The sequence below is a fragment of the Coregonus clupeaformis genome, chromosome 17 (genome assembly GCF_020615455.1).
Source record: "Coregonus clupeaformis isolate EN_2021a chromosome 17, ASM2061545v1, whole genome shotgun sequence".
NCBI lineage: Eukaryota > Metazoa > Chordata > Actinopteri > Salmoniformes > Salmonidae > Coregonus > Coregonus clupeaformis.
Window position 1 is genome coordinate 50,137,046 of NC_059208.1, and position 144,179 is coordinate 50,281,224.

At 43.3% G+C, this 144,179-nt stretch overlaps 6 protein-coding genes across 10 annotated transcripts; 4 read left to right on the plus strand and 2 right to left on the minus strand.

Moving 5' to 3' along the window:
• Positions 1 to 10,894: 10,894 nt before the first annotated feature.
• Positions 10,895 to 61,106, minus strand: LOC121586695 (protein FAM221A). 2 transcript variants are annotated; one of them, XM_041903616.2, is made up of 7 exons: positions 61,079 to 61,106; positions 26,002 to 26,175; positions 25,595 to 25,785; positions 25,240 to 25,446; positions 24,982 to 25,068; positions 24,446 to 24,543; positions 10,895 to 11,172 (listed from the first exon to the last, which is right to left on the minus strand). In XM_041903616.2, the coding sequence occupies exons 1-7, from the start codon at positions 61,102 to 61,104 to the stop codon at positions 11,029 to 11,031; spliced, it is 927 nt and encodes a 308-aa protein (XP_041759550.1). In that variant the 5' UTR covers positions 61,105 to 61,106; the 3' UTR covers positions 10,895 to 11,028. The 2 variants fall into 2 exon arrangements, with proteins under 2 accessions (XP_041759550.1, XP_041759549.1); XM_041903615.2 differs by lacking the exon at positions 61,079 to 61,106 and adding an exon at positions 26,888 to 27,162.
• Positions 29,203 to 33,489, plus strand: LOC121586697 (coiled-coil domain-containing protein 126). The gene is made up of 3 exons (XM_041903618.2): positions 29,203 to 29,647; positions 31,678 to 32,347; positions 32,520 to 33,489. The coding sequence occupies exons 2-3, from the start codon at positions 32,122 to 32,124 to the stop codon at positions 32,756 to 32,758; spliced, it is 465 nt and encodes a 154-aa protein (XP_041759552.1). The 5' UTR covers positions 29,203 to 29,647; positions 31,678 to 32,121; the 3' UTR covers positions 32,759 to 33,489.
• Positions 38,168 to 59,060, plus strand: LOC121586696 (transformer-2 protein homolog alpha-like). The gene is made up of 9 exons (XM_041903617.2): positions 38,168 to 38,354; positions 39,999 to 40,126; positions 40,291 to 40,435; positions 48,196 to 48,252; positions 56,132 to 56,320; positions 57,450 to 57,565; positions 57,863 to 58,036; positions 58,280 to 58,350; positions 58,465 to 59,060. The coding sequence occupies exons 1-9, from the start codon at positions 38,319 to 38,321 to the stop codon at positions 58,473 to 58,475; spliced, it is 927 nt and encodes a 308-aa protein (XP_041759551.2). The 5' UTR covers positions 38,168 to 38,318; the 3' UTR covers positions 58,476 to 59,060.
• A 7,610-nt stretch (positions 61,107 to 68,716) lies between the features above and the next one.
• On the plus strand, positions 68,717 to 100,319 carry LOC121586699 (insulin-like growth factor 2 mRNA-binding protein 3). Of its 2 annotated transcripts, XM_041903619.2 has the most exons (17): positions 68,717 to 69,521; positions 70,468 to 70,528; positions 77,410 to 77,458; positions 83,661 to 83,712; positions 83,939 to 84,002; positions 84,615 to 84,896; positions 85,472 to 85,606; positions 90,992 to 91,114; positions 94,916 to 95,051; positions 95,392 to 95,526; positions 95,775 to 95,843; positions 97,446 to 97,571; positions 97,679 to 97,717; positions 97,945 to 98,019; positions 98,439 to 98,570; positions 98,933 to 99,046; positions 99,784 to 100,319. In XM_041903619.2, the coding sequence occupies exons 1-17, from the start codon at positions 69,347 to 69,349 to the stop codon at positions 99,892 to 99,894; spliced, it is 1,878 nt and encodes a 625-aa protein (XP_041759553.1). In that variant the 5' UTR covers positions 68,717 to 69,346; the 3' UTR covers positions 99,895 to 100,319. The 2 variants fall into 2 exon arrangements, with proteins under 2 accessions (XP_041759553.1, XP_041759554.1); XM_041903620.2 differs by lacking the exon at positions 95,775 to 95,843 and having other exon boundaries at positions 68,718 to 69,521.
• Positions 100,320 to 105,903: 5,584 nt separating this feature from the next.
• On the minus strand, positions 105,904 to 121,159 carry LOC121585662 (protein QNR-71-like). 2 transcript variants are annotated; one of them, XM_041901984.2, is made up of 11 exons: positions 121,007 to 121,159; positions 120,009 to 120,146; positions 119,765 to 119,908; positions 119,445 to 119,618; positions 111,225 to 111,386; positions 108,975 to 109,286; positions 108,390 to 108,632; positions 108,161 to 108,260; positions 107,799 to 108,022; positions 107,285 to 107,375; positions 105,904 to 107,136 (listed from the first exon to the last, which is right to left on the minus strand). In XM_041901984.2, exons 1-11 carry the CDS (start codon positions 121,074 to 121,076, stop codon positions 106,983 to 106,985), a joined length of 1,812 nt encoding a protein of 603 aa, XP_041757918.1. In that variant the 5' UTR covers positions 121,077 to 121,159; the 3' UTR covers positions 105,904 to 106,982. The 2 variants fall into 2 exon arrangements, with proteins under 2 accessions (XP_041757918.1, XP_041757917.1); XM_041901983.2 differs by having other exon boundaries at positions 119,744 to 119,908.
• Positions 121,160 to 131,890: 10,731 nt separating this feature from the next.
• LOC121586700 (polypeptide N-acetylgalactosaminyltransferase 15) lies at positions 131,891 to 138,771 on the plus strand. 2 transcript variants are annotated; one of them, XM_041903621.1, is made up of 10 exons: positions 131,891 to 132,721; positions 132,952 to 133,118; positions 133,461 to 133,701; positions 134,973 to 135,143; positions 135,279 to 135,396; positions 136,459 to 136,653; positions 137,276 to 137,407; positions 137,547 to 137,648; positions 137,799 to 137,942; positions 138,105 to 138,771. In XM_041903621.1, exons 1-10 carry the CDS (start codon positions 132,192 to 132,194, stop codon positions 138,303 to 138,305), a joined length of 2,001 nt encoding a protein of 666 aa, XP_041759555.1. In that variant the 5' UTR covers positions 131,891 to 132,191; the 3' UTR covers positions 138,306 to 138,771. The 2 variants fall into 2 exon arrangements, with proteins under 2 accessions (XP_041759555.1, XP_041759558.1); XM_041903624.1 differs by having other exon boundaries at positions 133,497 to 133,701.
• The last annotated feature ends 5,408 nt before the right edge of the window (positions 138,772 to 144,179 follow it).

The window sequence follows — 144,179 nt, forward strand, 5'->3', positions numbered from 1 at the left end:
GACCAAGGCGCAGCGTGTTGAGCGAACATACTTTATTATCTTTAGTGATAATAATAACAAAACAACAAACGATAACGACACGTGAAGTCCTAGGTTTAACACAACCAACACGGAACAAACCAAACGGAACAAGATTCCACAACTACTGTGGGAAAACAGCCTGTTTAAATGTGGTTCCCAATCAGAGACAACCAGCAACAGCTGACACTCGTTGCCTCTGATTGAGAACCACTCTGGCCAACATAGAAACAGAACAACTAGAATATTAACATAGAACACAAACACATAGAATATACACACCCTGGCTCAACATATAGAGTCCCCAGAGCCAGGGTGTGACAGTACCTCCCAAAGGCGCGGACTGCGACCTCGCCTCAACATAAACCAAACAGGGGAGGGCTGGGTGGGCATTCCTCCTCGGAGGCGGTTCCGGCTCCGGGCTTGCCCACCACCCTCCAATAATCCCCCCGTAGCACCCCTGGTCCGGTCTGGCCCCACTGGCTGGAGCTGGACTGGACATCGTAGGAGCGGATTGCTTACGCTCCGGTGTGGAGCAGCTGACCGGTACCTGACCAGGCACCGGTGACCCAGGCACGGGTTGTGCCGGACTGACGACGCGCACCCCTGGCTTGGTGCGTGGAGCAGGAACGGGCCGGACCGGGCTGACGATGCGCACCCCTGGCTTGGTGCGTGGAGCAGCAACGGGCCGGACCGGGCTGACGATGCGCACCCCTGGCTTGGTGCGTGGAGCAGGAACGGGCCGGACCGGGCTGACGATGCGCACCCCTGGCTTGCGCGTGGAGCAGCAACGGGCCGGACCGGGCTGACGATGCGCACCCCTGGCTTGGTGCGTGGAGCCGGAACGGGCCGTACCGGGCTGACAATGCGCACCCCTGGCTTGGTGCGTGGAGCAGGAACGGGCCGGACCGGGCTGACGATGCGCACCCCTGGCTTGGTGCGTGGAGCAGCAACGGGCCGGACCGGGCTGACGATGCGCACCCCTGCCTTGGTGCGTGGAGCAGGAACGGGCCGTACCGGGCTGACGACTCGCACCCCTGGCTTGGTGCGAGTGGCAGGAACAGGCCGGGCCGGGCTGGCGACACGCACCATAGGCTTGGTGCGAGTGGCAGGAACAGGCCGGGCCGGGCTGGCGACGCACACCGTAGGCTTGGTGCGAGTGGCAGGAACAGGCCGGGCCGGGCTGGCGACGCGCACCGTAGGTTTGGTGCGAGTGGCAGGAACAGGCCGGGCCGGGCTGGCGACGCGCACCGTAGGCTTGGTGCGAGTGGCAGGAACAGGCCGGGCCGGGCTGGCGACGCGCACCGTAGGCTTGGTGCGAGTGGCAGGAACAGGCCGGGCCGGGCTGGCGACGCGCACCGTAGGCTTGGTGCGAGTGGCAGGAACAGGCCGGGACGGGCTGGCGACGCGCACCATTAGCTTGGTGCGGGGAGCAGGAACAGGCCGGGCCGGGCTGGCGACGCGCACCATTAGCTTGGTGCGGGGAGCAGGAACAGGCCGGGCCGGGCTGGCGACGCGCACCGTAGCCTTGGTGCGAGTGGCAGGAGCAGGCCGGGCTGGGCTGGCGACGCGCACCGTTAGCTTGGTGCGTGGAGCAGGAACAGGCCGGGCCGGGCTGGCGACGCACACCTTAGGCTTAGTGCGAGTGGCAGGAACAGACCGGGCCGGGCTGGCGACGCGCACCGTAGGCTTGGTGCGAGGGGCAGGAACAGGCCGGGCCGGGCTGGCGACACGCACCATTGGCTTGGTGCGGGGAGCAGGAACAGGCCGGGCCGGGCTGGCGACGCGCACCGTAGGCTTGGTGCGAGGGGCAGGAACAGGCCGGGCCGGGCTGGCGACGCGCACCTTCAATTTAGTGCGGGGAGCAGGAACGGGCCGGACCGGACTGGTGACGCACACCACTTGCTTGGTGTGAGGAGCGGGACTGGGTTTCGTCATAACCCTCCGCTCCCTCAGCTGCCTACACAGTTCCTCTCGCCGTGCCTCTATTCTCACCTTCTCCCTTATCGCCTCCAGTAGCTCCACCCTCTGAACCACTAACTCCTGCTCCCTCTGGGCCAATAGCCCCCTTAACCTGGTGGCCTCCTCACCTAACCTCCCAATACGCCCTGTAGCTGCCTCCTGCTGCCCCGTCGTCCATGCCGTGTGCCCCCCCCTAAAAAATTTTTGGGGTTGCCTCTCGTCCGTCCGACGACGACACTGTTGACGCCGTTGCTCCTCTCTCTGTCGCGCCTCTACCGTCTCCTTCCATGGACGGCGATCCATCCCGGCCTGGATTTCCTCCCAGGTCCAGGACCCCTGCCCATCCAATATCTGCTCCCACGTCCAGGCTGCCTGCTCCTGGACACGCTGCTTGGTCCTGGTATGGTGGGATCTTCTGTCACGATCGTTGAACGGAGTAGACCAAGGCGCAGCGTGTTGAGCGAACATACTTTATTATCTTTAGTGATAATAATAACAAAACAACAAACGATAACGACACGTGAAGTCCTAGGTTTAACACAACCAACACGGAACAAACCAAACGGAACAAGATCCCACAACTACTGTGGGAAAACAGCCTGTTTAAATGTGGTTCCCAATCAGAGACAACCAGCAACAGCTGACACTCGTTGCCTCTGATTGAGAAACACTCTGGCCAACATAGAAACAGAACAACTAGAATATTAACATAGAACACAAACACATAGAATATACACACCCTGGCTCAACATATAGAGTACCCAGAGCCAGGGTGTGACACCTCAACTGAAGGTAATTATTATTCAGACGTGAAAATTGAATATGGTCATGCTTCTTGCTCCGATTTTCCTTGATAGCCTGAGCATCATCCCCATCCTACGCCCTCCAACGCATCCCACGTCATGACAGCACAGAACACATCCTCCTAATTCTAACTTTAGGATGGGCAGCACTTCAGAGCACCGAATCCCAGATAATTCTATAGAAAAGCTACCATTGAGCCTGACACAGAGTTAAAGGAATTATGAGTGGATATTGAATGGCGCTCTCAAATCGTAGATGAACTTCTCTTGTGTTGCCACAGTAAGAGGTTTGTGCAGATAGTGCGTCAGCTGGGTGGATGCTTGGATGACGTGCCAAGCTATCATATCACACTTGAGTTAAGGTCTTTTGTTGTAACCGTCTCTTTTCTCTCTTTCTGATTGATGTGGAGGAATACGATGGCTGTAAAAGCTGCTATTCAATGAAACTCACATCACAGCGTGCATGGCCGTGTGTCTGTGTGTGTGCATGTTCGGTGTGTGTGCGTGTGTGTGCATGTTCGGTGTGTGTGCGTGTGTGTGCATGTGTGTGACCTGTATGAACTACAGTGACAGTACATTGAACTCATATCTCTATGTATTGGTCCAGGGTTGGTGGAGAGTGAAACATTATTACATGTCAGACATATTATAACAAACATTATTGCATGTCGATCATGTCAGCATTACAGACCCTATGTCTCTCAGACACAGCAGGTGTCATAGGCTACGCTACACAATGATGAGAGGAATTCTCTAAGAATCTATTGTCACATAGACCGGATAGGTGCAGTGAAATGTGTTGTTTTACAGGATCAGCCATAGTAGTGCGGCGCCCCTGGAGCAAATTAGGGTTAAGTGCCTTGCTCAAGGGCACATCGACATATTGCTGTTGAAGAAGGGGCTTGTGGCCCCCTTGGTGCTAGAACAAGACATCTGTCCCCAAGGAGTAAATACACCACTGACATGATTAATTCACTAATATTTTACTTTCCTCCTCCTAATTCAAAGGAGGAAGCAAAATCAGAACCACATTTTGAACAATCAGAACACTCCACTTCACTCATGTTTTATGTTATACCCTGAGGGGTCTTTGGCCGAAGCTGTAAACAACATGCTCCAAAGGAAATCTGTTAGTGTGTGTGTGTGTGTGTGTGTGTGTGTGTGTGTGTGTGCCTGTGTGTGTGTGTGTGCGCATGCGACCTGCATCACAGAGTCAGTGGAGGGTCCGGATCAGAAGCCTGCATGGTTATAGGCTGAGACAGGTCAGTGGGCATTAGACCCTCTACCATCACAGAGGAAAGATGGAGAGAGAGGACGAGAGAGAGAGGTGGAGGAGAGAGTGAGAGGAGGAGAGCAAGAAGAGGAGGAGGAGAGAGGAGGAGGAGAGTGGAGGAGGAGGAGGAGGAGGAGGAGGAGAGAGGAGGAGGAGGAGAGAGGAGGAGGAAAGAGGAGGAGAGAGTGGGTAGGAGGAGAGAGACAGACAGACCAATTCAACCCAACAACAGACAAAAAAGAAAGGGTGTATCCTTGGGGAAAACGATAGCTGAAAAGTAATTTTTATCAAAAGGTGGCCTTTCACCCAATGCAAGAGAGATAAACGTTTGTAGTGCATGAACCTTTTGTAGCATGTTATGTGTACTTGCTTTTTCTCCTTCTTCACAAAATGTTTTCTCTATCACTTAAAGTTGTATTGTAGTCAGATGTCAGAATAATACTTTACAGATAAAACAGTTTCTTTGTTGAACTGAAATGGCTTTGAAATAGCTTTGCTGTTTTGTGAATTGCAGCATTTTCCTCAGTGGAGTCGTATTTAGTCGAGCAGAAAATTGAGTGTCGGTCTCTCACTGTCTCTTCTCTCTTTGTGTCTGATGCAGTGGCGGCTTACACTTCCTGCTTATCCTGCAAGTGTGCTAGGGAGAGAGAACAGAGAACACAATATCCTCTTACTCCTATTACTACTGCTACTTCTGTTACTAATACCACCTCCTATACGTCTATGAACACTACCAGGAAAAACTGTAATGACAAGGTAACATACTGTAACTGTACTAATGTTACATAGTGTTACATTCATGTTCTAATAGGTAACCATACAACTTGTGATAGACATTTCAGACATTATCCTTACTTTCCCCTTGAATTAATTGAAAAGGTAAACAACAGATTTTGAGGCCAATTATCTAGGAAATAATCATGTTTTTGAGATTACAATGTTCTAGCAGCTTTATTTAAAGTGGAGGCAATAACCAAAAATTAATGTATTTTGTAATTCTCTTCCAATTGTGCTGTTTTTACCATGATAATTATTAGAAAGTTTTGCGTGTGTACAACTCTCTTTTGCATGTGCGTATGTGTGTTTATCCATGTACTCTGTTTCTATATCTGACCCTTTGAAAGTCTTCTGTTATTGTTTTTGAGAGAATAACGTTTTCATGATAAGGTACCATGACAACCTGCAAAACAGAACATTTTGACTGACAAATCAGGACAAATATGGAGGATGCTGACGATGATGCGACACCTCATGTGTCAGGGGTCATAGCTGTCAGATGATACCGAGCGATCTAATGAAAGGCACTTGAACATCATTCAACCATGGAGGACCAATAGAACGTTGAGATGCATCTGACCCCTATACCTGCCAGTGAGACACACAATGTCAAGAGGGGTTCGGAAGTTGATGTATGCAGGGATTGTGTGTGTGTGTGTGTGTGTGTGTGTGTGTGTGTGTGTGTGTGTGTGTGTGTGTGTGTGTGTGTGTGTGTGTGTGTGTGTGTGTGTGCGTGTGTGCGGTCATGCGTGTATGTTGAGTGTGTGAATATTCCCACCTACAGTACCTTCAGAAAGTATTCACACCCCTTGACTTTTTCCACATTTTGTTGTGTTACAGCCTGAATTTAAAATTGGCCTACACACAATACCTCAATGTCAAAGTGGAATAATGTCATTAGAAATGTTTACAAATTAATAAAAAATGAAAAGCTGAAATGTCAATAAGTATTCAACCTTTTTGTTATGGCAAGCATAAATAAGTTCAGGAGTAAAAATGTGCTTAACAAGTCACATAATAAGTTGCATGGACTCACTCTGTGTGCAATAATTGTGTTTAACATGATTTTTAAATGACTACCCCATCTCTGTACCCCCCACACACAATTATCTGTAATGTCCCTCAGTCGAGCAGTGAATTTCAAGCACAGATTCAACCACAAAGACCAGGGAGGTTTTCCAATGGTTCGCAAAGAAGGGCACCTATTGGTAGTTAGGTAAAAATAAAAAAAAAGCAGAAACTGAATATCCCTTTGAGCATGGTGGAGTTATTAATTACACTTTGGATGGTGTATCAATAAACCCAGTGACTACAAAGACTTCCTAACTCGGTTGACTGAGAGGAAGGAAACCGCTCAGGGAAGGAAACCGCTCAACAACATTGTATTTACTCCACAATACTAACCTAAATGACAGAGTGAAAAGAAAAAAGCCTGTACAGAATAAAAATATTCCAAAACATGCATCCTGTTCGCAATAAGGCACTAAAGTAATACTGCAAAGAATGTGGCAAAGAAATACACTTTTTGTCCTGAATACGAACCGTTATGTTTGGGAAAAATCCAACACAACACATCACTAAGTACCACTCTTCATATTTTCAAGCATGGTGGTTACTGCATCATATTATGGGTATGCTTGTCATCGGCAAGGACTAGGGAGTTTTTTAGGATACAAAAAAACGGAATAGAGCTAAGCACAGGCAAAATCCTAGAGGAAAAACAATTAGCCTTTCAGCAAATATATACTGAACAAAAATATAAATGCAACATGTAAAGTGTTGGTCCCATGTTTCATAACCTGAAATAAAAGATCCCAGAAATTTTCCATTCGCACTAAAAGCTTATTTCTCTAAAATGTTTTGCACAAATTTGTTTACATCACTGTTAGTGAGCATTTGTCCTTTGCCAAGATAATCCATCCACCTGACAGGTGTGGCATATCAAGAAGCTGATTAAACAGCATGTTCATAACACAGGTGCACCTTGTGCTGGGGACAATAAAAGGCCACCCTAAAATGTGCAATTTTGTCACACAACACAATGCTACAGATGTCTCAAGTTTTGAGGGAGCGTGCAATTGGCATGCTGATTGCAAGAATGTCCATATATTTGAAATTGTTGCATGTTGCGTTTATATTTTTGTTCAGTGTACAATGGAGTTGCTTACCAAGATGACATTGAATGCTCCTGAGTGGCCTAGTTACAGTTTTGACTTAAATCATCTTGAAAATCTATGGCAAGACTTGAAAATGGCTGTCTAGCAATGATCAACAACCAACTTGACAGAGCTTGAAGAATTCTTTAAAGAGTAATGGGCAAGTATTGTACAATCCAGGTGTGCAAAGCTCTTAGAGACTTACCCAGAAAGACTCACAGCTGTAAACACTGCCAATGGTGATTCTAACATGTATTGACTCAGGGGGTTGAATACTTATCTAATCAAGATATATTAGTGTTTTATTTTCCATAAAAATACAAAAAGTTAGAATTTTTCTTCCACTTTGACATTACAGGGTATTTTGTTTAGATCGTTGACAAAAAATTACAATTAAATCCCACTTTGTAACACAACAAAAAGTAAAGGGGTGTGAATACTTTCTGAAGAAACTGTATGTCTCTGCCGAATAGATGTAGACAAGTCTCATCACACTAACTATTGGTCTAGACAGTAAAGTACAGTCACATTACACCTGAACAGTGTTTATTTGAAGGTTTTACAGACATATTAAGTGTCCATCAAATGCATTAAAAAGCACTTTGTTATCATCAGTCTCAAGGGTGTGATGCTTTCATGGGGAAGGAAGAAAGTGATTGTGTTTGGCTGGTCTCTCTGTGTGTGTGTGGTTTGATGAAGCGCAGGGTAAGAAGTCATCTTTTAGTCAGGCATTGCTCCCGAGTGGCGCAGCGGTCTAAGGCACTGCATCTCAGTGCTTGAGGCGTCACTACAGACCCCCTGGTTCGATTCCAGGCTGTAGTCCCATAGGGCAGCGCACAATTGGCCCAGTGTCGTCTGGGTTTGGCCGGTGTAGGCCGTCATTGTAAATAATAATTTGTTCTTAACTGACTTGCCTAGTTAAATAAAGGTAAAAAAATAAATGTTATTGATTTTACACAGCTGCACGACGTCGCCTTCTCTTTGTATCCAGAACGCTTCGTGAATAAACAAAAACATTCCTTCCCTCTTTTCCTCCATCTCTCCTTCATCCATCCTCATATCCTTCAAAGATCCTGAAAACTTTTAAATCACAGCATTTAAAAGTTATTGGATTCTGGTCCTTTGTTGTATCACGGGGAAGGACAAATTCTTCGATTTGTTTGAAAAAGATCTTTGAGAGAAAAAAACAAACCAATGTTGCTTAGATAGAGAAAGCATTGCAAAATGTAAAATCATCCTGTCTTCACAACAATTTAGGGAAAGCCATAGAACATGTTGATCTGTCGCCTCAGTAGAGGAGAGGTTAGGAAGACAGAAAATGGACCAGGTCCTACCTAAAGTTTGAGATATGGGCTGAATTGTTGAAGATATTCCCTAATTATTTGTGTGTCACCTCACCTCATTGAGGTGTTTTAATTCTGTAAGAGTGGAACATTGGAGTTGATGATCATTGATTAGTGAGATGGTGGATGCTTCTTCATGCTGCCTATCTAGTCTTAATTGTCCTTATAGTTGATGTTCCACTCTCTGAACCATCCAAACAGCACGTTACAATTATTTCCCTCTCCTTTCTCTCCTCCTGTGGGCATATAAAAATGGCTCTAATAAAATCTGTGAGTTACGGATGTGTCATGTTGTTGTATAGAGTGTTTACCATCAGAGTAATTGCCCTCTTAATCTCTTGTTGTTGCTGTCTGATTTCAGGTGAAGGGCCCTGTCACTGAAAATAGGAGTGGTTCCCATAGCAATAGAGGAGTAGAGGTAGTCATGCTCTTCTTCAGTTGATGACAAAAGTTAATCCCCACCAATGAACTTTCAGCAACAAGCAGGGTTGCTATGGTGAGGCAATTATGCTAAACAGGATATCCTACCTGTGCCAGACTAATTTCCTAGGTATCCCCTGGATTCGTGTTCCTGGAAACATCTCTTTCTCTGTCTCTCTCTCACACCAAGATCTTCTGTCCTTTGTCCATCCAGCCGTCACCCAAAAGCATCTTAAGGCAAAGTTAATTTTAGAACCATAGGATCCTATAGTTCTAACGATGAATTTAGCCTTAAGATGCATTTGGGAAACCGGGCCTAGATCTTATGTATTTTATGTGAATCTTTGACAAAGCATGTGTAAAGGACGCCACGCTGCTTGCTTTGCGAGTACCACTTCCTCCCGATTCAGCCCATACCTGGCGCGAACTCGGGACCTCTGCCAAGTGACCGCCCTCCTGAAGCGTGTTAACAGTCGGCGCCACGCAAAACGCTAGCTATTTGCTGGCGCAAGTGGGGACACTTCAGGCTGAGGACCATGTTTCACACATCCACATGTGCTACACACACAATTACCTGGTGATTTCCTTGTATTTCTACTTTGCGACCAACACTGTGTGTGTGCCTGCGTGTGTGTGTGTGTGGCCTGATATTCCTGACATCACACAAATTAAATCAAAGTGTCAGCTTTCAGATAGGATCGCTTCCACTGGCTTCCTCTTCCGTCCCACACCAGGAGGACACAGGTGCAACCATACCATCCTCCCACCGCACCGCACCTCACCTCACCCCACCAACACCCTCACCCCGCTACACTCCACTAACACCTGTTCAACACACACACACACACACACACACAAGAGGCACGACTCAACAGGTGACTACCAGGATGATGACACATGTGACGTGACCATGTTCAGTGATGCAGCCACACCAATCAGAGACTGATCCAGTGTGACTTGGACCCATTTGAGTGGGCGTGTATGTTCTGAATCTTTACTAAAACATTAAAGGTTGCCTGTTAAGGAACATTGCTTATTTTTCCCATTTAAACTCTGGATTAAACCTGCTTTCGTTAACACTGATCTGCCGTGAAGAATTAGATTGATTAATCCTTACATCTATCTGCATATTGATATGCACGGTAGCTCCTCTGAAATACATTTTACATTTTATTATGTTTATCACATTTGTGTGTGATTTAATCTTTGAAATATTTCCATAGCTCTGTATGTATTTTGTCCGGTTCATCATCCTTTTACATGTGCTGTGTGATCTCAGTTTGGTGAAACAGCATGAGATGTCATGTGTGTATGCATATGGTCTATCTACATACAGTGGCAAACTTTATGACTTTTACGTAGACATTTTACATAGAAACGTTTCTAAATAGAGTCCAAATGACTGAGAAAATCAATATCCCAAGGCCTACGTCCCAAATGGCACCCTATTCCCTATATAGTGCACTACTTTTGACCAGAGCCCATAGGCCCCTATGGATCCCCATAGGGCTCTGGTCAAAAGTAGTGCACTACATAGGGAATAGGGTGCCATTTGGGACACAGACAATCTTCCTGCTAGAGCGAAAAGATCAATCACCACTTCCTATGCAACCCTGTGAGATTCCCTACCCTATAGGGCTCTGGTCAAAAGTAGTGCACTATATAGCGAATAGGGTGCCATTTGGGTTGCGACCAAACTCTTAATAACTGTGACCGACCCTGTGCTAAACGTCCACACTCAAACTAGTGCACTGATTGGATCGATCAGTTAATTGATGAGGGAATTAGTTGATTTCTTGACCACATTAGTCGATTTTTTGTGAGTACTAGGATGCACTGTTATATAGACACATCCTCAGTCCTCTGCTAGTGTGTGTGTTCATCCTTGGCTTTTTGTTCATTAAATTCCTAGCATGACACTGATTGACCACTTGGCTTTCCAGGTCTTTATCTGTAGTTGATTACAGTAAGGGCATCCTGATCAATAAAATGAATGTATTTTCCATATCCTGTTTTTGAACAGTACAGTGCAGGTAGAGTCAGTGTTATTTAGGTGAAACTATCAACACATGAAGACAAAAGAAACCCTGAGAATGAGGTCCGAGTGGAAGACCGGTAAGTTAAAGAATCAACATGGCTTTGAACATTTATTGTCAATTGAACTTGGAAACATCACATAGTAGATAATGTTTGATTATCTATTATCCATAGTGCAATTATATCATTATCTGTGTGGAATGGAATACTGTATTAAACTAAGTCTGTTTGTGTGTTAGCTAACTGTTCGTCCTCTTCTCCAGTTTGGTAAATGATTTGGTAGGCTGTTTGGTAGGTTGCATACTGGATAGGGAGGTGGTTGGTTTGGTGGATGGTCTTCCTCTTGATGATGATGCCTTCTGTTTGGCAGCCATTTTCTCAGCCTTCATGTGAAACAGAAACTGTATGATTATGGCATTCAGTTTTCCAGTCATTCATTTACATGTCATGTCACGTGTTCATTTGAGAGCCACATTCACACATAAATATAAACTACAAAGTATGTGGACACCTGCTCATCGAACATCTCATTCCAAAATCATGGGCATTAATATGGAGTTGGTCCCCCCTTGCTGCTATAACAGCCTCCACTCTTCTGGGAAGGCTTTCCACTAGATGTTGGAACATTGCTGCGGGGACTTGCTTCCATTCAGCCACAAGAGCATTAGTGAGGTCGGGCACTGATGTTGGGCGATTAGGCCTGGCTCGCAGTCGGCGTTCCAATTCATCCCAAAGGTGTTTGATGGGGTTGAGGTCAGGGCTCTATGCAGGCCAGTCAAGTTCATCCACACCGATCTCAACAAACCATTTCTGTATGGACCTCACTTTGTGCACAGGGGCATTGTCATGCTGAAACAAACTGTTACCACAAAGTTGGAAGCACAGAATCATCTAGAATGTCATTGTATGCAGTAGCATTAAGATTTCCCTTCACTGGAACTAAGGGGCCTAGCCAAACCATGAAAAACAGCCCCAGACCATTATTCCTCCTCCACCACCAAACTTTTGGCACTATGCATTGGGGCAGGTAGCGTTCTCCTGGCATCCGCAAAACCCATATTCGTCCGTCAAACTGCCAGATGGTGAAGCTTGATTCATCACTCCGGAGAACGCGTTTCCACTGCGCCAAAGTCCAATGGCGGCGAGCTTTATACCTCTCCAGATGAAGCTTGGCATTGTGCATGGTGGTCTTAGGCTTGTGTGTGGCTGCTCGGCCATAGAAACCCATTTCATGAAGCTCCCGACAAACAGTTATTGTGCTGAGGTTGCTTCTAGGGGCAGTTTGGAACTCTGTAGTGAGTGTTGCAACCGAGGACAGACCTTTTTTTTCAGCACTCGTGGTCCTGTTCTGTGAGCTTGTGTGGCCTACCACTTCGTGGCTGAGCCGTTGTTGCTCCTAGACGTTTCCACTTCACAATAACAGCACTTACAGTTGACCGGGGCAGCTCTAGCAGGGCAGCAATGTGACTAACTGACCCGTGACGGTGCCACGTTGAAAGTCACTGAGCTCTTCAGTAAGGCAATTCTACTGCCAATGTTTGTCTATGGAGATTGCATGGCTGTGTGGTCGATTTTATACATCTGTCAGCAACGGGTGTGGCGGAAATAGCCGAATCCACTAATTTGAAGAGGTGTCCACATACTTTTGTATATACTGTCTAGTGTATTTTATTATAAGACCTTGAGTAATTCAGCATCATAAGATATCTATTATACAAAAAAAGGGGTGTCTGCAGTAAATACAATGTCCATGAATTGTTATCTTATTTGCTGCATTGCTAGCTCTACATGAAACTACATATCGCGGGGGGCCAGTATGAAAAATATATATATATATTTTTTTAAAGATAATGTAAGTCGCTCTGGATAAGAGCGTCTGCTAAATGACTAAAATGTAAAATGTAAATGTAAAATATCGTGCCTTCAGGAAGTATTCATACCCCTTGACTTATTCCACATTGTGTTACAGCCTGAATTCAAATTGGATTAAATAAATAAAACATTATCACCCATCTACACACAACACCCCATAATGACAAAGTGAAAACATATTTAGACAATTTTGCAAATTTATTGAAAATTAAATACAGAAATATCTCATTTACATAAGTATTCACACCTCTGAGTCAATACTTTGAAGAAGCACCTTTGGTGGCGATTATAGCTTTGCACATCTGGATTTGGGAATTTTCTCTCATTCTTCCTTTTCAGATTTTCTCAAGCTCTTTTAGATGGGGAGCGGTGTTGAACAGCAATATTCAAGTTTTTTAATGGTATTCAAGTCTGGGCTTTGGCTGGGCCACACAGTGACTTTCACATTCTTGTTCTGAAGCCATTCCAGCGTTGCTTTGGCTGTACGCTTGGGGTCATTGTCCTGTTGGAACGTAAATCTTCGTCCTCAGTCTAAGGTCGTTTGCACTCTGAAGCAGGAGTAAAGGATTTGCCTTTATTTTGCTCCATTCCTTACCAGTCTCCCAGTCCCTGCCGCTGAAAAGCATCCCCATAGCATGATACTGCCACCACCATGCTTCACGGTAGGGATGGTGTTAGACGGGTGATGAGCTGTACCTGGTTTTCTCCAGACATAGCGCTTTGCATTCAGCCCAAAGAGTTACATTTTTGTCTCATCAGACTACATAATATTTTCCCTTATGCTCTCAGTCTTTCACATGCCTTTTTACAAACTCCAGGCGTGTGGTCATGTGCCTTTTTCCTTAGGAGTGGCTTCCGTTTGGCCACTCTCCCTTAAATCCCAGATTGGTGAAGTGCTGTAGAGAACGTTGTCCTTCTATCAGGTTCTTCCATCTCAGCCAAGGAACTCTGTAGTTCTGTCAGAGTGGTCATTGGGTTCTTGATCACCTCCCTGACCAAGGTCCTTCTCGCCCGGTTGCTCAGTTTGGTCGGACGGCCAGCTCTATCCAGTCTGGGTAGTTCCATATGTTTTTCCATTTCCCAAGGATGGAGACCACTGTGCTCTTGGAAACGTTCAACACTATAGAAATTGTTTTAGATATATGCCTCATCACAATTCTATCTTGGCGATCTACAGACAGCTCCTTGGACTTCATGGTATAGTTTCTGCTCTGACATGCACTTCTTCTTCTATGGTATATTGGCGATTACACAACTTAATGTGCATCCCGCCACCTACTTTGTGGGATGGAAACAGGATCCCCCCCCAAAAAAATAATAATATATAATATCAAAACTTTTCTGTTAAAAATAAATAAGGGGAACCTGGGAGGGTCGGTCTTCCGGCGCCAGTACCCCTTGCAAGTCTTCCAATGTAAAATCCTTGAGTCCCAAAAGCTTTTCTGCTGCAGCCACAATAATGTCTACTTTCTTCAACTTCTTTGAGACTTGTGCTGTACAGTTTATAACTGTGGCAATGAACGCAACAAAATCCACCTTTTTAACACACAGGGTATCTTTTGTCTGGCAGCAAACATTTACTACAGGCTGTGGTGTCTCCACTACCATCTCTTCACTGGCATCACTTGTTTCCTCAATTATTTTGATCGCCTCCGCATAGGAGATTCGATTGACTGCTCTAACTTTTGCCACCTCAATTTCCTTCACCCTTAAAGGGCACTCCAGGAACTCAGGATCATGATCTCCACCACAATTGCAACACCATTGTCCTTCTACACACCGTTCTTCAGTACACTCTGTTTGTCTGCACACACTTGAAACATGGCCAAATCCTTTACAATTCTTACACTGCAGAGGTTTGGGGACGAAAGCTCTTACGGCGTATCTTACATAACCAAGCTTCACTTGCATAGGTAATTGCTCTTTATCAAAAAACAACAGGACTGAAAGATTTTCTTTCTTTTTTTTTCATTCACCCAGCGGGTCAGACGCCGGGCACCAACCACAACAGGAATTATCTTCAGGTATTCAACCTGAACATCCGAGATGACTCCTTTGACGGGTGCTCTACTCCGAAGTTCAAAACACAAAACTTCTGTTGTCCGGATTCTTTTGAGGCCCACTTCAATCTTCCTCTGCTCATCAGAAATACAATTAATCAAAATAAGACCACTCCTGGTCACTCTGACAGACTCCACTTTTCCAAGCACATACAGTGGGGAAAAAAAGTATTTAGTCAGCCACCAATTGTGCAAGTTCTCCCACTTAAAAAGATGAGAGAGGCTTGTAATTTTCATCATAGGTACACGTCAACTATGACAGACAAATTGAGGGGAAAAAAAATTCAGAAAAATCACATTGTAGGATTTTTAATGAATTTATTTGCAAATTATGGTGGAAAATAAGTATTTGGTCACCTACAAACAAGCAGGATTTCTGGCTCTCACAGACCTGTAACTTCTTCTTTAAGAAGCTCCTCTGTCCTCCACTCGTTACCTGTATTAATGGCACCTGTTTGAACTTGTTATCAGTATAAAAGACACCGTCCACAACCTCAAACAGTCACACTCCAAACTCCACTATGGCCAAGACCAAAGAGCTGTCAAAGGACACCAGAAACAAAATCGTAGACCTGCACCAGGCTGGGAAGACTGAATCTGCAATAGGTAAGCAGCTTGGTTTGAAGAAATCAACTGTGGGAGCAATTATTAGGAAATGGAAGACATACAAGACCACTGATAATCTCCCTCGATCTGGGGCTCCTCGCAAGATCTCACCCCGTGGGGTCAAAATGATCACAAGAACGGTGAGCAAAAATCCCAGAACCACACAGGGGTCCTAGTGAATGACCTGCAGAGAGCTGGGACCAAAGTAACAAAGCCTACCATCAGTAACACACTACGCCGCCAGGGACTCAAATCCTGCAGTGCAAGACGTGTCCCCCTGCTTAAGCCAGTACATGTCCAGGCCCATCTGAAGTTTGCTAGAGTGCATTTGGATGATCCAGAAGAGGATTGGGAGAATGTCATGTGGTCAGATGAAACCAAAATAGAACTTTTTGGTATAAACTCAACTCGTCGTGTTTGGAGGACAAAGAATGCTGAGTTGCATCCAAAGAACACCATACCTAATGTGAAGCATGGGGGTGGAAACATCATGCTTTGGGGCTGTTTTTCTGCAAAGGGACCAGGACGACTGATCCGTGTAAAGGAAAGAATGAATGGGGCCATGTATCGTGAGATTTTGAGTGAAAACCTCCTTCCATCAGCAAGGGCATTGAAGATGAAACGTGGCTGGGTCTTTCAGCATGACAATGATCCCAAACACACCGCCGGGCAACGAAGGAGTGGCTTCGTAAGAATCATTTCAAGGTCCTGGAGTGGCCTAGCCAGTCTCCAGATCTCAACCCCATAGAAAATCTTTGGAGGGGAGTTGAAAGTCCGTGTTGCCCAGCGACAGCCCCAAAACATCACTGCTCTAGAGGAGATCTGTATGGAGGAATGGGCCAAAATACCAGCAACAGTGTGTGAAAACCTTGTGAAGACTTACAGAAAACGTTTGACCTGTGTCATTGCCAACAAAGGGTATATAACAAAGTATTGAGAAACTTTTGTTATTGACCAAATACTTATTTTCCACCATAATTTGCAAATAAATTCATTAAAAATCCTACAATGTGATTTTCTGGATTTTTTTTTCTCATTTTGTCTGTCATAGTTGACGTGTACCTATGATGAAAATTACAGGCCTCTCTCATCTTTTTAAGTGGGAGAACTTGCACAATTGGTGGCTGACTAAATACTTTTTTTCCCCACTGTACTTCACCATTTGACACCTCAAACCTTCCTCAACCACCGAATCCCAACAAGAAGCGTTTCATTTTCATTTACACACGTATCCTCCACTCCAATTTTAGACAATTTCCTTTTTGTTCCAGTTTTTGATATTGCTGTTGTCCATTGAGAACATTCGTCTTCACCAAATGTACTCGACGCGCTGCTTAATTTGAACTCATCAACCATTTCCGCCATCTTCCTCTCCCGAGGTCCTACCCGTACCTCCTCCCTGACATGCACTGTCAACTGTGGGACCTTATATAGACAGGTGTGTTTCTTTCTAAATCATGTCCAAACAATTGAATTGGCCACAGGTGGACTCCAATCAAGTTGTAGTGACATCTAAACTATGATCAAAGGAAATTGGACGCACCTGAGCTCAATTTGGAGTGTCATAGCAAAGGGGTGTATCATAGCAAAGGGGCTGATTGATTCTCTGCTAGACACTAATAAAATACCCATCATATCTGGCCCTGTGCCCTCTCTGAATCGTGGCATTGAATGCTTTAGCAGGATTATTTCTCTTCACAACTGGCTACATGATTATTGCAGCTCAATGGGTGTAACTTTTGTTGACAATTTCGATACCTTTTGGAAACAAAACACGTTTTATAAGGAGGATGGGATTCACCCGAATAATTTGGGTTCCTGGATCCTTTCACAGCATTATAAGGCTGCGTTGAGACAATGACTTATCAATGACCCAAGCCCTGCTCAGTTAATCCCTACCATTGTGTTGCGGAGTTGTCATAATGCTTCAGCAAATGTACATTATCCCAGGGGCATTGGTAGACACAATGTAAGTAACCTAATTCATGACCCTCTAACTGCCTCTGCTGATCCTACAGCTATTGTATGCAGTAATCATGTGCCTATGAACCTGAGTTATACTGTTAGCACTGAGGCGGTGTGCCCTAGTAGGAAGTCCACTGTGTGCAGCTCACCCTGCACTAACACAAATAACATGAGCATGTCTACTTATGCTAAGCTTCCCAGTAAAGCAATGAAAACAATCAAGCATACCAGAAAATTGCTAAAAATAGCCCACATTAACATATGTAGCTTAAGAAATAAGTTTCATGAAATCAATAACAGATGACATTCATATTCTGACTATCTCTGAAACTCACTTAGATAATACCTTTGATGATACAGTGGTAGCAATACATAGTTATAACATCTACAGAAAAGACAGAAATGCCAATGGTGGAGGTGTTGCTGTTTATATTCAGAACCACATTCCTGTTGAAGTAATGTGGCTACAGGTTCATCTACCTCACCTAAAGCCCATACTTGTGGGAAGTTGCTATAGACCACCAAGTGCTAACAGTCAGTATCTGGATAACGTGTGAAATGCTTGATAATGTATGTGATATCAACAAAGAGGTATATTTTCTGGGTGATTTAAATATTGACTGGCTTTCATCAAGCTGCCCACTCAAGAAAAAGCTTCAAAATGTTATCAGTCAACCTGCCAGGGTAGTTACAAACAGCATAGGAATGAAATCATCAACATGTATTGATCACATCTTTACTAATACTGCAGAAAATAGCTTTAAAGCAGTATACAAATCCATTGGATGTAATGATCACAATATAGTAGCCATATCTAGGAAAACCAAAGTTCCAAAGGCAGGGCCTAATATAGTGTATAAGAGGTCATACAATAAGTTTTGTAGTGATTCCTATGTTGTTGATGTAAAGAATATTTGTTGGTCTGTGGTGTGTAATGAGGAGAAACCAGACGCCGCACTTGACACATTTATGAAAGTGCTTATTCCAGATACTAATAAGCATGCACCCATTTAAAAAATGACTGTAAAACTGCTAAATCCCCATAGATTGATGAGGAATTGCACAACCGATTGGCAAACATACTGCAAATTGAGAAATCAGGTGGCTAAACTGAATAAAAAGTAGTAGAAACTATACTATGAAACAAAGACAAATTATATAAAGAATGATAGTAAAAAGCTTAGGGGCACCTTAAATGAAATCTTAGGCAAAAAGGCAAACTCAGCTCCATCATTAATTGAATGAGATGGCTCATTCATCACAAAACCCACTGATATTGCCAATTACTTTAATGATTATTTCATTGGCAAGATTAGCAAATGTAGGCAAGACATGCCAGCAACAAACGCTGACACCACACATCCAAGTATAACTGATCAAATTATGAAAGACAAGCATTGTAATTTTGAATTCCATAAAGTGAGTGTGAAAGAGGTGCATTGTTTTTTTTGGTCTATCAATAATGACAAGCCACCGGGGTCTGACAACTTGGACGGAAAATTACTGAGGATAATAGCGGACGATATTGCCACTCCTATTTGCCATGTCTTCAATTTAAGCCTACTAGAAAGTGTGTGCCCTCAGGCCTGGAAGGAAGCAAAAGTCATTCCGTTACCCACGAATAGTAAAGCCCCCTTTACTGGCTCAAATAGCCAACCAATCAGCCTGTTACCAGCCCTTAGTAAACTTTCGGAAAAAGTTGTGTTTGACCAGATACAATGCTATTTTACTGTAAACAAATTGACAACAGACTTTCAGCACACTTATAGGGAAGGACATTCAACAAGCACAGCAATTACACAAATGACTGATGATTGGATGAGAGAAATTGATGATAAAAATATTGTGGGAGCTGTTTTGTTATGGCTTTACACCCCCTGCTATATTGTGGATAAAGAGTTACCTGTCTAACAGAACACAGAGGGTATTCTTTAATGGAAGCCTCTCCAACATAATCCAGGTAGAATCAGGAATTCCCCAGGGCAGCTGTCTAGGCCACTCACTTTTTAAAAATATGTACTAATGACATGCCACTGGTTTTGAGTAAAGCCAATGTGTCTATGTATGCAGATGACTCAACACTATACATGTCAGCTACTACAGCGAGTGAAATCGCTGCAACACTTAAAGAGCTGCAGTCAGTTTCAGAATGGGTGGCAAGGAATAAGTTAGTCCTAAATATTTCCAAAACTAAAAGTATTGTATTTGGGGCAAATCATTCACTAAACCGTAAACTTCAACTAAATCGTGTAATAAATAATGTGGAAATTGAGCAAGTTGAGGTGACTAAACTGCTTGGAGTAACCCTGGACTGTAAACTGTCATGGTCAAAACATGTTGATACAACAGTAGCTAAGATGGGGAGAAGTCTGTCAATAATAAAGCGCTACACTGCCTTTTTAACAACACTATCAACAAGGCAGGTCCTACAGGCCCTAGTTTTGTCGCACCTGGACTACTGTTCAGTAGTGTGGTCAGGTGCCACAAAGAGGGACCTCGGAAAATTACAATTGGCTAAGAACAGGGCAGCACGGCCAGCCCTTAAATGTACATGGAGAGCTAACATTAATAATATGCATGTAAATCTCTCATGGCTCAAAGTGGAGGAGAGATTGACTTCATCACTACTTGTTTTTGTAAGAAGAGTTGACATGCTGAATGCACCGAGGTGTCCGTTTAAACTACTAGCACACAGCTCGGACACCCATGCATACACCACAAAACATGCCACCAGAGGTCTCTTCACAATCCCCAAGTCAAGAACAGACTATGGAAGGCTCACAGTACTACGTAGAGCCATGGCTACATGGAACTCTATTCCACATCAGGTGACTGATGCAAAAACCCAGATAAAAATACACCTTATGGAACAGTGGGAACTGTAAAGAGACACACACACTTACACATACACATGATAAGACATACGCACTACACACACGTACACAAGGATTTTGTATTGTAGATATGTTATAGGAGAGTAGTGGCCTGAGGGAACACACTTAATGTGTTGTGAAAAGTGTTATGAAATGTAATGTCATGTAATATTTTAAATTGTATATAACTGCCTTAATGTTGCTGGACCCCAGGAAGAGTAGCTACTGCCGTGGCAGGAGCTAATGGGGATCCTTAATAAATACAAATACAAAATGCCAAGAGTGTGCAAAGCTGTCATCAAGGCAAAGGGTGGTTATTTGAAGAATCTCAAATATAAAATATATTTTGATTTGTTTAATACTTTTTTGGTTACTACATTTGTATTTTTGTATTTTTGTATTTATTACGGATCCCCATTAGCGGCTGCCAAGGCAGCAGCTACTCTTCCTGGGGTCCAACCACAATTTACATACAATAAAACAATACATAACACAACACCTTATTACACACTACTCTACCATAACATATTTACAATACAAAATCAATAATACAGCAAAGTAACAATATTAAAATGTGTGTGTGTAGAGTGTGTGTGTTAGCATGTGTTTGCGAATGCTGTGTGTGTGCCTGTGTGTGTGTGTTTGTCTCTTCACAGTCCGTGCTGTTCCATAAAGTGTCGTTTTATCTGTTTTTAAAAAAATCTGATTTTACTGCTTGACTGAGTTACATGATGTGGAATAGAGTCCATGTAGTCATGGCTCTACGTAGTACTGTGCGTTTCCCGTAGTCTGTTCTGGACTTGGGGACTGTGAAGAGACCTCTGGTGGCATGTCTCGTGGGGTATGCATGGGTGTCCGAGCTGTGTGCCAGCATTCCAAACAGATAGCTCGGTACATTCAGCTTGTCTACACCTCTTAAAAAAACAAGCAGTGATGAAGTCAATCTCTCTTCCACTCTAAGCCAGGAGAGACTAACATGCATGTCATTAATGTTAGCTCTCCAAGTACTTTTAAGGGCCAGCCGTGCTGCCCTGTTCTGAGCCAACTGTAATTTTCCCAAGTCCCTCCTTGTGGCACCTGACCACACTACTGAATAGTAGTCTAGGTGCGACAAAACTAGGGCCTGTAGGACCTGCCTTGTTGATAGTGTTGTTAAGAAGGCAGAGCAGCGCTTAATTATGGACATACTTCTCCCCATCTTAGCTACTGTTGTATCAATATGCTTTGACCATGACAGTTTACAATCCAGGGTTACTCCAAGCAGTTTAGTCACCTCAACTTGCTCAATTTCCACATTATTCATTACAAGATGTAGTTGAGGTTTAGGGTTTAGTTAAAGATTTGACCTAAATACAATACTTTTAGTTTTGGAAATATTTAGGACTAACTTATTCCTTGCCACCCATTCCGAAACTAACTGCAACTCTTTATTAAGGGTTGCAGTTATTTCAGTCGCTGTAGTAGCTGACGTGTATAGTGTTGAGTCATCCGCATACATAGACACACTGGCTTTACTCAAAGCCAGTGGCATGTCGTTAGTAAAGATGGAAAAAAGTAAAGGGCCTAAACAGCTGCCCTGGGGAATTCCTGATTCTACCTGGATTAAGTTTGAGAGGCTTCCATTAAAGAACACCCTCTTTGTTCTGTTAGACAAGTAACTCTTTATCCACATTATAACAGAAGGTGGAAAGCCATAACACATACGTCTTTCCAGCAGCACACTATGATCGATAATGTCAAAAGCCGCACTGAAGTCTAACAAAACAGCCCCCACAATCTTTGTATCATCAATTTCTCTCAGCCAATCATCAGTCATTTGTGTAAGTGCTGTGCTTGTTGAATGTCCTTCTCTATAAGCATGCTGAAAGTTTGTTGTCAATTAGTTTACTGTAAAATAGCATTGTATCTGGTCAAACACAATTTTTTCCAATAGTTTACTAAGGGTTGGTAACAGGCTAATTGGTCGGCTATTTGAGCCAGTAAAGAGGGCTTTACTATTCTTAGGTAGCGGAAAGACTTTTGCTTCCCTCCAAGCCTTGGGGCACACACATTCTAGTAGGCTTAAATTGAAAATATGGCCAATAGGAGTGGCAATATCGTCCGCTATTATCCTCAGTAATTTTCCATCCAAGTTGTCAGACCCCGGTGGCTTGTCATTGTTAATAGACACCAATCATTTTTTCACCTCTTCCACACTCACTTTACGGAATTCAAAATTACAATGCTTGTCTTTCATAATTTGGTCAGATATACTTGGATGTGTAGTGTCAGCAATTGTTGCTGGCATGTCATGCCTATGTTTCCCAATTTTGCCAATGGAATTTGTTTTGTGATGAATGAGCCATCTGATTCAATGAATGATGGAGCCGAGTTTGCCTTTTTTCCCTACATTTAATTTAAGGTGCTCCAAAGCTTTTTACTATCATTCTTTATGTCATTTATCCTTGTTTTATAGTGTTGATTCTTCTTATTTTTATTCAGTTTAGCCACCTGATTTCTCAATTTGCAGTACGTTTTCCAATCGGTTGTACAGCCAGACTTATTTGCCTTTCCTTTTGCCTCATCCCTCTCAACCCTACCATTTTTAAATTCCTCATCAATCTATGGGAATTTAGCAGTTTTACAGTCATTTTTTTAATGGGTGCATGCTTATTAGTATCTGGAATAAGCACTTTCATAAATGTGTCAAGTGCAGCGTCTGGTTTCTCCTCATAACACACCACGGACCAACATATATTATTTACATCAACAACATAGGAATCACTACAAAACGTATTGTATGACCGCTTATACACAATATTAGGCCCAGTATTTGGAACTTTGGTTTTCCTAGATATGGCTACTATATTGTGATCACTACATCCAATTGATTTGGATACTGCTTTCAAACAAATCTCTGCAGCATTAGTAAAGATATGATCAATACATGTTGATTATTTAATTCCTGTATTGTTTGTAACTACCCTGGTAGGTTGACTGATAACCTGAACCAGGTTGTAGGCACTGGTTACAGTTTGAAGCTTTCTCTTGAGTGGGCAGCCTGATGAATATTTAAATCACCCAGAAAGTATACCTCTCTATTGATATCACATACATTATCAAGCATTTCCCACATGTTATCCAGATACTGACTGTTAGCACTTGGTGGTCTATAGCAGCTTCCCACCAGAATTGGCTTTAGGTGAGGCAGATGAACCTGTAGCCATATTACTTCAACAGTATTTAACATGAGATCCTCTCTAATCTTCACAGGAATGTGGTTCTGAATATAAACAGCAACACCTCCACCATTGGCATTTCTATATTTTCTGTAAATGTTATAACCTTGTATTGCTACCACTGTATCCTCAAATGTATTATCTAAGTGAGTTTCAGAGATAGTCAGAATATAAATATCATCTGTTAAGGTGGGCTATTTTGAGCTCTTTTCTTCTGGGATGCTTACTTGTTTTTATTGCTTTACTGGGAAGCTTAGCAGCAGTAGATTTGGTCATGTTCTTTATGTGCAGGGTGAGCTGCACACAGTGGCCTTCGTCCTCGGGCACACCGGCTCAGTGCTTACAGTATAAATCTGGTTCTTAGGCACATGATTACTGCATACAATAGCTGTAGGATCAGCAGAGGCATTCAGGGCAGTTAGAGGGACATAAATTAGGTTACTTATATTGTGTCTACCGACACTCCTGTTGTAATGTACATTTGCTGAAGCATTTTGACAACTCTGCGTCACAATGGTAGGGATTAGCTGAGCTGGGCTTGGGTCATTGCTAAGTCATTGTCTCAACGCAGCCTTATAATGCTCTGAAAGGATCCCGGAACCCAAATGATTTGGGTGGATCCCATCCTCCTTATAAAACATGTTTTGTTTCCAAAAGGTATCAATTCCATATGTGTTATTTCATAGTTTTGATGTATTCACTATTATTCTACAATGTAGAAAATAGTAAAAATTTAGAAAAACCCTTGAATGAGTAGGTGTTCTAAAACTTCTGACCGGTAGTGTATGTAAATGAGATATTTCTGTATTTCATTTTCAATACATTTGCAACAATTTCTAAAAACATGTTTTCACTTTGTCCTTATGGGGTTATTGTATGAAGATGGGTCAGATAATTTTTTTTATTTAATCCACTTTGAATTCAAGCTGTAACACAACGAAATGTGGAATAAATCAAGGGGTATGAATATTTTCTGATCTCACTTCTTTTTCATCTGTACAATGCTGTTTCTACTGCTCTTTGCTGGCCTCCAGTTTTTCATTAGAGAATTGTCCTCCTCACCCTCTCCTGGTAGCGTCTCTCGAAGTACGCCATGTCTTCTTCCTCTCTGGTGCCGAGGTCAGACAGAGCCCTGGTCACGGACGTCACTGAGCTCTCCTCTACATATCAGAGGGAAACTATTAAATTAACGCAATACATCTATTATGAGACAAATATCATCTCTGTTTAGGATTTCTATATGCTCTATAGCAGGGTTTCCTTAACTCGGTCCTGGGGCTCCCCCCTGGGTGCATGTTTTGGTTTTTGCCCTAGTACTACACAGCTGATTCAAATAACCAACTCATCATCAAGCTTAGATTATTTGAATCAGCTGTGTAGTGCTAGGGCAAAAACCAAAACAGGACCGAGTTTGGGAAACCCTGAACTATAGGATAAATTGCATCCTAAATTACACTCAGATTAGACATTTCATAGTCTCGCCAGGCCACCCTTCCAAATATCGTACGTGAGAAGCATGCGCTTCCCAGGCTAGACATTTCAAAGCACAGTCATAATGATGTACCCCAAAGCCTCCTATAGATTGGTTGGGTTCTGACCTGTAGGTCCTGAGGCTGCTGCTGGTCCATAGGCTTTCTCAAACACATGCTCCTGTTGAGATGACAGAACAGACAGGGGAGGGGCACCTACGCAGGCACACGCACGTACAAGGTCAAGGGTAACAATTAGATATCTCATATCTAAGGCTAAAATTAGACTCTTTAGATAGACTGGGATGTCTATGCTGTAATTCATCTTGTGGCTGTCTCTTGTCAGTGAGTCTGTGATGAGTCTGTGATGCAGCCTGGAGGTCTCACCTGCCCCGCTATCATCCAGTCTCAGGTACCCATCAGCCAGGGAGCTGAACCCTGTCAGACCCCCCATGGCTGCGTACGGAACATCTCTGCCCACCGGCCGACCCCGGGACTCCCGTTCTGCCTTCGTCTCCACCAGTGTCTGGTGGGCGGAGCTAGGCTGGCCACACCCACAGCTGAAGGGGCTCCGGAACCCAGAGCAGGATGAGCCTGAGGACAGAGAGAGAGGAGAGGTAGGTCAATGTGGCCTCAACAACACTGACACTACTTTTAACACAACAAATTGGAAGGCAGGGAGTATAGAAGGAGTGTTATAACAATGACTCAGTGCTTCAGCGAGGGGACAACAGAGACTCACATTTCCCACACAGGTGTTCTGTGGTCTCACTATGGTCGTAGGCAGAGTGCTTGCACCTGCAGCGTACGGGCTGCGACCCATTCAGGTGCACGTACTGGAAGGCCAAACACCGACACCCTCGAACCCGGCATGGTAGCGCTATCGGACGCTCCAAAGGAACCTCCTCAAAGTCTGTCTGATGCTGTTTGTACCTGGAGGGGTTCAACCCAAGACAAGTGTAGCGATTAAGAAGGATAGCTGGAGTGATGCTTGAACCAGTGACCATGCGGTTCCTGGGAAACCATGCTTCCTCCTCAGCCATAAAGGTTCAGATCTCTTTGCAGAGGTCATAGTGCATTTTGGAGGCACACAATTAATGAACTAATCACAGTGTTCTACTAGAGATGGAGGATGTTGCTAACGTGTACCTGTGTGTGCAGAAGCAAGGTGTCTCTGGGCCGATGAGTTTACAGTCTATTCCCCCTGGCACTCCAAAGCTCACATACAGCCTGTTGTGTAGTCTCTTGGGCAACTCTGTTCTCTTATACTTTTCATATTCCTCTGGGGAGAATAGTCTGCCGCCATCGTCTTCACCCACGATCCTGACACACAACAACAGGTGCCACAGCACAGGGGTAGGATTAGTATTTATTTTTTATTTTTGTAGTACAAAACAAGAACACACAAAGAAATAACACAAATACACAGCTGCCAGACATATGAAATTAAGTATTGCTTAAGTATTGCAAGACAAGGGACAAGAATAGAGCAACAATGACAGTTACAATAACAATAAGCGTTCCTAGTCAGTCTTCACGATCAGTCTCTGTCCAGAAGGTCCAGAAACGGACCCCAAATCATGAGAAATCTGATGGAGGAGTTAGTCCTGAAAAAACTAATATTTTCCAAGTTAATGGTGTTAATGATTAGTAGTTCTGATCATAGAGTAGCCTGATTCTGCAAATTATTCCTTTCCTCCTTAACTATAATACTGATACACAAGTAGTATGCTATATGGTAAACTAGACATTCAACTTCATCATTTCATCAGTTTCACCTATGTAGTCCCATTAGATTGATCTGCTGAGGAAGGAAAGGAAGGAAGGAAGGCTATTCTAAAATAAACTGACTCCAGAAAAATGGCCTTGGTGACATTCTACATACAAGGAATGTGTGCACTTTCTAAGTTGTCTGAAGGCAAACATAACAAAGCAAATAGGCCTACACAGTCAGTCAGGTGACAGAGGAACATTCCAGCAGTGCTCCAGGCTGAATATAATCCTAGAAGGATGTTAATTGGCAAGCAAGACAAACCTCCTGTACTCCAGATAGTCGTCCACTGCCTTAGATGCAGTCTTGTCAAGACATATCCTCTCCATCACTCAAGTTCTGAGATACTGTTTTAGATAGACGAATTTGTAAAATCCCTCAGCTCCTCGACTGAAGTCCTGTGCTAGTATCCGGTTCAGCACCAGGCGTCCACGTTGCTAAGCGATCGGCACCTTTCTCCCCTTTCCTTCTTCTTCGATGAGGTTTAACGGCGGTTGGCATCCAATAAATGTTGCATTACCGCCACCTACTAGATTGGAGTACAACTCCCTTATACTTTGCTTGAATAAAAATAATAAAATATACCCTACCATCTAACACTACACTCACTTATCCCCTTTCGTTTCTCCCTCCCTTGCTTTGGGCTGGTGGGCGGGTACCTTGTCCTTGGCTTATTCTTTCAGTGGGTCATATGCCATCCATTCATTCCTTTCCAAAACTATTACAATCAGCAAAGAAAAATAATGTTTTAAAGTTATTTTATGTTATTTTCTTTCTACATAGCCACTAGGATGAATGAGCAAACTGGACCTCCACGCCCACATGTTTCTTTATGCCAGAGAGGAAGAGGCGAAGCGAGAGGGATACCTTGTCCCAAAATCTTTCTTCTCAAACAGGTGGTGTTTTGAGTTTTTGCATGGAGGTCAATTTGTCAATGGGTGAGCGTCGAATTTGGTTAACAAAAAATGTAATGGCTTATTTGCTACGTGTGGCTTATTTGATCTAATATATTTTTCGTAATGATTAGGTTGTTACGCGTGTACTGATATAAGTAGGACACGTGACATCCCGGTAACTGACAAAAAAAACTTTAAATCAAAATTGTGCCTGGTCTTCACTAGTTACCACAGCCACAAAATCATAAACCTCGCGTATTTCCACAATGTATTTTCTTAAAATGTGACTTTAAACCTAACCACAGTGCTAACCTTATGCATAACCCTAACCTTAAATTAAGACCAAAAAGGTAATTTTAGTTTTCATGAATTTTGACTTTGTGGCTGTTGTAACTAGTGGAAACGGTCGTGGTCCTGCGTATCTGCCCTCTCATTGGCTAGAATGGTCCCACCTGATCTTGTCTCCGACTGTCTTCCATTTTTAAAATACATTTATTTTCATTGTTAGAGTGGCCGCTAGAGTATCTGGTCAATATAATCAAAGATTATGGATATACTGACAATATACTGTCTCTCCGCCCTCACAAAGCGGCATGGCGGGCTGTCTAGCTCCCAATCCTTTTTGAATATTCGATGAGCGTTGTTGATGTTAACCGCTTGTATTCAATGGGGAGAGATGCTGGCCTCATGTCATGAATATGCATAGCCGTCTCAAGATAGTGTTTTTTCTCAAAGTTGCCCGGGATGTCACGTGTCCTACTTATATCAGTATACTCGTAACAACTTATGCCTTACGAAACTTCTAATCGAGCAAATAAACCTCACGTAGCAAATAAGCCATACGTTTTTTTGTTGACCAAATTCGACACTCATTGACCTCCATACAAAAACTAATTTCTTCTTCCTCTTCTTCGGATTTGGGTTGGCGGATCGCATCCAACTTTCAAGGTGCACACACCGCCACCTACTGTACTGGAGTGTGAGGCCAGTCGAGGCCTAACTACACTAAATTCTCTAAGAAAGTGAAATAGAGCCCTAGATACCACTTCCCTCCCCCACTACACCACCCAAACCCTAACCCCAACCCCAACCCCATCTAGCCTCTCTAACCTTTTCACACAATCTCTCCATATCTATGTCATACAATTCACAAAATATCAACACATGCTCCACCGTTTCCTCCACTAAACACTCATCACACAGACCTGTTTCATGTCTTCTTTTCATCCACAACGAGGCATTTAAACCTGTATGGTCAAACCATAGTCTACTCCAACATTGAAATCTGGGATATACTCCCCAGCCCCCACCCTTCCACTGACTGGATCATTTGAACTATCTGTATATATCCTTAAAAACGAATAAAACCGATTATCTATATATCTCTCCACACACCATCTCAGGTTTTCACCCCATTCTCTCCTGCCCTCAATCATGTCCACACTACTAAACAGCCACGGAGGAACATTCCCCAATGCAATTGCCGGCTCTATCTCTCTCCCCCCGTCCATATTCTACCACCTTCTGCCCGATTGGCCCAGCGTCGTCCGGGTTTGGCCGGTGTAGGCCGTCATTGTAAATAAGTATTTGTTCTTAACTTACTTGACTAGTTAAATAAAGGTAAAATACAATAAAAATGTCCACCCGTACGCCCTCTGTTGGAGGGAGCCAAACAACGAAAAAACGCCACCTGCTGGAGGGAGCCAGATTTTCCGCCGAGTTGGGCCTCTCTCTTCCTCTTCCTCTCTGATTATCTGTGTTTATGCGCAATACATTTCCCTTGAATCCATACAGCAAAAAGCGATGACGCAGAACACACAAAACAGCTATTCGTCGCTTAGGAAACGGGCTGCGCTCGAGACCGATTGCATTATGAACAAGTCTTTAGCCTAGGCATGCAAACAATTATGCAATGCCACTTTAATTTAAGAACAGGCCATTTGTTTAAGTTGTAATGCATAATATTATTGAGTTATTAGATCCCGTGTTAGCAGTGAGCTAGCTAGCTATCAAGGATCTTCTGACAGTGACATTTCGGTCCCTGCACTGTCTGTGGTGCGCTCCGTCTTGGATTGGAATCGCAGACTGACGTTCCGAACAGTTTAGTGATTCAAACGAACAAATCCAGGTAATATAACGTTAGTTTGCGTTTAGAAGGGTTTGATAAAAGTCAATTAAATACTGTTTGAGATGTGAGACAACTTTGTGGATGTCTGACTGGCCAAGTTATGTTCGATAAGAAGACTAGCTAGCATGTTTACGTCATCATGCACGCTATCAACAAGCTAGACTAGCAGCTAGCTAGCGAACTCAGCACTGTAAGCTAGCTATAGTCAGCCAGTTTTCTAGAAATCTAGCTAACGGTTTAGCTACATGTATCTCTGCTACCATCAAGCTTAAATGTGTGTGTTTAAGAAACGGTTTAAAAAGTATGACTTATTTGCTAACATAGCTAGCTATGTCTATTATTGGCTATCTTTCTTCGTTTTTCCACCAACTGTTCTGTCATACACTAACAAGCTAACTTTTCCTTCCTCAAACCTGAGCCAAACCTTGCTGCATTGCCTAGTTGTTGATTGAGGTGATGACACTATCCTTTTTATTTTTATACTTATGTATTGTATATTGTTTTTTTGTGGTGTGGATTTTCTATAAGCCCTTTGCCTTCCAACTACACCTGCTTAACGTTTATGTATTTGTTTTTATCTGTATTATTGTTTATCACTTTTCTTTGGTGAAAATAAATTAAACCTTAATCCCAGATGGCAGCTGTGTAGGTCAATGTTTAACTAATGGATTTGTTGCCTCAACTTGCCTTGTGTATAACAATGCTTGACAGATGGTTAGGTGAAGTGGACAGCATACCTTATGGCATCCTTCCATGCACACACCCTTTTTGTTTGAACACTAACATGCTACCCAGACCGCACGCAAGTTGATTTTGTCTTCAGTAGACCTTTTCATGATGACACAATTAGGCCTAGATGTCAAATACCAATATCCTGCTTTTATGCAGGAAACCACATCCTCCCATGAAAGCAGTAAGAGATAGATGAGAGCCTTTGCACTCTTATCTATTGTCGTCAGGAACTGCCATGCATTCGAATAGCCATGTCATAGATGCACAAAATGCTAGTTAGTCACCTAGCATTTTGTGCATCTAGGGCTAGGCCTATGACATGGCTATTCCAATGCATGGTCGTTCCTGTGGCCACTCTGTGAGCCCTCTGAAAGGCCTCAACTGTAGCTTGTCATCACTCCTTTCCCCTCCAGTTGTTTTGCCTGCTGTCCGTTAGCATAGAGCTCACAGGAAGGGAGTGTGTGTGCGATTAGTACATTGAAACCGGGCTTCTGTTACCTTTCTTTTCATAATTTATTCCCCTCTGTTTAGTGTCCCTTATCTGCTCCCTCGATAGGATATGCCACTCCCAGAGCAAGAATTAAAGCATTGACAGAGCTGCTGTGAAATATGATCATTTGATTTCCGTTTTTTTACCTGCATGTATTACGCAGTCTTGTTTAGAAAATGAAGGTAGCCTATATATCACTGTCTGTATTAGAAAATGGTCTGTGAAATCCTGGATCCTTGGGACGTCCCTACCCCGTTGAAATTTGTAATGGTTAAGGTTCGGTAAGGGAAGGGTTTAGGGTAGGGATGTCCCAACGATCCCAGATAGCACTGACAATTAGAAAATAGGCCTACTACTGGGAGAGACGATTTGGCCCTGTTTATAAATCCATGCCAGGGATTTATGTAATGCAGAGAAACATTTATAATACTTGCTAAATATAATGTATAGAGCAGCTGTCATGAATTCGTAATCTGCACAACAGAGCATCATTTCAGTTTTACTCCATGCATTTCTTTCTAAACAGCCTTCCGAATGATGCAGCACTGAACATTGCAGATAGAAATGCCATGAATAGAGCTGACATCATTCATCTTCACTCATGATTTCTTACGTCTGAGAGAAATGTCAGTTCTACACAATGCTTTTCTATCTGAAGACAGTAGTACGTTCTACAACATTGTTGTGGCCGTCTGACCCCGGCCCAGGTTCCTGATTAATTGTGTCTCGGTGTCATGGATTCCCCACAGAGTGAAACATGACATGAATGACTCGCCTGTTTCTGTCTGTGTCTGTCTCTCTTCTTCAGATCCTCCCTCTCTGAGTGACGCAGCTATGTATGTGTTTGGGCCCCATGGTTGACTGCCAGGTGTATGTAGTGTTTTTACCCCCCTACTCCTCCATACCCAACCCCAGCCCAATATCCCCCAGCCCTATATCCCCCAGTCCTAACCCCAGCCCCCTTAACCCTGTGTCAGAGTATTTTGCCTGAACTAGCCCCTGTCTATGTCCTAGCCCCAGCTCCAAACCCCTGCCCCTTTGCCCCTAGATCCTTCTCCTTCCTTTCCTCACACCAGCCCCCTTGCCCATTCAATTCAAACCCATTCAAACCACCCACTTCCAGACCCAGCACCACTCCCAACCCTTTTCCCCCAGCCCCACCCTCTATCCGCCAGGCCCAACTCTCTATCCCCTAGCCCTCTCCCCTGGCCCACCACCATCCACCTCCAGCCCCACGTCCAGCCCCAGTACCATGCTGGGGAGGAACATGTCCCAGAAGCTGAGCGTGCTGCTAATCGTCATGGGGCTGGCGTGGGGGCTCATGTTGCTGCGCTACACCGTGCAGCAGCCGCGCCACCAGAGCAGTGGCGAGCTACGCCAACAGATCCTGGAGCTGAGCCGGCACTATGTCAAGGTGCTCAACGAGGAGAACCAGAACTCACCAGGAGGACCGCAGGGCCCCTCTATGGCCGGTTATGGTAAGGACTGTTTTAGAGTTGAGAAAAATCCTGAAGCCACAATTTTCTTTCGTTGTGGCGCTGGAAATGAAAGGAAATGCAAATGTACTTACTCTCTCTCTCTCTCTCTCTCTCTCTCACTCACTCACTCACTCACTCACTCACTCACTCACTCACTCACTCATACACACAGCTGATCTGAAGAGGACCATAGCAGTGTTGCTGGACGACATCCTGACACGCCTGGTCAAGCTGGAGGGGAAGATGGAGCTGGTCGCCAACACTTCAGTCACTAACTCCTCCCATCCTGCAGGGGGCTCCCTGGCCTCAGCTCCAGTTGCCTTACACAAGCAGGACATGCCAGGCAACCACCGCCTGGACACACCTCGCCTCCCTCCACACACACCCAACAGACCTCGCCCAGGGGTATAGTGGTGTGGGTAGTGATTGAGGCCCTGTTCAAATACAAGTGCATCCTTTCTTCCTTAGGTAGTCACAGATCTAATAAGGATGGTCGGGTGGCAACTTTCCTTTCACTTATCCATTCATTTACAGATCAGTGATTAGCTCATGGAAGGAAGAAAAGAGGGAAGGATATATTCTAGATAATTTAAAACTAACCCTGAGAAAGGACTGACTGCCTGTTCGTTTCCAATAAGTACATGGCTGATTTCAATTTTTTTACGAAGACAGTTGAGCACCTTTTTTAATACTTTCAGTCATGGACTCTCTTAGGCATAAATTTTAGCTTCCCTTTTTAGTGGTTTTATCATGGATGGGTCTACAAACTGCAGATGTCTCTGAGGATGTCTGTGGGCAGCAACAAAGCATCAACAACAGTAGAGAAAATGAACAAATGTCTGTACTCTGTAGAGTCTTCAAGGAAGCTGATGATGAATATGAATGGCACAGCCACCCCGATATTACATCCCTTGGACATACTAACTACGAATTTGCTGTACTGCTTCTTCAAATCTCATCCATATCAGAATTTGCTGAACTAAACAATGCACTCATGGTAGTTTGGGAAATTATGTATTTGAGTTTGCAGCAGCTCCTGGTGCTTAACATGTAGATTTGAAGAGTCCCTTTTTAGCTTATATATATATATATACACACACACAGTGGGGAGAACAAGTATTTGATACACTGCCGATTTTGCAGGTTTTCCTACTTACAAAGCATGTAGAGGTCTGTAATTTTTATCATAGGTACACTTCAACTGTGAGAGACGGAATCTAAAACAAAAATCCAGAAAATCACATTGTATGATTTTTAAGTAATTACTTTGCATTTTATTGCATGACATAAGTATTTGATACATCAGAAAAGCATAACTTAATATTTGGTACAAAAACCTTTGTTTGCACACACTGCAGCAGGGATTTTGGCCCACTCCTCCATACAGACCTTCTCCACATCCTTCAGGTTTCGGGGCTGTCGCTGGGCAATACGGACTTTCAGCTCCCTCCAAAGATTTTCTATTGGGTTCAGGTCTGGAGACTGGCTAGGCCACTCCAGGACCTTGAGATGCTTCTACGGAGCCACCCTTAGTTGCCCTGGCTGTGTGTTTCGGTCGTTGTCATGCTGGAAGACCCAGCCACGACCCATCTTCAATGCTCTTACTGAGGGAAGGAGGTTGTTGGCCAAGATCTCGCGATACATGGCCCCATCCATCCTCCCCTCAATACGGTGCAGTCGTCCTGTCCCCTTTGCAGAAAAGCATCCCCAAAGAATGATGTTTCCACCTCCATGCTTCACGGTTGGGATGGTGTTCTTGGGGTTGTACTCATCCTTCTTCTTCCTCCAAACATGGCGAGTGGAGTTTAGACTAACAGCTCTATTTTTGTCTCATCAGACCACATGACCTTCTCCCATTCCTCCTCTGGATCATCCAGATGGTCATTGGCAAACTTCAGACGGGCCTGGACATGCGCTGGCTTGAGCAGGGGGACCTTGCGTGCGCTGCAGGATTTTAATCCATGACGGCGTAGTGTGTTACTAATGGTTTTCTCTGAGACTGGTCCCAGCTCTCTTCAGGTCATTGACCAGGTCCTGCCGTGTAGTTCTGGGCTGATCCCTCACCATCCTCATGATCATTGATGCCCCACGAGGTGAGATCTTGCATGGAGCCCCAGACCGAGGGTGATTGACCGTCATCTTGAACTTCTTCCATTTTCTAATAATTGCGCCAACAGTTGTTGCCTTCTCATCAAGCTGCTTTCCTATTGTCCTGTAGCCCATCCCAGCCGTGTGCAGGTCTACAATTGTATCCCTGATGTCCTTACACAGCTCTCTGGTCTTAGCCATTGTGGAGAGGTTGGAGTCTGTTTGATTGAGTGTGTGGACAGGTGTCTTTTATACAGGTAACGAGTTCAAACAGGTGCAGTTAATACAGTTAATAATTACTTAAAAATCATACAATGTGATTTTCTGGATTTTTGTATTAGATTCTGTCTCTCACAGTTGAAGTGTACCTATGATAAAAATTACAGACCACTACATGCTTTGTAAGTAGGAAAACCTGCAAAATCGGCAGTGTATCAAATACTTGTTCTCATATATATATATGAGCAAAACATGTGTACAGTAGATTTTTTTTTTTAAAGGATAAAAGTGATAATCCAAAGATTTTTATTTGCACTCTCCTTGAAGGCTTGAGAAATGTATTTTTACTTTGATGATTTTAGAGGATGTGTATAACAAGTCGAATGTAACTGTCAATAAGCAGACGATTACCAAGTGATTACTATAGATCAATTCCAACTCCATCTCTATCCTCTTTGTCACTACCCAGACTGTTAGTCCTTGTTGATTCCGCTTTGCAGTTTAGCCCTTTGATGAAGTTGCTTGTCTATTTCTTACACATATCAGTCTGAGCTCACATTACACATTGACTGTTGGGGGATGCCCTAAAAATAGTGGGCTAGCCCAATGTTTATACTTTTAAACATGTGGGAGTGCCTGTCTATGGCACACCCTTACCCCCTTTACTACAAACCATCGGCTGCATCCTGATTCTCCACCCTTACAGAAGTGTGCACTTAAACACTACCTTTCAAATCAAATTTGATTTGTCACATGCGCTGAATACAACAGGTGTAGACCTTACCGTGAAATGCTTACTTACAAGCCCTTAACCAAAAATGCAGAATTTTTTTTAAAGTAAGAAAATATTTAAACTAAAAGAAACTAAAGTAAGAAAAAAAGTAACACAATAAAATAACAATAACAAGGCTATATACAGGGGGTAAACAAAACATAGTGGACTGAAGGGAAGAGAAAAAGTGTGAGGGGTTCCGTCGGTTCCGAGTCAATGTTTGGGGGTACAGGTTAATCCAGGTAAAATGTACATGTAGGTAGGGGTAAAGTGACTATGCATAGATAATAAACAACGAGTAGCAGCAGCGTAAAAAAGGGGGTCAATGCAAATAGTCAGATTAGCCATTTGATTAACTGTTTAGCAGTGTAATGGCATGGGGGTAGAAGCTGTTAAGGAGCCTTTTGGACCTACACTTGGCGCTCCGGTACTGCTTGCCATGCGGTAGCAGAGAGAACAGTCTATGACTATGGTGGCTGGAGTCTTTGACAATCTTTAGGGAATTCCTCTGACACCGCCTGGTATGGAGGTCCTGGATGGCAGGAAGCTTGGCCCCAGTTATGTACTGGGCCATACGCAATACACTGTAGCGCCTTACGGTCGGATGCCGAGCAGTTGCCATACCAAACAGTGATGCAACCAGTCAGGATGCTCTCTGGTGCAGCTGTATAACTTCTTGAGGATCTGAGGACCCATGCCAAATCTTTTCAGTCTCCTGAGGGGGAATAGGCATGGTCGTGCCCTCTTCACAAGTGTCTTGGTGTGTTTGGACCATGATAGTTTGTTAGTGATGTGGACACCAAGGAACTTGAAGCTCTCGACCCGCTCCACTACAGCCCCGTCGATGTGAATGGGGACATGCTCGGTCCCCCTTTTCCTGTGGTCCACGATCAGTTATTTTGTCTTGCTCACGTTGAGAGAGAGGTTGTTATCCTGGCACCACACGGCCAGGTCTCTGACCTCCTCCCTGTAGGCTGTCTCATCATTGTCAGTGATCAGGCCTACCACCGTTGTGTCGTCTGCAAACTTAATAATGGAGTTGTACATGGCCATGCAGTATTGGGTGAACAGGGAGTACAGGAAGGGACTAAGCACGCACCCCTGAGGGGCCCCCGTGTTGAGGATCAGCGTGGCAGATGTGTTCTTGCCTACCGTTACCACCATGCATTTAAAAGCATTGGATTGGTTTAAGCGTTGGCTGGAGGGAGTTTCCGCTGTTGTTAAAGCTAGAATCCTTAATTGAAACAATAACAAAGCCGTCTCCGCACCTCTGTTTTGGTAAAAACGCTGAAGGATGGGCCTGGAGAAATGTAACCACTCTCAAATTCATAGACCGAGGTATGGATGCAAGGATTGACCATCGTAAGGCGCTACAGAGTGTATGATAGTTTTAACCATGTTTTGAGGCTATACATGTTTGTGTACATTTCAGTAAAACAAGCTAATATTTTGGGTTCTGATAGGGTACGCCAGTTGACCTAAACTCATGAGTAATTTATAAGTTATATTCAAGAATCAATGGCTATAATCATTAATTTAAAGTCCAAAAATGGATGTAGCAACTAAGGATTCAAGATTTAAATTCATGACTAAGTGTTAAGAAGGTTGATGACTTCACCCATAACCTCTAGCCACGGCCCTCCCTTGCCACTCACCTCAAGTGTCTCCACTCTGCTCACTAGCACCCTTGACTATTTAAGCAGCAGTTTCTCCCTCCAGTCTTCCTTATTCCTGTTGGTGAATGCATGGGGCGGCCAACTTATGTTTTCCTTTCCATGTTGTGCGTGACTGACAAGTGAATACTTTCCATTATTGTGTGTAAATGTTAGTTTTAAGATCATTTTTTAGTTGATGTTAAAGTGTATATGCTGCTGCCAAATGACTGACAATTTCCTGTCAGTCCAGCATGTGAGATGCATTTGTTATTTAGCCCTTTTGCACTTGTCAGTCATGCTTGTATGTTAACATGTTTGTATCTCCCTCTTGTATTTCCCTAGTAAACCACAACATTATCCTGCAACCTTTCCCCATGTGCTGCTGTGTTTGCAATAAAACCCCACTATTTGGATTCCCGCTTCATCTAATTTCATCTGCATTCTTATCGATGCGCCATGGTGGCACTTTGAACTCTGAACCAGTCAAACCCTCCTTATACAGTCTAACATTGCTATAGTAAGTGTGCAAGTGCACACTTTTGGGAGAAGGGTGGAGAATCAGGATGCAGCCCATGCTTTTTGATCTGTGATACTAGAGAATCAATACGTTTGTGAGTGAGGGGGTTAAGCGTTGGTTTGGAAATGCAAAACTGACCCAAGATCAGCGTTCAGCAGCAACTTAACCCAAGACAATGGCAAGTTGACTGAAAGACTGGAACCCAAATTATACTATTTTCCTATTTCATGGGTTTTGTATTCACAAAGCAGGGGATCAACTGAGAGACAAATAGCCATGGCTGGGTATGGGTGGTCAGTTTCCGTCAATGGTCATATGGCTAATGGGTAGAGTTATAATGACTTATTGGGGTACACAAGTTTGGGGACCCTCTGGGTCCTACAGAAATGGCCAGGGACACTATTGTAATACCGTAGCTACATCTGGTCAAGATTCTTAGTTTGTCATTCAGACCTAGGCCTACAAGATCTGCATTTGAATTGAATCAATGCATGGATGGACTATGGCACTGTAGTATAAAGCAGGCGTGGCAGGAATCACGATGACGTCGGCACAAATTCTGCAGTTGATAAACAAACTAAAAACTGCCGTCCTCCTCCGCCATCTTCCACCACCACCAGACCAGCACGAGAAAGAGCAGAGAAGCGCAAAGGAGGACACTATTATTTTGTCTGAAAACGTAAGCTAGCTCACTAGCTATATCGTTCATCTCTTTACAAAATGAGTGACATTGAGGATGGAAACTTCGATGGACGAGTAAGTATTAGCGTTGCAACGGAAACCAAAATAATGTCCTATCTTTTGCTGACATACAGTACTGTAGCTAGCTAACTAACAGGGTAAGTTAACAGTAGTTATCTTTGTTAGTAACGTTGTGGCTAGATAACTAGCATAGCAGGCTAATTAGCGATTTGAGCCGCTAACGTTAACTAACGCTAGTAAATTCGTAATTTAAAAAGGTGGCTCGCTAGATTGCAACATAAAATGTTCTCCACACTATTGTAAGCTTACTAGGATAAACTGGTTAGCTAGTAATAGCTACCTTCCTTTCGCTAGTTGCCAGCCGAACAATACATTTTACATTTACACGTTAGTCATTTAGCAGACGCTCTTATCCATAGCGACTTACAGTTAGTGAGTGCATAATTTTTTTTTCTTCCATACCTACGCTAGGTAACATGCCTAGCTAGCTAACTTAGTTATCGTACATGATGCTACCGGTAGCATAAACGTAACGTTATGCACATGGCACAAACTAGCTAGTTAGCTATTCGCTAGCTCTCAGGTAAGTTTGGTGCCTTTGTCGTACCAGTTGTAGTCAAACAATCTGAGCTTCAAGCCACTCTTATTTTCCTGCTTACAACCATCTTTCATTCTAATCCTATAGCTAAATAAATTAGGGGTGAAAGTAACATCACCTCGTAGCTAATGGTGAAAGTGAAACCGTTTTCTAAAGTCATCTCACAATGTTCACTTACTCAGTGTTATGCTGCTACAATGTTGCTCTATTGAAAAGTTGTACTCATCACTAAACCCTTCATTGCCCTTCTGAGATGAAGGGTATAAACTAAACATTTGTTGCAAGTATAGTTTGTCCTGCTATACTAAATATACTGTAGACATTCATTATTTTACGAAATATCTATTTTTTCTATAAATTAATGATATGTAATTGTATTGAATGTTCTTTTTTCATTAAGGTTATTGATCGTGAAGGATTTGAAGAGTTTTATCCAAGAATGTGGAAGAAAATATCCAAGAATAAACGAAGGCTTTTGAATAACAGTTACAGAGCAGAACATAGAAGTGGGAAGGGGAAAATGAATGAAACTGGAAGATTGGTGGTCAGATATAGAAGCACTTGCAGTATGTATGGCTAAAGGTGAAAATGGTTTCTATTTGGGGAAGAGCGAAAACCCGGAATCAGAAAATGAAAATGGAAAAAAGAAGAACAACGAAGAACAGTAGAATTCCTGACAGAAGGAAGTAGCGTATATAAAGAATCTGGAAGAAAGAATGAATGTATCCCTAGGTTAAGTAAATATACGGTATATGTTCCAAGTGTCTTTACACTACTATGCTCCATTTCTATAGTTTAAAAATGCATGATGACTTTAGTTTGACCCAGGTAGAAGAAACGAGTTATGGGATATGTTAACATTATGACACAGGGTTCTAGCATATTATTAATCCAAGCGAAGGATTATTATTTTTTTTACCACGTGATAGACATGGTGGAGCACTAACCCTTTCCTCCACAGTGTATGAGCTCTAGTGGTTTATGTCTGACTTTGAAAAGTTGCTGACTTTGAAAAGTTGCTTGTGTGTGTTCCTTTTGAGTAATGTGTGTGTGTAAGTAAAAGAGGGGGCCTCTTTAACACGCTGCTACTGTAAAATTAGGACTCTCGCTCTCCATCCAAATCGGACCGTGGCAGTCCTGTCCGGGTCAAGTCGGAGAGCAGATCCGGCTCCCCGAGCCCATCCCGGGCTGCCAAACACTCAGAGTCTCGCTCCCGCTCTAAGTCCAGGTGAGTCTGTCCTCCTGTTATTTCTCTTAGCAGAGTGAAGAGTGATGTCTCAATGTGCTGTGGGGTAACTTGACACAATTCTCTTGCTCTCCTCTTTCCCTCATTTATCTGTTCCTTCATATTACCCTCTGCCTCTCTCTCTCTCTCTTCCAACCTCTCTCCAGGTCTCACTCTCGGAGGCACTCCAACCGCAGGTACAGCCGCTCTCGCTCCCCCTCCAACAGGAAGAAGTCCCGTTCCTACAGCCCGGAATACCGGAAGAAGAAGAGCCAGAGCGCGTCGCCTAACCACCGCCGCCCCAGCAGCAGAGTGAGTGTCACATCGCTAACAGGTCAAAGGTCAGGGTCTGACTGCTGATGGAGTAGAGCAGTACTTCCCAACCCTCTCCTCGGTAACCACCAGACGTTTCACATATTTATTGTAGTCCTAAACTGGCACACCTGGTTCAACTAGTCAAGGGATTGATGATTAGTTAACTAGTTAAATAAATGTTCTCACTCCAATACATTTTTTTATAGAAAGTTAGCAATAATAGATAAGATCTTGCTACCATGGAAAGGTAAATACCTGTCTACTTGTGGAAAAATCACCCTGATTATCCCAGTTTACCTATTTGCTTATTGTCTTGCCTATGCCTAGCGAACAGTTTTTTTTATTATTATATGAGAGAAAAAATATTCAATTTTATTTGGAACGGCAAGCCAGACAAAATTAAACGGGCCTATTTATATAATGAATATGAATTCGGAGGACATAAATTATTAAATATTAAAGCATTAGACCTATCACTAAAAGCTTCAGTCATACAAAAGTTATACTTAAATCCGAACTGGTTCTCTAGCAAATTAGTAAGATTGTCTTACCCCATGTTCAAGAATGGCCTTTTCCCTTTATTCAGATTACAACCTCACTTTCAGTTATTCGAAAAGGAAATCATCTCCCAAATATCACTATTTCTAAAACAAGCCATAGAAAGTTTGTTGCAATTTCAATTTAATCCTCCAGAAACGACAGAACAAATAATGCAACAAATATTGTGGTTAAACTCAAATATACTAATTGATTAAAAAAAACATTATAAACAAACAAAAACATTTTTTAAAGGGGTATAATCTTCGTAAATGATGTCATAGGTAGGACTGGTGTATTTGTCGCACCTGCAGCTAACAAAAACAAACAAAATATAATTATTGTAAAATTGACTGTCCATAAAATGTATATAGTATGTATAAGCTGGAAGTAGAGCCCTAAGTGTTGTTGTTCACTAGTTTACTCCAATTAGGGGAGGGGTGGTGGGGTTGTAAATTAATGAAGGGAAATGTATTTTAAAAGGGGTAGGTATGTGTGTGTGTGTGTGTGTGTGTGTATATATATATATATATATATATATATATATATATACACACAGCTGTGGAAAAAATTGAGACCACTGCAAAATTATCAGTTTCTCTGGTTTTACTATTTATAGGTGTGTGTTTGGGGTTAAAAAAATAACATTTTTGTTTTATTCTATAAACTACTGACAACATTGCTCCCAAATTCCAAATAAAAATATGGTCATTTAGAGCATTTATTTGCAGAAAATGACAACTGGTCAAAATAACAAAAAAGATGAAATGTTGTCAGACCTCGAATAATGCAAAGAAAATAAGTTCATGTTCATTTTTGAACAACACAATGCTAATGTTTTAACTTAGGAAGAGTTCAGAAATCAATATTTGGTGGAATAACCCTGATTTTCAATTACTGCTTTCATGTGTCTTGGCATGATCTCCACCAGTCTTTCACATTGATGTTGGGTGACTATTCCACTCCTGGTGCAAAAATTCAAGCAGCTCGGCTTTGTTTGATGGCTTGAGACCATCCATCTTCCTCTTGATCACATTCCAGAAGTTTTCAATGGGGTTCAGGTCTGGAGATTGGGCTGGCCATGACAGGGTCTTGATCTGGTGGTCCTCCATCCACACCTTGATTGACCTGGCTGTGTGGCATGGTGCATTGTCCTGTTGGAAAAAACAATCCTCAGAGTTGGGGAACAGTGTCAGAGCAAAAGGAAGCAAGTTTTCTTCCATGACAACCTTGTACGTGGCTTGATTCATGCGTCCTTCACAAAGACAAATCTGCCCGATTCCAGCCTTGCTGAAGCACCCCCAGATCATCACCGATCCTCCACCAAATTTCACAGTGGGTGCGAGACACTGTGGCTTGTAGGCTTCTCCAGTTCTCTGTCTACCCATTAGACGACCAGGTGTTGGGCAAAGCTGAAAATTGGACTCATCAGAGAAGATGACCTTACTCCAGTCCTCTACGGTCCAATCCTTATGGTATTTTGCAAACCTCAGCCTGGCTTTTTTGTAGCTTTGCACGACTGCAGCCCTGCCCCTAGGAGCCTGTTTCAAACCGTCCTCGCCGTGCACTTCACCCCAGCTGCCGTTTGCCATTCTTTTTGTAGGTCACTTGATGTCATCCTACGGTTGTTGAGTGACATTCGAATGAGGTGGCGGTCATCCCGGTCAGTAGAGTCGTTTTCGCCCTCTGCCGGTCTGTAGCTTTGTTGTCCCCAATGTCTGCTGCTTGACTTTGTTCTTATGACCCGCCGTCTTTGACATTTTAAGGATGGAAGCAACCTGACGCTTACTGTATCCCTCTGCCTGTAAAGCCAGAATTGAACCCTTTTCCTCACTCAACTTTCCTTTTCAACACTATTGGCATGGTCAATAGTATTTTTTTAAATTTAATATTACTTTGGAGATACTATTAGCACTGTTTTTGCCATCCAGCTGAACCTATTGCAAGAGGATAGTGATGACCACAGCAGTGGTTGTTATACTTTTCCTCGTTAAATAAGATTTGGTTCAGGTGATCACCTAATCAGTACCTAATTCAGTAGAATGAGGTGTGCCTGTGTTGGAATTCAACAGACACTGGAATGGAATGGCTGTCATACATGTAGAGATGCTGATTTAAGAAACATTTGCAGTGGTCTCTTAATTTTTTCCACATCTGTATATATACATACAGTGGGGAGAACAAGTATTTGATACACTGCTGATTTTGCAGGTTTTCCTACTTACAAAGCATGTAGAGGTCTGTAATTTTTTATCATAGGTACACTTCAACTGTGAGAGACGGAATCTAAAACAAAAATCCAGAAAATCACATTGTATGATTTTTAAGTAATTAATTTGCATTTTATTGCATGACATAAGTATTTGATACATCAGAAAAGCATAACTTTAATATTTGGTACAGAAACCTTTGTTTGCAATTACAGAGATCATACGTTTACTGTAGGTCTTGACCAGGTTTGCACACACTGCAGCAGGGATTTTGGCCCACTCCTCCATACAGACCTTCTCCAGATCCTTCAGGTTTCGGGGCTGTCGCTGGGCAATACGGACTTTCAGCTCCCTCCAAAGATTTTCTAATGGGTTCAGGTCTGGAGACTGGCTTGGCCACTCCAGGACCTTGAGATGCTTCTTACGGAGCCACTCCTTAGTTGCCCTGGCTGTGTGTTTCGGGTCGTTGTCATGCTGGAAGACCTAGCCACGACCCATCTTCAATGCTCTTACTGAGGGAAGGAGGTTGTTGGCCAAGATCTCGCGATACATGGCCCCATCCATCCTCCCCTCAATACGGTGCAGTTGTCCTGTCCACTTTGCAGAAAAGCATCCCCAAAGAATGATGTTTCCACCTCCATGCTTCACGGTTGGGATGGTGTTCTTGGGGTTGTACTCATCCTTCTTTATCCTCCAAACATGGCGAGTGGAGTTTAGACTAACAGCTCTATTTTTGTCTCATCAGACCACATGACCTTCTCCCATTCCTCCTCTGGATCATCCAGATGGTCATTGGCAAACTTCAGACGGGCCTGGACATGCGCTGGCTTGAGCAGGGGGACCTTGCGTGCGCTGCAGGATTTTAATCCATGACGGCGTAGTGTGTTGTACTAATGGTTTTCTTTGAAACTGTTGTCCCAGCTCTCTTCAGGTCATTGACCAGGTCCTGCCGTGTAGTTCTGGGCTGATCCCTCATCTTCCTCATGATCATTGATGCCCCACGAGGTGAGACCTTGCATGGAGCCCCAGACCGAGGGTGATTGACCGTCATCTTGAACTTCTTCCATTTTCTAATAATTGCGCCAACAGTTGTTGCCTTCTCACCAAGCTGCTTGCCTATTGTCCTGTAGCCCATCCCAGCCTTGTGCAGGTCTACAATTTTATCCCTGATGTCCTTACACAGCTCTCTGGTCTTGGCCATTGTGGAGAGGTTGGAGTCTGTTTGATTGAGTGTGTGGACAGGTGTTTTTTATACAGGTAACGAGTTCAAACAGGTGCAATTAATACAGGTAATGCGTGGAGAACAGGAGTGCTTCTTAAAGAAAAACTAACAGGTCTGTGAGAGCCGGAATTCTTACTGGTTGGTAGGTGATCAAATACTTATGTCATGCAATAAAATGCAAATTAATTACTTAAAAATCATACAATGTGATTTTCTGGATTTTTGTATTAGATTCCGTCTCTCACAGTTGAAGTGTACCTATGATAAAAATTACAGACCTCTACATGCTTTGTAAGTAGGAAAACCTGCAAAATCGGCAGTGTATCAAATACTTGTTCTCCCCACTGGTATGTATGTATGTATGTATGTATGTATATATATGTACAGTTGAAGCCGGAAGTTTACATACACTTAGGTTGGAGTCATTAAAACTAGTTTTTCAACCACTCCACAAATGTCTTGTTAACAAACTATAGTTTGGCAAGTCGGTTAGGACATCTACTTTGTGCATGACACAAGTAATGTTTCCAACAATTGTTTACAGACAGATTATTTCACTTATAATTCACTGTATCACAATTCCAGTGTGTCAGAAGTTTACAAACACTAAATTGACTCTGCCTTTAAACAGCTTGGAAAATGCCAGAAAATGATGTCATGGCTTTAGAAGCTTCTGATAGGCTAATTGACATAATTTGAGTGTATTGGAGGTGTACCTGTGGATGTATTTCACAGCCTACCTTCAAACTCAGTGCCTCTTTGCTTGACATCATGGGAAAATCAAAAGAAATCAGCCAAGACCTCAGAAAAAAAACAGTAGACCTCCACAAGTCTGGTTCATCCTTGGGAACAATTTCCAAACGTCTGAAGGTACCACGTTCATCTGGACAAACAATAGTACGCAAGTATAAACACCATGGGACACGCAGCCATCATACCGCTCAGGAAGGAGACGCGTTCTGTCTCATAGAGATGAATGTACTTTGGTGCGAAAAGTGCAAATCCATCCCAGAACAACCGCAAAGGACCTTGTGAAGATGCTGGAGGAAACGGGTACAAAAGTATCTATATCCACAGTAAAACGAGTCCTATATTGACATAACCTGAAAGGCCGCTCATCAAGGAAGAAGCCACTGCTCCAAAACCGCCATAAAAAAGCCAGACTACGGTTTGCAACTGCACATGGGGACAAAGATCGTACTTTTTGGAGAAATGTCCTCTGGTCTGATGAAACAAAAATGGAATTGATTGGCCATTATGACCATTGTTATGTTTGGAGGAAAAAGGGGAAGGCTTGCAAGCCGAAGAACACCATCCCAACCGTGAAGCACGGGGGTGGCAGCATCATGTTGTTGGGGTGCTTTGCTGCAGGAGGGACTGGTGCACTTCACAAAATAGATGGCATTATGAGGAAGGAAAATTATGTGGATATATTGAAGCAACATCTCAAGACATCAGTCAGGAAGTTAAAGCTTGGTCGCAAATGGGACCACGCAGCCGTCATACCGCTCAGGAAGGCGACGCGTTCTGTCTCCAAGAGATGAACGTACTTTGGTGCGAAAAGTGCAAATCCTCTGGTCTGATGAAACAAAAATAGAACTGTTTGGCCAGGGAATGTGTACTAGGATTAAATGTCAGGAATTGTGAAAAACTGAGTTTAAATGTATTTGGCTAAGGTTTGTGTGTGTGTGTATGTGTATATAGGGCTTGCAGCTATATATATATATATATATATATATATATAATACACACACACACACAGTTGAAGTCGGATGTTTACATACACCTTAGCCAAATACATTTAAACTCAGTTTTTCACAATTCCTGACATTTAATCCTAGTAAAAATTCCCTGTCTTTGGTCAGTTAGGATCACTACTTTATTTTAAGAATGTGAAATGTCAGAATAATAGTAGAGAATAATTTATTTCAGCTTTTATTTCCTTCATCACATTCCCAGTGGGTCAGAAGTTTACATACTAATTGAGTGTATTTGGTAGCATTGCCTTTAAATTGTTTAACTTGGGTCAAATGTTTCGGGTAGCCTTCCACAAGCTTCCCACAAGAAGTTGGGAGAATTTTGGCCCATTCCTCCTGACAGAGCTGGTATAACTGAGTCAGGTTTGTAGGCCTCCTTGCTCGCACACGCTTTTTCAGTTCTGCCCACACATTTTCTATAGGATTGAGGTCAGGGCTTTGTGATGGCCACTCCAATACCTTGACTTTGCTGTCCTTAAGCCATTTTGCCACAACTTTGGAAGTATGCTTGGGGTCATTGTCCATTTGGAAGACCCATTTGCGACCAAGCTTTAACTTCCTGACTGATGTCTTGAGATGTTGCTTCAATATATCCACATAATTTTCCTTCCTCATAATGCCATCTATTTTGTGAAGTGCACCAGTCCCTCCTGCAGCAAAGCACCCCAACAACATGATGCTGCCACCCCCGTGCTTCACGGTTGGGATGGTGTTCTTCGGCTTGCAAGCCTTCCCCTTTTTCCTCCAAACATAACAATGGTCATAATGGCCAATCAATTCCATTTTTGTTTCATCAGACCAGAGGACATTTCTCCAAAAAGTACGATCTTTGTCCCAATGTGCAGTTGCAAACCGTAGTCTGGCTTTTTTATGAAGGTTTTGGAGCAGTGGCTTCTTCCTTGCTGAGCGGCCTTTCAGGTTATGTCGATATAGGACTTGTTTTACTGTGGCTGTAGATACTTTTGTACCTGTTTCCGCTAGCATCTGTTCTGGGATTGATTTGCATTTTTTGCACCAAAGTACGTTAATCTCTAGGAGATAGAACGCGTCTCCTTCCTGAGTGGTATGACGGCTGCGTGGTCCCATGGTGTTTATACTTTTTTCTGAGGTCTTGGCTGATTTCTTTTGATTTTCCCATGATGTCAAGCAGAGGCACTGAGTTTGAAGGTAGGCCTTGAAATACAGGTACACCTCCAATTGACTCAAATTATGTCAATTAGCCTATCGGAAGCTTCTAAAGCCATGACATTTCCTGGAATTTTCCAAGCTGTTTAAAGGCACAGTCAACTTAGTGTATGTAAACTTCTGACCCACTGGAATTGTGATACAGTGAATTATAAGGGAAATAATCTGTCTGTAAACAATTGTTGGAAAAATGACTTGTGTCATGCACAAAGTCCTAACCGACTTGCCAAAACTATAGTTTGTTAACAAGACATTTGTGGAGTGGTTGAAAAACAAGTGTATGTAAACTTCCGACTTCAACTGTGTGTGTGTGTATGTATGTGTGTATGTGTGTGTATATATATATATAGATATAGATATATATATAGATATAGATAATTATTTATTTTTTATATATATATATATATTTTTTTTTTTTCGGGGGAAAAACATATTGGGGATTGGAGGTGATGCAGACAATTACATTGATGGAAGTTAATCTATTTGCAATATTAAAGCTGATCTACCCCCTAAAAAAATTAATATGTAAAGGGAGACAACAAGTATGTGAAACATCTGATGGTTACCAAGAAGAGGGTTGGGAAACCCTGTGGTGGAGGGACAGCTCAGTATGGTATAGAAAATACCAAATTGTCAAATGTGTTTTAAGGGCTTGCAGCTGCTTTATGTAATTGTGGAATTTCATTAGGATGTGTGTACACAGATTAGTTATAGGAATGTAGGTAGCGTGTTCATTTATCAGTTAGTGTTCCTATGCTGCTCCTGTCCTGACCCCTTACAGGAAACAGAATTATGTGATTTATTTAATAACCCTTTTATTAACCCTCCCTCTCTTTATGTCAACAGAGCCATGACTTCAGAAAAGAGACATTCAGTCAGGGAGGAGGTGGTGAGGATGCCAGGGTATGTAGACCTTCTTACCTTGATACCTTCTACATTAGAAGAGCACTGGAGTAGCAGTAAGGCTCCTGAATACCGTCACATGTATGCTTCTCAGATCAGGGGTTGTGTGTGAGCGAGAGGGACTGAGACGAAGAGTGATTTACAGAGATGGAATCCAAGATGTGTATCCAAAGTGTATTATGTTGTGTCCTCGTAGGCAGTTTTTTTGGTGGGGGGGGTTGTATATATTTCGCTTTCCATCCTTAACTATATATACTTTCCTGCAACCCGCCTCACCCAATGTGGAACGGATTCTATTATTTATTTTATCAAGAACCCACGGCTGAAACTAGCCAGCTAACTAGCTACTTGCAATTAGCTATTGCTATTAGCCACCGTTAGCGGTCTTCACCACTGTCCGTGGCCTGCACTACCTACCTACCAGCCAGCTCTAGCCTGGACAATTACCGGCCAGTCTTCACAGCGTGCTATCGACCCAGAGCATTTTGGATTTTCTGCCAGAATCACTGAATCACTGGACCTTAACACCGGATCATCACAACTAGCTAGCTGCAACCGAATGGATGTTGTTGTTGGCTAATCCTCACTTGTCTCAAAGCTAGCACCAGTTAGCCTTGAGCTAGCCTCGAGCCAGGCCCATCTCCCGGCTATCCACCTCTCTGTCAACCGGACGGGACCTCCTAGTGTCGACACGGAGCCCCGCCGATCCATCACGACTGGTCTGCCGACGTAATCGTCTAATGTGGTTTCAACAGGCTTCCCGTTTCGACGACCACGAAGATCCATCTGCTAGCACCGGCCCGCTAGCACTGTCAATCAACAGCCGTGCCTCCTGCTCGCCTGTGCTGTAGCAGCCTACGAACTGCTCCCGGACTTACCTATTGCTGTTCACTGGACCTTATGATCACTCAGCTACACATCTGATGCCCGCTGGACTGTTCCTTTACACGGTACCCCATCCTGTTTAGCCTTAGCCCAAACTTTCGTTGCCATTACCAGTTGTTGTCTTAGCCCTCTCGAATAACACCTGTGATTGCGTTATGCCTCTCTCCCATGTCAATATGCCTAGCCTATTGCTGTTTGGGTTAGTTGTTATTGTACTATTTCACTGTAAAGCCCCCAGTCCCGCTCAACCTACCTCAGATAGCTTCTTTGTCCCACCCCCCATACACGCGAGGACAGGCTCAATCGGTACCTCCAGTGATGCTATCGCTTTAATCGTTACCCAATGATTAGGTGTACCTCCACTGTAATCATATCCTTCTATATCCTTGTCTGTACATAATGCCCTGAATCTTTTCTACAACGCCTGGAAATCTGCCCCATTTATTCTCTGTACCCAACACACTAGAATACCAGTTCTTAAAGCCTTTAGCCGTATACTTATTCTATTCCTCCTCTGTTCCTCTGGTGATGTAGAGGCTAACCCAGGCCCTGCAGCCCCCAGTATCACTCCTACTCCCCAGGCGCTATCATTTGTTGACTTCTGTAACCATAAAAGCCTTGGTTTCTTGCATGTTAACATCGGAAGCCTCCTCCCTAAGTTTGAGTTATTCACTGCGTTGGCACACTCTGCCAACCCTGATGTTCTAGCAGTGTCTGAATCCTGGCTTAGGAAGGCCACCAAAAATTCAGAAATGTCCATCCCGAACTACAACATTTTCCGTCTAGATAGAACTGCCAAAGGGGGTGGAGTTGCAATCTACTGTAGAGAGAGCCTGCAGAGCTCTATCATACTATCCAGGTCCGTGCCCAAACAGTTTGAGCTCCTACTTCTAAAAATCCACCTTTCCAGAAATAAGTATCTCACTGTTGCCGCTTGCTACAGACCCCCCTCAGCCCCCCAGTTGTGCCCTGGACACCATATGTGAACTGATTGCCCCCATCTATCCTCAGAGTTCGTACTGCTTGGTGACCTAAATTGGGATATGCTTAACACCCCGGCCATCCTACAATCCAAACTAGATGCCCTCAATCTCACACAAATTATCAAGGAACCTACCAGGTGCTACCCTAAATCCGTAAACATGGGCACCCTCATAGATATCATCCTGACTAACTTACCCTCTAAATACACCTCCGCTGTCTTCAACCAGGATCTCAGCGATCACTGCCTCATTGCCTGCGTCCGTAATGGGTCCGCGGTCAAATGACCACCCCTCATCACTGTCAAACCCCTTCTAAAACACTTCAGCGAGCAGGCCTTTCTAATTGACCTCATTCCGTCAGTAGAGGATGCCTGGATGTTCTTCAAAAGTGCTTTCCTCTCCATCTTAAATAAGCATGCCCCTTTCAAAAAATGCAGAACTAAGAACAGATATAGCCCCTAGTTCACCCCAGACTTGACTGCCCTTGACCAGCACAAAAACATCCTGTGGCATACAGCATTAGCATCGAACAGCCCCCGCGATATGTGGGGAACTTTTCAGGGAAGTCAGGAACCCATATACACATTCAGTTAGGAAAGCAAAGGCTAGCGTTTTCAAACAGAAATTTTCATCCTGTAGCACTAACTCCAAAAAGTTTTGGGACACTGTAAAGTCCATGGAGAATAACACTGTCACCACCGATAAATCTATGATAATCGAGAATTTCAATAAGCATTTTGCTACGGCTGGCCATGCTTTCCACCTGGCTACCCCTGCCCCGGCCACCAGCTCTGCACCCTCCGCTGCAACTTGCCCATGTCCCCCCCTGCTTCTCCTTCACCCAAATTCAGATAGCTGATGTCCTGAAAGAACTGCAAAATCTGGACCCCTACAAATCAGCTGGGCTAGACAATCTGGACCCTTTCTAAAATTAGCCGCCGTAATTGTCGCAACCCCTATTACTAGGCTGTTCAACCTCTCTTTCGTATCGTCTGAGATCCCCAGAGATTGGAAAGCTGCCGCGGTCATCCCCCTCTTCAAAGGGGGTGACACTCTACATCCAAACTGTTACAGACCTATATCCATCCTACCCTGCCTTTCGAAAGTATTTGAAAGCCAAGTTAACAAACAGATCACCGACCACTTCGAATCCCACCGTACCTTCTCCGCTATGCAATCTGGTTTCAGAGCTGGTCATGGGTGCACCTCAGCTACGCTCAAGGTCCTAAACGATATAATAACCACGATTGATAAAAGACAGTACTGTGCAGCAGTCTTCATCGACCTGGCCAAGGCTTTTGACTCTGTCAATCACCGCATTCTTATTGGCAGACTAAATAGCCTTCGTTTCTCAAATGACTGCCTTGCCTGGTTCACCAACTAGTTTTAAGAGTTCAATGTGTCAAATCGGAGGGCCTGTTGTCTGGATCTCTGGCAGTCTCTATGGTGCCACAGGGTTCAGTTCTCGGGCCGACTCTATTCTCTGTGTACAGTGGGGGGGAAAAAGGTATTTAGTCAGCCACCAATTGTGCACGTTCTCCCACTTAAAAAGATGAGAGGCCTGTAATTTTCATCATAGGTACACGTCAACTATGACAGACAAATTGAGGAAAAAAATTCCTGAAAATCACATTGTAGGATTTTTAATGAATTTATTTGCAAATTAAGGTTGAAAATAAGTATTTGGTCACCTACAAACAAGCAAGATTTCTGGCTCTCACAGACCTGTAACTTCTTCTTTAAGAGGCTCCTCTGTCCTCCACTCGTTACCTGTATTAATGGCACCTGTTTGAACTTGTTATCAGTATAAAAGACACCTGTCCACAACCTCAAACAGTCACACTCCAAACTCCACTATGGCCAAGACCAAAGAGCTGTCAAAGGACACCAGAAACAAAATTGTAGACCTGTACCAGGCTGGGAAGACTGAATCTGCAATAGGTAAGCAGCTTGGTTTGAAGAAATCTACTGTGGGAGCAATTATCAGGAAATGGAAAACATACAAGACCACTGATAATCTCCCTCGATCTGGGGCTCCACGCAAGATCTCACCCCGTGGGGTCAAAACGATCACAAGAACGGTGAGCAAAAATCCCAGAACCACACGGGGGGACCTAGTGAATGACCTGCAGAGAGCTGGGACCAAAGTAACAAAGCCTACCATCAGTAACACACTACGCCACCAGGGACTCAAATCCTGCATTGCCAGACGTGTCTCCCTGCTTAAGCCAGTACATGTCCAGGCCCGTCTGAAGTTTGCTAGAGTGCATTTGGATGATCCAGAAGAGGATTGGGAGAATGTTATATGGTCAGATGAAACCAAAATAGAACTTTTTGGTAACTCAACTCGTCGTATTTGGAGGACAAAGAATGCTGAGTTGCATCCAAAGAACACCATACCTACTGTGAAGCATGGGGGTGGAAACAACATGCTTTGGGGCTGTTTTTCTGCAAAGGGACCAGGACGACTGATCCGTGTAAAGGAAAAAATGAATGGGGCCATGTATCGTGAGATTTTGAGTGAAAACCTCCTTCCATCAGCAAGGGCATTGAAGATGAAACGTGGCTGGGTCTTTCAGCATGACAATGATCCCAAACACACCGCCCGGGCAACGAAGGAGTGGCTTCGTAAGAAGCATTTAAGGTCCTGGAGTGGCCTAGCCAGTCTCCAGATCTCAACCCCAAGAAAATCTTTGGAGGGAGTTGAAATTCTGTGTTGCCCAGCGACAGCCCCAAAACAGGAGATCTGCATGGAGGAATGGGCCAAAATACCAGCAACGGTGTGTGAAAACCTTGTGAAGACTTACAGAAAACGTTTGACCTGTGTCATTGCCAACAAAGGGTATATAACAAAGTATTGAGAAACTTTTGTTATTGACCAAATACTTATTTTCCACCATAATTTGCTAATAAATTCATTAAAAATCCTACAATGTGATTTTCTGGATTTTTCTTCTTCTCATTTTGTCTGTCATAGTTGACGTGTACCTATGATGAAAATTACAGGCCTCATCTTTTTACGTGGGAGAACTTGCACAATTGGTGGCTGACTAAATACTTTTTTCCCCCAATGTCGCTCTTGCTGCTGGCGACTCTCAGATTCACCTCTATGCAGACAACACCATTTTGTATACATCTGGCCCTTCATTGGACACTGTGTTAACAAACCTCCAAACGAGCTTCAATTCCATACAACACTCCTTCCATGGCCTCCAACTGCTCTTAAACTCTAGTAAAACTAAATGCATGCTCTTCAATCGAACGCTGCTTGCTCCCGCCCGCCCGACTAGAATCACTACTCTCGGCGGGTCTGACTTAGAATATGTGGACAACTACAAATACCTAGGTGTCTGGTTAGACCGTAAACTCTCCTTCCAGACTCACATTAAGCATCTCCAATCCAAAGTTAAATGTAGAATCGGCTTCCTGTTTCGCAACAAAGCCTCCTTCACTCATGCTGCTATACATGCCCTTGTAAAACTGACTATCCTACCGATCCTTGACTTCGGCTATGTCATTTACAAAATAGCTTCCAACACTCTACTCAGCAAATTGGTTGTAGTCTATCACAGTGCCAGCCGTTTTGTCACCAAAGCCCCATATACTACCCACCATTGTGACCTGTACGCTATCATTGGCTGGCCCTTACCGCATATTCGTCGCCAAACCCACTGTCTCCAGGTCATCTATAAATACAGTGGGGGAAAAAAGTATTTAGTCAGCCACCAATTGTGCAAGTTCTCCCACTTAAAAAGATGAGAGAGGCCTGTAATTTTCATCATAGGTACATGTCAACTATGACAGACAAAATGAGGGGAAAAAATCCAGAAAATCACATTGTAGGATTTTTTTATGAATTTATTTGCAAATTATGGTGGAAAATAAGTATTTGGTCAATAACAAAAGTTTCTCAATACTTTTATATACCCCTTGTTGGCAATGACACAGGTCAAACGTTTTCTGTAAGTCTTCACAAGGTTTTCACACACTGTTGCTGCTATTTTGGCCCATTCCTCCATGCAGATCTCCTCTAGAGCAGTGATGTTTTGGGGCTGTCGCTGGGCAACACGGACTTTCAACTCCCTCCAAAGATTTTCTATGGGGTTGAGATCTGGAGACTGGCTAGGCCACTCCAGGACCTTTGAAATGCTTCTTACGAAGCCACTCCTTCGTTGCCCGGGAGGTGTGTTTGGGATCATTGTCATGCTAAAAGACCCAGCCACGTTTCATCTTCAATGCCCTTGCTGATGGAAGGAGGTTTTCACTCAATCTCACGATACATGGCCCCATTCATTCTTTCCTTTACACGGATCAGTCGTCCTGGTCCCTTTGCAGAAAAACAGCCCCAAAGCATGAAGGTTCCACCCCCATGCTTCACAGTAGGTATGGTGTTCTTTGGATGCAACTCAGCATTCTTTGTCCTCCAAACACGATGAGTTGAGTTTTTACCAAAAAGTTATATTTTGGTTTCATCTGACCATATGACATTCTCCCAATCCTCTTCTGGATTATCCAAATGCACTCTAGCAAACTTCAGACGGGCCTGGACATGTACTGGCTTAAGCAGGGGGACACGTCTGGCAATGCAGGATTTGAGTCCCTGGCGGAGTAGTGTGTTACTGATGGTAGGCTTTGTTACTTTGGTCCCAGCTCTCTGCAGGTCATTCACTAGGTCCCCCCGTGTGGTTCTGGGATTTTTGCTCACCGTTCTTGTGATCATTTTGACCCCACGGGGTGAGATCTTGCGTGGAGCCCCAGATCAAGGGAGATTATCAGTGGTCTTGTATGTCTTCCATTTCCTAATAATTGCTCCCACAGTTGTTTTCTTCAAACCAAGCTGCTTACCTATTGCAGATTCAGTCTTCCCAGCCTGGTGCAGGTCTACAATTTTGTTTCTGGTGTCCTTTGACAGCTCTTTGGTCTTGACCATAGTGGAGTTTGGAGTGTGACTGTTTGAGGTTGTGGACAGGTGTCTTTTATACTGATAACAAGTTCAAACAGGTGCCATTAATACAGGTAACGAGTGGAGGACAGAGGAGCCTCTTAAAGAAGAAGTTACAGGTCTGTGAGAGCCAGAAATCTTGCTTGTTTGTAGGTGACCAAATACTTATTTTCCACCATAATTTGCAAATAAATTCATTAAAAATCCTACAATGTGATTTTCTGGATTTTTTTTTTCTCAATTTGTCTGTCATAGTTGACGTGTACCTATGATGAAAATGACAGGCCTCTCTCATCTTTTTAAGTGGGAGAACTTGCACAATTGGTGGCTGACTAAATACTTTTTTTCCCCACTGTAACTTCTAGGCAAATCCCCGCCTTATCTTAGCTCATTGGTCACCATAGCAACACCCACCCGTAGTATGTGCTCCAGCAGGTATATCTCACTGGTCATCCCCAAAGCCAACACCTCCTTTGGCCGCCATTCCTTCCAGTTCTCTGCTGCACATGACTGGAACGAACTACAAAAATCTCTGAAGCTGGAGACTCTTATCTCCCTCACTAACTTTAAGCATCAGTTGTCAGAGCAGCTTACCGATCACTGTACCTGTACACAGCCCATCTGTAATTAGCCCACCCAACTACCTCATCCCCATATTGTTATTTATTTTGCTCATTTGCACCCCAGTATCTCTATTTGCACATCATCTTCTGCACATCTATCACTCCAGTGTTAATACTAAATTGTAATTATTTTGCACTATGGCCTATTTATTGCCTTACCTCCATAACTTACTACATTTGCACACACTGTATATAGATTTTCTATTTTCTATTATGTTATTGACTGTACGTTTTTGTTTATTCCATATGTAACTCTGTGTTGTTGTTTTTATCGCACTGCTTTGCTTTATCTTGGCCAGGTCGCAGTTGTAAATGAGAACTTGTTCTCAACTGGCTTACCTGGTTAAATAAAGGTAAAATAAAAAACTTGCATGCAACACGTAGTGAGTGGCTGGTAATCTGTGTTCCTATCAGCTGCTGTGAAATCTGACCCCTTTGACTTCCAGGCGAACCCTGACCCCAACCAGTGCCTGGGGGTGTTTGGGCTGAGCCTGTACACCACAGAGAAGGACCTGAGGGAAGTGTTTGGCCGGTACGGCCCGCTGGCCGGGGTTAACGTGGTGTATGACCAGCGCACTGGGCGCTCCCGCGGCTTCGCCTTCGTCTACTTCGAGAGGATCGACGACTCCAAGGAGGTATGGGACAAACTGAGAAGTCTGGGCCTCTCGCAATTTGTCTTTCCTCAATTATTGCGTCCTCTCTCCTTGCCTCAACCTATTCGAGTAGAGAGGTCTAAGTCCCTCCCCTCTGACCTTCTTGTCCAATTGTTTTTGATAAGGAGGAGAGGAAAGAGGAATCAAGGAAAGATTAATTGAGAGTGTTTAGGAAAAACGTTATGAGTCTTATTCAGAACCAATTTTATTGTCGTAAGAAGTGCTGTTGATCATTGGGTAATACAGTAATACCTAAGAACTGATGGTAACTTTGCTTGTGGTGCCATCAAACGCCTTATTCCTCAATCGTTAAGATCTAAAAGGATCAAGATCCAGTTATTTTGCTAATTCATCTTGAACCATTGATATTGTACACTGACTAGTCCGTACGCTGTTTCGTTTTCATATTGTATCTGTGGTAGTGTTAAGTGTGATCACTCATAAGCACCACCAGGTGTCAGGCTTGCCATTCACTTAAAGTTCCCTGTGGTACCAGTCACACAGGGAACTCTTCACTGTAATGAAGGTTCTAAACCCAGAGGCCCAACATCGAGACTTCGGGGACTGCTTTGCGAAGCAGACTCGGCAGACCAGGGTTTGAGAAGTCAATGAGAGAAGTGAGAAATTCTTCCTTAGTTGTTAGATTTCTCTAAATCTAATGGCACAGCTTGGATTCGCACCTATATCTTTAGTATCTGAACATGTTACTCCAACCTCGTGAAAGTGACAAACTGACACATCTTCATAAAAAAACAACTTTATATCGAAGGAGTGCCTTTGATTTGACGGCCTGCACATGCTCAGTTCGGTGCGAGATATTAGACCCGATGACGTGTTTCTGCGTATGAGCTTAGCTAGCCAACGTCGCCATGACATCACCTACAAGGGTGATCGGGGATTTCTATCGGAGAAGCAGTTTCAACAAATCTTCATACTAAACCATCTATCGGCTCAGTGTTGGATCAATGGGAGAGTGCAAGTTTTGTGCTCAGTATGCACCCCAAACCTTTCCATGTGCAAATAGAACCCAGAGTTGAGATGGAGAGAAGCTCATTTTCAGAGTAACTGATTTTAAACTATCATTTTGTTCCTCATCTCTCTGTTTCCCTAGGCGATGGAACGTGCCAACGGTATGGAGCTGGACGGGAGACGTATCAGAGTGGACTTTTCCATCACCAAGAGGGCCCACACCCCTACGCCTGGCATCTACATGGGCCGACCCACACAGTAAGTATAGGATGGTGAATCTGTGCTCATTTTTTGATTTGCAGATGTCCACCTGTCTTGCTGCACTGTTTTGTCTCCTGTGGGTATTGCTGTGTCTGTTTTTTCCTTCTTGGATGTCGTTGTGTGATGTAGTGATACTGGGGGATAGTGTTACTTTGTTTATTGGGAGTTAAGGGCTGTGTGAAATGGCACCCTATCCCCTATGTAGGGAATCTGGTGGCATATCGGACGCAGCCAGGGGTTGTGTTTTAGGGAATCTTGTACTCTCAGTAAACATGAACTTGTCCCTTTCCTCAGTAATGGTGGCGGTGGAGAGCGAAACAGTGGCAGCAGTGGTGGAGGGAGGAGGGGACGGGACTCATACGACCGATACGACGATCGACGGGGCGGCGGCTATGACCGTGGATACGACCGTGGATACGATCGGGGAGACCGGGGATACGACAGATATGACGATTACGACAAGTACAGGTCAGTTATACTCAGGATGTTGACTTCATTCAATAGATTAACATCGGAGATACCCTCAGGTAGCTATGAATATATTGGAATTCAAAATGTAAATTTTATCTAGAGGTAACTCATTAACATTGCTGGTGTTCTTCGGGTTACACTTGAGGGGATGAATGGGGTTACTTGTCCAATGCTGGCTGATATTGTGAGTTATTCTTTATACACTAGTGTAAATCTTTTTGTTCTCTCTCCCTCCTACAGTCGCAGGCGCTCTCCCTCTCCCTACTACAGTCGATACAGGTCACGCTCCAGGTCTCGCTCATACAGCCCACGTAAGTACACACGCATGCCTCTAAACAGCTTTTGTTACATTTTAAACCATACTCAGTGGTGTTTGATGTCTGAGAGAGCCTATCACACTAACATGGATCCTTGTCTCTTTGCAGGACGATACTAACAAACTTCCATCAAGATTAAGTTTTCCTTTTCTTCGTGACCCACATGGGAACGGAGCCGTTCGGGAGTGTTGTCAAGCTAACTAAAGTGTATATCTACTGACAAAAGCTCCTCTGCAACTTAGCACGAAAGTCGGAGTTCGGAAGGAGAGTTGTTTGTTTACGTGCTGTAGACGTCTTGATTTTTAGACTTTTTCGATGCATCCATGTAGTGTGTGCTGAAGACCCAGAGGGTGGTAATGAAACCTGTTGAGCCTGTTTTGAGTATCTTTTAAAAAGCACCCTTCTCCTTCATCACTGATCTGTAAGTGACTGGATAAGTGGAAGCATGGTATACATTTTATTGCTTTCACCAATCCAGCCTTGTCAGATCAGTGATTAAGGAAGAAAGGATGTATTTAATATTCAAACAGGCTCTTTGGTTTTAGTAATAGGAGGAAATGTTAAATGGATCTGAGAGTATCAGTGGATTGAGGAGGGTCTTCGTTTTTGATTCGGATGTTTATCGTCGGGATACCTCCAGAGATTTTTATTTTGATGTTTGATAATTTTTTCTTTTTATGGAAATAAAAACTCAAATCCTGGTGCGTGATGGTGATTTTTGAGCTTGATTCTGATATGAAAGTGAAGCTGTGAGGGTACCACTCAAAAGAATGTCTCACAGATATGCATTAGTCAATACAGATGTTTGGATTATATTGATATTAAGAACTTCTAGACCACAGTGCACGTCCTAATCAAGTTTTCCTGTTTGAGCAACAGAAACTTGCGGAAGTATATGTGAAAGAATTGCTCATAAGAATGGTACACACATTTGTGCTGCTCATGCGTGGCCTCTGCTTTTCAGACATGTATCGCTTTACTGAAATATACCTACTTCTCAAGCTTATATCCTCTTTCCTGATTTTCATTGTATTCAGCCCATCTCTGATCAAACAAGTGAAAATTCCCTCTTCAAATTTGCCCCTCTGTTTTTCACAATACAATTGTTTTACTATGTAATGATACATACACTAGTCAGACTCCTTCATAGGGTGTGTTCAGCACTGTGAACCATTCACAACACTGCAGATAGCAATACACCATAGAGATAGAGGACACGTTGTGGCATCTGAGTGCACAGGCAGGGCCATTGAGTCCATCTCCATTTTGAAGTAGTCATAATTTATTCTATAACTTCTATGAGTTGGTAAACAAAGGGTGCATATTGCCACCTGGAGTGTGTTTGATCAGGTAGAAAGCCACGGTTGGCGATTTACTACCATCTGCAGTTATGGAATGTTGCTTCTAGAGTATAATTAATTGGCTGATAACTCCTAATGACTTGGATGGAATTATGTGATCATTTCTTAACCCATAGCAAGTCTCCCCAGTTGACTACTTCAAAATTGTGAAAGTTCTCAATGGCGCTGCCCATTTAAAAACTGGCTTTTGGGAACTCGAGTCTACACTATCTCTATGCAATTCACTCCACAGAAAGAACCTGTTCTCCACATAAAATAGCAGTTACTGCCTCAATCCTCAAGTAGGCACAACTACAGGAAGTTCAGTTTGAAATGTGTGGTGTAGAACAGCAGATCATTTCTCTGTCATGTAGAATAGACCACAGGGATTGTGTCAGCTCTATGCATTGCATTTCTATCTGCCACGCTGAATAATCCAATCAGACAGAGAGTGACACACCTTGTCTGAGAAAACGCTCAACAGGATGGGTGTGATCCACACAGTCAATGGTGTGATCAGATGGGGGGACCATCAATCTAATGAACACACAGATTGGTATGGAAGGGTAAAGAAGTAGTGAAAAGAATGAAGAGCATTGTGATTCAGGCAGGCTAGGTGACTGATCAGAGGCAGTGAAACTGAGAAGTGATAGAGGGGTGGGAACCTCAACGTTTATCTGGTGTATCTGGAGACCTTGGCACTGATGATACCGGAGCCCACTGAAGTGGGTGATGGCTACCATCACACCACTGATGACACTGTGGTTACTGTGGGGTCAGAAACATAAACATTAGAAAATAATGCTATAAGTTACAGTACAAGGATCAAAGTGTGAAGTCTGTTTTAAGAGCTAATTATTTTTATTCCAAGATACAGTTACTAGGGAAAATATAAGTAAGTAGACCAACCCTACTAGTTTATGTTAGTGGCGCAGTGGTCTAAGGCACTGCATCGCAGTGCTAGCTGTGCCACTAGAGATCCTGGTTCGAATCCAGGCTCTGTCGTAGCTGGCCGCGACCGGGAGACCCATGGGGCGGCGCACAATTGGCCCAGCGTCGTCCAGGGTAGGGGAGGGAATGGCCGGCAGGGATGTAGCTCAGTTGGTAGAGCATGGCGTTTGCAACGCCAGGGTTGTGGGTTTGATTCCCACGGGGGGCCAGTATGAAAAATTAAAAAATAATGTATGCACTCACTAACTGTAAGTCGCTCTGGATAAGAGCGTCTGCTAAATTACTAAAATGTAAATGTAATGTTGACCAATATAGTTTCATCTTCCCCTTGCAAGGGGAATGGCTACAGAGAATGAGGTCATATTTTGAGGCTATCTTTGAAAATAGTAGAGTTGCACATGTTTGAAAGAGAATGTCATAAGACCACTCACCTTTCTCTGACTGCCTTTATCAGCATCACCACCTGCTACAGACACTGGTTGGTGAATAGTAATGCAAACATGGTTGAAAATTAATCATAGGGGACACATGTAACATCACAAATGCAGACAGAGGAGTAAGTTTTACCTGCAGGATGGTGAGGATTTTCGCTGGATGAGACTGGGGAAACATCATAGCCAATCAAATCATATCCAAGCACTGGTGAATCAAACATGCTGAGCTTAAACCAATAAAACAAAGTTGTCTAAGGAAATGTAAAAGTTACTTTAACGTGTGGAAACCAAATGAGTGGCCCTCGAGGTTGAACCCCAACAACTGCATGGCTATCTCTGCTATATGTCTGCAAGGAAAAACAGTGGCGCAAGGATAACCTCTGCCAGAGACGGAAGAGGAAGCGAGACACCCCACTCGCTGTTTTTTTCTGGTTCAATTAAAGTCAATGAAGTAGACCAGACCCAGCTGCTATTGCATTGGTGTCTATGGGAGACACCCAGTTAAGTAGACCAGAACTGACCATTTTATTCCAATGGTAAACGGCCTGAGTGAACTATCTTTATTTATCCACCATCTTTGCCTCTGCCTCACAGTTAAGATGAGTTGATAGGCTATTCCCTAACCTCAGGTCAGAGGCATAATGTGTGTCCCAAAGGGCAGCCATATTCTCTATATTGTGCATTCCTAATGAATAGTTCCGCCCAGATCCAAAACAACCCTAGTTCCTACCGCTTCTGTGTTTGCAGATTTGAAAAGACCAGATAGGTGTAAGCAACATGGTGAAAGAGATCTAATGTATTCTCTGCCATTTTGCTTAAACCTCTCTGTCTCTTTCAGATCTGCAAACACCAAAGAAGTAGGCTAGGGTCTAGGGGTGTTTTTTTGACAGAGTTTATAACTGTTCATCATCCTGATCTATCACGACTGTCTATAGACTGTTTAGAGCTACTTTAACTCCGTTACTATTCAGCATGATTATGTAGTATCTCAATTAATCAGACAAGATCCATTTTCCATTTACCAAAGGCCTATTCAAGATTTTCCTCTTGTAGGACAATAAACGTGATTCTGATTCTGGGTGCAAAGTTCACACCATGGCAGATTAAAACATGATGTACATTCTAGAACATAGAACAGACATGATCCACTATCATGTAATAAGTAAGTTATTACACTCTATTCATCACACTTCTATCTGCAACATTCTGAACGTTGCACTCTGCTAAATTTTCACTTATTGTTAATTCATTTTTTTAATCAAAAGATTTAAAAAAATTAATGATGTCTAGATTTGTTTGTTTTTTGTCATTTGAAATCCTACTGGCTGCCAGCTTGCAGGCCAGGATTGGTTTTATTGGTGAGATGTGTTTCAATATGTTTGCTTTTCAAATTTAGCATGCAGAGGCTTGGTCTGAACTTCAGAAAACTATCTCTCTGAAGTGTTTTCTGTTATCTTCTTATAAATTAATGTGTGTGTTATATAGTACATTTTACAAAAGGCACTAGGTACAGTTGCTTTCATACAACACCAATAAATAACTGTTTCAAATAACACCAAAATCCAACATTGATCACAAGTTAATTGTATATAAATTCCAAAATAAATTGGAAATGAGTGAATAAATTAACATAGCCTAATGTAATTAAGTGACTTGAAGTGTAGTTTGCATCAGAGCTTAGGTCAGTTCCATTTCACCTTAAGTCCACTCAGGAACTAATTTGATATAACTTAATTAATAAACAATATTTAGATTCATTTTCAAATCATGAGGTTATCGTTCATAAATGTGTTTTCTGTATTGAACTGGAGTAAGAAAATCTACCATGAAATGACGATATACTGCAACTTCATACTACAAATAATTTATATCAAGAAAATTAGCTGACATATAAATAACATCAGTTGATTTGTTGTTTCATGTAATATTGTACAGTGTCTGAAATACTACTTTCACATCTACACTACCGGTCAAAAGTTTTAGAACACCTACTCATTCAAGGGTTTTTCTACATTTTTACTATTTTCTACATTGTAGAATAATAGTGAAGACATCAAAACTATGAAATAACACATATGGAATCATGTAATAACCAAAAAAGTGTTAAACAAATCAAAATATATTTTATATTTGAGATGCTTCAAATAGCCACCCTTTTCCTTGATGACAGCTTTGCACACTCTTGGCATTCTCTCAACCAGCTTCACCTGGAATGCTTTTCCAACAGTCTTGAAGGAGTTCCCACATATGCTGAGCACTTGTTGGCTGCTTTTCCTTCACTCTGCCATCCGACTCATCCCAAACCATCTCAATTTGGTTGAGGTCGGGGGATTGCGGAGGCCAGGGCATCTGATGCAGCACTCCATCACTCTCCTTCTTGGTAAAATAGCCCTTACACAGCCTGGAGGTGTGTTGGTTCATTGTCCTGTTGAAAAACAAATTATAGTCCCACTAAGCGCAAACCAGATGGGCTGGCGTATCGCTGCAGAATGCTGTGGTGTCTTGAATTCTAAATAAATCACAGACGGTGTCACCAGCAAAGCACCCCCACACCATAACACCTTCTCCTCCATGCTTTACGGTGGGAACTACACATGCGGAGATCATCCGTTCAAGCACACAGCGTCACACAAAGACACGGCTGTTGGAACCAAAAATATCAAATTTGGACTCCAGACCAAAGGACTAATTTCCACCGGTCTAATGTCCATTGCTCGTGTTTCTTGGCCCAAGCAAGTCTCTTCTTCTTATTGGTGTCCTTTAGTAGTAGTTTTTTTGCAGCAATTCGACCATGAAGGCCTGATTCACACAGTCTCCTCTGAACAGATGATGTTGAGATATGTCTATTACTTGAACTCTGTGATGCATTTATTTGGGCTGCAATTTCTGAGGCTGGTAACTCTAATGAACTTATCCTCTGCAGCAGAGGTAACTCTGGGTCTTCCATTCCTGTGGCGGTCCTCATGAGAGCCAGTTTTATCATAGTGTTTGATGGTTTTTGTGACAGCACTTGAAGAAACTTTCAAAGTTCTTGAAATGTTCCGTATTGACTGACCTTCATGTCTTAAAGTAATGATGGACTTTCGTTTGTCTTTGAGCTGTTCTTGCCGTAATATGGACTTGGTATTTTACCAAATAGGGCTATATTCTGTATTACCCCCCCCCCCACCTTGTCACAGCACAACTGATTGGCTCAAACACATTAAGAAGGAAAGAATGTGTGAAATTTAACTTTTAACAAGGCACACCTGTTAATTGAAATGAATTCTAGGTGACTACCTCATGAAGCTAGTTGAGAGAAGGCCAAGAATGTGAAAAGCTTTCAATAAAGCCAAAGGGTGGCTATTTGAAGAATCTCAAATATAAAACATATGATTTGTTTAACACTTTTTTGGTTACTCCATGACTCTATATGTGTTATTTCATAGTTTTGTTGTTTTCACTATTATTCTACAATTTAGAAAATAGTAAAAATAAAGAAAAACCCTTGAATGAGAAGGTGTTCTAAACCTTTTGACCAGTAGTGTATTTTCTGGACAGGTTTCTGACAACAAGTTAATTGCTGTTTTCAAACAAATATTTAATTCTTATAACATTCCTAAAAGTCACATTTCCTAAGCTATTTGTAAATGTATTACAATAAATATCGGTGAACATCTTCACCAGCAATACTATGCTTCACTAATTGAATAGATCACACTTACATTCACATAAAATAGGCCTAGATCCAGACTGGAAAAAAGGGTATTGAACAACAATTTGAATGGATAGAATCCAAAGCGAAGCACTTAAAAAACTGTCTTCAACATCATTTTTTTTTTTATAAAGAACTATATAACGGGCACAAACAGTGTTTTGAACTTAAATGTTCATTCATTTCATTTTGTCATTCACTTAGAACCTTTCATTACCAATAATATACATTCTTTTTAGAATGATTATTGAAGTAGACCTAGGCAGAACACCGCCATTTTCTGTGCACAATATATTAGTGAAAGTCTATAGGGTGACCTCACAGGGGAAAATACCAATCCAACTCGATAAAAACAAAAAAATGTAAGGCACATTTCATGCAATTTAAGAATAATCTATGAATGTCGGTCGAAATAAGTTATTTATCCATATCATATCGATTATAAAAATCGTTGGAGAAAAGTTCTCACACGTTTTTTCAACATTCACTACAACATGGCGTTCACTACAAGAATGCCCCATACATTCTAGATCAAGCAGTCAGCCAATGGAATGCATTGAGACTAACAAGAGATGATTCGAGATATTCGACTGAAGTATAAATAAATAAATAAATAGATAAAGGGATCTCACCCAAAACGGTTCCCCTACTTCACTGAATGACGGGAACGAATGAGGCATTGTTCCCCCACAACACGACACATCAATACATAGCCTATTGTTTAAACTTAAACATTGCTTCATTATGGAAAGAAATATCATAGTATTTGGTATTACAATCTCACCGATGTTTCCCGTGTGCTTTCCATTCTTAAAAATCTCAAATCATTCCACACAAGACGCAGTCTTGGGTATATGAATATTTCTTTATGTAAGCCTGTTTACCCCTAAGGAATAAAGCCATACCAAATTTTCCTCCAAAGAATGGGGGCGGGGACTTTTTCTGTACATTCTTCACTGATATATTCACCACTTTGCAGTTCCTTAGCGCCTTGTACAAGCCTGGAATCGTAACGAAGAGAAGGATTGCGCACATTGTAAACAAAGTGTAGAATCTAAGTCACACTGATAGTCCAATATTTTATCTATATGAACACATAGCATATTTCACATTTCCAGAAAACAGTATCATATAAACATTTTGTTATTTCACAACAGATGGAATTAGAGTTGGGCTCATTGAATAAATCGACTCAATTGTGCGGGTTTATTGAAGGAATAGGCTTGACTATTGAACTAAAACGAATTAATTACACAGTTGTTTATTGATTGTTGAAAGGCAAGTATGGTTTTATGTTGAGGAAAAGATGACACATCCTTATTTTCACCATTTAATACATTACAGGTGAATTTGCGAAGCAGACATAGAGGTGTTTGAAACCATCTAATTTACCTTCTTGTAATTCTCTTTTTTTATTTTGTATTTATAAGATAATTTCCATCTCCAACTTTAACTAATTTGAACAACACATATAATGGGACTGCTCTTGTGGAGTAGCCTAACATGCATCTAGTCGCATCTTAATTATTTCGTTAGATTAGGAACGTGTTATTACCTTTATTCATAAACAGTGAAAAAACTAATTTTTTTCGCGCGCTGATTCATATAGAACAGCAGTACAGAAGAGCCAATGAACGAACACGCTGAGTTCGAGCCAGCGAGAGTAGTGGGGAGCGAGAATGAGCTCTCTGATTGGTCAGTCTTTCCAACCAATAGGAGAGCACTCTATGTTTGGCCAGCACAGAGTACGTCAATTTAAAGTGCTGCCAGTGCCATAGCAGAGGGCCTACCATTTTAGGCTTTGACAATACCAGCTTATTTCCTTTTTTCTAACATGAACATGTCCATAAAACTCAATTGTTGTTATGTTTTCTAGAACCAAGTGACTAACTTTTCCTGCAGTTACACATTTGAAGAAGGCATTTTAGCAGTATGCCATGACAATGGCTACACACGATTTAAAAGTTGAATAAACGATATGCACACACAAATGGTATAGATACTGGCTAAATTATGGACTATCCTGCTCTGGTATGTGTGCGTAAAATACTATTCAACAGTAGCCATGCATGCGTTTCGAATTACATTTTATGGATTACACTTTCATTCTATTATTCCCTCCAAATTTCTAAACCCGAAAACCTTTTTTATTTTCACCATAAAAGTAAAGTCCATGCGTTTGATTAATGTTAACACTAATTGAATCTAGTACAAAAATGGAGAATAAACTTGTTTCAGAACGTTTTCAGGAAGGAAGAGAACGCCTATCCATTGTAACGCCATTAAGAGCAATGGGGCACACAGGCAGTGGCCGCTCATTGTAGGCTTGTGTGTAACATGGATCACTTCGATTAAATTAAATTAACTTAACTAAATAACTCTGTTGTATTGCTACTTTTGTTGGCGCCTTTGAACTTGCACGCTCTCCGGGGACCAATGAAGTAACAAAGTAGCAATGGAAGTATGGCCTATCAGAATGGATAACGGGCTGAGACCATGCATAGGCTATGCTAAATGTAGCATAATAAATTTTGTAAGACTACTTTGGAATGAAAGTCCATGTTTGAACTTGCGTTGTGAACTGCATCTACCCGAAACTACAATAATTTTACACTAAATACATATCAACAAGTGTAATTGTCTGAAGACATGCACTAGGCCAAGCCAGGCTGCATTTGATTGAAACTTGCTTGCTTGTTACATTTGTCGCCAGTTCGGTAGGGTCACTTCTCTGTATGAAGAGACCCCTCCCTTTCTGTACTTAGCCTATATCAGAGAGGAAGAGGCGAAGCGAGAGGATTTACTCCTCCTAAAATCTGTCCGCCTGCGATAAGCCCCTTTTTGTATGGAGGTCTATGAGAGAGTGTCGAATTACGTGAGGCTTATTTGATCGAATAGAAGTTTCGTAATGTTTAGGCTGTTACAAATGTACTGATATAAGTGGACGCACGTGGCATTCTAGCAACTTTAAGAAAAACAACTTAGTTGTGCCTTTTGTTCACGGGTGTATCTGCCCTCTCATTGGCTAGAATGGTCCCACCTGATCTTGCCTGCCTTCAATCATTGAGCACATGTATTTCCATTGTTAGAGCGGTCACTCTACTATCTTGTCAATATAATAGGTCATCTTTGCCTACATACCCTCGCCATAAATGTAGTAACAGGTTCACAATATGCAGTATTAGCAGAGACGGAAGAGGAAGCAAGACACCCACTCACTGTTTTTTTTTCTGGTTCAATGAAGGTCAATGAACTAAGTATACCAGACCCAGCTGCTATTGCATTGGTGTCTATGGGAGACACACCCAGTTAAGTATACCGGAACTGAAAAAAAAATTATATGGTAAAAAGCCTGAATGAACTAGCTTCATTTATCCACCATCTTGGTAGTAGCAAGCTCAAAATATTTCTGGTTCTTCTATAGGTTTCTTCTCCAGATAAGTGTTTTCGAAGACGAACAAGCAATCTTGCCCCAGACACCTTATTCCCCTCTCTGCCATTTCGTGTTTACATGGACAAATCTGGCATGTTACTGTATTGTAGAGCAGGGAACCACCTCAACCTTGGTAGAGAAGATGGATGCCGTCATGTGGATGGTAGTAAACGTGTCATTCCCATGTTGACCGGGCCATGGGCCTAGTAGGGGTTGAGGCATTCTAGACTTTCATTGATTCAATCCTATCCAATGTGTTTCACATGCATACATTGTAACAACATCGTGCGATATAATTTATGAATGGCACCTCTCCCCTCTCCCTCTCCCACCATACTTGTTCCATATAGTAGGCCTACACCCACCGCAAGCTCACATGCGTGCGCGCAACCCCCCGCAACATTGCTGTTCCCCTTCTATGGGCGTGCGTGAGTGCACTGCCGTTTTACTATTTCGACCAGCGACCAATGGGAAGCGAGGGTTTGTAGAGAAAGACACACAAATGTGATTCTAGTAAAAGATACACTGGGTTCTCACGGAATCCCTAAACGCACGTAGCTCGCCAGGTTTTCCCCCAAAACCAATCCACTCTTCCCCTCCTTTTCTTTTGACTTCCGTCTCCATGGTCCCCACCCCGGATTCCCGTGACATTTTTCCAATCCAACACTTAATTGAGCAACTGGGATTCCTCACGTGCGGGGTTGATTTGTAGTTTGAACACGTGGCTCATTCAAAATAGCCGGAATATCCGAGTTTTTTTGCTTCCTTTGCCCGTTCTTTTTCTTGGTTTTATTCAGAGGCGGGTGCGAACCTTAACGTGTGACATTCTCTAGGCCAAGGGGTTTGGATGAAGACAAAAAAGTAGTTTATCCTTTTTTCATCCAGCCCGCCATCGTTTTGGAGAGACGTAATAAATAATTACGAATTTATTTTTTTGTGCGCAATAGAGGGGCGAGGGAGCGCAAACACGGACGAGGTAGCCCGTCAAATATATCTGTGGCTCGAACGACCGGGGGAAGCACGCCACCGCCACTCCGTTTAGTAGTAAGGCGATTTTGGCGACTCCAAACACTGCACACCCGAGAGAGTAAATAACGGTTAACCTTCTGCGTAAAGGTTGTCAATTTCAGCGCAGAACATGAATAAGCTGTACATTGGAAACGTGAGTGAAGAGGCGAGTGCGGAGGACTTGGAAACTATCTTTGAGCAGTGGAAGATTCCACACAGTGGTCCGTTTCTCGTCAAAACTGGTTATGCGTTCGTGGATTGCCCCGATGAAAAGATTGCAATGAAGGCCATCGACATACTTTCAGGTGAGACAAAAAAAAAGATAAAGGCGTTCGAGCGTTGGGTAAAGGGTACTTTAATTATGGAAATTGCTACGGGTTTACTTTAACCTCTTTAGATGGATGCATGGAGCCCAATATGATGGGTGTGTATTCAGTCTGGTCTTGCCTCTCACTTGGCCCCTGACACCGTATAAGGAAAGTCCATGTCTTTGATTAATTCAAAGTGTTAACACTAATTGAATCTAGTACAAAAATGGAGAAGAAATTTGTTTCAGAACGAAGGAGGGAAGAGAACGCCTATCCATTGTAGCGCCATTCAGAGTAATGGGGCGCACAGGCAGTGGGCGCTCATTGTAGGCTTGTGTGTAACATGGATCACTTCGATTAAATTAACTAAATATAACGTTTGTTGCCGCCTTTGAACTTGCACGCTCTCCGGTGACCAACCAAGTAATAAAGTAACAATGGAAGTATGGCCTAAGTTGTTAAATTGTAGCACACAACAGTGCATTTGCGTATACTGACACACAAGGTGGCTTCATTGTGTATTGGTAAAATGTAGGCCAACGAAATGTAAGACTTTTGCCAAACTACTTTTTATTTAAAATTTAAAAACTACAACTGTACGAAATGTGGGAGGAAAAAGTGGCATTCTGCAGGCCACAATCTAGAAATAAATATACAATTTTACGAAATGTTATCGTATTTAGCTCAGGTGTCGTGGACTTATCACAGTTACCGTAGTTAACCTTTTAGAATTGGCATTCACGTTGGCTATTAATTTAGTGAACATTTTGTAATTTTAATGGTCATACAATTGTGCTACGGATTGCATTGAAAGTAATTTCGTGCAAGGCCATTTTGGTCATAAACTAGGGTAGTTGAGGCCTACTTTTGGCTGCCTGTGAGAACAGTTGAAGAGCACTAAACTAATTGTGAACTAAAATTGCTTTTATTCTCCTCACTATAGGTAAAGTTGAACTACATGGGAAACTCCTAGAAGTGGAGCACTCGGTCCCTAAACGTCAAAGGTAAATTCTGATTATAATCTCCTATATTGTCCAAGTAGTTAATTTATACTGCCAATGGCTGCTGCTGTCCTCCAAATTGTACATATTTCCATGACCCTTTTATGGAAACATGTTAACGTTATTTGATTGAAGTCGTCTGATTGTGTCTTGTGATTGTGTAGTCAGCAGGAAGTGAAGGGGCGGAATGTCTGTTCTTTTGTGGAAAAAGCAGAAATTAATATGCTGATTGTGTAGGGGTTGAGTTATAAGGGCATGAGGGATGTCACCTCGTCACGCCTATGGCGACCTAAAATTATGCAACTTTAATAATAATAATAATGATGTACCCTCGTATTTTACACACCATACCCATCTGTGGAAGAGGTTAGGCTGTTTAGTGCAAATCTTCAGTGTTGTAGGGCTATTTATGCAGCAATGGCCTACTGGGCCTGCTTAAGTGTGTGTGCATGTATGGATGTGTGTGTGTTGAGGGGAAGGCACTCTGAAGTCGTCCATTTGAGGAGGATCTACCCGTCATTCTCCCTGCCTGCCCCACGCTTCCGCCCTCCTCTCCTCGTTCATTGTGGTTGTGCACGAGATGGACTCCCAAACGCGATTGGAATGGGCGGTTTGGGTCCTAGTCACGGAAAAACCCCGGTCTGCTAAAAAACATGTAGCTCCATGTACACAGCCAACCGGATTATACTGTACTGAGTTATAGCATTTAGTCTGAGGCTATATTGATCCTCATTTACGTGGAAGCGGGACAACAAATGCAACAATTCGGCTTGGCGTGTAGGATATCCGCCACTTTACACATTTTGGCCATTATTAAACTTCTTGGCTTTTAATTGCGATCATTTGAAATTAGTAATTCAATTTGTGTAATGATTTGGAGGAAGAGGATTTGGAGCCAAATTGCACTTCAATGTGTTATAAATGATTATGTTTTTTAATTAGTTAGTGGGCTACATGCAGTGCATGAAGGCTACTGCTAGGTTGGTATGGAATTAGAATGAAGGCATGTGATCACCACGTTTCAAAATTAATCTTGGAAGTGAAGTTTGACTGAATTATGATTTTTATAATTGCCAATACGACCATTTAGGCCTAATAAATCAAATAATCGGTTTTATTGACGTTCTGCACAAAATGGCGTGAACATATTTTACATTCTAGAATTTATTATAGTGGACATATTTATTTGCATACTTTGAAATGACCATGCATTGAATTGTCGAGGTTAGGTCTAATGACGTTCGGCAAGGGCCTTCACCTGAATGCATTGACTGCTTTTAGCGCGCTCGTTATTGGCATGGAATCATGGAGGTATTTTAAAAATGTCAAATCACTCTGGTCAATTTGTGGACCTTTCTCCTACCAAAGTGGTGCTAGGTATTTTTTGCTAAATGATTATTCTTTGACATGTGTAGGTTTACACACACACTGGCGATTTTAGTAGTAGGCCTTATAGTGAAGTGTAAACCTCAACCTACAAAAAAAGGAGAGGGTGAAAAACTTTAAGGTGATGGCCCCCTTTTGCCACAGGAAAGGTTATAGGCGCAACTGGGAACAGTATCCAGCCCATTACACACAGTGGTGTCCACTGGGGCCCGTCTTTGCATTCCAGCCTGCTGAGTATCAGCTGGAGGCTCGGCCAATCACCACGACTTAACCTTTGAACTGGTGGGGAAGGGGAAGCGTGAGCAGGGAGGCAGAGGCTCCCAGAGTCCTCCACAGGGTTCCAGGGTGGGATGAGAGCAGGAGAGAGTGGGGGTGGTGTGCCGATGGAGGCAGAAGGCTAGGTTTTGGTGCCATTTGCCTTATAGTCCTACTTCTGCAGTCATCTTTGGCCTACATATTGTAATAACAGTAGTTTGATCATGAGGGGTTGCAAGAGTTGAAAAGGGAATAATTATTCTCGGCCCTGCGACATGTTGGGTATAGGTGTATTTTGGGTACTTATAGTTTGCACACTAATTTTGTTTGTTTTATTATTGAATCTTCATGTTTAACTCTTATGCCCTATTAGCTGCACTAGTGAGTGTCAGTAGGACACACAGAAACCCCTATAACTTGTTGTTACACTGTGACCTCTGATTTAAAGCTATAGTCGTTTGAGTTAACTTGAAATAAACTCCCCACGTCTGTATAAGAGGTGGTCCAAGTGTGCCAATCTGTGTAATTTTGTATGTGAGCACTCTCTAAAGTTCGATCAGGCAGGTCGAGGGCTGTGTAGTAAGCTGCTGTGTAAGTGTGTACTTGATGAATCAGGGTTTTTGAATTTGAACTCCTAGTCTGGCTTGTGAAGATGGTTCAACTTGAACCTAGTTTACTATTAGTCTTGGGACTTTTTACACCAGACAAAAAATCGGAAGTTGTACTATTTGGCACAGTAACTTTCTCACACGTTTTAAAATTGCAAAGATGTAGATTTTTTGTGTGCAATATTCTCCTCATCAAACGGGGAGGGGGGTCAAGAAATCCTAAACATCGTCATTTAAACTAAAAATACACCCATTGCTCTATTCCTTTTAACAGCCCCAAAAAACTCCTAATAGTAAAAGCAAAGCTTGCTTCCATGGCCATTCTAACCCAGTAACTGTGGCTTTGTGAGGAGAAGTACCTCCCAGCTCTTATTAAAGAATTTGGGGTCAGGGGGTCAGTGGGGCCTAACCTGCAAAGAAGGGATTTTGGACGGAAGCACGGGGGTGCCCGAAATTCTCAATGTGGCCCCTTGTCCCATTTAGCTTGCGGGACTAGAGGTCTCTAAACTCGCTCATGCTTATCACGGAGTGAGAAACACTGTGATAGTGTGGACTTATTTTGCTAGAGAACCATTGCATAGCATGCTGCAGGGAGATTAAGCTGTTAGCTTTTTTAAGTGTGTAAGACTTCACAGATTTAAATTTGTAAATGTCTGGCGCGAAACAATTTAGCACATTTTTAGCTATCAAACTATAAATTTTAGCAATTTTTGCTGCAGAATGGACTCTGTAAGGCTCTATATAAGATTGCAGCGGAAAGTGAGCAGTTTTGAGTTCAGTCATTCAGAACCCCTGCATACTGAATAGTCAATGTGTGTGGATGGATGGGTGTTGAGCACAGACCTGGGAGTGTGTGCTGACATGGATGTTTTTTTAGTCTGGACGCCGATGTTTCTGAGTATTGTATGTATGATAAGATGTGTGGTGGGTGACGTGGATGAGCATGGATGTGGTTCAGTCATGTTGCTCGACATGGGATTCCTCGTATGGGCTTTACACACACTCTACGGTGGCGCAGAGGCCCATAGATCTCAGCTGGGCCGCGGTCTGTCGGAGGGGGGCAGTGCCGTTGAATGTGTAGAATGTTAGTTGAATTTAAAAGTAAATAAGGAACCTTGGCCTCCTGTGTCGTCACGTGACCAGCCCTCACGGTCCCCCTCCCTTATCCCCTCCCCCCTCCGTATTTCTGTCAGTGGACTTCGTGTCCATGGCAACAGGAGCCCCACCCCCACAGGGCAGAGAGGGCCCTTGTTACCATTCCCTGTAACAGGGCTACCTCTCCTACAACCCCACCCACCCCACCCTCCTTTCCTAAATCTAAGGCTGGGACTGGGGAATGCACCCCCCCTTTCCCCATACCCTGGCTGACTTCCTCCATGTGTGGAGCTATAGGTTAATCTGGCTGGAAGTGCTTGGTGCATTTGCACATTTCGCACGGTGTTCCCACTGCAATGCAGAGCAAAGCACACAGGGAAAAAGGGGGCCGGATCTGCCGGGAATGGCACAGTAGACCGGAAAGGGCTGGAATTCCTCTCGGAAGCTCTTTGGGATTTATTTTATTCACCATTTTAGAATATATTAATTTCTTTATGGTCCAAATAAATGAATAAAATTCATTTGGCCCTGATGTCGTGACCATGTTGAAAGGTCCTCCAGATCGAGTGTGCGTGTTAAAGAATGTGTAAACGTCATTGAACCTTCCCATACTATGTGTTTTGACTGCAGCCTAGTGCTGCATGCAAGGAAGTTATCCAACCTTCTAGCCTGCAGATGGAGATTTCTGTGTGTTTGAGGTATCAAACATTTTTAAATATGCTCCATTGTTAAGCGTGCTTTCTCTCTGGGTCATGTGTACAGAATGAGCGACTTGTGTGTTGCTGGCCTTGATGTGAGCTGGGCCCTGTCCGCGTGTGTGGTGGACTGAGAAAAACATATTTAAGGATGCTCTCTGGGACCAGAGGAGACCAACCAGCCTGTTCGTAAAAACTCAAACGCTTGACTCACTCATTGGCCTCTTCTCTTTTGGGCAAAAGTCCGTCCTTCACCCTCTCTCCTCGTCCTCTGTGATCCGGAAACCGATAAGTGGTCGAGGAGAGTGTAAATTCGTTAGTAGGCAAACAGAAGACGGCCCTCCCCTCTATAGCCTCCATGTGGCTAGAAAGCACAAGTGTGTCTTACCCAAATCCTTTGTGGAAGAATTGTATTATCTGCCACACCCCATTTGAATCAGACGTTTACTCGAAGGAGAAAAGCATGCAAACTTTAAAAACGATATGCTACTATCCTTTTATCTATAATATGTCTTGCACAACTAGCTAAATTAGTTTTTATCACTTAATATCACTTAAATACATTTATTTTGGGATTCCACCCTATACACGTCTTTTGCCTGATGAGGTGCGATTTGGAGGAGTAATTTCGTACAAGCGCATTTTTGTCCACTTTCCCCCTCCTCCATTACCTTTGACCTTTTTCAAAAGGAGGCCAGAGAGGACTGAGGGTAGGACGCAGGAGTTGAGCGAATCTAATTGAGAAAAGGCCATTGACTTGCACAACTTAAAAATAGCTGCCAGTTAATTTTCAACTCTAGGAGTTGGAGAAGCGTGTGTTCAATTTGAATGTAAATTAATCGTATTTCAAATGTATAGTCTATTGAACAAGAGGGTGATCTGCACATCCTAAACTTGAGAATACTGGTGCTGGGGGAACAATTACACTGATAAAGGAATGAGGCCTGCACAAGGAATATTGCTGCTCCACAATGCTTTAGTCCTGACCCCCAAAACACAACGTTTCCACTTCAACAGAAGTCTTCATCAGGCGACCACAAGACAAAAGGTCTCTGACATTTCCTGTTAAATCATCCCAAGTCTTAATTTCCTGGTCAAAATTGTGCTTTTAGTCACTGACTGGTCCTAGTGTAAGGGGTTAGTTGTGTTTTGTGATGTAGCTTATCTCTCATGTAGATGTTTGTGGGAGAAGTTTCCGGTAACATTGTAAGTGTTAGGTTTATGTTGGGAGTACGTTCGGCATATGCCGTGTGGGTGTTTGTACGTCTGTGTGGAACTGGGTCGGTGTGTGTACGGGTCACAGTTTGTGCTAGAAGTCCCAGCTGCATGTACATTGTGTGTGTGGACTTTGGAGCAGCCTGTCCACTTTTCCCACATTTATATAATCTCCCGGGTCTAAACAAACACTTTTATGGAACATGTCACAAGTGCACAAAATTAGTCTTGAAGTGTGTATGTCCACAGACTCGTTACGATTCACAAGTCCAACCAAGCATCTGAATGAGCTCTTAAATATTTGGGTCCTTGGTATTCACAGTGTTTCATTGTGGAACTGAAAGTATTCAAAATGTGAAAACAATTGGCTGTATGGAGTTGAAATACAGGGCATTCTGGATGCTAAGGCTTTGGCCAGACTGATCTCTGGAGAACGGACACCAAATTAGAATGGATTAATTTCGGTCCATGTGTGTGCTTCTCTTTTTCTAATTGGCTACCGTATCCATTGGCCCGTCAAAAGTTAAGCTCATCTGATCTTTTTGTCCGTGGATGGAAATTGTATGGATATGGACCGTCAACGTATGACTCCCATTGAGAAAGCATAGGAAATTCGGATACAATCAACAGGCCAGTTTGGCTGCACCCTTAACCAGAGTTTTACAGTGCGGTAATTGGTAGGAGAGAGTCTGTTCTGCGCTGCTCAGTGCTGTGCTCCTGTTGCCTGCGATGTCAGCGCTCCTTCCATTCTGAATCCCCATCTGTTCTGATACCGCTAGGAGAGGTTCCCTCTTCCCTGGGCTTGGCATCCCTCCTTTTTCTGTGCTCCCTCGCTCACTCTCCTCCTTTATGCTCTCCTCTGCCTTTCACCTTTTCTCTCTTCTCTCTCTGTCCTCCTATCCACCTTTCCTTTCTGCTCCTCTCTCCTCCATGCTCTTCCTCCCTTTCTTTTCTGGCCCCCTTCCTGTCTCTTCCTTTTTCCTTTACCTTCCTCCTCTCCCTCACTACCTCTCCTTGCCATGTGCTCCCTCTCTCTTTCTCTCGCTACCTCTCCTTGCCATGCGCTCCCTCTCTCTCTCTCTCTCGCTACCTCTCCTTGCCATGCGCTCCCTCTCTCTCTCACTACCTCTCCTTGCCATGCGCTCCCTCTCTCTCTCACTACCTCTCCTTGCCATGCGCTCCTCCTCTCCCTCACTACCTCTCCTTGCCATGCGCTCCCTCTCTCTCTCACTACCTCTCCTTGCCATGCGCTCCTCCTCTCCCTCACTACCTCTCCTTGCCATGCGCTCCCTCTCTCCCAATCCGTCTCATATTTTAATGGGATGATCTTGTTTTAACATTTTCTCCGCATCGAGCCACCCGTCCAACAATGCAACCGCTTCCCTCCCTTTTATTCTCCCTCCATCCATCCCTCCCTCCCTCTGGTGCACACCCGCTGGTTTTGGGAGTGGTATTAAACATTAGTCATGCCCACAGCTTGTACACCTCTCCTCTCACAGAGCATGGGATGATGGAAGGAGGCACCTACTAGCCTGCTGTGTTTTTAGAATGGGACACCTTGTCCTTTAGCCTAACCAACCACTGACGCTAACTGTCTCGCTTTATCTCCCTCTTTCTCTCCCTCTCGTAGGAGCTGTAAGCTGCAGATCAGGAACATTCCGCCTCATATGCAGTGGGAGGTAAGTGTTAATTGGTCCGTTGGTAAAGCTTTGGATCTATCTAGCTATACTGGGTCCTGTTCAATAGGAACAAATGTTAAAAAAATAATTTGAAACAAAGTCAAAGTAAGCCTTTTTACTGGGTGCAAACAAGTACACTGAACAGGTTCTTTGCCATCTTTGGGTCAATTTTTAGTTCTGGATCCACTCGTTAGTTCTTTAGAACAGAGGCTGATATTGCAGGTCTCAATTTTCTCCTGGCTGTCTCAGTACGGTACTTTACAGTTAGGTTGTGTCCCAAATGGCACACTTCCCTTTATAGTGTACTACTTTTGACCAGGGCCCTTAGGGTGCCATTTAGGACACACATAATTATACTGAACAAAAATATAAACATCTAAAGTGTTGGTTTTATGTGCTGAAATGAAAAATTTTAATACACACAAAAAGCTAATTTCTCTCAAATTTTGTGCACAAATTTGTTTACATCCCTGTTAGTGAGCATTTCTCCTTTGCCAAGATAATCCATCCACCAGACAGGTGTGGCATATCAAGAAGCTGATTAAACAGCATGATTATTACACAGGTGCACCTTGTGCTGCCATGGGGACAATAAAAGGTCACTCTAAAATGTGCAGTTTTGTCACACAACACAATGCCACATGTCTGAAGTTTTGAGGGAGCGTGCAATTGGCATGCTGACTGCAGGAATGTCCAACAGAGCTATTGCCAGAGAATCTGTTAATTTCTCTACCATAAGCTGCCGCCAACGTCGTTTTAGAGAATTTGGCAGTACGTCCAACCGGCCTCACAACCACAGACCACGTGTAACCACGCCAGCTCAGGACCTCCACATCCGGCTCCTTCACCTGCGGGATTGTCTGATTTGCTGATTGGCTGGGCCTGGCTCCCCAGTGGGTGGGCCTATGCCCAGTCGTGAAATACATAGATTAGGGCCTAATTTATTTATTTCAATTGACTGATTTCTTTCTATGAACTGTAACTCAGTAACATCTTTGAAATTGTTGCATTTCATATTTTTTTTCAGCACAGTTTACCATTAGTACAGGTAGTCATTTAGTAGTCGATGTTGGGGGACTATTTCGGTCAGAACAACTCATTAAGGGAGTGCGTGAGTACCAGCATAAAGCAAGCATAGGACAGGCATTAAAGCTCAAATCTGTTTCATTGCTGCAGACTTGTTTGTCATGTAGGTATATACAGTGCCTTCGGAAAGTATTCAGACCCCTTGACTTTTTCCACATTTTGTTACGGTACAGCCTTATTCTAAAATTGATTTAAAAAATAAATAAATCCTCTCTACACACAATACCCCATAATGACAAAGCGAAAACAGGTTTTTAGACATTTTTGCTAATTTTCTTTCTTTTTTTAAACGGATACCTTATTTACATAAGTATTCAGACCCTTTGCTATGAGACTCGAAGTTGAGCTCTGGTGCATCCTGTTTCCATTGATCATCCTTGGGATGTTTCTACAACTTGATTGGAGTCCACCTGTTGTAAATTAAATTGATTGGACATGATTTGGAAAGGCACACACCTGTCTATATAAGGTCCCACAGTTGACAGTGCATTTCAGAGCAAAAACCAAGCCATGAAGTTGAAGGAATTGTCCGTAGAGCTTCGAGACTGGATTGTGTTGAGGCACAGCACTGGGGAAGGGTACCAAGACATTTCTGCAGCATTGAAGGTCCCCAAGAACACTGTGGCCTCCATTCTCAAATGGAAGAAGTTTGGAACCACCAAGACTCTTCCTAGAGCTGGCCAGCCAAACGCAGCAGTCGGGGGAGAAGGGCCTTGGTCAGGGAGGTGATCAAGAACCCGATGGCCTCCAGAGTTCCTCTGTGGAGATGGGAGAACCTTCCAGAAGGACAACTGTCTCTGCAGCACTCCACCAATCAGGCCTTTATGGAAGAGTGGCCAGACGGAAGCCGCTCCTCAGTAAAAGACGCATGACAGCCCGCTTGGAGTTTGCCAAAAGGCACCTCAGACCATGAGAAACAAGATTCTTTGGTCTGATGAAACCAAGATTTTACTCTTTGGCCTGAATGCCGAGCGTCACGTCTGGAGGAAACCTGGCACCATCCCTACAGTGAAGCATGGTGGTGGCAGCATCATGCTGTGGGGATGTTTTTCAGCGGCAGGGAGTAGGAGACTAGTCAGGATCGAGGCAAAGATAAACGGCGCAAAGTACAGAGATCCTTGATGAAAACCTGCTCCAGAGCACTCAGGACCTCAGACTAGGGTGAAGTTCACCTTCCAACAGGACAACGACCCTAAGCACACAGCCAAGACAACGCAGAAGTGGCTTCGGGACAAGTCACTGAATGTCCTTGAGGGGCCCAGCCAGAGCCCGGACTTGAACCCGATCTAACATCTCTGGAGAGACCTGAAAATAGCTGTGCAGCAACGCTCCTCATCCAACCTGACAGAGCTTGAGAGGATCTGCAGGGAAGCATGGGAGAAACTCCCCAAATACAGGTGTGACGAACTTGTAGCGTCATACCCAAGAAGACTCGAGGCTGTAATCTTTACCAAAGGTGCCTCAAGAAAGTACTGAGTAAAGGGTCTGAATACTTATATAAATGTGATATTTCAGATTTAAGCAAAACCTTTATTTTGTCATTATGGGGTATTGTGTGTAGATGTGGGGGGGGGGGGGACAATTTCATAAATTTTTGAATAAGGCTGTAACCTAACAAAATGTGGAAAAAGTCAAGGTGTCTGAATACTTTCCGAAGGCACTGTATGTATGTAATCAATGGAGCTGTGATGGTCTGTGTAACTCCAGAGGATTGCCTTTTAGCCCAGTGACCTCCTAGTGAAGTGCAGCCCATGACATACCTGATGATGACAGGAAAAATGGCCATACAAATGCTGTGCTGCCCTTTGTATATGCCAACTCCTCTGCTAAGTTAAAATGAAAGGGACGTGAATAGCCATGCTAACCCAATGACGGCATGTACAGCATTCACAAATCAACAGATAAAAAGTTCATCAATGACTGAAATGCATGAATAGCCCAAAATATTGTTTGGAGACCATTATAAAACACTGTCAGTGAACATACTCATTGTTTAATGTATAGGATTGATTTAATATTATGGTACAATTTTACGATAACCTACCTCTTCCACATGAGTACACTAGACCGGGAAGAGGTAAGGAGGCCAGGGGATGTTTATGAATGGGAATGCAGAAGGAGATGGAAGTGTGCAACATTAAATTAGGGCACTTACAACAACAAAAGGAATGTACACTCAGACATGGGAACTTTTCAGATTTGGAGTAATATTGTAAAATGGCCTGCAATAGTGCCTTCAGAATGGGATTGATGCTAGCGGTCAACTGTCTTGTTTGGAGAGCAAAAAATTATCATCTGAGAAGCCGGTACATTCGTAGTGAGTCATCTCCGGTATTTCCCTCTTAATCCTTGATCCTTTCTGCTTGCAATCTAAATAAGGGAAAGGAAAGGGGGATATCTAGTCAGTTGTACAACTGAATGCATTCAACTGAAATGGGTCTTCCGCATTTAACCTAACCCCTTTATGGAGTGGGTCTGTGTCACGGGCAAAATCTACTTTAGCAAAGGGCTGTTTCATTTCTCAATTTGACCAATTGGAATACAGTTGATGGACAAAGGTTATTCTTCCATTCTAAACTCAGTGAATAGGCTAAAGTAAGACTGATTTGAGGCTCTCTGCCCTTTTTGAGTGTTCTGTTCTAAATTGACACCATGCTTTTGTGGTTGGTAGCCTGTATATAGCATGTTGGCTAGCTGATGGCCTTTGCACCAGAGGGGGTTATGGTGCAGGTTAGGTTTTTTCGTCATGAATCTTGTTCTGGAGGCAGCTCTGCATAGTGGTCACTAGCTGGCACAGCCACAAAGTCATATAGTCAGATTCTAACCATAACCTCACTGCTAACCCTAATGCCTAAACTTTAAATTAAGACCAAAAAGCAAAAGTAGTTTATGCATTTATACAATATAGCCAATTTTGACTTTGCAGCTGTCCTATCTCAGGGGAAATTGCTCAATTCTGCCTCGAGGACAAGAATCATGACTAAATGTCAACCTGCGGTTGTGGTAGGGTTGGAATGGAGGGGGGACACCGAACAAAGTTTTTGATATAAAGGAGACCTTGTATCTTATTAGGAAGATAACATGGTGCCTCAGCACAAAGCCATGCAGGCAGAGAGCAATGGTAGCATGTTCGCTAGGCTAGCTCGCTATGAGTGGGTGGGACAGACACTCACAGAATGTGTAGCATTACTCCTGTTCCGCCCCTCCCCCCAATCCAACCACCGCTTCCTGCAGGAATGCACTCCACCCTTTCCTGAATGCCCTGGATTCTCATTGGCTGGGTTCTGGAGACGGACAGACGTGGCAGCCAGTGAACATGGAGGTGCTACTCGCCACATGGAATGTTGTATCAGTGCTGGGAACAGCCAATGGGACGACTTTGAGATGGCTCCGGGGCAGGTGGGAAGGGGATTGGTGGGTTGGGAGAAAAAGAGGACCTGGAGGGAAGTTGATTGGTCACAAAGGGGGGGTTGAGCTCTTGTGGGTGTGTCTTCCAGTAAGCCTGGGCATGATTGGATGTCCTCGGCCTGTAGTCTGCGTTTGGATCCTTCTCTCCATCGCTCCCTCCCTGATGACTGCACTTGAAAGAGGAGAACATTTTATCTAGTAGAATTCAAATCCTGTGCTTGCCAGATTTGGGCAGGTTGCCAGAATGGGTTGGCTCTGACATTGATTTTGGTTCTCCTAATAAAAAGCAAATCAATTCCCCCCCGACTTTCTCTATGGACTCACAAGGGAATAAAGATCAGTTGTTCAGCTTGATAATGTGGGGAAATAAAACTTCATGAACACAATTTAGGAAGTTCTTTCTCCTGTTTGAGAATGTAATATAATGGTGTGATTCACCAAAGTAGGAAGACATTGCCTCTCAGAGGGAGTAGTGCTGATATAGCATCAGGTACCCCCTGTCCATGTGATCATATTCATTGTGATCTAAAAGGCAAAACTGATCCTAAATCAACACTCTTACTGAGACGCTTGATTCATACGTCCCCAAGGTCTCTGGTTGATGGGTGGTATTGAAGGGCCAGTTAGTTGAATCACAGGACCCATAATACCAGGCGTTGAACAGTTCAGATGCAAAGTTTGGTAACAGAATGATGAAACAAACCGCCATCCTGTTACCCAACTTTGCATCTGCACATTTCTTTAAGTAAATGTTTTTGTAAAATGTTCTGTGGAATTTGTTAAAGGTAGTCCTTGTGCATGGTTGTATGGTTTAACTTTGCAATCGTTGGATTTTGTTTGACACTCCTTTTTATTCTCAATCATTCTGTTACAGTGGAATTTCCCTTAACCATAAATGGCTTTAGGTAAAACCCTCTGGTAAATGATCTTATTATCATGATGGGCCCATGGGCTGTTCATTGGGATGTGGCCGTGGTGTGTTGGAGTGAAGTTGTGCCTAGACTGATCTTGGGTCACTTTTGTATTTTCCCCACTAATGGTTAAGGTTAGGATTGGGGAAGAGGAATCTGATCCTAGATCTGTACCTAGGGAAAAATTCACCCCAGGGCTTGTGTTCGTGATCACCTGCTGGGTGTTGACGAATGGTGGTGATTCAACATGTAGAATTGAACTGAAATTGACGGCCGACGTTCTGGTCAGAGGCGAAAGGACGGCCGTCCATTGCTTTGCTGTTTCCTGGCCACTTGTACATCAAGCTGCCTCACGCTACAGAAACAGGAGATGGGCTCCTGCCCTATGGGCTGTTCTGGCTCGGACAAGAAACAGGAGATGGGCACCTGCCCAATGGGCCGTTCTGGCTCGGACAAGAGCGGCAGGTAGCCTAGCGTTTAGAGTGTTGGGTCAGTAACTGCAAGGTCGCTGGATCAAATACCCCAGCCAACAAGGTGAAAAATCGGCCGATGTGCCCTTGAGCAAGGCACTTAACCCTAATTTGCTCCAGGGATGCCATACTACTATGGCTGACCGTGTAAAACAACACATTTCACTGCACCTATCCGGTGTATATGACAATGAAACATATTTGTTATTTACTTACAGAACTGTACTCACCAGAAAGGCAGTTTGGGTCTCCATGATGGTGTGAAAAAGACACTAACACCTCTCCGGTCTGGTTCTAATCACACTCTTTCCTGTGGTTCTGGGTCAGGTTCTGGACGGCATGTTGGCCCAGTATGGCACAGTGGAGAACTGCGAGCAAGGTACGCGCACACATGTAAACGCACACACCACACGTACGTGCGAACCCACATACACACTCCTTAGCATGTCTGTTTGTCTTCTGCATCTGCTGTCTGTGTGAGCATGTTTCTATTAGGTCTTTGTTCAAGTCTGTGACTGTAGAGTTGAAGTACATGTTTAGTGTATAAACTTGTATCGCCTTGTGTGTTTGTGGGTGTTGCGTCCATGCTCTCTCTCTCCTCACAGTAAATACAGACACAGACACTGCAGTGGTCAACGTCAGATACGGTGCTAAGGACCAGGCCAGACTGTAAGCGCGTGCACACACACCTACATACCTACCCTCCTTTTCTCAGTTTGACTGCTCTTGCAGAATGCAGAAAGACTACATTTGTCTGAGTGGTTTACACTCTTTCCCCACACTGCATTTGTATTGAATCTATTTTAATTGATTCCCTTTATTTGTTAGTTCACCTGACTCCTCTCCACCCTCTAAAGCAGTCACTTCTAATTAGTTGCTGCTATAGGAGTAACATGCTGGCTGAGAGATGCTAGCTCACTGCTGCCCTCTGGTGCATGTGTGGCGCTCTGGCCTTTCCTGGTAAAGTGGGCGTGGATGGTGTATGAAAATGAATGGGATCCTTCAGAGCAGTTCACAGAACAGTCAGTCCTAGCCGTGTAGAGCAAAAGTGTGTGCAGGGTTTTGTTCCAGCCCTGAACTAATATACCTGATTCTTGTAATGCCTTAATCAAGATCTTGTTTCATTAGTGGGATAGAGAGAAAATACAATTGTGAACTGTCTTTGGATCTTGCATCATTATCTAGAGGGGTCAAGCAAGTTTCTCCTTCTCTGTGACCGAAAGCTTTCTATTATCAGTGCTGTGACAGTGAGTGATTGCTGTCTCTTTGTGTGGTTGCCAGGGCAATGGAGAAGCTGAATGGCTTCCTGATGGAGAACTTTGCCCTGAAGGTGTCGTACATCCCTGACGAGACTGCCACCGCTGACGCCCCACCTCTGGGAGGGGGTAGGAGGGGCTTCGTCCCCCGTGGCCCGCCCCGCTCGGGTTCTCCGGGCCTGGGGGCGCGTCCCAAACTACAGTCGGAAGTCCCCTTGCGCATACTCGTCCCCACGCAGTTTGTAGGAGCCATCATCGGCAAGGAGGGAGCCACCATTCGCAACATCACCAAACAGACACACTCAAAGTAGGACTACCTCCCTGATCATGTACACAGTACACACCCTAAAGGTTGCTGGGGTGCGTTCAGCAGGACACAACGTTGTGCAACATTCAGATAGAAATAAAGCATGTAGGTCAAACACCCCTCTCTTAAATGTAGAATTAGAAATTACGTTGGCACTATTCAATACATTTCTATCTGCAACTTTCCACAACGTTTGGCTACTGAACTTGGCCCTGATTTTATGTCCATAAATGTAAATTAATTTTATGATTCCCTTCTTGGCTTGGCAATATAAATAATCAGACTCAATAGATTTTGGCTCTGGCTACCTATTGATGTGACCCTCTCAAGGCATCTCAAGTTGAAAAAGATGGACTTTGACCGTTTCACCTATCTTCTGTGTTTTCTGTGGGATTAAGCCAGTAGGAAGGGTGGATGCTGGGATTGAACCCTGGTCTCCAGTAGGGAGTAGTATGAGACTAGCCAATAGCGTAACCGCTAGACGACGGGCTCTGCACACTCTAGCTGTTTTTTTTGGGGTGAGAATAAGATTCTTCCCTTCAAACGCCATCATTCTCTCTGTTGCCCCTCACCAGGATCGACATCCACAGGAAGGAGAATGCGGGAGCGGCAGAGAAGCCCATCACGGTCCACTCCACCCCAGAGGGCTGCTCCAACGCCTGCAGAACCATCATGGAGATCATGCAGAAGGAGGCCCTCGACACCAAGTTGTGAGTTCACGCATGCATACACACGTGAACTGACAGCATTTAAACTAATTTGCAGATATGAAACAATCATAATACAGTGCATTTGGAAAGTATTCAGACCCCTTGAATTGTTCCACATTTTGTTACGTTACAGCCGTATTCTAAAAAGGATTAAAACAAATTAAAATAAAAACTCAATCTACACACAATACCCCATAATGACAAAGCGAAAACAGGTTTTTTAAATGTTGGCGAATTTATGAAAAGTAAACACATACCTTATTTACATAAGTATTCAGACCTTTGCTATGAGACTCGATATTTTTGGTATTTTATTTGGATCCCCATTAGCTGTTGCAAAAGCAGCAGCTACTCTTCCTGGGGTCCACACAAAACATGACATAATACAGAACATTAATAGACAAGAACAGCTCAAGGACAGAACAACATACTTTTTTTTTTTTTTTAAAGGCACACGTAGCCTACATGTCAATACATACACACAAACTATCTAGGTCAAATAGGGGAGAGGCGTTGTGCCATGAGGTGTTGCTTTATCTGTTTTTTTTAAACCAGGTTTGCTATTTATTTGAGCAATATCAGATGGAACAGAGTTCCATGCAATAATGGCTCTATATAATACTGAACACTTTCTTCAATTTGTTCTGGATTTGGGGACTGTGAAAAGACCCCTGGTGGCATGTCTGGTGGGGTAAGTGTGTGTCAGAGCTGTGTGTAAGTTGACTATGCAAACAATTTGGGATTTTCAACACATTAATGTTTCTTATAAAAATAAGTGATTGAGTCGTTCTCTCAACACTTAGCCAAGAGAGACTGGCATGCGTAGTATTTATATCATCCCTCTTATTACAATGAAGAGCAATACGTGCCGCTCTGTTCTGGGCCAGCTGCAGCTTAACTGGGTCTTTACCTGCAGCACTCGACCACACGACTGGGCAATAATCAAGATAAGACAAAACTAGAGTCTGCAGAACTTGCTTTTTGGAGTGTGGTGTCAAAAAAGCAGAGCATCTCTTTATTACGGACAGACCTCTCCCCATCTTTACAACCATTGAATCAATATATTTTGACCATGACAGTTTACAATCTAAGGTAATGCCAAGTAATTTAGTCTCCTCAACTTGTTCAACAGCCACACCATTCATTACCAGATTCAGCTGAGGTCTAGAACTTGGGGAATGATGTGTACCAAATACAATGCTTTTAGTTTTAGAGATGTTCAGCACCAGTTTATTACTGGCCACCCATTCCAAAACAGACTGCAACTCTTTGTTAAGGGTTTCAGTGACTTCATTAGCTGTGGTTGCTGATGCGTATATGGTTAAATAATCAGCATACATGGACACATGCTTTGTTTAATGCCAGTGGCAGGTCATTGGTAAAAATAGAAAAGAGTAGAGGGCCTAGAGAGCTGCCCTGCGGTACACCACACTTTACATGTTTGACATTAGAGAAGCTTCCATTAAAGAGAACCCTTTTGAGTTCTATTAGATAGATGGCTCTGAATCCACGATATGGCAGAGTTTTTCAACAACCGGTTATGTTCAATAATATAAGAGGCTGCACTGAAGTCTAACAGTATAGCTCCCACAATGTTCTTATCAATTTCTTTCAACCAATAATCAGTCATTTGTGTCAGTGCAGTACATGTTGAGTGCCCTTCTCTATAAGCATGCTGAAAGTCTGTTAATTTGTTTACAGAGAAATAGCATTGTATTTGGTCAACACAATCCAACAGTTTGCTAAGAGCTGGCAGCAAGCTTATAGGTCTGCTGTTAAAACCAGTAAAGGCCGCTTTACTACTCTTGGGTAGCGGAATTACTTTGGCTTCCCTCCAGGCCTGAGGACAGACGTTCCTCTAGGCTCAGATTAAAGATATAACAGATAGGAGTGGCTATAGTCAGCTACCATCCTCAGTAGCTTTCCATCTATGTTGTCAATACCAGGAGGTTTGTCATTATTGATAGATAACAATTTTTCCACCTCTCCCACACTAACTTCACAAAATTCAAACTTGCAATGCTTTTCTTTCAGTTTTTTTTTTTATGCATGAATACGATGGCTCACTGTTCGTTGTTGGCATTTCCTGCCTAAGTTTGCCCACTTTGCCAATAAAGTAATCATTAAAATAATTGGCAACATCAAATGGTTTTGTGATGAATAAGCCATCTGATTCGATGAAAGATGGAGTTGAATTTGTCTTTCTGCACGTAATTTCATTTAAAGTTCTCAAGTTTTTTTTCCCATCATTCTTTATATCATTGCTCTTGGCATCATAATACAGTTTCTTCTTCTTTATGTTGAGTTTAGTCACATCATTTTCTCAATTTGGGTTAAGTCGGCCAGTCAGATGTGCAGCCAGACTTATTAGCCACTCCTTTTGCCACATCTCTTTCAACCATAGTTTTTCAATTCCTCATCAATCCATGGAGCCTTATTGTGTATCCTGTTTCCATTGATCATCCTTAATGTTTCTACAACATGATTGGAGTCCACCTGTGGTAAATTCAATTGATTAGACATGATTTGGAAAGGCACACACCTGTCTATATAAGGTCCCACAGTTGACAGTGCATGTCAGAGCAAAAACTAAGCCATGAGGTCGAAGGAATTGTCCGTAGAGCTCAGACAGGATTGTGTCGAGGCACATATCTGGGGAAGGGTACCAAAAAATTTCTGCAGCATTGAAGTTCCCCAAGAGCACTGTGGCCTTCATCATTCTTAAATGGAAGAAGTTTTGAACCACCAAGACTCTTCCTAGAGCTGGCCGCCCGGGGGAGAAGGGCCTTGGTCAGGTAGGTGAACAAGAACCTGATGGTCACTCTGACAGAGTTCCTCAGTGGAGATGGGAGAACCTTCCAGTAGGACAACCGTCTCTGCAGCACTCCACCAATCAGGCCTGTATGGTAGAGTGGCCAGACGGAAGCCGCTCCTCAGTAAAAGGCACGACAGCCCGCTTGGAGTTTGCCAAAAGGCACCTAAAGGACTCTCAGACCATGAGAAACATTATCTTGAACCCGATCGAACATCTCTGGAGAGAACTGAAAATAGCTGTGCAGCGACACTCCCCTTCCAAACTGACCGAGCTTGAGAGGATCTGCAGAGAAGAATGAAACTCCCCAAATACAGGTGTGCCAAGCTTGTAGCGTCATACCCAAGAAGACTCGAGGCTGTAATTGCTGCCAGAGGTGCTTCAATAAAGTACTGAGTAAAGGGTCTGAATACTTATGTGGTCCTCTGTAGCTCCGCTGGTAAAGCACGGCGCTTGTAACGCCAGGGTAGTGGGTTCGATCCCCGGGACCACCCATACACACAAAAGTATGCACGCATGACTGTAAGTCGCTTTGGATAAAAGCGTCTGCTAAGTGGCATTATTATTATTAAATGTGATATTTCTGTTTTTTATTTTTAATACATTTGCAAAAATGTATAACCTGTTTTTGCTTTGTCATTATGGGGTATTGTGTGTTAGATTGAAGGGGAAAAAACAGTTTAATCAATTTTAGAATAAAGCTGTAATGTAACAAAATGTGGAAAAAGTCAAGGGGTCTGAATACTTTCTGAGTGCACTGCCCAGTTTATGCTTCAAAACCAACTATATAACAGGTTTTAAAAATAGGTTGTTTTACTAAAAATTCCATGACATACAGTGAGGCATTGTTGGCAGAATTGATGGATGCAGTTCAATGCATGATTAATATAATTCACCAATACATTTCTTGGTAGTCCAAAACGTTTAGCTATCAGGTTGTAAATCAAAGCTGGCCTGGTACATTGTTTGCTGCCTCCATTCAGCATGCACTGTTTCAGTTTCAATGACTCAATATTTTGGACAAAAACGGACGCCTGTAACTAAGGCTGGGAATGTCAATACAATCAAACTAGCAAGGGAAATAATCACAAGTCAGTCATAACATCAGTAATAGGCTAGTGCACATGTCAAACAAGGCGTGACACATTTCTATCCAGCCCGGCAATGATTTGGGTTGTCAATTCATTTTGGCCCGCTACAATACCGCCAGCCAAGGACTCCCATGAGAGTGCTAGCCATTCAATGCCATTTTCACTATGCTAGTACTTCCTGGTTTGGGGGCTTATCTAAGTTTCTGAAGGGGAAGCTCCAGATAGCCCAGAATAAGCTGATAAGGGTAGTATTGAAGGTGAGTCATCATACTCGCATAGGCAGGAGCTGCTTTCAAGTAACTCAACTGGCTGTCTGTTGAGGCTAGGGTGTCCCAGATTTAGACTGGGTTTGGTTTACAGCAGTATTTGTCGTTCTGCGCCCAGATATCTAACTGATTACTTTCCCCATGTTAGGAATGCACACAATCACAGCACCAGATCAGGTGTTGCTAATGTGTGCTTATACAGGTTCAGGGGTAATGCTGGGAAAGGTACTTTATTGTATACTGGAGCCTCAGAGTGGAATGAGTTGCCTCTGCCCATAAAAACAACATAATAAACTGTTTGTCTTCTGTGCCCATTTTTAAAGCACCTTTTGTTTTATTATCTCACTGTCCTACTGTGTTGGATCTTGACTAGCCATCTTGTCTGAAGAGGACCACAATGGAAATAAGTCTTAGACTTTATCCTCGATTTTACTCATGTGCATGTATGGCTTTTCAAGTTGTATGGATGGTTGTTTTCTTAAAATGGTAGAATTAATAAACTAAGACGAGCAGGCTATCAGTGTAATTTTGACTGCCAACTAGCTGAAAAAGTTTGAGGTTTTGTCTTGTTGCCTCGTTAGATTTTAGCTCATCTCGTTCTGGCTAGCATTAGCTAGTTGTTGATCATGTTTATGTGCGTAGGCAACTGAGGGGGAGAAACTACCTAGGACTGAAGTTCCCAAATGTAAAAGTATTTACATATTTGCAGAAATCCATTCAGGTGTATTTTGTGTCTTTTGGCGAATGCGTTCTAATCTAAAGTCACGCTGTTGCTACTGCCTGTAAACACACAGTCCAGTTCAAAGTGAATGATGGCCGGCCCATGTGGCAAATGGCTCATTTGCATATAGGCCTATTGTAGCTCTGATTGGCTATGGTGCACCGGTCTGCGTAGATGCTGGTTCTGGACAAGACAGATGTTTTTATTTACTGCAGTGTCTATTAATTGTCCAACCGCATGGCCGCGTTTCCTCTATTGCTATAGAAATTTCACAAATGCCTTGCTCTGTCATTCCCAAACATTCTATGAATTTATGAAAACGTGAATGACTAATTGCTCACAGAAAAGTGTAATTTCTTCCTGGGGGAGTAGATGATCAGATTTTAATACGATTTCATTTTGCTAAAACGCTGTTAGTTCCACTTTTAATTATTCTACAACTTGAACAATAGACCCCTGTCTTTCTCTCTTTCTCTGCCTCCTCTCTATCAACAGTACTGAGGAGATTCCACTGAAGATTCTGGCTCACAACAACTTTGTGGGCCGACTGATCGGGAAGGAAGGACGGAACCTAAAGAAGATTGAAGTGGACACAGAGACCAAGATCACGATCTCCCCGTAAGATGACCACACACGCGTCCCAAAATCACAATTTCTAATTTCTCGGACCACGTAATAATAATAATAATGGCTATTTTAGCATGTAAATCTTGGTGTGGCAAATTCAACCACATTTTTGGGGGATGCATGCCAGCAAAGCCACAACACAACACTAAACAATACATTAATTGCACTATAACGTGACAAACGGTGCCCTCAAACTGTTTGGACCTACATAAAGCTGTCCCGACAGCGGAGCGTTCCTTTCAGCATCATGGAGCATTACCACCGCTACACCTGGCTATCAGCGGAGCCTCGTCTGGCTGCGAAATAGTTCATTCAGCCTAAATTACTGCCTTAAAAAAAAACAATCATGGCTGACTTCAGCACTTTCAAAATGGACACAGACAGAAATTCAGGTGTTAGTTCAGAGAAGGACTTCATCTTGCTGAATTTAACTTTACTCTTTAAGTCACCAGAGAGAGCGACACAGTTAGCTTACCATTTTAAGTATTATATTTATCCATTTTTATCGACAATACGCCTATACTGACGCACAGACACCACATTGCGCAAACAAAACAACCCGTGCAATATCAACTGGAATTACATGGGTCTATTACTGAACTTTCACTGGCAAACATGGTTATAGACCCAACAACAGTTTCCCCTCCTCGTGGAGAAAAGCACATGAGCTAATTATAATACACAAAGTAAGCAAAACAAAGAAATGCATAATTCCAACGTTGCCTAAAATGCTAAGATACTGAGAGACCTAATATAAGCAATATAACAATTGTGATGTACAAAGTATGGCATAAGGGAACTATGAGCAGATGAGGCAAGACGTAATTTTGATGACATTAATGCGCAAGCGAAGACTGACGATAGGCCTATAACTATTTGTTCAGCACTTTTGAAATGGACAGCGACATAATTCAGAATATGGGCCGTTCTTACAATATTCGCCCTGTACACCAAGTCAGAAACGTATGATAAATAACGGGGGTATATAAGTAGACAAAGCTTTTTACAATATTCGATGATGACATTTCTCTGAAACTGGCTATAGGCTACGTGCGCACCACCAAGTCATAACAGTGTAGGCTTAGTTCTGAGGGGGAGAGGGACCAAATTATTAGGGTGAGACACATGGGGTACTAACAGCTTACTACACAACATGCACTTAGTATTACTTTCTTAGCTACATTATGCGTATCTCCCTGGCATATTATATCATTTATACATCAGCATACAAGAGACAGGCTTATTTTTGGACTCACCGTTGCTGTGCTCACAAGGTGGCGTGGCGATCCTTCTTGTGGGCAAACTTTGTCAAAGTCTGGCATTGTCTGTATATATGGTGCTTTCAAGACAACTGGGAACTCAACAAAAAAAAAACCAGGTCGAATCATGTCAGTGATCGTCAGGTCGGAAAGTTGGAGCTCTAGGAAGAGACCCGAGTTCCCGACTTGGAATTCCAAGTTAGATGACCGTTCAAAACGTATTTTCCCAGTCAGAGCTAGTTTTTTGCCGAGTTCCCAGTGGTCTTGAACGCACCGAAGTCTGAGATTTCCCGGTTCTGAGTTCCCAGTTGTTTTGAACACTGCAGAAGTCATGCTGGATTGACAGCATGGCAAATGTATTCAGCCCTTTTTGGCCCAAAGGAAAGGGAAAGGGGGATATCTAGTCAGTTGTACAACTGAATGCATTTAACTGAAATGTGTCTTCCGCATTTAACCCAACCCCTCTGAATCAGAGAGGTGCGGACGGCTGCCTTAATCGACAGCCACGTCTTCGGAGCATGGTGTTGCATGTTAATGTTTATCCTTTTAAACTTGGAAAAAGAGACCCTTTCAGATATTTTTAAATCCTTAAACCCAGACTTGGACCACACACCCTCTCCACCAAATAGCAGGCAGGGGAAGCAAAATAGTGATTGCTTTGCGACGTTGGCAGTTAGCCACTGATTCCTTCCAAACCATTCATTGTTGAATTTGCGATTTCTGACTTCTGTAATGTTTATGTTCAATGGCAAATGAGCACCGATAGGTTTTATCTATAATTTCTCTTCATAGGAAAAGGACTTCAAATCAAATTTTATTGGTCACATGCGCCGAATATAACAGGTGCAGACATTACAGTGAGATGCTTACTTACAGCCCTTAACCAACAGTGCATTTATTTTTAACCAAAAAAGTTAAAATAAAACAACAACAAAAAAAGTGTTGAGAGAAAAAAGAGCAGAAGTAAAATAAAGTGACAGTAGGGAGGCTATATATACAGGGGGGTACCGTTGCAGAGTCAATGTGCGGGGGCACCGGCTAGTTGAGGTAGTTGAGGTAATATGTACATGTGGGTAGAGTTAAAGTGACGATGCATAAATAATTAACAGAGTAGCAGCAGCGTAAAAAGGATGGGGTGGGGGGGCAGTGCAAATAGTCCGGGTAGCCATGATTAGCTGTTCAGGAGTCTTATGGCTTGGGGGTAGAAGCTGTTGAGAAGTCTTTTGGACCTAGACTTGGCACTCCGGTACCGCTTGCCGTGCGGTAGCAGAGAGAACAGTCTATGACTAGGGTGGCTGGAGTCTTTGACAATTTTGAGGGCCTTCCTCTGACACCGCCTGGTATAGAGGTCCTGGATGGCAGGAAGCTTGGCCCCAGTGATGTACTGGGCCGTACGCACTACCCTCTGTCGTGCCTTGCGGTCGGAGGCCAAGCAGTTGCCATACCAGGCGGTGATGCAACCAGTCAGGATGCTCTCGATGGTGGAGCTGTAGAAATTTTTGAGGATCTGAGGACCCATGCCAAATCTTTTCAGTCTCCTGAGGGGGAATAGGCTTTGTCGTGCCCTCTTCACGACTGTCTTGGTGTGTTTGGACCATGATAGTTCGTTGGTGATGTGGACACCAAGGAACTTGAAGCTCTCAACCTGTTCCACTACAGCCCTGTCGATGAGAATGGGGGCGTGCTCAGTCCTCTTTTTTTTTCCTACTTTCCTACTTGCCAGTAGATTGTTGACATGATTCATGATGACTGCTTGCTAGCTAAAATTTTGAAAGTATGATGTTGACATGAGCAGTCCAATCAAAGCTATGGTAGATATAACGTGATTTGAAGTAATTTAAAAAATATATATATAATTTTATCTGTGACCAATGACCTTGAGCCTTCTTGGACGGGCACTTCTAATTTAAGTCTATGTCAGCACCCAAGGGGGGCTTGAACTGCCTAGCTCTCCCTGTAGATTCTGCGGTGACAGTGTCCCCATGAGTGACAGCACACTGAGCCAATCACAGAGCAACTAGGGAAGATTACCAATGCCTGCGCTCTGTATTTTCACTGGCTGCCCCTCCACTACAGAAAGCACTGAGCTAGGCATTTTGGAGCTGCCTTACTCAAGACAGAGACCGTGTTTGTATGCGGCTTTATTAACTCAAGGATTAAATTTTTACATTGTTTGCAAACTGATATCTGACACAAATTAATGCCAAAATAACATGCAAAACAGGCACACACAATAATAATTTTTTGCTAAACAGGCAGGGCTCTTCACATTATCAAAATTACTGGATCTCTTTGTACAAGCGCCACACACATGCATACATTTTCGTCTCATCAAAATTACCTCTGTAAAATAATCCCACTAACACACCAATGACAAAATCCTCATGTCTCTAAGGTATAAGGAACACAACAAGATCAGTCTCCCATCACAATACGCGCGCGCACACACACACACACACACACACACACACACACACACACACCACACACACACCCACTAGAGACCAAGGTGGTAATGGATGTCCTCCTCCAGTCTCCAGGACCTGACCCTGTACAACCCTGAGAGGACCATCACAGTGAAGGGTTCCATCGAGGCGTGCTCCCGAGCCGAGGAGGAAGTCATGAAGAAGGTCAGGGAGTCGTATGAGAATGACGTGGCCGCTATGAATGTAGGTCCTTGTTCTAACGCACTTGGCATGGCACGCTGTGTTGGTAGAACCAAAGAATCTGGAGTAGTGTCCCTATAGTGTTCTACTTTTGTGCACTATATAGGGTGCCATTTGAGACGCAACCTGGGAGATTTCATTTTTTATTTTTAATGAAATGACAAGTGAGGGTATAGAAATGAAATGTTTAACTACTTCCTACGGACCTGCGTTTGCCGTCCCTCAGCCTTTAATTGTATTTGAGTGGTTTCCCTGAGATCTTTTTCTGTTCTAGTTCATTTTGGCTGGTAGAAATCTCTTTCTCTCTCCCGCTATCCATCTCTCGCTCTCTGTCTCTCCCCAGCTCCAGTCTAACCTGATTCCAGGACTCAACCTGAATGCCTTGGGTTTGTTCCCTGGTGGTGCTCCAGGTATGGGCCCCTCCATGGGACACAACGTCCCACCTCCCGGTGCCCAGGGTGGCTACTCCTCATTCGGGGTGAGTGTCTGGACCCTTCCCCTCCCCGCCCACATCCCTGGGTCTACTCCACAGGGCCTCTTGGTGATGCTTTAAGATACCCCCCTCCTTACAGAGCTGTTCTGCAAGAAGAAACCTAAAACAGACCAACCTCTGACTGAGAAGCCATTTTGGATCTTTCAGTGACCCTGTCTGTGTTTTTCTCTCCTTATAGAGCAGCCATTTGGGGGCACGACAGTGACTTGGTTTCGTGTTATTCTCTCCTATAGAGCAGTTCCTTCGGGGGCGAAGGGCCATTTTGGGCGTCTGTGCTGTCGGCGAGCAGCCAGCCCCTCTCTGTAAGTCTCCCTTCCCACAGTGCTTTGCACGGCTTCTGGCTGCTCGCTGCCGGATAGGGTAACGAGGTAGGGCTCGCCACAGCTAAACTCCACCCCTCCCAGTAACCTTTGACCCCTAGGGAGGGCTTAACACGTCTATGTTCATTTCTTTAAAACCTGCTGGGAAGGGGCCCCTAGTCCCCGAGGACCTCAGTGTCTGCTGAGTTTAGTTGGGCCCTCAACTTGAGAAGACAAAAAAGCAGCTATTGAACACCTTGGCATGTTTAGAAGGTTACAAATGGGTGCAAATGTTTTCAAGCGGGCACCTTTCTATTGAACAGTTTTTAATCTGGAACCGCCTCCTTGGGAAAAGGTTTTCTCCCATCTGGAGGCTTCTGAATGTGACCAAGTGTTGGGTGACTGAAGTGTAATGATTTGATGATGGTGTCCTCTAGATTAAAACATCCAGCAGTCCCATCAGCTCTGTCCCAAATGTCACCCTATTCCCTATATAGTGCACTACTTTTGACCAGAGCGGTATGGGTGCACTAAATGGATAATATTAATACCTCCAGGACCATGCCTCCCTGCCCCCTCATCTAAAAGATCTCACCCACTAACACCAGCCATGTGCAGTGAGCGGACGCAGTTTGCTACAGGTCATCTTTAATACAATAATCTGTTCTAATGTGTCTGTGGAAGCGCTGGGGTGTGACTGAGCAGGGCCAAGCATTCTCTGACCTCAGACTTCCATTTGAAAGGGATTATCTGAGTGGTGCATCCATATACTGTGTGGATTAGTTGGATGTGTACAGTTGCTGCAGAGAAACGGAGAACCCTCTGGGAATGCTGTGTTTACCTGAGCTAGGCGCTGGATGCTACAGATTTGCTTATCTTTCTAAAGTCGGGGTGGGTCTCTTATGCCCTGGGTGCATCCCAATATTCTCTCCTTTCTCCTGAAATGTACACTCGATCACTAATCCCCACAAATGTAAAAGCATTGGATTGGTATTGTTGTGGGCAGGAGGCAATTTTCATAGCAGTCTTTTTCTTTCTAATCCATAAAAGGAAGTGAACAAGTGCTCACTTGGGGAAAAAGGAGAGATAATTGGGACACACGCCACATTTGGAAGTTGAGGAGATTTGTTAAGTTGTATTCAACCTCTTCAATACTGTATGTTCAGTTCTTTCATGGTTATGCAGTGCTATTCTGATTCTGTATGCTACTGAGGGGATAAATAAAGTTGAATTGGCCTAGATTTGACTGGTTAAATATGAGGTACAACTTTGTTAATAAAGCACTTAGGAAACTTCCAATCAGCTCTGCTTCCGGCCTCCCTGACTGTGTCCCAAATGGCACCTTATTCCCTGTATAGTGCACTACTTTTGACCAGGGCTTATAGGGCTATAGTCAAAAGTAGTGCACTGAATAGGGTGCCATTTAGGATGCAAGCTCTGTGAGGATCCTTCTTCCTGTGTCGCTGCATCAGTTGCTTGGTCGCGGTCATCTGGGCTGCTATCGCTGTTTGCCAGGCCTGGTTGTGGTCTCCTTACGGTCTGAATTGCTCTGTTGTGGTCTCACTGTGATCTCATTACGGTCGTGTGGCCTCTACTGTTCCACAGGGCCAGGGGCAGCCGGAGTCGGAGACGGTCCATCTGTTCATCCCGGCGCTAGCGGTTGGAGCCATCATTGGAAAACAGGGTCAACACATCAAGCAGCTGTCGCGCTTCGCCGGAGCCTCCATCAAGGTGAGGGATTTAACTGACAGGAGATGTTTGAGCTGCGTCTCAATAACTTAATGTAGCTTCTTGTCTTATTTGTTCTTTCACCAATTTCCACGCCTCCTCCATTTCAGATCAGTGCAGATGAAGTCAGTGTCGTAGATGCAAACCAGGTATATGTTTTTGCTTCCAACATTCAGATGAATTTTTTTTGTCTTGTTGCTTATATGCCCATCAATCCTCTCAGAAGTGCAAATGGGGTTAGGGTTCAGATTGGGATTGGGTGGCACCCCCTTCAGGCTGTTGTGATGCGTCCCTGATGGGTTAAAGGGAAGCAGTGGGCAGTAATTACAGCAAGTAAAGTGTGTGTGCAGATGTGTTAACACGTCATGTCCCTCAGTTAGCCCCTCCAGAAGGCATGGACAACAAGCAGAGGATGGTGATCATCGCTGGACCACCAGAGGCCCAGTTCAAGGTAGGAGCCCTCAGGACCTCGCGCTCCAGCCATGCTATGTCTGTTCAATGCCCACCGCACCAGAGGAAAAGTGTTGTCCTTTTTCCCCAAAACATTGTAGTCTATACAATTAAACTACCTAGCTTGATGTCCAACGTCCCTGTCAAGTCAATTACATAAAATATAGCAGATATTTACAGTTAGAGAAAGATGCTTCTGTAGCTTTTTTTAAAAAAATATTTGGCAGACACTCTTATCCAGAGCGACTTACAGTTAGTGAGTGCATACATTTTCATACTGGCCCCCCGTGGGAAACGAACCCACAACCCTGGCGTTGCAAGCGCCATGCTCTACCAACTGAGCTACATGCAGCTTCAATCAAGGGTTGTGAAATATCCTTTGACTCCAGTGTATGATGTGTGCCGTTTGCCCTGTTTCAGGCTCAGGGTCGTATCTTTGGGAAGCTAAAGGAGGAGAACTTCTTTGGGCCGAAGGAGGAGGTGAAACTAGAGGCTCACATCAAGGTGCCCTCCTTCGCTGCTGGACGTGTCATCGGCAAGGGAGGCAAAACGGTACGCAGAGGCCGGTCTCTGTCTGTGTGTGATCACTACAATTATTGTTGCAAAATGAATAAAAGTTCTGCTGCAGAATAATTGAAAACACCACTTATTACTTTGGCCATAATATAAATGGCTTTTATTAATTTGTTCTTAATTTCTCTCTCGCTCCCCGTCTCTCTCGCTCCCCGTGTCTCTCGCTTGCTCTCTCGTTCTCGCTCTTGCTCTGTTTCTCGCTCTTCTTGTCTGCCTCCCCCCTCTTCTTGTGTCTGCCTCCCCCCTCTTCTTGTGTCTGCCTCCCCCCTCTTCTTGTGTCTGCCTCCCCCCTCTTCTTGTGTCTGCCTCCCCCCTCTTCTTGTGTCTGCCTCCCCCCTCAGGTGAATGAGTTGCAGAACTTGACCAGTGCTGAGGTGGTGGTCCCCAGAGACCAGACGCCTGACGAGAACGACCAGGTCATTGTCAAAATCACTGGACACTTCTATGCAAGCCAGGTATGTTACACTAATCAAAGTTTAAAGGGCAATTAAATTGCAACTCACTTTACAGTAAAACAACAACAAATGAAGTAGATCAAAAACAAGCATGAGGAAATAAAATAAAGGAGCGTAAAATAAATGAATGTATAACGTCTGAAATCAATTCACTACAGTACTAATACTGTTGCCCAATTCCAAATCTACCCCTATGGGAGGAGCTATGATTACAGGATGTTCCTCCACCCCTTTCACTGGGCAAGACGGGGTCTTCTATCTGACGTGGGGAGAGAATGAGTCCAAATTCATCCGTCAGCTCTGATTACTGAGCTAAAAGCCTGGTTCATGCTATGGGCACAGTATGAATGCAGCTGAGTGTAAGGTTGTGTGCTGTAGGGTAAAGGGAGTGTAGTTGAACCTTGGTAAAGTCAACAGATGTGGTTTGAGTAAAATGTATATAATGTCTGCTTCCTTATGTAAGGATTGTCCACCATACTGCTTCACATCTGTGTAGCATTAATCAATGGCTGCATCTGAAATGGCACCCTATTCCTTATATAGGGCACTACTTTTGGTCAGAAGTAGTGCCCTATATAAGGAATAGGGTGCCATTTTAGATGCAGCCATCATTAACCTTTCTGCTTGATGAATTCTTAATTCTACTAATCTTACAAGCAATGGATATGTGCATGTCATTGTCAGATGAAGTGTCCTGACCTCTGCCCTCTGCCCTTTGCCCTCTGACCCCTCCCCAGCTGGCCCAGAGGAAGATCCAGGAGATATTGTCCCAGGTGAGACGGCAACAGCAGCCCAAACCCTCACCCCGTGGGGAGGGACCCCCCCTCTCCCGCCCCTCCCGGAAGTAGACAGGGGTATCCCGTTGGGCCAGGGGGGCCAGTGACTGAACCACCCCGAAGACAGAGCAGAGACCGGATGGGAAACACGGGCAGGGACAACGAGCTCATCTCAGGGGTTAAGGGTCATGGGTACCCTACTGTACACCCCCACTCTCAACGACCTCCTCGACCTTACACCCAACCCCCCTCGACGACCTCCTCGACCTTAGACCCCCCACCCCCCTCTTGACGAGCTCCTCGACCGACACTACCCCCACCCCCCTCTCGACGAGCTCCTCGGCCGACACTATCCCCACCCCCCTCTCGACGAGCTCCTCGACCGACACTACCCCCACCCCCCTCTCGACGAGCTCCTCGGCCGACACTATCCCCACCCCCCTCTCGACGAGCTCCTCGACCGACACTACCCCCACTCCCTTCTCGACGATCTCCTCGACCGATTTACGATATCCTCGACCGACACTACCCCCTCTCCCCCCGGCATCCTCAACCGACACTACCCCCCTCTCGACTATCTCTTCGACCGACACTACCCCCCCCCTTCCCCCGGCCGACACCACAGTGTGGATAAGACATTACACCCAGTCGCCACACCTCTCTGCATCTCTGTGAGAATGTACTTGAGGGTTCCAACGTTATCTCACACCCTCTCACCCCCTGCCCCCCCCTCACCCTCACCTCGGTCCTGATTGGTTTCTTATTTGTTTTAGTGTTGTTTTTTTTTGGTACACTAGAAAACACAAATAAATAATAATTAACCCCCTCCTGTCACTTCCCTGGTGTGGTAACACTCAACCACCTCACATGTTGATGACCGCTGTTAATTTTGACTTTAGTTTTACCTTTTTTATTTTACCTTGTTTTTTTTGCCCTGGATGAAGTGTTTATTTAGTTGGTTGAAGCTTTCTCTCCTGAGTTTTCTTTGGAAAGAAAAAGGCATTGCTCAGAGTCCTTGTAGGACTAAGAAGAAAGGTTAGGGGGAGGGGTTTAGATGGGGAGGGGCGGGGCTTGGGGTAATACTCTTGTTTGATTGGACAGGGGCCCCGGCGGTGGTCTAACAGGGTGCCCCTGTCCTGGTATTGATAGTGGCATTTTATACATTCGGATGCATTTTATAGATATATATATATAAATAAATATATATATTTAGAGGCGATGATAACACTGCCGGTAATACTTAAGGGACGTGTTGAATGGTGTTGGCCAGGAAAACCAATTTAATATGCATTGTACTGAACTACCTCAGGATCTCTAGTACCTCAAGAAGACGACGATGAGAAAAAGAAAATGATTATATATATGAAAAAAATGTTCCTTTTTTTATTTTGCTTTGTGGTATTTTGTATACTTTATAAAGCTAATAGTTATTGAACATTTTTATTTTTTTAAGAAAATTTAAAATTTGGTCAGCTGCCAACTGACCTTGCCTTCAACTCTAGCGCTCTCCAGAGGCGGCGACATGTACAATGTCTGTCTGTGTGTGACGACGGTGGCCCTGTACATAACGTTTCTGTACATAGAGCCCAGGGCAGAGTTGGCGCCCAACTGTTGGCTGCTGACGGGAGTATCGAGAGAAAATAAATCGCCTCAGTTTTCCTGAGGTATCCAGCATCTAATGAAAACTACAAACAACGACTATATTAGAGTAATGCTGAATAATGCCAACCGTACATACTGCAGCGATACCGTTTAGTTTTGGGATTCTGACATTCTTATTGTTGATGGAACGTTACATTTTTCACACGTAATGATTTTTCCTTTTGCCTTCCTGGAAGTGCAATGCACACAATGGAGGGGCCTGAACTCTGAGTGCTCTCTCTCTGTAGCCTCCATAGAAATGGACACGTTAGAGCAGCACTGTCTGTTCTCGGTTGTATTCGTGTTACCTGCTTAGGCCTTACCTGCTTTATTACATCATCCTAGTCTCAAATAGCACCCCATTTCCCCTATAGTGCTCCAAGGTGTAACTACATGGGGAGAATAGGGTGCCATTTGGAAGTCATCCCAGGTTTCTGACGGGCTAAAGTGTGGTCGACAGCCTGACTAGGGTTTTTTCATAGAGGGAGCTTGGCCATGTGTGGTGGACACAGTAGCCACCGAGTCGGTCTACGTTAGTGTCATTCACTGCATGGTGAAGGTAGGGGGGAGTCACACTGATGGATGCTTTTTTTTTGCTATTGAAACTACGGTAACTAAAGGATGCGTTTGTTTAACCAGCAGCTGTAATCTTGATTTGAAGTGAGAGAAGTTTAAATTGTTATTCATTACAAAAAGCCAAGATGCACACACAAAAAATACAAAATTAACTTTGATTGATTGGGATGAGTAAGAAAAGTAAAAAAATAAATCAAACTATGATGAAATACTATACCAACTTTTTCCTTTTTATTTCATGCAGAATGTAAATATGTTTTGATTGTGGTAAAAGTGCTAGAGTGTATCCATGCTTCCACAGTAGAACGCTGTCTACCTCAGCTGAGGGGGGTTTGTGGCGGCATGCGCCCTCACCCTGCCTAGCGCTCGCTGCGATACCTCAGTCCCCCCTGGAACACTTCTCTGCATGGGCGCGTGCGTGCTCACGCGGTCCAACATCGCGCTTACGTACACGAGGGGCACAAGTGAAGTTTGTTATTCCCCCTCCCTTCCTCCTGTTTTTTTAAATCTACCTCTTTAGACACATTTGAATTAGAGGCATACTTCTATTTGTTAGATTTAGGGTTATTCTCCCATTGTCCCCCCTTCCGCTTTCCCAGATATTAATGAAAGTAAATAAATCATGTACTCTTTAGAATTTCAACGAATAATCGAAAAGTTAACAAATATTTCCTTTGCCAGCATATCTTTTGTAGCTTAATTGATTGAAGATCCTCAACATGTTGCTTTTATTGTTGGTGGTGTGGCTTCCATGTATTGAACTTTCTTGCTTGGGTTTTTTGTGATAAAAGGTCATTCACCTGTTTTGAAGTTTTTTGGATTCAATGACTGGATGATAAGTTTAAAAAAAATATATATATATATATATGTGTATATATATGTATATGTATGTTTAAAAAAAAAAGGACCTGCCTTCTGTTTCTGGTTTATGAGACTAAAAATAAATACAAAGTCTTTCTTACATTTTGATGTCTTTACGGATGCTACATTGGCCTGCTGATTTGATAACGATTTGTTTGGTTAGCATTTCTTGGATGTGTAACGTGGAAAATCATGTTTGTGTGGGAAAGAGGGACTGAGTTTGGGAAAAGTGGTCTGGTTTAAGCATGATACCCCTACCCCCCTCCCTGCGACCATGCTTCTGCCCCTTCACCCCCCTCTCACAGCTCCACTTGTCAAATGCCTCTGAATAAATAAATAAACTGAAATTGGCTCCGATGTCTTTCACTAGTCTTCTTTTCCTCATGTTTTTTCAATCTACTGTAAGATGCCCTAAAATGTATTATGTTTGTGTAACTTAACTTTTTTTAAAGGGGAAGTTCAGGATTCTACAACTTGATGCTAGATAGTTCCTCACCTTGAAAGTACACTATATATACAAAGTATGTGGACACCCCTTAAAATGAATGGATTCGGCTATTGAGGCCACACCCTTTGCTGACAGGTATAGAATTGAGCACACAGCCATGTAATCTCCATTAACACAAATTGGGAGTAGATTGCCTTACTGAAGAGCTAAGACTTTCAATGTCGCACCACAAGTCAGTTTCCCAAATTTCTGCTCTGCTAGAGCTGACCCGGTCAACTGTAAGTGCGCTTATTGGGAAGAGGAAACCTCTAGGAACAACAATGGCTCAGCCGCGAAGTGGTAGGTCACACTCACAGAACGGGACCGCCGAGTGCTGAAAAATGGTATGTCCTCTGTTGCAACACTCACTATTGAGTTCCAAACTGCCTCTGGAAGCAACTTCAGCACAATAACTGTTCGTCAGGAGCTTCATGAAATGGGTTTCCATGGCCGAGCAACCGCACACAAGCCTAAGATCACAATGCGCAATGCCAAGCTAACTCTCTCTCCTCTGCTCTTGTCCTTCTAGACCTGTCTGCTGCCTTTGATACTGTGAACCATCAGATCCTCCTCTCCACCCTCTCACGAGTTTGGCATCTCCGGCGCGGCTCACTCTTGGATTGCGTCCTACCTGACCGGTCGCTCCTACCAAGTGGCGTAGCGAGAATCTGTCTCCGCACCACGTGCTCTCACCACTGGTGTCCCCCAGGGCTCAGTTCTAGGCCCTCTCCTATTCTCGCTATACACCAAGTCACTTGGCTCTGTCATATCCTCTCCTATCATTGCTACGCAGACGACACACAACTAATCTTCTCCTTTCCCCCTTCTGATAACCAGGTGGCGAATCGCATCTCTGCATGTCTGGCAGACATATCAGTGTGGATAACGGATCACCACCTCAAGCTGAACCTAAAAATATATGAATTTGTGATGGTTGTCATCAGCATCCAGCTCCATCACCCTCTAAAAATACATTTTGGAAAGATATTTACTGATTACTGTACAATGTAGAATTATTAGGGAATTTCATTACAACAGCCATCTTGAAACTGAACATACCTGAACATACTCAGTCCTCATTTGCTTCACTCTGTCTGCATTTCTTTCAAAAGGCACATGGTATAGTTGTTTTAAAGACACCTGGTGCCTTTTCAGCATGCATGCAATAGTCGGCAAACTTATGGATCCACATTGTTAAACATGTCTTCATTGTCCAAGATATGCTGGCGAATTTCTGTAAGGCGAATATCATTTCTGGCCCGATCCAAATCGACCACAGCCTGCTCTTGTTGGTCAGTCAGAATTTTGCCTCTGCCTTCCCTATTTGTCCTAGTCTCAATTCTACAGGGAACATTACAGTAAGAAGACACTTGGTCACATCACCTACTCTGTGATACACATTGGTATGCAGTCATTTGACAATTGAGAGTAGCATAATGTTTAGTGCATGCTGACGACTTACCGGTTCTCATTGCGGAAAGTTCTGATTATTGAGACTACGGTTGACCTTCTGAGGTTTGGTTGTATCATTGTAGCCGCCTCAGTCATTGTCATGCCATGATTTATGACATGGTCTACAACTATTTCTCGGATTTCATTGGCCGCTGTCTTGGTCCGTGGCCTTGTCCTCTACCACGTTCCCCCACACCTCTCAAACGAGGCCCACGACCACCTCTCAGAAGGGGTGCTTGTCCCCTGCCATTCCTTTGACCAACACGTCTTCCTCCCACCACTGCTTGACCTCTATTGTGACCTGGATCACCTGCCGGCTCCATGTTACAGTACGTATCGCTATGTTGTTGCAAGTGGATCCCAATCAATTCTTTATATACACGTTCCACAATGTGAACTCAATCATCAGTAACGAGTTGGCAGAATTTGACAAGCAATTACAAGGGCCTGCATCCATACAGTGCAGTACTGTCAATACTGTAAATAGACTGAAAAGGTGGTACATGGGACCATAGAAACGGTGTCTGATAAAGAATGATGATGAAATATTACATCCATAGATAATGTAGTCTAATTGGTTCATGCTCCACGCTAATTGGTGACAATGAATCTCGTTATCTTGAAACTTTCATGATCTAAACATGGAATATTGTTTGTCTGTTTCCATACAACTATGCATTAAGAGTAATGCAACAGTTACTTATCATTTTGAGCAGTTGTATCAATTGATAGTTGGATAATTGTAATGAAGTGAATAGACACTCATCTGAAATGTAATGTGTGAATTGCCTTTTGAAATAGTAGTACTTTGATGTTAATTTGTGTCATATTGAACAGGTGATTTTTGTTAAATGAACAAATGATCTTAGTTTTATGTGTATTGTATCCAAGCAATTGAAAAAAGTGTTAGTTTTGTAGTTTTGTATGTCAAACTGTAAATTATATTTAATCAGGTTACTTGTTTCATCACTTGTGACTCCGTCCCCATGAGACACATGCAGATTGGTAGGCTACAGACATTACCAGTATATTCACAAACTCAGTGGTTAGTTCACAATGTTTATTTTAATCTTTCCAGAACAAAATGACATTTTTAGATTGGTTTCCAGAACAAAATGACATTTTTAGATTGGTTTGAAACAATGGCTTTTCAGTAACTAAATAACTAAACTTCTGTACATTCGTGCAACAAATGTAAATGACATGCACATTACAGAGAATGGGCAGCGATGTACAGTTAAACACTGATAAATCAACTTGTATTTAAAGTTGATAAATCTAATGTTTTAACATTTTCTAAAAGTAACCCATTGTTAGGCTTGAGAAAGACCGCATAAATATATTTACTAAATTTGAATGACAAAATAATTCACACAGAATATCCGTCAAAGCAGTTGAAATACAACTTTTGGCCCAGTTCCATTCGACTTCCTAACCCCATTTCCCTTTGGAGTTGACAGATCTGAAAAGACTTGGGGAAGAAGCTAGGGATTGAAATGTGACAGGGCCTTACTATCACACTCACACCAGGGGTGTATTCATTACAGATACTGTTTACAGTTTAAGAACCAAATGGAAGCAAACAGAGCAAAACTAGTTTCTATTGGACAAATTCAGGTAGGTCCCATTTCGTTCCGTTTAATAAATGTTTTGCAACAGAATCGGCGGAATGAATACACCCCAGCGCTGCCTCAAACATTGCCCGCCCCAAATTCAAAACGTTGAGCTTTATTGCAAACTTCTCTTAATTCTTGCCATTTACCACACACTTGTGCTTTTCTACTACAAAGTGAACTAAACAGAAAAGCTATTAGTATTTTCATATTTTTCAGCACAGGTGAAATGTACCTCTTGCTATCTTACCTAGACACACACTAAAATGTGAGGAAGTTATCTTGGTTATTGGTATAGATATCATCTTTGTGATGCATTTATATAAATGTGCTAAACGTATAATTTGGTACTAAAGAAACTCTGAGTAAAAACCCTGTGGCCTGCTCAGGATTATATAACGTTACAGAACATTCAGATAGAAATGTATGGTGTAGAACAGATACACTAGTCTGTCAGTTAGGAAAGGATATTGAATAAGCTCTATTAATTATATTTCTCTTTGCTTCCCTTCTGTAGTACCGTCGAGGGTCTACAGGGGGCATCTGTCCGTCAGCAGGCGGCGACTCTCCTCGTTGGCGGGGAATATGACCTCCCTCAGCCGGCCCATACGACCTCTGACCTCAACATGGCCGCTGGCATCCTCCACCAGGGACCTCCTCACAGGGCTGTAGACCTTATAGCGCCTAGGGAAGAGGAAAGAGATGGAGGGGGGAGAGAGGAGGGGAGAGAAATGGGGTAGAGGGGGATGGGAGAGAGATGGAGGAGAGAGATCATGAGTAAGGGAAGCTTGGTAATAGGCGTGAGCGTGTGGAACACTGTGGCTTGACTTACTTGTAGACTATGAAGGCGATGAAGGTAAAGATGGCTACCAGGATAGCACTGGAGGAGAGGACAACCTCTGCAGCATGAGGAGCTTTAGACACTACAAAAGGGAGAGAGGTAAGAAAAAGGAAGGGAAATGGATAGAGAGGTGGGATCGAGGAGAGGCAGGGAACGGAAGGGGAGAGGAAGGGAAAGAAGTAGAAAGGAGTGGAAAGAAGAAATATAGGTATGAGATCAGGAGAAGGAAAGCACTTTAGTATCAGGTGCAAACTTAGCACAAGCACTATTAAACAAAACCTAGACAACAAAATGAAAATTTCCAACTACGACTTGCACTTATACACACGTTCACAACATTGCAGCAGACATTGCACAGTCGGTCATCAGATTGCTGTATCAGATGATGTGGTTAACTAATTATGGTAAACACCTATCCAGACATTGTGAGATCTGGCAGACGTGTGTAAAGTAGTCCGCCTGCAACGCTGCCAATAATACCTCAGGGTCTATCCCTGTGACCTACCGGGTGTGTCAGGGTCAGTGTTGCTGATGGTGATGGTGGTGGTGGCGAGGGCCAGACTGCTGGCGTCCTCCAGGGTGATGTTGACACAGTAGGTCCCCGGCTCCAGGAAGGTCCTCCGCAGGTGCACCTCGCACCCCGAAGACGGGGGCACGTCGTCACACACGATGTTCCTCACCTGGCGGCAGGAGGGGTCCGACACGATGGTGCAGGCTGAGGTGGGAGTGCTACGGGGGGGAGAGGAGGAGAGAGGTGGTTATGGTAGATGGATGGGGAAACTATGGAGTGGTTTGTGTGCTAATATTCACTTCAAATTAAAATTTTCTGAGGGTTGCCTTAGCAATGTCCAATTATGTTCCACTCACCTGCCCAGGCACTTGACCAGGAAGCTGATGTCAGTGTTGGTCACCTTGGCAGCAGATACGTCCACGATCCGATTGGCTGGCTGGCTGTTGATTAGGTGCTCTGTGATAGGGTAAAGTGCAAGGTGTACAAGCTTTATATTTGTATAGACTGATAACTGAGGGGCTAATTGACTGACTATCTGACTTCACTGATTGTTATCAGTTTGACATCCCATTGTCATGCACCCACCAATGACAGTGATGTCGGTCTGGAAAGTTCCGTAGAGGTAGCGGAAGCAGTCGGTGGCCGCCAGGTGTCTGTGATGGAGCTGGGCCATGGGTGTGGGGACAGCTGGCAGCAGCAAGGTCGGGTTGAACCCCTGGGTCACATCAGCCACCGTCGGGGGGAGGGGCTCTGTCGTCGGGAAGCCCGTTGTCCCGGGAACAGGTGTGTTGGAGCCCTTGGAGGTGGGTCCGGCAGTGGTGACTGACACTGGAAACGAGACAGTCGAATTTGGACAGTTTATGTCAGCTGAATAGAACTAAACTCACAAGAGAAAGCATTTCCTCATACACTCTGGCAGACACTTCTATTCAATACACATTATAGAGTTAACTCTTACCATAACCATGGTTTGTTTCCATTTTGCTAGCGAAAAAGAGAGATATGATACAACTCTCCAAAGATGGAAATGTGTCTGCTGCTCAATCAGTCCAAAATCACCTTATTCCAGGCATGTGTGGCAGCAGTACGCTGCAGGTGAAGCTCATTAGTGTGTGTACTATGTACATACCTTCTTCTAGATTTGTGTAACTGTGACTCAAGAGTGTGTACCTGTAGTCTGCTGCGAGGTAACGCTCATCGGTGTGGGCGGGGGGCACGGGATCTTGAAAGCCGCCTCCACCGTCAGCTTCACGTTGACTTCGCCGACCGCGCTGTAGGTGTGTGTGGCCACGTTGCTATGGGTGACCAGCTGGTTGCCGTCCTTGAAGTCCCAGATGTAGTCGACGGCGTCGGCAGTCTTCAGGTAGTTACTGGGGTCGTGAACCGACACACTGAACACCACGTCCTCGCCACGCACAAACACGCTCTCTGACAGGTTGGCTGCTGCCTTCTGGGAAATATTCACCGCCACGGGGATCTTGTCTGTGAAGGGGTAAAGGTTAACGAGAAACGCTTAGACATGATGCATCAATTCAGCTATACATTCTCTTCTGTACTTCTGCATCCCTCCTGAGGAAGGACCAGGTGATGTGTAAGAGAGACAGACTATGGTTGCTTCCCAAATGGCACCCTTTTCGCTATGTACACTCTTAGGAGAAAAAAAAGGAGCTGCACAACATAGCCAAAAGTATGCTCTTCAAACATCTCATTCCAAAATCATGGGCATTAATATGGAGTTGGTCCCCCCTTTGCTGCTATAACAGCCTCCACTCTTCTGGGAAGGCTTTCCACTAGATGTTGGAACATTGCTGCGGGGACTTGCTTTCATTCAGCCACAAGAGCTTTAATGAGGTCGGGCACTGATGTTGGGCGATTAGGCCTGGCTCGCAGTCAGCATTCCAATTCATCCGAAAGGTGTTCGATGGGGTTGAGATCAGGGCTCTGTGCAGGCCAGTCAAGTACTTCCACACTGATCTCAACAAACCATGTCTGTATGGACCTCGCTTTGTGCACGGGGGCATTGTCATGCTGAAACAGGAAAGGGCCTTCCCCAAACTGTTGCCACAAAGTTGGAAGCACAGAATCGTCTAAAATGTCATTGTATGCTGTAGTGTTAAGATTTCCCTTCACTGGAACTAAGGGGCCTAGCCCGAACCATGTAAAACAGCCTCAGACCATTATCCCTCCTCCACCAAACTTTACAGTTGGCAATATATGCATTGGAACAGGTAGCGTTTTCCTGGCATCCGTCAAACCCAGATTCGTATGTCGGACTGCCATATGGTGAAGCGTGATTCATCACTCCAGAGAACGCGATTTCCACTGCTCCAGAGTCCAATGGCGGCGGGCTTTACACCACTCCAGTCGACGCTTGGCATTGCGCATGGTGATCTTAGGCTTGTGTGCGGCTGCTCGGCCATGGAAACCCATTTCATGAGGCTCCCGACTAACAGTTATTGTGCTGACGTTGCTTCCAGAGGCAGTTTGGATCTCGGTAGTGAGTGTTGCAACCGAGGTCAGACGATTTTTACGCGCTACTAGCTTCAGCACTCGGCGGTCCCGTTCTGTGACCTTGTGTGGCCTACCACTTCACGGCTGAGCCGTTGTTGCTCCTAGATGTTTCCACTTCACACAGCACTTACAGTTGACCGGGGCAGCTCTAGCAGGGCAGAAATCTGACGAACTGACTTGTTGGAAAGGTTGCATCCTATGATGGTTCCACGTTGAAAGTCACTGAGCTCTTCAGTACGGGCTATTCAACTGACAATGTTTGTCTATGGCGTTTGCATGGCTGTGTGCTCGATTTTATACACCTGTCAGCAACGGATGTGGCTGAAATAGCTGAATCCACTAATTGAAAGGGATGTCCACATACTTTTGAGCATGTAATGTATCTAGAACCTAAAAAGGTTCTTTGGCTATCCTCATAGGAGAACCCTTTGAATAACCATTTGTGTTCCAGGTAGAACCCTTTTGGGTTCCATGTAGAACCCTTTTCACATAGGGTTCTATATGGAACCCTAATGGGTCCTACCTAGAACCAAAAACGGTTCTAATTAGAACCAAAAAGGGTTCTCCTATGGGGACAACCGAAGAACCCTTTTGGAACCCTTTTTTCTAAGAGTGCAGTGCATTACACCCATAGGGGTCTGGTCAAAAGTAGTGCACTATATAGGGAATAGGGTGCCTTTTGGAACACACTATCGGCCTTTGTTCCAATCATAAAATCCTTAACTGTCTAAAAAGATTTGAATAAGTGAAAGCAACAAAGCGCTAAATCTCCACCTGACTAAGGGCTTGGTGTCCTATAAGATGTACAAGGGGAAGGAGCGATAGTAGATGGGAGGAAGCAAGGTTGCGGATTGAGACCCGTCCCAGTGATGCTTGGGGAGTAGACATGAAGTGTAAACAGGGATTCACCTGTGACGAAGAAGACGGTCTTGTCGGTGGCCAGGGGGCTGTACTTCCTGCGCTCACGTTTCCTGTACACCATGACCTCCATCAGCTCCGCCCCCAGAGTGATGTCACTGGTGTTCACTGTCAGGGTGGAGGAGGAGCCATCACACGTCTCAGAGTACTGACCTGAGAGAGGGAGGGAGTGAGAGAGAGAGAGATGGAGGGAGAGAAGGAGGGCAGAGAGAGTTAGAGCAATAGCAGATCTCCATTTCTCTCAGCACCTGCCTCCTCACCTTTCCCCACCTTTAAAGCTGCAATATGTAACTTTATGGGCGACCGACCAAATTCACATAGAAATGTAAGTTATAGATCTGTCATTCTTATTTTTTTATTTTATTTTATTATTATTTTTTGGGGGGGTGGGGAATGGATCAGCTTAATATTGCAGATAGATTGTATCTTCTATCAATGTAATTGTCTGCATCACTTCCAATCCCCCATGTTTTTTATATATATACTCCCCTTTATTACTTTTCAACCCCGCCATCCTTTCCCTACTTGGAGTAAATTAGTGAACAACAATGCCCAGGCCTCTACTTCTGATCTATACTTACTATTTACACCTTATGGACAGAGTTAATTTTACAATAATTCTATTATATATATATTATTTTTTAATTTTTTTGCTCCTGAACTTCTTCTACTCTCAACCTCTCCGATCATTTTCATGATGTCCATCCGGTTTGCTTCTATATGCCATATCTTTCTAACTGTGCTCTTTCCCAAAAGCTCCCAACATACAACCTATATACTTATTATGGACACAGCATGCTTACATTATTAGCTATATTTGTTATTATTTGTTGTTATTTGTTATTAGTCCCATCCTTCAACTCTATTCAATACCTCCCATCTATCTCTTAACACCATCCATATAGGATTTCTATTTGCCATATATATTTCAACCGTACTGTGATGTTTTACAAAAGTTCTGAACCTTTCTATTCTCATTGCTTCTACAGATTGTGAATTAAAAATAAACATTTTTGCTAAAAGTATTATTATATTATTGATTGATTGACTATGACTTTTCAGATCACCCAGTAATGCTATCTGCAAGGTTAGCTCCAGGTAAATATTACAATCCTTTAGCCATTCCTGGACCTGTGTCCAAAAACAAGCTACAAATGGACAGAACCAAAACAAATGATCTAATGATTCTGTCTCTTCACAGCAAAATCTGCAGAGCTGGGAAGATTGTATCCACCATATAAATAACATTCTATTGGTAGCAAGAATTTTATATAATAATTTAAACTGAAAGATTCTAATTTTTGAATCCGGTGTCGTTTTGCGTGTCAGTTCATAAACACTATGCCATGGGATCGGTACGTCAAAGATCTCTTCCCAACTATTTTGCAGTCTATATGGGACGGCTGTCAATCCTTTGGTCCTTAAGTGAAACTGATATACTTTTTTATTTATCACAGTTTTCCTTAACCAATTATGTTCTTTAATGCAAGGCCGACAGACAAGTTCCTTACTTTCTCCCCCTTCCACTTTCCTCTTCCACTTTTGCGGTAAGGCTGCAATTATTTGGTTGTAATTTTGGGTAGAGCAGACATTTCCATATGTTTTTGTTAGCTGCATGTGCGACATAACTCCACCAGTCCTACCGATGATATCATTTACGAAGATTATACCTTTTTTAAACATTCTGTAAAAAAATAAAGGTTTTTTGTCAATTAGTATATTTGAATTTAACCACAATATTTGTTGCATTATTTGTTCTGTCGTTTCTGGAGGATTAAATTGAAATTGCAACCAACTTTCTATGGCTTGTTTTAGAAATAGTGATATTTGGGAGATTATTTCCTTTTCAAATAACTGCAAATGAGTTGTTGTAATCTGAATAAAGGGAAAAAGGCCTTTCTTGAACATTGGGTGAGACAATCTTACTAATTTGCTTGAGAACCAGTTCGGGTTTAAGTATAACTTTTGTATGACTGAAGCTTTTAGTGATAGGTCTAATGCTTTAATATTTAATAATTTCTGTCCTCCGAATTCATATTCATTATATAAATATGCCCTTTTAATTTTGTCTGGCTTGCCGTTCCAAATAAAATTGAATATTTTTTTCTCATATAATTTAAAAAACTGTTCGCTAGGCGTAGGCAAGACCATAAGCAAATAGGTAAACTGGGATAATACTAAAGAGCTAATCAGGGTGATTTTTCCACAAATTGACAGGTATTTTCCTTTCCATGGTAATAAGATCTTATCTATTTTTGCTAACTTTCTATAAAAATTTATTGAAGTGAGGTCATTTATTTCGTTTGGGATATGTATTCCGAGTATATCCACATCACCATCAGACCATTTTATTGGTAAACTACATGGTAATGTAAAAATTGTATTTTTTAGTGATCCAATACGTAATATAGTACATTTGTCATAATTTGGTTGTAATCCAGAGAGGTTAGAAAATGTATCTAGATCCTCTATGAGGCTGTGGAGGGATTCTAGTTGTGGATTTAAAAGAAAACATTAATCATCAGCGTACAATGACACCTTTGTTTTTAAGCCCTGTATTTCTAATCCTCTGATATTATTATTCGATCTGATTTTAATAGCTAACATCTCGATGGCCACAATAAATAGATATGCCGATAGTGGACAACCTTGTTTCACTCCTCTTGACAGTTTAAAACTTTCTGAGAAATAGCCATTATTTACTATTTTACACCTAGGGTTACTATACATGATTTTGACCCATTTTATAAGAAATTCTCAAAAATTGAAATGCTCCAGGCATTTATATATGAACCCCAGTCGAATTTTATCAAATGCCTTTTCGAAGTCTGCTATGAATAGCAGGCCTGGTTTCCCATATTTTCCATTGTTTCCCATACTTGCCTTATATTATCTCCAATGTATAAAAAACCTGTCTGATTAGAATGAATAATATCCAACAATACCTTTTTAATTCTATGCGCTATACATTTTGCTAGGATTTTTGCATCACAACACTGAAGTGTAAGGGGCCTCCAATTTTGTAAATGGACTGGATCTTTATTACATTACATTTACATTTTAGTCATTTAGCAGACGCTCTTATCCAGAGCGACTTACAGTTAGTGAGTGCATACATTATTTTTCATTTTTCATACTGCCCCCCCGTGTGAATCGAACCCACAACCCTGGCGTTGCAAATGCCATGCTCTACCAACTGAGCTATATCCCTGCCGGCCAATCCCTCCCCTACCCTGGATGACGCTGGGCCAATTGTGCGCCGCCCCATGGGTCTCCCGGTCGCGGCCGGCTACGACAGAGCCTGGATTCGAACCAGGATCTCTAGTGGCACAGCTAGCACTGCGATGCAGTGCCTTAGACCACTGCGCCACTCGGGAGACATATTTTCCACTTGTATCCTGTTTCAGTAATAATGAGATCAGACCTTCTTCTTGAGTGTCAGATAATCTACCATTTACATAGGAGTGGTTAAAACATGCTAATAACGGTCCTCTTAGTATATCAAAAAAGGTTTGGTATACCTCGACTGGTATGCCATCCAACCCTGGAGTTTTCCCAGACTTAAAGTCTTTAATTGCATCCAGAAGTTCCTCCTCTGTAATTTCACCTTCACATGAGTCTTTCTGTGTGGCTGTTAATTTGACATTATCAATAGAAAAAAAATCTCTACAATTAGCTTAAGTTAGAGGAGATGGAGGCGACTGAAAAGAAAACATATGCTTAAAGTACTTTGTTTCTTCCTTCAAAATATAATTTGGTGAATTATGGGTGACTCCGTCAATTGTAACCAGTTTCATTAAGTTCTTTTTGGTAGCATTACTATGTTGAAGATTAAAAAAGAATTTTGTGCATTTTTCCCCATATTCCATCCAGTTTGCTTTATTTTTATAATATATTAGACTTGATCTTTCTTGAATAAGTTTCTCAATTTCTTTTTGTTTTTCCTCTAATTTATTCTGAGCCTCTATGTTACAGTTTTTATTGCCATCTATCTGTTCTGTTAGACTTTCTATTTCCTTTCTTAGTATAAACTCTTTTGACCTAAATTGCTTTTGTTTTCGAGATGAATACTGAATTGCATGGCCTCTAAAGGCACATTTAAAGGTGTCCCATACAATAAGGGGATTCGCTGTACCTATGTTATGTTGGAAAAAGTCAGTTATAAATTCCTTTGTTCTAATTATAAATAAATTATCATCCAATAGGCTTTGATTAAATTTCCAATATCCTCGCCCACGTGGTAATTCAGTAAGAGTAATGTATATGCCTATTATATGATGGTCCGACCGCATTCTGTCCCCTATCAACACTTTTTTTTACTTTTGGTGCCAACGAGAATGAGATAAGAAAGAAGTCAAGACGACTAGCTTGATTCAGTCTCCGCCATGTATATCTCACTAGATCAGTATATTTAAGCCTCCATATATCTACTAATTCTAATGTATCCATGACATTCACAATTTCCTTAAGAGCATGTGGGTGATTGTTTGTGGTGTGATTTGCTTTACGGTCCATTGAGCTATTTAAAACAGTATTATAATCCCCCACCATAACAATATTGTCTTGAATTGCTTGCAGGCTTGATAATTTATTATATATATTGTCAAAGAATTGTGGATCATCATTATTTGGTCCGTAAAGGTTAATGAGCCATATCTGTTTATGGTCCAATAACATATTTAAAATAATCCATCTACCTTGCGTATCTATTTTGACAATTTGCACATTCGGATCAAAATTACTATTAATTAATATCATCACCCCTTTTGAATTTCTTTGCCCATGGGAGAAGTATATTTCCCCCCCCATTCTTTTTTCCACGCTACTTCATCTCGAATTGTTGAATGAGTTTCCTGTATACAATAGATATTATATTCCTTCTCTTTGAGCCATGTAAATATTGTTCTTCTTTTGTTATTATCAGCTAAGCCATTACAATTATAACTGGCTATACTTATTTCACCATACACCATAATGAGATACAAGTTTCAAGTCTATTTATCATTATATATGTTTGTAAATTTACCAATAAAAAATACCGTAATGATTGAGTGTCCATATAGCTGTACCGTGATATTTGCATTGCTACGGAGTAACCCTTCAATTGTTCTCCACTAATTCCCCCGCTAAAGCCCCTCCCCATCCCAAGTTGAGCCGTCATCCCAGTGATCAGCATCCCACCCACGTCCCTCCGGATCCCTAAGGCCCCGAGAGGCCAGGACCCATCCATCGAAAACAGCACACAGTGCCACCCACAAAACAGAAGCAGATTGACCGCCAAAAGCATTTCCAATGCTTTCACCTCTCTCTCTCTCTCTCTCTATATATATATATATATATATATATATATATATATAGATATATATTTAATTATTTAAAAAAAATTATGCATATCCTATTTTCCATCATTATCAATTAATATGCGTAATAATGTCGGCAGTTCACGCGTAGGATTCTAACATATAACCCGGATTGCCATTGTATTACATTTAATTCATTGACAAGCAATTATTATCCTAGCAAATAATTCCCATGGTCCATCCCATACCCCCCCCCCCCTCCCCCCCAACATCACCACCCCCCCACAACAGATGCCAGACAAGCACACACGCACATACTCACATACTCCAACACACTCAACCCCCCCTCCTCCACAATCCACCATAAAATCAGATACTCAACGGCTGTTATATCCCAGAGCCCAACTCGAGAAATAACTTGATTTACGAGTGCACATACAGTTAAAGCTGATTGAGAAAGCATGCAGATTGAGCAGAAATTGATAACAATGTGAGATTTGATTAATCTACTTAATCTATGTCAAGTCCTAGGTGATGGAGATCAGATCCACCCTCTTCACCTGAGACACAAACACTCTGATCCCCTGTTGTAACCATTTTCCCAAGCATCTCCGTGCGGTCAGACCTTTGATTATTTTGTGCCACCTGGGCCACAATGATAAACCCCCTCTCTAATTGTCCGAGTGTGACCCCCTCCCCATGGGTTACTGCAGCCAGTGTTGCCAGCACTGCCACTACCTGGGTGGGCGTACCCCACCGGAATCCCCACCGGCTAGGTAAAAGGTTGTCAAGGTTCTCATTAGCAGCTTTGAGAATTTCCTTGTATATTATGCTCTCCCTTCAGGGGGCTCTGGCTTTGTAGGACCAACCCTGCCAGGCAGGCTCAGAATCTTGAGGGGGCGGTGCTGCTCAAGTAGGTCTCTGACCGCATTTATTTATCTGTTTAGGCTGCATACTCACAGCAGGTCCATAAAAGAGATGGGAACTTCTCTTTGGTGTATGGGTCGCTCAGGTGGGTGTCCAGGTTATAGGGTTAGGGATCTTTCCATCATGATAGGACAATGAAAAATTAGATTAGATGTATACTATATTTAAAAAGGTATATCCCTCATCTACACAAAATTGAAAGCTCTCTCTCACTACCCCTGCTCATAGACCCCCGGTCAGCTCTGGGATATGCAACCATTTCCCCTCTCACTCACTTAACGCCGCACCTTTTCAAACACAAAAATGCACACCACATGGTTGACTGCGGAAGAAATGGGCCGAGCGTGCAAACGCACCCGCATCTGCCGCAAGGGGGAAAGGACGCCAGAGAGAACACAGGACCAACCACAACAACCATCCGCCAAAACAACAACCTCCCGCCAAAAAAGCCATGTTCTAATTATTTGTATTTAAAGATGTATTATTCTGCTTGTTATGTCGTTTTATCCTTTTATAAAATAATATACTTACTATAAATGTTATTTAATATTACAATCCCTATCATTGCTAGTATCAGGTGCTCCAATATTCGACTCCTCTATTACAACTTTTAGAATAGCCATGGAGTAGTCTTTGTGTCTCTGAACATTTGGTTGTCAATATATAGTTTATCCACCACGAGTGCAACACGTTTCCCTTTTAATCTGTTTTCCTTGAAGATTGGATACAGAACTTTGCGCCTTTCTACAATCTCCCTCGGGAACTGATCATTCATGCCTATTTTCGTGCCAGCAAGTCTTTTTCCTAGGCTTTTCACCATAGCTTTATCCTTAAAAAAAGCAAATTTGGCAACGATTGGGCGCTCATATTTCTGTCCTCTTTTTCCGAAACGGTGTACACGTTCAAGTTGGATTTTATCGACAGCCTTGAGTGGGATTTGTAGCGCTGTATGCAGGAAGGTCCTTCATAATATTCTCTGTTATTTCTCCCTCCTTTTCCTGAATAGCCGTAAGTACTAGATTTTCCCTCATCGATCTAGTTTGGATGTCTAGTAAGGCTTCTCTCAGAAGGTTGTTCTCTTATTTTAGTTCCCTAATGTCCGTTTCCATCTTAGTTACTGTCACTTTTAATTCTTTGGTTTCTTTCTCCATTACCAAAGCTTTTTCGTCACTCATTTGAAGACTCGCTTTCAACTCTTTTACGTCTTTACTGACCAATTCTAGTATGCCCAATTTGTCATTTATCGACTTCAACAGGTCGCTTTCCACACTTACCATACCCAGTGGTGAAAAGCATATATCATCTGTATCAGTCGATGAGTCGCGTTTCCTTTTGGGGATCGGCTCTCCACGCTTGTCTTCAGTCATGTTTGGGTGTTGCGTGTTGTTGTAATATTTGTCGATATATTTCTCTAGCCTTATGATCTGTTTTGTGTTATTATCCAGATTGAATTATATTAACTGCGAATATATGAAATACTAATATTTAGTCTAACTTACTGATTTTGAATATTATGTTTTTATCTTGAGGTGTTTTGTACCGCTTTCTATTCAATACGCCATCTTGTCTACGCGTGCCCCGCCCCTTTGTTGCCCTCTGTCATTCTTATTGAAAGCAAGTCTAAGAAGCAGATCTGTTCTATGTGCGCTATTTCTATGCTTCGTTTTGCATCTTTTACTTTCGGTTTTGTACACCAGCTTCAAACAGCTGAAAATACAATATTCTTGGTTATTGAAAATATATTTCACCGTGGTTTAGATGGTACAATGATTCTCTACACTTGGTTGTTTTGTCACATTAACTGAAATTAGGCGAATGATTCGAATTTTAGCAACCAGGAAATGGCAGAGCTTTCAGAGATTTCTGAACAGTGCATCTTTAATAGAGCACATCTATTTGAAGACATTGTGCGTGCATATGTGTTTGTTTATGACTGTGTGCATGAGTATGTCCGTGACTGATTGTGTTTGAGTGAGTCTCTTACCCATAGAGTGCCATATGTAGACATAGCCCTTGTGTCTCCAGTCGTTGCTCTGAGGGAAGGGTTTCCCGTCTGGGAAGACGTTACATCTCTTCAGGTCAGTACACTTTCCAAAGCCATAGTCATCCAGCCAGGAGGTCCAGTTAAACACATAGCCAGGCTTCAGCTGACCATTAGCTGACCAGGGGAGGGGAGAGTTACAGTCAATGCTGAAGTTATCAGATATTGTACTTTTTGTGGTGTTGTAAAGTGTGTGTGTGTGCAAATGTGTGTGTGAATGTAGAGTGGTTTGTGGGAAGCACCTGAGGCCTCCAGCTCCATACCATCTGGACAATGCTCATCCCACACAAGCTCCCAATTGGCGTCCTCCTTCTGACACGGTGGGTACTCTAGCTTGGCCGTAAATGACACCATCGAGCCAATGATCGCAGGACTGTCACTGGTCAGGCGCACTTTGACGGTCTTACCTGGATAGGTGTGTGAAAATAGTAGATAGCTAAATGTTTTAAAGGAGGAACGTTATAAACTTTCCCTGTATAATTTGACAAAGTCAGTGGTGGTGCTCACCCTTCCTCCGCGTTAGTTCCTTGGGACCGAAGGGTGGGTAAAGATAGTCATCCCACGGGTTACTGTCTGGGATCCAACCGGGGATAGGTGGAAACTTCATCGATACCGAATGCTTATGAGGGAACATGTCCCGGTAAGCTGAGAGAGAGTAAATGTTTGTTTTGAGACTTATAGACAAAAATTGTGCTTTTACAAACGTATATTGGAAAATGCTGCCTAATGTAAGCTTATCGTATTAATTCGTTGAAACCAGCCTATTTCCCTAACCATAATAAACGGTAATATTCTGGACATAGACTGCAATAGATTTAGTTGAAAGTGATTTTGTATACTGAATAATAGTCCGACACAGTAACCGTTGGAAAACATATCCAGGAAACCATATTCACAAGACGCATCTACTAGTGCACGCGCGTAAATGGCATAATTGGGCTCATGGGACTGTGACTGACAGCACAAGCAAGCGGACACTGGCAACTCAATAACAGCTCGCGCACCTCTCTGACATTCTTAAGGAGATACCAAGGTCAGATGAAAACAATTAAAGGAACGTTCGGGGCGTTCATTTTTACTTGTAATTTGTAAACCACAGGGGTAAACGGAGAAAAATACCAATAAATGTAATGGTCAGATGAAAACAATTAAAGGAGTCTGGAGCGTTCATTTTTACTTGTAAAACGTAATTTGTAAACCATAGGGGTAAACGTAGAAAAATACAAAATAATGTCAATGCCATGTGACATTATTTCGACATATAGTCTAGTCATTTGAAAGAGTTGACTGATTGCATTAATAAACCTTTAGAGGCTAAAAGGGAAAAATATACAACGACCCGAATAAGAATTATCAACAAGAATGTAGGCTAACAATAATCCCTATATAATTGTAGTTCTTCATTTGCCAACAAATTATGCTTAATCTGCATCCAAGCATCCTATACCACAAACCTGATTGATGGGTAAAGCTGAGACCTAAAAAGCAACCAAAACGTTTCTTACTTTTGAGTCCATTTGCTTGAGAAACGAAAAAAGTGCAAGCCAGAACACAGACGTAATGTAAACCTCCCATTTCGACCTGGAGGAAAAGCTGCAACAATATCCACACAACCCGAAAGATGTTGCTCCTCACGCGGTCCCCACCAAACACATAACTGCTCCCACGCGCACCTATTCGCCCATTCTTCCCGCGCGTGCCCGAGTTCCATAATTTAATAGAGGGATGCATGCACTTGCAAACATGTGACGTTGATAACAAGATGCATCTCATCCTTCATTAGGTCGCGCGCCTCATGTGGACCGTCTCAGTCCCCACCATCTCTGCTCTGTCCCTTCCAGTGGCGATTTTAGCATGTAAATCTTGGTGGGGCAAACGATTTAAAAAAAAATGTTTTATGCATGACAGTGTGGTGTCGAGAAAACTATGCTGAGATGCTGTGAGAACAAGAATTTCGCTGACACTGTACTTTGATTATAAAGGTTTATTTATATCAAAGGGTTCCAGCGTCAATTTACAGATATCTGCAGACATCTGGAGAACAACGACCCAAAATAATATGTTGTCTGTCCTCCTTTGTTTTAACCGTGGTATTTATATCCTATGCCCTATGTAACATAATATGGGTGTTTTCCCTACAGACCAATCCCAGGAGGCCACCTAACAGACTTCCTTGGCTTTAGGGTGCCCCTATAGAACTACTCCCCAGATGCTCCCTTTAAGCTGAGTCAACATCCTCTAAAACCATTTGAAACCATTAGCAAAGTCATAAATTCCTCAGATACCACAACAGCAAAGCCACAACACTAAACACGACATTAATTGCACTATAACAGTGACAACCAGTGCCCATAAACTGTTAGGGCCTATATAAAGCTGTCCCAACAGCAGAGCTTTCTTTTCAGCACCATGGAGTGAATCCTTACCACCGCTAACCTGGCTATCAGCAGAGCCTTCTCTGGCAGCGAAACAGTTCATTCAGCCTCATTTACTGCCTTAAAAAAAAAACATAGCTGATATGGCTGACTTGCTTAAACAAATGTGGTTTCTACTGACAATTGAGATGTACAAACTATGGCATAAGGGGACGATGAGCGGATAAGAGGCAATCTGTAATTTCGATCAACACATTAATGAGAGAGCTAGGACGGATGTAGTCAATATAACTATTTGTTCAGCACTTTGAAATGTACAGAGACAGAATTCAGAACATGGGCCGTTCTTACAGTATTCTCCCTGTACACCAAGTCAGAACAGTAGGGCAAATAAAGGGGGCATATAAACAGACAATAAAAGCTCTTACAATATTCAATGATTACATTTCTCTAAAACAGGCTATAGGCTACGTGTGCACCACCAAGTCAGAACAGTAGGCTAAGTTATGAGGGGGAAAGGGACCAAATTATTAGGGTGAGGCACATGGGCTACTAACAGCTTACTACACAACATACAGTGAGGGAAAAAAGTATTTGATCCCCTGCTGATTTTGTACATTTGCCCACTGACAAAGAAATGATCAGTCTATAATTTTAATGGTAGGTTTATTTGAACAGTGAGAGACAGAATAACAACAACAAAATCCAGAAAAACGCATGTAAAAAATGTTATAAATTGATTTGCATTTTAATGAGGGAAATAAGTATTTGACCCCCTCTCAATCAGAAAGATTTCTGGCTCCCAGGTGTCTTTTATACAGGTAACGAGCTGAGATTAGGAGCACACTCTTAAAGGGAGTGCTCATAATCTCAGTTTGTTACCTGTATAAAAGACACCTGTCCACAGAAGCAATCAATCAATCAGATTCAAAACTCTCCACCATGGCCAAGACCAAAGAGCTCTCCAAGGATGTCAGGGACAAGATTGTAGACCTACACAAGGCTGGAATGGGCTACAAGACCATCGCCAAGCAGCTTGGTGAGAAGGTGACAACAGTTGGTGCGATTATTCGCAAATGGAAGAAACACAAAATAACTGTCAATATCATGAGAACGGTGAGGAATCAGCCCAGAACTACACGGGAGGATCTTGTCAATGATCACAAGGCAGCTGGGACCATATTCACCAAGAAAACAATTGCAAGAAAGCACATATACAGGCCCGTCTGAAGTTTGCCAATGAACATCTGAATGATTCAGAGGAGAACTGGGTGAAAGTGTTGTGGTCAGATGAGAACAAAATCGAGCTCTTTGGCATCAACTCAACTCACCGTGATTGGAGGAGGAGGAATGCTGCCTATGACCCCAAGAACACCATCCCCACCATCAAACATGGAGGTGGAAACATTATGCTTTGGGGGTGTTTTTCTGCTAAGGGGACAGGACAACTTCACCGCATCAAAGGGACGATGGACGGGGCCATGTACCGTCAAATCTTGGGTGAGAACCTCCTTCCCTCAGCCAGGGCATTGAAAATGGGTCGTGGATGGGTATTCCAGCATGACAATGACCCAAAACACACGGCCAAGTCAAAAAGGAGTGGCTCAAGAAGCAGAACATTAAGGTCCTGGAGTGGCCTAGCCAGTCTCCAGACTATAAACCTATAGAAAATCTGTGGAGGGAGCTGAAGGTTCGAGTTGCCAAACATCAGCCTCGAAACCTTAATGACTTGGAGAAGATCTGAAAAGAGGAGTGGGACAAAATCCCTCCTGAGATGTGTGCAAACCTGGTGGCCAACTACAAGAAACGTCTGACCTCTGTGATTGCCAACAAGGGTTTTGCCACCAAGTACTAAGTCATGTTTTGCAGAGGGGTCAAATAATTATTTCCCTCATTAAAATGCAAATCAATTTATAAAATTTTTGACATGCGTTTTTCTGGATTTCTTTGTTGTTATTCTGTCTCTCACTGTTCAAATAAACCTACCATTAAAATTATAGACTGATCATGTCTTTGTCAGTGGGCAAACGTACAAAATCAGCAGGGGATCAAATACTTTTTTCCCTCACTGTATATATACACCACTACCAGTCAAAAGTTTGGACACACCTACTCATTCAAGGGGTTTTCTTTATTTTTATTATTTTCTAATTTGTAGAACAATAGTGAAGACATCAAAACTATGAAATGACACATATGGAATCATGTAGTAACCAAAAAAGTGTTAAACAAATCAAAATTTATGTTATATTTGAGATTCTTCAAAGTAGCCACCCTTTGCCTTGATGACAGCTTTGCACATTCTTGGCATTCTCTTAACCAGCTTCTTGAGGTAGTCACCTGGAATGCATTTCAATTAACAGGAGTGCCTTGTTAAAAGTTAATTTATGGAATTTATTTCCTTCCCAATGCATTTGAGCCAACCAGTTGTATTGTGGCAAGGTAGGGGGGTATACAGAAGATAGCCCTATTTGGTAAAAGACCAAGTCCATATTATGGCAAGAACAGCTCAAATAAGCAAAGAGAAATGACAGTCCATCATTACTTTAAGACAAGAAGATCAGTCAATACGGAACATTTCAACAACTTTGAACGTTTCTTCAAGTGCAGTCACAAAAACCATCAAGCACTATGATGAAACTGGCTCTCATGAGGACCGCCACAGGAATGGAAGACCCAGAGTTACCTCTGCTGCAGAGGATAAGTTCATTAGAGTTACCAGCCTCAGAAATTGCAGCCCAAATAAATGCTTCACAGAGTTCAAGTCACAGACACATCTCAACATCAACTGTTCAGAGGGGACTGTGTGAATCAGGCCTTCATGGTCGAATTCCTGCAAAGAAACCACTACTTAAGGACACCAATAATAAGAAGAGAGCTGCTTGGACCAAGAAACACGATCAATGGACATTAGACCGGTGGAAATTAGTCCTTTGGTCTGGAGTCCAAATTTGAGATTTTTGGTTCCAACCGCCGAGTCTTTGTGAGACGCAATGTGGGTGAACGGATGATCTCCGAATGTGTTGTTCCCACCGTAAAGCATGGAGGAGGAGGTGTTATGGTGTGGGGGTGCTTTGCTGGTGACACTGTCAGTGATTTATTTAGAATTCAAGGCACACTTAACCAGCATGGCTACCACAGCATTCTGCAGTGATACGCCATCCCATCTGGTTTGGGCTTAGTGGGACTATCATTTGTTTTTTAACAGGACAATGACCCAACACACCTCCAGGCTGTGTAAGGGCTATTTTACCAAGAAGGACAGTGATGGAGTGCTGCATCAGTTGACCTGGCCTCCACAATCCGCTGACCTCAACCCAATTGAGATGTTTTGGGATGAGTCGGACAGCAGAGTGAAGGAAAAGCAGCCAACAAGTGCTCACCATATGTGGAACACCTTCAAGACTGTTGGAAAAGCATTCCAGGTGAAGCTGGTTGAGAGAATGCCAAGAGTGTGCAAATCTGTCATCAAGGCAAAGAGTGGCTACTTTGAAGAATCTCAAATATAAAATATAATTTGATTTGTTTAACACTTTTTTGGTTACTACATGATTTCATGTGTTATTTCATAGTTTTGATGTCTTCACTATTATTCTCCAATGTAGAAAGTAGTAAAAATAAAGAAAACCCCTTGAATGAGTGGGTGTGTCCAAACTTTTGACTGGCACTGTATATACAGTGCATTTGGAATGTATTCAGACCACTTGACATTTTCCACATTTTGTTACGTTACAGCCTTATTCTAAAATTGATTAAATAGTTTTTTCCCTCATCAATCTACATACAATACTCCATAATGACAAGACAAAAACTGGTTTTTATAAATGTGCCACTCCTGCGTTGTCCTTGGCTGTGTGCTTAGGGTCATTGTCCTGTTGGAAGTCTGAGGTCCTGAGCGCTCTGGAGCAGGTTTTCATCAAGGATCTCTCTGTACTTTGCTCTGTTCATCTTTGCCTCTATCCAGACTAGTCTCCCAGTCCCTGCCGCTGAAAAACATCCCCACAGCATGATGCTGCCACCACCATGCTTCACCATAGGGATGGTGCCAGGTTTCCTCGAGACCTGACGCTTGGCATTCAGACCAAAGAGTTCAATATTGGTTTCATCAGACCAGAGAATCTTGTTTCTCATGGTCTGAAAGTCCTTTAGGTGCCTTTTGGCAAACTCCAAGCAGGCCGTTATTTGCCTTTTATTGAGGAGTGGCTTCCGTCTGGCCACTCTACCATAAAGGCCTGATTGGTGGAGTGCTGGAGAGATGGCTGTCCTTCTGGAAGGTTCTCCCATCTCCACAGAGGGACTTTGGAGCTTTGTCAGAGTGACCATTGGGTTCTTGGTCACCTCCCTGACCAAGGCCCTTCTCCCCCGATTGCTCAGTTTGGCCGGGCGGCCAGCTCTAGGAAGAGTCTTGGCGGTTCCAAACTTCTTCCATTTAAGAATGATGGAGGCCACTGTGTTTTTGGGGACCTTCAATGCTGCAGACATTTTTTGGTACCCTTTCCCAGATCTGTGCCTCGACACAATCCTGTCTCGGTGCTCTACGGACAATTTCCTTATATAGACAGTTGTGTGCCTTTCCAAATCATGTCCAATCAATTGAATTTACCACAGGTGGACTCCAATCAAGTTGTAGAAACATCTCAAGGATGATCAATGGAAACAGGATGCACCTGAGCTTAATTTTCGAGTCTCATAGCAAAGGGTCTGAATACTTAAGAAAATGTGATATTTTAGTTTTATTTTATTTTATACATTTGCAAAAAATCTAAAAACCTGTTTTGACTTTGTCATTATGGGGTATTGTGTGTAGAAAAATATGTATTCAATCCATTTTAGAATAAGGCTATAACGTAACAAAATGTTGAAAAACGGAAGGGGTCTGAATACTTTCCGAATGCAGTGTACATATCAACGAATTGGTGAGGGCACTAGAACAGTCTGCAGCACCTGGCCTCACCCTACTAGAATCTGAAGTAAAATGTATACTGTTTGCTAATGATCTGGTGCTTCAGTCCCCAACCAAGGAGGGCCTACAGCAGCACCTAGATATTCTGCATAGATTCTGTTAGACTTGGGCCCTGACAGTAAATCTCAGTAAGACAAAAATAATTGTGTTCCAAAAAAGGTCCAGTTGCCAGGACCACAAATAAAAATTCCATCTAGACACCGTTGCCCTAGAGCACACAAAAAACGATACATACCTCGGCCTAAACATCAGCGCCACAGGTAACTTCCACAAAGCTGTGAACGATCTGAGAGACAAGGGCCTTCTACGCCATCAAACGGAACATCAAATTCGACATAACAATTAGGATCTGGCTAAAAATACTTGAATCAGTTATAGAACCCATTGACCTTTACGGTTGTGAGGTCTGGGGTCCGCTCACCAACCAAGAATTCACAAAATGGGACAAACACCAAATTGAGACTCTGCATGCAGAATTCTGCTAAAATATCGCCTGTGTACAACGTAAAACACCAAATAATGCATGCAGAGCAGAATTAGGCTGATACCCGCTAATGATCAAAATCCAGAAGTCGTTAAATTCTACAACCACCTAAAAGGAAGCGATTCCCAAAGCTTCCATAACAAAGCCATCACCTACAGAGAGATGAACCTGTAGAAGTGTCCCCTAAGCAAGCTGGTCCTGGGGCTCTGTTCACAAACACAAACAGAGCCCCAGGACAGCAACACAATTAGACCCAACCAAATCATGAGAAAACAAAAAGATAATTACTTGACACATTGTGACTGACCCACTGTGACTGACCCAATATTAAGGAAAGCTTTGACTATCTACAGACTCAGTGAGCATAGCCTTGATATTGAGAAAAGCCGGAGTAGGCAGACCTGGCTCTCAAGAGAAGACAGGCTATGTGCACACTGCCCACAAAATGAGGTGGAAACTGAGCTGCACTTCCTAACCTCCTGCCAAATGTATGACCATATTAGAGACACATATTTCCCTCAGATTACACAGACCCACAAAGAATTCAAAAACAAATCCAATTTTGATAAACTCCCATACCTATTGGGTGAAATACCACATTGTGCCATCACAGCAGCAAAATGTGTGACCTGTTGCCACAAGAAAAGGGCAACCAGTGAAGAACAAACACCATTGTAAATACAACCCATATTTATATTTATTTTCCCTTTTGTACTTTATCTATTTGCACATCGTTACAACACTGTATATAGACAAAATATGACATTTGAAATGTATTTGTGAGTGTAATGTTTACTGTTCATTTTTGTATTATTTATTTCACTTTTGTTTATCTATTTCACTTGCTTTGGCAATGTAAACATGTTTCCCATGCCAATAAAGCCCCTTAAATTGAAATTGAAATTGAACACGGAGAGCGCGCAAGAGACTGAAGTGCTGTACTTCTAAACCTCCAGCAGAGTGCAGCATCATTCCGTCTCAGTGAGCCCCAGTCTATCCAGACACAACATGAGTCCAGACTCCACACATCACTGACTGCAAAAACAAAAATATGAATGTTTTTAGACCAGCAATCCAGGCATGGTACCCTGAATATCTCCCAAAACCAACACCATTAATCACATCTGTACAAACAGAGGATACTAACATTGATTACTGTGAAGAGTACAAAGAGTACCCAGAGTTGAGAAGAACAGGTCATAATAGCCTTGTTGGGTGTAGTGGGGAAGGGAGTGTGTCTGGCCATGTCATGACCCTGGACTGTGTTTGTGTGTGTGTGTGTGTGTGTATGTGTTAGGGGGTGTTGGTTACAAGCAAGCACTTGCCCTCTTCCTACTTACAGCACTGCATGGCTTCTAGAGGGGGAAGGAATGCAGGAACATTCCTGAGGAGGATGCGTGGGTCGAGCGCTCTCTCTCTCTCTCTCTGTGTGTGTGTGCGTGTGCACGAGCACGCGTTTGGGTGTGCAGAGTCTACATCCTTGTATGTCTGTTTGTCTGGTGGTCTGGGAATTTAGATGTTTCTCTTTTGGCAGGAGGGTGGATCATATGGAAACGTTATTCTGTGTGCAGATGGAAATGTACTGTTCTTTCATTGGGTGAATGACTTGTGAGTTCCATCCTATTAGATCAACTAAAGGTCAAGGGGTCAACAACCTGTTCTGTCAATCGGCAGTAGGGGGAGGGACTAAATACATTCTGTACAACTTCTGTCCTGCTTTTTAACAGTTCGACTGAAAGGTCTCTCTCTCCTCTTTTTCACATTCCCCTATTTCATTTTCTTGGTAGATCCTCTTCTTCCTCTCACCCCCTCTTTGTCACTTAGTCTGTCTTTCTTTCTCCCCTTCTCTCTCTCCCCTTCTCTCTCCCTTACTCTGCACTCTCTTCCCCTCTCTCCCCTTCTCTCTCCCTTACTCTGCACTCTCTTCACCTCTCCCCTTCTCTCTCCCTTACTCTGCACTCTCTTCCTCTCTCCCCTTCTCTCTCCCTTACTCTGCACTCTCTTCACCTCTCTCCCCTTCTCTCTCCCTTACTCTGCACTCTCTTCACCTCTCTCCCCTTCTCTCTCCCTTACTCTGCACTCTCTTCACCTCTCACCCCTTCTCTCTCCCTTACTCTGCACTCTCTTCACCTCTCTCCCCTTCTCTCTCCCTTACTCTGCACTCTCTTCACCTCTCTCCCCTTCTCTCTCCCTTACTCTGCACTCTCTTCACCTCTCTCCCCTTCTCTCTCCCTTACTCTGCACTCTCTTCACCTCTCTCCCCTTCTCTCTCCCTTACTCTGCACTCTCTTCACCTCTCCCCTTCTCTCTCCCTTACTCTGCACTCTCTTCACCTCTCTCCCCTTCTCTCTCCCTTACTCTGCACTCTCTTCACCTCTCTCCCCTTCTCTCTCCCTTACTCTGCACTCTCTTCACCTCTCTCCCCTTCTCTCTCCCTTCCCTCTCTTTCCTTTTCTTCCTCTCCTTCACTCTACCTCTTTCTTTGCTTCTCTCTCGCTCTCTCCAGGTATGCCCTCCTCCTGTGTAATCAGGTGTCGGGTGAAGTTGCCCTCAGACGCTGATCTTGGGTCTGTTTTACATTATCCCCACTAATTGTTAAGGTTAGGATTGGGGGAGGGAAAGCTGATCCTAGATCTGTACATAGGGAAGACTTCACACTGGAGCATGTAATCACCAGAGCCCTGTGGACTCCATCATTACCCAGGGGCCTCAGGAACACTGATGTCTCTGCCCTGTCATCCTGACCAGGGGGAGCCTTTAGAGGGGGACACAGTGCTTTCATCCTGAGGGGGGCACACAGATCCTACCACCCACTCACTCCATGTAATTACAGAGACAACCTATGCTAAAGACAGCCAAAAGACTGAACTAACTCTGTCAATACTACCCAACACTAACAGACAGGCATGCCAAGACAGAACTAACTCTGTCAATACTACCCAACACTAACAGACGCATGCAAAGACAGAACTAACTCTGTCAATACTATCCAACACTGACAGACGCATGCAAAGACAGAACTAACTCTGTCAATACTACCCAACACTAACAGACAGGCATGCCAAGACAGAACTAACTCTGTCAATACTACCCAACACTGACAGACGCATGCAAAGACAGAACTAACTCTGTCAACACTGCCCAACACTAACAGACAGGCATGCCAAGACAGAACTAACTCTGTCAATACTACCCAACACTAACAGACAGGCATGCCAAGACAGAACTAACTCTGTCAATACTACCCAACACTGACAGACGCATGCAAAGACAGAACTAACTCTGTCAACACTACCCAACACTAACAGACAGGCATGCCAAGACAGAACTAACTCTGTCAATACTACCCAACACTAACAGACAGGCATGCCAAGACAGAACTAACTCTGTCAATACTACCCAACACTGACAGACACATGCAAAGACAGAACTAACTCTGTCAATACTACCCAACACTAACAGACAGGCATGCCAAGACAGAACTAACTCTGTCAATACTACCCAACACTAACAGACAGGCATGCCAAGACAGAGAGAAGACCATTTCCATGAGACATGGAGGAGGTGATGTATTGAGACTGAGACATAAGTGGAGACACATACAGAGAGTCCAGATAGAGACTGACTTATGACCATGTAGACTGTTTTCTATTGCTGTCCTGTTATCAGCACACCGTGGCCCATTTCAACACTTCTCCAAATGCACCTTCACACTGTAGCATGGTTCTCATCTAAAATATGACGAAACTAAAAGTCTATAAAGGGAGGGAAGAGGAGAGGAGACTTTGGGCCCGTGTGGAGCCAGGCACCCTGCTTCCAACAGCGGGGAAGAAAACATCCGCGGTGGCTGCCAAGAATCAATGTGAAAACCAGAGAGATCGAGTCTGCAGCCGCCTGCTTCACAGCGCAAACAGCCAGTCATGGGACCGCGAGGCCGTTGGCCAGCTGGCGCGGGGAATAACTCTGATGTGTGTCCTGGGAGTGATGCTGCCTCGAGCTCGCGGCGAGGAGGGGCGCAGTACTCGCACACACAAATAAACTATGGGCTCGATTCAATCCGTAGCGCTGAAAATCAGCGCTGGAGCGCGATTGAAATGTAAAGGTAATTTCCGATTGAGCCGACATATGCAGCATTATACCGTGAATGTAGTCTCCGAACGCAGGAACACTTAACATTTCTATCACGCTTTCGCTCAGGTCTACAGTGCTAAGGATTGAATCGAGCCAATGAGTGTCTGTTCTCCGTTTATGTTGCCCCTTGTTTCTGAAGTTGACATCAGATATAATGATGGCTAAATATTTTCTTATGACAGATTTGGATGATTTAATGTGCTTTTGTTCTTTGCCTCTATTTTCTGTTCACTTATAGGGCTATAGGCCTGGATATTGATTTCTTAAACTGTCATTTAGTCATTACAGTGATAGAGCAAGCAAAGTGTTTGAACAGGTGTGCCCTTCAAATCCGCTATTCTTGCAGGGGTTAAATCTCGCGTTAGGACCACAGGGGCGCGGTGGAAGGACATATTTTACGCACTTCACTCCCACAGCAATGAGTATCACGGAACAAGGGACATAACTGGAAACCACATTTGTCGGAGCTGAAGCGAAGCGCTAAGGTGTTCAGAGCTGCAGGACACAGTGGAGGAATTATGGACAAAAATGTAAGAACAACATCTATACGTAATTCCATTTGGACATGATTACGGACTATCCATTGCAAGCCTGAAGCGTCATGGTTAAAAAGTTGTAGCCAAAAGGTGAAGCATCTGACCATGTTGTCCCCAGTCAAATTTGATGAGGGAAATAAGATTCAGCGCTGACTTCTCTATGTGAACCCGTCCCTCTCCTCTCTCTCTCTCCGGCTCACCATGAGGCTTGGAAGCAGACCCAGACCCTGCCGGCGGATGATGCTCTGTCTCTGGTTACTTATCCTCGCTCTATCCGTGGCCACACTGGCCCTCATGGACCTGGTCTTTCGGGATCAGACCCAGACACCGCCCAACTCGCCCCGCCGTCCCCTCCAGCGGCTCTCCGGTCCACCGGACCTGGAGGAGATCGTGGACTCCTGGGACCGGCTCAAACAGGAGCACGATCTCGGTCTCGCGCCGCTGAGCTCGCTGCAGGAGGACCAGCTTCTCTTCGTGCCCTCAACCCAGATGAGGGACCCAGCTCCGCCGCCGAGGAAGGGGAGTTACCGGGTGGTTATATCGAGCGCCAAGAAGGAATCAGCGGTCCCGGTGCTACCGACGCACGGGGATATGGGGAGACCGGTGCGGCTGAAGCTGGAGGGGCTAGAGAGGGACATGGAGAAGTCTGCTCTGCAGACATACGGCTTCAACGAAGTGGTGAGCGAACGGATCTCACTGCACCGCAGATTGCCCGAGGCTCGCCATCCTTCGTAAGTGCCCTGCATGTGCCCAAGGAGCGCACCACGCCAAAAGGGCTCTTCAGCAATGTATCCAAAATAACTAGATACAGTCGAAAAGAGCTATCAATGACAAATATGTAGTCTATCTTCAAGATCTCACTAACTACGAAATATGGTATATTGTTTAGTAAAGCTAATGGGTTCGTGCGTAATTACTCGTGCGTCTATCCTCCTGTCAATCAATGGGAATGCTTTGACAGGTGCCTCGTTGAGCGTTACAGTGAGTCGCTGCCGTCCGCGAGCGTGGTGATATGTTTCCATGACGAGGCTTGGTCCACGCTCCTCCGCACCGTGCACAGCGTGCTCGACACTGCGCCAAAGGAGCACCTGCGCGAGGTCCTGCTCGTAGACGACCTCAGTCAGCATGGTGCGTGAAGAAGACAGTGCTCAAACAATAGGCACGAGGTGTATCTAATTAGTCTAAAGTACCACTACAACATAACTGCATATCAGACGAAACTTGTTCACTCTACTCCCACCATATTAAACTATTTTATAGTGGCAGATTCTGAATAGACCCCTAGCCCCCAAGTGCCCCAAACCCTTTGCACTTGTCTGAAAGGATAAGTCTTAGCAATATGACCAAACGTCCACCTATTCCACCTATAATCTGAGTGGCGCTATGCCCATGTTATTACTGTACACATCCATCCCTGGGGTTAATTTGGAATTGGGCATTTGTGTCTGACCCTGCCTCCCCTATCTGTAGGTCACCTGACCCTGACCCAGCCTCCCTTATCTGTAGGTCACCTGAAGAGTGTGCTGAGTGAGTATGTGTCGCGACTGGAAGGGGTGCGTCTGGTCCGCAGCACGTGGCGTCTGGGCGTGGCAGGGTGTCGCTCTCTGGGTGCAGCCAGAGCTGTGGGGGAGGCACTGGTCTTCATGGACTCACACTGCGAGTGCCACAGGGGCTGGCTGGAACCGCTATTGGAGAGAGTGGCACAGGACAGGTACACAAACCAGGCTACACACACACATACACACAATGGCACAATGTATGTCTGTGTTTGTGTGAATCTGTCTCTGTGTATTATATCCAATCCTTAATTGCCTCCGGACCATGGTAGCTTGCTTGCTGAGCTGTGTCCAGCAGGGTAGCAGCCATTTAGACTAGTTGATTAAACAGAGTCCTTATCTTGCCGCCTGGCGCTACTCCAGCTCTCTCTCTCTCTCTCTCTCTCTCTCTCTCTCTCTCTCTCTCAATTAATTTCAATTTCAATTTTTAGGGCTTTATTGGCATGGGAAACTGTATGTTAACATTGCCAAAGCAAGTGACGTAGATAGTAAACAAAAGTGAAATAAACAATAAATATTAACAGTAAACATTACACTCAGAAGTTCCAAAAGAATAAAGACATTTCAAATGTCATATTATGTATATATACAGTGTTGTAATAATGTGCAAATAGTTAAAGTACAAATGGGAAAATAAATTAACATAAATATGGGTTGTATTTACAATGGTGTTTGTTCTTCACTGGTTGCCCTTTTCTTGTGGCAACAGGTCACAAATCTTGCTGATGTGATGGCACACTGTGGTTTCTCACCCAGTAGATAAGGGAGTTTATCAAAATTGGATTTGTTTTTGAATTCTTTGTGGATCTCTGTAATCTGAGGGAAATATGTCTCTCTAATATGGTCATACATTTGGCAGGAGGTTAGGAAGTGCAGCTCAGTTTCCACCTCATTTTGTGGGCAGTGTGCACATAGCCTGTCTTCTCTTGAGAGCCAGGTCTGCCTACGGCAGCCTTTCTCAATAGCAAGGCTATGCTCACTGAGTCTGTACATAGTCAAAGCTTTCCTTAAGTTTGGGTCGGTCACAGTGGTCAGGTATTCTGCCACTGTGTACTCTCTGTTTAGGGCCAAATAGCATTCTAGTTTGCTGTGTTTTTTTGTTAATTCTTACCAATGTGTCAAGTAATTCTCTTTTTGTTTTCTCATGATTTGGTTGGGTCTCTCTCTCTCTCTCTCTCTCTCTCTCTCTCAATCAAACCCCTTAATTCCCTTCCTGACTCCCTGCTCTACTTCCATGGTGTTTTTAGAAATGATAGGTTATTGAAGAAAAATAAAAAAATCGATCAATCTGTCTGCAGATTTACATCCATCTAATAACATTTTAGGTTTTTGTTTTAATCTTCATTGCGAGAAAATGTATCTGATCTAGTTATAGGAGTTATATGAGTTTCCTCTGTGCCCAGTGTCGATCTCCTCCCATCCCCAGGACCAGAGTGGTGTCCCCCATCATAGACGTGATAGACTGGCAGACGTTCGGGTACAACGCCGCCCAGTGGCCACACAGGGGAGTGTTTGACTGGAGACTGGACTTCAACTGGGAAACCCTGTCCCAACAGGAAAAGCAGAAAAACGAGGATTCACCAGTGGAGCCTGTCCAGTAAATATAGTCTGACCTCTGGAATACTACAGTGAAGTACATAGATTACAGACATGTCCAGCTCAAAATCGACCCCTAGTAGTATCTATCCCTGACTACTCTTTTGATATTTCCTCTCCTTTCATTGTCCTATAGGAGTCCGGCGTTGGTGGGCGGGGTCTTAGCGATTGACAGACACTTCTTCCAGAGCGTGGGAGGTTATGACCCGGGCATGCTGTTCTGGGGGGCGGAGCATATGGAGTTGTCGATCAGGGTAAAGAAGGGAGGTTATGACGATTGAGTTGTAATAAGAACTGGAGATTTCGTCCTCAATGTCCGACCGTTGTTTTCAACGTAATCTACTAACGTTTGCATTCGCCGATACACGGACCGGCTATATCCGGGTTGCATATGGCCCAACTTCACATGCGCACTAGCACTCAGTGCGCATGGAGCAGCTCCAGCAGTGAAGACGTCATCACGTCATCCAAAAACATGCCAGACATTGGATGAATATAGAATGTTAAATATCTTGGGATGTGAGTGATGGGGGAAAAAATAGTCCTCAGTGACAATTATTTGAATAATTCAATGGATGTTTTGTGCACAATGATGATGACTAAGGGCTCTGAAGCGTTACAGGTTCCGCAATAGAAATGTAAGGTAATTTTGCCGATTGAGACGACATATGCAGCGTTTACCGTGAATACAATCTCCGCTAAAGCGGGATCATTGCCTTTAAATTTTAATCCGGCTGTAAAGCTGAACTTCCGCAATGCGGATTGAATAGTGCCCTAAAGTGTATGGAGCTGTCCATCAGGGTAAAGCGGGGAGGTTATATATGGAATGCTAAAGGCTGATTGGTGACGGAATGTCTCACTAGGAGGATTATGTAGCATGTTACATATGGCCCTGGTCATTAGAAGTGCACTAGCGAATAGGGTGCCGTTAAGCAATTTTTATGTACATCATGGAATGTTCGAATGTTTCATTGAAATGTTGGTTTAGAATGATGAGCAAAAATAGGAATAGGATCGCAGTGTACTGTTGGTTGATAATGTATATGCAGACAGGTGTCAGTGAATGGGAAAGCTTTTGTGACCCTAGCAATTTAAGATTTCCACATACATCTTCATTTGAAGGACATTTTGACACTGTAGCAAAAGTCATGGAGTCTGAGTGGAGACACACCTGTCTGTGTCTGTAGAGCTTAGATATGCTGATGATACTGAAAGGCTTCTGTGGATTGGGCTGCTCATCTGGGTGAAGTCATATTCCAACAAAGAAAAGGTGATGGCATCTCCCTGTCTTTGTCTGTCTGTTTGTCCCGGTCCAGGTGTGGTTGTGTGGGGGCTCCATGGAGGTGGTCCCCTGCTCCAGAGTGGCTCACCTGGGGCGCCATCACCAGCCCTATCCCCTCCCTGACCAGGACGTCCTCCAGAGGAACAAGATCCGCATCGCTGACACCTGGCTGGACGCCTTCAGGAAGATCTACTATAAGAGAGATACGCTGGCTCACTTCATCAGGCAGGTAGGGTGTGTGTATGCATGCATTTATATCTATAGGCGTGTGTGTGTGTGTGTGTGTGTACTGAGTGTACAAAACATTAGGAACACCTTCCTAATATTGAGTTGCACCACCTTTTGCTCTCAGAACAGCCTTAATTCATCAGGGCATGGACTACAGGGATGCTTCCCACAGTTGTGTCAAGTTGGCTGGATGTCCTTTGGGTGGTGGACCATTCTTGATACACACTGGAAACTGTTGAGTGTGAAAAACCCAGCAGCGTTGCAGTTCTTGACACAAACAGGTGCACCTGGAACCTACTACCATACCCTGTTCAAAGGCACTTAAATATTCTGTCTTGCCCATTCACCCTCTGAATGGCACACATACACAATACATGTCTCAAGGCTTAAAAATCCTTCTTTAACCTGTCTCCTCCCCTTAATCTGCACTGATTGAAGTGGATTTAACCGGTGACATCAATAAGGGATCATAGCTTTCACCTGGTCAGTCTGTCGTGGAAAGAGCAGGTGTTCTTAATGTGTGTAAAATCAGTGTGTGTGTGTGCGCACATGTCTGTATGTGTGTGAGAAAGAGATTGGCATTGATCTCAAATGAATGTGTGTGTGTCCTGTTCCATGTGTAGTCTGAGAGTCCTAACATTACAGAGCTGGTCAGACTGAAGAAGAGACTGGGCTGCCGAAACTTCCACTGGTTCCTGACTAACATCTACCCAGACCTCTATATACCCCAGGACAGACCTTCACTCTCAGGGGAGGTATGACTCACCCCCATACACACACTTGTATAGCCATTATATTTTTATCCTTATACATTGACTAATATATTGTGTTATTCTTGTGCTGTATGTTGAACATGAATGTATCATGTAACATATTGTGCCTGTATGTTTGAAGCTGTACAATGTTGGCACTGGCTATTGTGCGGATTACCCTGGAGGACGGGGTCCACAGGGCGGCACTATGGACATAGCACCCTGCAGTGGCAATGGATACCAGGTAACCATGACAACAACAATAACCACGGTGATGACAATGGTGATGATGATGATATTCGAGACAGTGAGAGCAGATCCTAAATTAAAAGATCATGATGCTCAGGTAGTGATGAAGACTAAAGTTTTACTCCCCTGTCTGTTCTTTCTTCAGCACTGTGAGCTGAACTCCATGGGAGAGGTGCGGTGGGGCCCAGCGGGGCGGCTGTGTTTCGACGCCCAAGGGGAGAGGGTGGTACTAACACCCTGCCCCGCCCATCAGCCGCCCCGCAGCAAACCACAGTGGAGGGTCATCAAGGTCAGTGAAGGGGCAAAGGTCATGCATGCAAACTTCTACAAAATAAACAAACAAAAAAGAATAATATAGCTGTATGAAATGTTACTTATTTAGGTGTTTGTAATTTGACACAGATACAATAATAATACAGACAATTAATAATTTATAGATTTGTTTCTTCAGCTGAGTGGCCAGGTGGTTCACCTGCAGACCCAGAGATGTCTGGAAGCTGTGAAGGAGGAGGGGGGTGAGCAGCAGAGGGCCACGGGAGGTCACCAGAGAGGGGCCAACGCTACCCAGAGGGGTCTGTTCCTGCGCCCCTGCGCCCATCAGCCCCGGCAACAGTGGCACTTCGAGCAGCTAGTTGTCCCTAAAGGGGCCTGAGACTGTCTTGAAGTACAGTTTACAGTACATTGCCTAAAGGCACATAATAAAAGTGCATGTTGTAAGGAGCCAGTTTCATAAGTGGGTCTCTATGGGCAAGAGGTTTAAGGCTAAATGCAATCATTCAATAGCAATGCTGATGTGGCTATACTGTATGTCTGTATACTCTTTGCAATGGCTTGTCGAATCAGCATCTTGCCTGTATTTAGATTATTTTGTTTTAAGGACATATAATGCAAGTTCTATGGTGTGGACATAATTTAACCATAAATCACAGAGGGAATAAGCTGTATGATTTTGTATGATGCTGCACATAAAGGAATATTCTATATTATGAAATTGCCAGATTTTGTTGGCAAATAGTCTATAATGTAGGCTTAATGGTGACTGAATAATTTAGAATAATTTAGTAGTAGTGTAAACAATCAAGATTTTTCATCCTGAATAAAATATCTAACGGAAGTATCAATATTATGGTGTGTGGATGTTTCAATGTATAAACGTCTCCAAGCTCAGAAGTAACCTACACAATTTCGACAATTCAGATGGCAGACTGATCAATTCGCTGACTGATAGAACAGGCATCGTCACCTTTATTGGCAGTTACAGTGGGGAGAACAAGTATTTGATACACTGCCGATTTTGCAGGTTTTCCTACTTACAAAGCATGTAGAGGTCTGTAATTTTTATCATAGGTACACTTCAACTGTGAGAAACAGAATCTAAAACAAAAATCCAGAAAATCACATTGTATGATTTTTAAGTAATTAATTTGCATTTTATTGCATGACATAAGTATTTGATACATCAGAAAAGCAGAACTTAATATTTGGTACAGAAACCTTTGTTTGCAATTACAGAGATCATACGTTTCCTGTAGGTCTTGACCAGGTTTGCACACACTGCAGCAGGGATTTTGGCCCACTCCTCCATACAGACCTTCTCCAGATCCTTCAGGTTTCGGGGCTGTCGCTGGGCAATACGGACTTTCAGCTCCCCTCCAAAGATTTTCTATTGGGTTCAGGTCTGGAGACTGGCTAGGCCACTCCAGGACCTTGAGATGCTTCTTACGGAGCCACTCCTTAGTTGCCCTGGCTGTGTGTTTCGGGTCGTTGTCATGCTGGAAGACCCAGCCACGACCCATCTTCAATGCTCTTACTGAGGGAAGGAGGTTGTTGCCCAAGATCTCGCGATACATGGCCCCATCCATCCTCCCCTCAATACGGTGCAGTCGTCCTGTCCCCTTTGCAGAAAAGCATCCCCAAAGAATGATGTTTCCACCTCCATGCTTCACGGTTGGGACGGTGTTCTTGGGGTTGTACTCATCCTTCTTCTTCCTCCAAACACGGTGAGTGGAGTTTAGACCAAAAAGCTCTATTTTTAGCTCATCAGACCACATGACCTTCTCCCATTCCTCCTCTGGATCATCCAGATGGTCATTGGCAAACTTCAGACGGTCCTGGACATGCGCTGGCTTGAGCAGGGGGACCTTGCGTGCGCTGCAGGATTTTAATCCATGACGGCGTAGTGTGTTACTAATGGTTTTCTTTGAGACTGTGGTCCCAGCTCTCTTCAGGTCATTGACCAGGTCCTGCCATGTAGTTCTGGGCTGATCCCTCACCTTCCTCATGATCATTGAAGCCCCACGAGGTGAGATCTTGCATGGAGCCCCAGACCGAGGGTGATTGACCGTCATCTTGAACTTCTTCCATTTTCTAATAATTGCGCCAACAGTTGTTGCCTTCTCACCAAGCTGCTTGCCTATTGTCCTGTAGCCCATCCCAGCCTTGTGCAAGTCTACAATTTTATCCCTGATGTCCTTACACAGCTCTCTGGTCTTGGCCATTGTGGAGAGGTTGGAGTCTGTTTGATTGAGTGTGTGGACAGGTGTCTTTTATACAGGTAATGAGTTCAAACAGGTGCAGTTAATACAGGTAATGAGTGGAGAACAGGAGGGCTTCTTAAAGAAAAACTAACAGGTCTGTGAGAGCCGGAATTCTTACTGGTTGGTAGGTGATCAAATACTTATGTCATGCAATAAAATGGAAATTAATTACTTAAAAATCATACAATGTGATTTTCTGGATTTTTGTTTTAGATTCCGTCTCTCACAGTTGAAGTGTACCTATGATAAAAATTACAGACCTCTACATGCTTTGTAAGTAGGAAAACCTGCAAAATCAGCAGTGTATCAAATACTTATTCTCCCCACTGTATTACCAGGAGAGTCGGCATACAATCATCTTCTGTACATATTAAATGAAATAAGTACAAAAAGGGTGTCCGTTAATCAAACAATGCAACTATAATCTACTAATGATGTTCCAATGTATTCCATGACTATACCTTGCAAAAGTATTCATCCTCCTTCGCGTTTTTCCTATTTTGTTGCATTACAACCTGTAATTGAAATTGATTTCATGTAATGGACATACACAAAATAGTCCAAATTGGTGAAGTGAAATTAAAAAAATAAATAACGGAAAAGTGGTGCATGCATTTGTATTCACCCCCTTTGCTATGAAGCCCCTAAATAAGATCTGGTGCAAACAATTACCTTCAGAAGTCACATAATTAGTTAAATAAAGTCCACCTGTGTGCAATCTAAGTGTCACATGATCTGTCACATGATCTCAGTATATATACACCTGTTCTGAAAGGCCCCAGAGTCTGCAACACCACTAAGCAAGGGGCACCACCAAGCAAGCAGCACCATGAAGACCAAGGAGCTCTCCAAACAGGTCAGGGACAAAGTTGTGGAGAAGTACAGATCAGGGTTGGGTTATAAAAACATATCAGAAACTTTGAACATCCCACCATTAAATCCATTAATAAAAAATTGAAAGAATATGGCACCACAACAAACCTGCCAAGAGAGGGCCGCCCACCAAAACTCAGACTGGGACAGAGGTTCACCTTCCAGCAGGACAATGACCCTAAGCATACTGCTAAAGCAACACTTGAGTGGTTTAAGGGGAAACATTTAAATGTCTTGGAATGGCCTAGTCAAAGCCCAGACCTCAATCCAATTGAGAATCTGTGGTATGACTTAAAGATTGCTGTACACCAGCGGAACCCATCCAACTTGAAGGAGCTGGAGCAGTTTTGCCTTGAAGAATGGGCAAAAGTCCCAGTGGCTAGATGTGCCAAGCTTATAGAGACATACCCCAAGAGACTTGCAGCTGTCATTGCTGCAAAAGGTGTCTCTACAAAGTATTGACTTTGGGGGGGTGAATAGTTATGCACGCTTAAGTTTTCAGTTTTTTTGGTCTTATTTCTTGTTTGTTTCACACAAAAAAAATGTTGCATCTTCAAAGTGGTAGGCATGTTGTGTAAATCAAATGATACAAACTCCCCCCAAAAATCAATTTTAATTCCAGGTTGTAAGGCAACAAAATAGGAAAAATGCCGGGGGGGGGGGTGAATACTTTCGCAAGCCACTGTACTGTATAACGTTATCATTTCATTGTGGAGGATTCGTCTCCAAGTGATTCCTATGAATACAATGAGTTTCATAATAAAGGTGTTATATATAAAAAGGCCAATCATGATCATTTAAGACATCTAGGCAGGTGTTTGGAGAGGTGTGCTTTCCGAGTGAAGCTGAAAAGGCAGTGGGGGCAGGGATACGGTCTCTCCCCTGTGTGGGTCTTCATGTGGAATTTGATGTGACTCTGTTCATAAAAGCTCTTCCCACATTCTTGGCAGGAGTATTGCTTCATATCAAGGTGAGTGTTGGTCCTCATGTGACTGGTCAGAGAATCATAGCGGTTAAACCGGCTGGGGCATTCAAGGAATTAAAATGGCTTCTCCCCAGTGCGCAGGAGCTTGTGTTTAGACAGATCCCCAGACTGAGTGAAGCTTTTACCACACTCATTACAGGTGTATGGTTTCTCACCTGTGTAAGTCAGATGATGGTTTTTTCAAGTGTGAGAGTCTAAAAAACTGCTTGTCACACACTGTGCAGTGGTAGAGCCTCTCCCCGGTATGTGAGTGCATGCATAACTTCAACAACCCAAGCCTCAAGAACTCCCGCCCACAAATCCCACAGTGGTAGTTTTTCTCATTGCTGTGGATCTTCAGTTGTGTTTTCAGATAAACCTTGTCAGCAAAGTCTTTACCACACACAGAAAGGTCTCTCCCCTGAGTGTATTTGCAGGTGAAACGTCAGATATGCCCTGCTTGCATACCGCTTGTCGCATTGGGAGCAGGAGAACTTCCTCTCACCAGTGTGAACAGACAGGTGAGTCCAGAGGAGTGACTTCTGTTTGAAAGCCTTCCCGCAGTCCTGGCATTTGAACAACTTGAGCCCTGAGTGTATTGACAAGTGATAACGGTAACTGCTGTTCTCTGAGAAGCACTTGCCGCACTCCTTGCATTCGTAAGGCTTCTCTCTGGTGTGGATGCGTCTGTGAATGGCTCATAGGAGTACTGAGGATTTTCCCACACTCTGAGCAATGGAAGCAGACTTCCAGACAGACCACAGGCTTAGTGTCCTTAGGTTTAGAGCCCTCTGGTTCGTAACACCGGTGAAGCCCCAGTCCCCAGCAATTCTCAAAGCTCTTCCCACAGTCGGCGCAACTGATATGTCCATCGATGCGAAAAACTGCAATTTTGTGCAAATCCTTCCAGTACTTCAGCAGGGTGCAGTGGGAACAGCTGTTTGTGAGGGCGTGCACTGTTTGACTCTTTGAGACGTGGCTTTTCAACATGGCAAGGTACTGTTTCTGGTGTTTGGTCTTGATGTAGTTCTCCAGGAAGTAACAGTCAGTGAAGGAGATGGTGCAGTGTGGACAAGGAAAGAACTGCAGAGAAGAGACTGAGGGATAGAGAGGTGGAAGGAAGGATAGAGAGGTGGAAGGATGGATAGAGAGGTGGAAGGAGGGATAGAGAGGTGGAAGGAGTGATAGAGGTCGAAGGATGGATAGAGAGGTGGAAGGAGGGATAGAGAGGTGGAAGGATGGATAGAGAGGTGGAAGGAGGGATAGAGGTGGAAGGAGGGTAGAGAAAGAAATACAACCGATGGATATGAGAAGAGGGGGAACAAACAAAAATGAAAAAATGTCATTTTCCTAATTCAATAATAAATAATCCCATGTTGATATCAAATTAAAATGTTCACAAATGAATCACCCATTTAAACTGCAGTGTTGTGACAAGACTGGAGTATGTATGAACAGTATGTCCTACCTTGATTGTTGTCTTCATCCCTCCTGGCATCCGTCTCCACAGTAAGTATAAACCAACCATCTAATTGCTTTTGTCTAGTTACTAACTGTCACATGTTGGGAAAGACTACTAACTCCTCTTACATTAGACAATCTTGTTAGTATCACCACATGACTCCTCGATATCATGCTACACCTGGTCGGTTGGTTGGAAGTAGTTTGATGTTACTACCTCATCCCCATATTGTTATTTATTTTGCTCATTTGCACCCCAGTATCTCTATTTGCACATCATCTCTTGCACATATATCATTCCAGTGTTAATACTAAATTGTAATTATTTTGCACTATGGCCTATTATTGCCTTACCTCCATAACTTGTTACATTTGCACACACTGTATATATATTTTCTGTTGTATTTTTGACTTTAAGTTTTGTTTACCCCATATGTAACTCTGTGTTGTTGTTTTTATCGCACTGCTTTGCTTTATCTTGGACAGGTCGCAGTTGTAAATGAGAACTTGTTCTCAACTGGCTTACCTGGTTAAATAAAGGTTAAATAAATTTTAAAAAATACTTGATGTGCTTTTGCTTCCTAGCAAGGAACGTTTAGAACAGTCGGTCACCCATTTCCTTCCTTTCAAGGTATGTTGGTTCTTTTTTTATTTGGATGGAGTTGAAAGTAACCACATTAATGTTGGACTG

Excerpts from the sequence above, each read along its gene's own strand:
- LOC121585662 (XM_041901983.2), bottom strand. The coding sequence starts at position 121,076 with ATGGGAGGTTTACATTACGTCTGTGTTCTGGCTTGCACTTTTTTCGTT. Across the intron at positions 119,619-119,743 it reads TATGGAGCTGGAGGCCTCAG|CTAATGGTCAGCTGAAGCCT; the intron begins GTGCTTCCCACA and ends TCCCCTGGTCAG. Across the intron at positions 107,137-107,284 it reads ATCGCCTTCATAGTCTACAA|GCGCTATAAGGTCTACAGCC; the intron begins GTAAGTCAAGCC and ends CCTCTTCCCTAG.
- LOC121586700 (XM_041903621.1), top strand. The coding sequence starts at position 132,192 with ATGAGGCTTGGAAGCAGACCCAGACCCTGCCGGCGGATGATGCTCTGT. Across the intron at positions 133,119-133,460 it reads AGACGACCTCAGTCAGCATG|GTCACCTGACCCTGACCCAG; the intron begins GTGCGTGAAGAA and ends CCCTATCTGTAG. Across the intron at positions 136,654-137,275 it reads TGGCTCACTTCATCAGGCAG|TCTGAGAGTCCTAACATTAC; the intron begins GTAGGGTGTGTG and ends TTCCATGTGTAG.
- LOC121586696 (XM_041903617.2), top strand. The coding sequence starts at position 38,319 with ATGAGTGACATTGAGGATGGAAACTTCGATGGACGA. Across the intron at positions 38,355-39,998 it reads ATGGAAACTTCGATGGACGA|GACTCTCGCTCTCCATCCAA; the intron begins GTAAGTATTAGC and ends CTGTAAAATTAG. Across the intron at positions 56,321-57,449 it reads GGATCGACGACTCCAAGGAG|GCGATGGAACGTGCCAACGG; the intron begins GTATGGGACAAA and ends CTGTTTCCCTAG.
- LOC121586697 (XM_041903618.2), top strand. The coding sequence starts at position 32,122 with ATGCTGGGGAGGAACATGTCCCAGAAGCTGAGCGTGCTGCTAATCGTC. Across the intron at positions 32,348-32,519 it reads CCCCTCTATGGCCGGTTATG|CTGATCTGAAGAGGACCATA; the intron begins GTAAGGACTGTT and ends TCATACACACAG.
- LOC121586695 (XM_041903615.2), bottom strand. The coding sequence starts at position 26,952 with ATGGAGAGGATATGTCTTGACAAGACTGCATCTAAGGCAGTGGACGAC. Across the intron at positions 25,786-26,001 it reads CCTTGCTTCTGCACACACAG|GTACAAACAGCATCAGACAG; the intron begins GTACACGTTAGC and ends GAACCCCTCCAG. Across the intron at positions 11,173-24,445 it reads AGAGACGCTACCAGGAGAGG|GCTGAGAAAATGGCTGCCAA; the intron begins GTGAGGAGGACA and ends TTTCACATGAAG.
- LOC121586699 (XM_041903619.2), top strand. The coding sequence starts at position 69,347 with ATGAATAAGCTGTACATTGGAAACGTGAGTGAAGAGGCGAGTGCGGAG. Across the intron at positions 77,459-83,660 it reads CGCCTCATATGCAGTGGGAG|GTTCTGGACGGCATGTTGGC; the intron begins GTAAGTGTTAAT and ends GTTCTGGGTCAG. Across the intron at positions 83,713-83,938 it reads AGTGGAGAACTGCGAGCAAG|TAAATACAGACACAGACACT; the intron begins GTACGCGCACAC and ends CTCTCCTCACAG.